The sequence below is a fragment of the Panicum virgatum genome, chromosome 5N (genome assembly GCF_016808335.1).
Source record: "Panicum virgatum strain AP13 chromosome 5N, P.virgatum_v5, whole genome shotgun sequence".
Taxonomy (NCBI): domain Eukaryota; kingdom Viridiplantae; phylum Streptophyta; class Magnoliopsida; order Poales; family Poaceae; genus Panicum; species Panicum virgatum.
This window is the reverse complement of record NC_053149.1, coordinates 9,048,207-9,188,039: the sequence shown is the minus strand read 5'-3', so window position 1 is coordinate 9,188,039 and position 139,833 is coordinate 9,048,207. Positions and strand designations below refer to the sequence as shown.

At 51.0% G+C, this 139,833-nt stretch overlaps 10 protein-coding genes, 3 long non-coding RNA genes and 1 pseudogene across 17 annotated transcripts in view; 10 read left to right on the top strand and 4 right to left on the bottom strand.

Annotated features, from left to right (window-relative positions):
* LOC120674520 (serine/threonine-protein phosphatase 7 long form homolog) overlaps positions 1-4,172 on the top strand; it is a 4,655-nt gene extending 483 nt beyond the window's left edge. The window contains exons 3-9 of the mRNA XM_039955688.1: positions 1-257; positions 2,187-2,259; positions 2,335-2,501; positions 2,590-2,921; positions 3,017-3,378; positions 3,458-3,669; positions 3,869-4,172. The exon at positions 1-257 is cut by the window's left edge and continues 104 nt beyond it. Of these exons, the coding sequence (XP_039811622.1) occupies positions 1-257; positions 2,187-2,259; positions 2,335-2,501; positions 2,590-2,921; positions 3,017-3,378; positions 3,458-3,669; positions 3,869-4,172 (1,707 nt within the window). The remainder of the gene's footprint in view (positions 258-2,186; positions 2,260-2,334; positions 2,502-2,589; positions 2,922-3,016; positions 3,379-3,457; positions 3,670-3,868) is intronic.
* Positions 4,173-8,772: 4,600 nt separating this feature from the next.
* On the top strand, positions 8,773-12,787 carry LOC120673937. Its single transcript, XM_039954984.1, has 3 exons — positions 8,773-10,619; positions 11,274-11,403; positions 11,783-12,787. Exons 1-3 carry the CDS (start codon positions 8,853-8,855, stop codon positions 12,469-12,471), a joined length of 2,586 nt encoding a protein of 861 aa, XP_039810918.1. The 5' UTR covers positions 8,773-8,852; the 3' UTR covers positions 12,472-12,787.
* Positions 12,788-14,008: 1,221 nt separating this feature from the next.
* Positions 14,009-15,127, bottom strand: LOC120676018. The gene is made up of 2 exons (XM_039957228.1): positions 14,228-15,127; positions 14,009-14,192 (listed from the first exon to the last, which is right to left on the bottom strand). Exon 1 carries the CDS (start codon positions 14,987-14,989, stop codon positions 14,354-14,356), a length of 636 nt encoding a protein of 211 aa, XP_039813162.1. The 5' UTR covers positions 14,990-15,127; the 3' UTR covers positions 14,009-14,192; positions 14,228-14,353.
* Positions 15,128-35,783: 20,656 nt separating this feature from the next.
* On the top strand, positions 35,784-43,736 carry LOC120676017 (plastidic glucose transporter 4-like). 3 transcript variants are annotated; one of them, XM_039957225.1, is made up of 14 exons: positions 35,784-35,869; positions 36,017-36,323; positions 37,127-37,238; positions 37,489-37,556; positions 37,982-38,114; positions 38,187-38,286; positions 38,427-38,539; positions 38,753-38,846; positions 38,942-39,095; positions 42,059-42,205; positions 42,283-42,356; positions 42,450-42,538; positions 42,634-42,748; positions 43,242-43,736. In XM_039957225.1, the coding sequence occupies exons 2-14, from the start codon at positions 36,083-36,085 to the stop codon at positions 43,422-43,424; spliced, it is 1,623 nt and encodes a 540-aa protein (XP_039813159.1). In that variant the 5' UTR covers positions 35,784-35,869; positions 36,017-36,082; the 3' UTR covers positions 43,425-43,736. The 3 variants fall into 3 exon arrangements, with proteins under 3 accessions (XP_039813159.1, XP_039813160.1, XP_039813161.1); XM_039957226.1 differs by having other exon boundaries at positions 35,807-35,869; positions 36,057-36,323; XM_039957227.1 differs by having other exon boundaries at positions 35,840-35,953; positions 36,057-36,323.
* Positions 43,737-44,332: 596 nt separating this feature from the next.
* LOC120676016 lies at positions 44,333-51,656 on the top strand. 2 transcript variants are annotated; one of them, XM_039957222.1, is made up of 12 exons: positions 44,333-44,811; positions 44,944-45,091; positions 45,170-45,321; positions 45,422-45,604; positions 46,117-46,192; positions 46,376-46,453; positions 46,990-47,075; positions 47,815-47,888; positions 49,010-49,055; positions 49,221-49,330; positions 49,878-50,052; positions 51,186-51,656. In XM_039957222.1, the coding sequence occupies exons 1-12, from the start codon at positions 44,542-44,544 to the stop codon at positions 51,354-51,356; spliced, it is 1,569 nt and encodes a 522-aa protein (XP_039813156.1). In that variant the 5' UTR covers positions 44,333-44,541; the 3' UTR covers positions 51,357-51,656. The 2 variants fall into 2 exon arrangements, with proteins under 2 accessions (XP_039813156.1, XP_039813157.1); XM_039957223.1 differs by having other exon boundaries at positions 50,932-51,633.
* Positions 51,657-52,321: 665 nt separating this feature from the next.
* On the top strand, positions 52,322-60,506 carry LOC120672929 (annotated as a pseudogene).
* Positions 60,507-65,540: 5,034 nt separating this feature from the next.
* Positions 65,541-67,368, bottom strand: LOC120676728. Its single transcript, XR_005675973.1, has 4 exons — positions 67,215-67,368; positions 66,776-67,124; positions 66,374-66,684; positions 65,541-66,288 (listed from the first exon to the last, which is right to left on the bottom strand). It is a non-coding gene; the product is annotated as an uncharacterized LOC120676728 (long non-coding RNA).
* A 37-nt stretch (positions 67,369-67,405) lies between these two features.
* LOC120672886 lies at positions 67,406-67,893 on the bottom strand. The gene is made up of 3 exons (XR_005674370.1): positions 67,794-67,893; positions 67,608-67,704; positions 67,406-67,494 (listed from the first exon to the last, which is right to left on the bottom strand). It is a non-coding gene; the product is annotated as an uncharacterized LOC120672886 (long non-coding RNA).
* An 8,155-nt stretch (positions 67,894-76,048) lies between these two features.
* LOC120674428 (glycosyltransferase BC10-like) lies at positions 76,049-78,156 on the top strand. Its single transcript, XM_039955612.1, has 2 exons — positions 76,049-76,993; positions 77,308-78,156. Exons 1-2 carry the CDS (start codon positions 76,433-76,435, stop codon positions 77,959-77,961), a joined length of 1,215 nt encoding a protein of 404 aa, XP_039811546.1. The 5' UTR covers positions 76,049-76,432; the 3' UTR covers positions 77,962-78,156.
* Positions 78,157-78,686: 530 nt separating this feature from the next.
* On the top strand, positions 78,687-80,048 carry LOC120676696 (glycosyltransferase BC10-like). Its single transcript, XM_039958026.1, has 2 exons — positions 78,687-79,199; positions 79,276-80,048. Exons 1-2 carry the CDS (start codon positions 78,687-78,689, stop codon positions 79,930-79,932), a joined length of 1,170 nt encoding a protein of 389 aa, XP_039813960.1. The 3' UTR covers positions 79,933-80,048.
* An 849-nt stretch (positions 80,049-80,897) lies between these two features.
* LOC120676155 (glycosyltransferase BC10-like) lies at positions 80,898-82,783 on the top strand. Its single transcript, XM_039957377.1, has 2 exons — positions 80,898-81,616; positions 81,702-82,783. The coding sequence occupies exons 1-2, from the start codon at positions 81,095-81,097 to the stop codon at positions 82,356-82,358; spliced, it is 1,179 nt and encodes a 392-aa protein (XP_039813311.1). The 5' UTR covers positions 80,898-81,094; the 3' UTR covers positions 82,359-82,783.
* Positions 82,784-83,303: 520 nt separating this feature from the next.
* LOC120676986 lies at positions 83,304-87,655 on the top strand. Of its 2 annotated transcripts, XR_005676066.1 has the most exons (3): positions 83,304-83,600; positions 83,697-83,745; positions 85,068-87,655. It is a non-coding gene; the product is annotated as an uncharacterized LOC120676986 (long non-coding RNA). The 2 variants fall into 2 exon arrangements; XR_005676065.1 differs by lacking the exon at positions 85,068-87,655 and having other exon boundaries at positions 83,697-84,027.
* A 3,281-nt stretch (positions 87,656-90,936) lies between these two features.
* LOC120676305 (probable leucine-rich repeat receptor-like protein kinase At1g68400) lies at positions 90,937-93,605 on the top strand. Its single transcript, XM_039957540.1, has one exon. The coding sequence runs from the start codon at positions 90,969-90,971 to the stop codon at positions 93,273-93,275; it is 2,307 nt and encodes a 768-aa protein (XP_039813474.1). The 5' UTR covers positions 90,937-90,968; the 3' UTR covers positions 93,276-93,605.
* Positions 93,606-119,380: 25,775 nt separating this feature from the next.
* Positions 119,381-119,986, bottom strand: LOC120674519 (circumsporozoite protein-like). Its single transcript, XM_039955687.1, has one exon. The coding sequence runs from the start codon at positions 119,984-119,986 to the stop codon at positions 119,381-119,383; it is 606 nt and encodes a 201-aa protein (XP_039811621.1).
* Between the last annotated feature and the right edge of the window lie 19,847 nt (positions 119,987-139,833).

Genomic DNA, 139,833 nt, shown 5'->3' with positions numbered 1-139,833 from the left:
TATGAGAATGAAAGAGCTGTAGATTCAGATGATGACCGTCCTATACCCCCATTGAGCGCAGAAGATAGAAAGCTCATCAGACAAGTTTGTCCTGATATTGATCCAGACGTGCCAGAATTCAGTGATGTCTGGAATCTTGACAAGGCATATGTAGAAGGAAGAGAAGCTGATCTCTTAGAGTGTCGTGAGCATGGTGATGATGAAGTACTAGAAGATAAGAAGGGCATTGTTTTCAGGGACCTGCCTACACTGCAGAGGTGGTTGCAGGAGTACTCAGTGAAACGGAAAAGGCCTTTCAGGGTGAAGCATTCTTATGTGTAGAAACGTTACACAGTTGTGTGCGACAAGGCAAATTGCAATTGGCGGGTCTGTGCTCGGAAACAGAAAGTCACGGGAAAGTTCAAGATCACAAAGGTCGTAGGACCTCACACTTGTGCCGAAGAAGAGCTAGAACAGAGGCACCGACAGCTGACATCTACCCTAATTGCAGCAAGATTGTGCTCCATATTGAAGAAACATCCCAATATGAAGGTTAACTCAATTATTGCATTAACAGAGAAACTATTCCATTACAGAATCAAGTATGGAAAAACATGGCGGGCAAAGCAACGGACCTGGAAGATGATATATGGGGATTGGGATGAGGCTTATGAGAAGTTGCCAGCATTGTTTAATGCAATGAAAGCAGCTAATCCAGACATGCATTATGAGTACATCCCAAAACCGGATGAATGGAGAAATGGGAGACAAATTTTCTTCCATGCTTTCTGGTGTTTTCCGTAGTCCGTGGAGGCCTTCAGACATTGTCGGCTGGTGTTTTCCATTGATGGTACATTTCTCCTCGGCAAGTATATGGGCACACTATTGATAGCCATTGCATGTGATGCTAACAATATGTTGGTTCCTCTGGCATTTGCTTTGGTGGAGAGGGAGAACAAAGACAGTTGGGGATGGTTCTTGCGGCTTGTTCGGAGACATGTTGTAGGCCCTAGCAGAGAGGTTTGTGTCATTTTAGATAGGCACTAGGGTATACTTAGTGCTGTAAAGGAGCAGATTCCGGGCTACCCACCGTTGCACCACCGTTGGTGCACTCGTCATCTTGCTGATAATTTGTTTAAGAAAGATGGTGACAAGGATAACTTTGCACTATTTGAGTTAGTAGCTCGACAGTTGGAGGTGCAATTATTTGAGGAGAAGTTTGAGCAATTAAAGACGACCACAAACGAACAAGGCAGGAGTTGGCTAAGAGGACTGCTGAGGCACCATGAGAAATGGACAAGAGCTTACGACGAAGCTGGGTGGAGGTACTCATTTCAGACTAGCAACATGGCTGAGTCTTTTAACAGTGTGCTCAAGGGTATACGTGGCATGCCGGTAAATGCTATTGTAGAGTTCACATTCACAAAATTGGTAGCGATGTTTAATACCAAACACGAAGCCGTTGTTGAACTTCAGAACAAAGGTGATTTGTTGCCATCAAAACCCAATGAGCATCTAAACGATGCGAAGGGATTTGCCCACACACACGAGGTTAGATTGTTCGATCTTAGCATGGGCAAATATGAGGTCACGGAAAGGGGAGGTACAACATCCGATGGAGAGGTGTGGGCTCCAAGAAAATATGTTATCCTTCTGTCGAATTTTTCATGCACATGTGGGAGACCGAGGCAGTATCACTTTCCATGCTCTCATTACATTGCAGCAGCACGTCATCGCAATTTTTCCTACATGAGGAGCATACCCCCAGAGTTCACTATAGACAAACTTGTGCAAACTTGGTCTCCGCGATTCGAGCCTTTCCTCGATGAGAGTCAGTGGCCACAGTACACGGGGCCGGTATACATTGCCAATAGAGCATGACGTTGGGACAAACGTGGAAGCAGAAAGAGGTCTAGACATGGTATGGCTATGGACCAGATTTCGGGCAGGACAAAGAGGGGAAGAGCGAGGCCCTTCATGGAAGAGCCCGAGCAAAACCAGTGCGGCCGCTGCGGCAGGCTAGGGCACAATTCACGAACATGCTTTTGGACTCTTAGTCAGGTGCCAATAAATCTTGTATAAAGTTCTACAGTTGTTATTATACTAGTTGTTACCATTAATTTCAATATTATTCTTATTTTTTTATACTTTGTTATGATAATTTCATTGCAAAAATATGCGTCTAACATGTTAATTATTTTTTGTAGGATGGCACTGCCCCACCTGTTGGAGCACTACTACGAGGAGAACCATCGAGGACGACGCATTGCAGTGGGGGAGGTAATTGGTTTTGCCGGTCTCTCTCTTTTTTCAACTATGTTGTACTGTACTAACGAGCAATTTGCATTTGTGTAGGTACTGCCCCTGCTTTGTCCTCGAACCCATGACAGGTTCTTGGAGATGCGGTACGATGACAGGTACACCCCTCTGTTGCAGAGGGCTGACCTGGACGTTGTATCGTACCAGGTTCACCGCGGGTTGCCTGAAATCAACCCCGCGGCGATCACAGCTTTGGTTGATAGGTACAAGACTAAACGGCTACCACATTGTTTTCTGAATTACAAAATCGAGCATAAACTCTTTGTACTAAACATGTGCTTCTTTGTGTAGGTGGAGGCCGGAAACTCATAGTTTCCACCTACCTTGTGGTGAGATGACCGTGATACTTGAGGACGCTCAGAAGATCCTTGGTCTCAGCATTAGAGGGTGTGCAGTCACCGGCACGTGTGTGTCTCAGGGTTGGAGGGGCCGAGCGGAGGCCTTCCTTGGGAGAGCTCTTCCCGCAGCAGCGCCAAATTCCCGTACCTCGGGAGTACCTCTTTCCTGGCTCCGTGAGAACTTTGGCGAATGTCCGGAGGATGCTAACGCCGAGACTGTGAGCTTCTACTGCAGAGCTTGGATCCTCCATTTGTTCGGCATTGTTCTCTTTCCGGATAGCACTGGTGAGACCTCGTGTTCCTCTTAAACGTACGTTAACTGGATTCGATAATATTGTCGTTCTTTTTGCAATAATTGATTTGTGTTTTTTGTGGCACAGGTGACACCGCTTCTTGGATGTACCTCCCTTGCCTGACGGACTGGGACACTGCGTGGGGGGGGTATAGCTGGGGTGCCGCAGTCTTTGGTTTCTTGTACCGCAACCTTTGCGAGGCATGTCGCCGTACTTCACGGAACCCATCCATTGGGGGGTGTGTGTTTCTTCTTCAGGTGTGGATGTGGTTTCGGTTACCAGTTGGGCGGCCGCAGACTCTTGATCCGCGTCCGTGGTTTGAGGTCGTCGGCCACCGCCTTAGACCCACTGCTGCTTACTTGTGGGACCAGGTCCGCACTAACTGGGCCAGACCAGAGCACGCTTATGTCGAGTACACGAACGAGTTGGACACACTTACTCCTTCCATGGTTAGTAAGATTCCTTGTATTAACATGGCCATAGGAGTTTGGTATTTGTAACTTACAATCTGCTTTCCAATATTTGCAGGTGATATGGCAGCCGTTCACGGAGGAGAGGCTGGGCCCCCTACAGTTAAGCTCTATGTGCCATGTGGATGAGGACATGTACACGATGTCGAACTGCCCATTGATTTGCTTCTATGCTGTGGAGTTCCACCTGCCGCACAGAGTTGAACGACAGTTTGGGTTGCAACAGGAGTGGCCTGTGCGTCAGATGTCGACGTCTGTGGAATTGCACAAGTAAGTAGCAATGCAAATTTGTTTCGATTACTTGTTTCCAAGACTTGAAAAGTATGCATAATAGAACTTGTTTCGATTACTTACTTGTATTTGCTGCTGGTAGTGCTAATTTATTTGCAAATGAGATTCACAAGCGTAATTTGTTTCCTCTGGTTGTTTTTTACAAATGAGATTTACAAGCGTAATTTATTTCTTACAGGATTGATCGGCAGAAGCAAAAGAAGACTCACGATTTCGAGCACCTGCACCGAGACTACATCGATCTGTGGGACCAGGGCACAGACCTGGTGGAGGATGATCAGCAGCCCCACAGCAACGAGCAGTTTCGTGAGTACCTAGCTTGGTACTGCAGGGTGACACGCACGAGGCTACGGCAGCAGTGGACAGGAGTGGACTATGCCGACATAGAGTCTTCGGAGGACGAGGACACCGTGTACGACCGTTCTACTCGGGAGGGCAGAGTTGTTGAGGCTGGACCTATGTTCGATCGTGTGGTATGTTAGCTTGCATCTACATTTTTACATACAATTGAACTCGTTACCATAATTCGGTTAGATATGGGTACTAACGATTCGGTTTGGTGGTTTTCAGGGGAACTTGTTGAGGCGAACAATTGAAGACATCGAGGGCTTTCCACGACGAAATGTGGACGAGACCACACTTAACACATTCTTAGAAGTAAGTATGCTATGCTGACGTGTATTAAGAACAACCTATTCATCACATTTGTGAACTTACTAAATGCTTCAATACAGAGAGTTGCAAAACGGTTACGCCGTGTTGCCAGCCGTCTTGGATGCAGGACTTCGGTGCAAAGGGACGTGCATGGCATCACCCACACCTTTCTAGGCGTTGTCACTTCTACGCCCTCCGTTACAGTCTCAGCAAGACAGAGCTCGTCCCGTAATACACAGGATACTTTCGACTACGGCCCTCAGGAGATTGGAATGTCTCAGCTGCAGGATGCTCCTTCGACACAGCACACACAACCTCGTGCGCAGAGGCAGCGCCGTCCTAGGGAACGGTACACTCCAGGCATGGATGCTCTTGGAAAAGGCAAGACTAGGAGTAGCAAGGAGTGAGGAATTAATTGGGTTGTACATATATACTTTATGGACTGTCTGATTGTGCTATTTTTTTATTTGAACAGTATGGACTGTTTCGACTGTTCAGATTACGGTTGTTTATGATTGTGGTAGTTTACTTGTCATTTGTTTCTATATATACTATTGATGTGAACTTGTTATGTTTGTGGGTTCCATAATGCTCGTGAAATAAGGGAAGTTCTTGCGAATTTTTTCCGTGATTTAATGAAGGACAAGTTAGGTGCGGTAGGAGTTAGCGGCCGAGATCCCGCCGACGATGATGACGACTACCGCATACAGTGTAAACTTCGTGACACGCTCATATAGCTCAAAATAGGGACCATAGTGTAACTAGCTGCGAGTACGAGATCACAGGTTGCCACTGCTCAGCACGGCGATCACGGGTTTCCCACATGTCGCATTGTTTGCCCAGACATACGTGACAAATGACGACAGCCCAATAGCAGTGCCCTTTCACCATTTCAAAAAGATGTGACAATACGGCAACCACACCAGCTCACCTTCAAAGCAGTCTCTCTGGCGAGGATGACGGATCTGTCATTCTACAGCGAAGGTCTGTGGCGTGTAGTGGGGAAGGCGGCATCTAGACGCGATCGACCGAGCGGCAGCAACGCAGTGCCGTGAGTCTGCATGCACTTAGATGCTCTGCATGCACAGAGATGCATCGAGTAGTCAGTTCGAGAATCGAATCTAGCCTTTTCAGTGTTCGGTCAGCTAGCCTCTTCACTGTGTTGTCATGTAGGCTTTTCAGATGCATTTACACTCCACACTCCGGGTATCAGATCTTTGTGCACCTATAAATACTCCGAAGTTTGTGAACTCCCAGCAGCACTCAAACATCAAAGCTCTTTGTATACCCAATGTCTGGAGGTGGGTCTAGTGGGAATAATTACTACGGTTTTGGGAAAGGAAAATGGGGAAGAAAGGGAGACCCCATAATATGGGAGGGGTCTCTTGGACCTGATTCCTTTTCGGAACCAGTGTTTGAGTTTCCGCCACAGCACAAGAGTGAATTTACCAATGAAACTCCTCTTCGACAATATGATAATCGTAGAGAACCGTGGCCAAAATGCAGACATGGTGAGGACTGCTTAGTGCAGATGTGCACCGACGGGATGGAGGGCGGTCGGTGTTTCTTCAAATGTCCACACGCATGGGTAATACTCGGTTGTTTCATTTCTTTATCTTCATTGAGACACCTTACATGAAATTTGTTTTGCAGTCTTCCAATGCTCCAGAAAACTGTGGTTTTACTAGGTGTGTCGATCCTACACTAATTGATTCAGTTCAGGAGTTCATCGAGTACCTCCAGATAAAGATCTTTGATTTGGAATGCAAGGTGAACCATTATGAGGAAGTGAGCGAGGGTAACAAAGACGACGAAGATGATGATACCAGCAATGCTGCCGCTTCACAGGATGAACCATGCACTATTCCTTACTATAACTGCCCTTATCACAAGAAGAAGGGCCCTGCGCCTCCGGCACCACTGCCTGCACCACCTGCAATGGGTGGATACTACGGAGAAGACTCAACGCAGTTTGCTATGTGGGGGTACGGCTACTAGGACTACCCTAGTGCTAGTGACATGCTACATCATTGTGTTTGTTGTGTGTTTTTTTTTTAAATTATCTAGGGCATGTTAGGTTAGTTCAAAATCTGTTTACCGTAGTTTGCAACGGGTTCTGCCATGCCACTGCATGTCTAATGTATGTTTCATTAACGTTGTATTATGATGTAATTCCGATGGTTTACATTGTGTAATGCAGTTCTTAGTTCTTAATTCTTACCGTTATATTTGATGTGTGGTTCACAGTATTCTAGTCTCCTGAAAAGGTCCGAAAATATTAAAGTCAAGTTCGAAGGTTCAATAGATTCCCGGCTAGAACTGCAAATTAATGCTACAAGTTACAACACACAGATTCAAGCTCTCAACAGAAAACATAAACAACTAACTGCATTGGCATGTGCACGCGATAAGATAACTTCTTGTTGGATCTAAATCTATCATGCCTTAGGGAATGTTAAATGCCGGGATTACATGGTTGTACTCTACTGAGTGCACCGAGGATATTTGCCCTTGCTAATTGCTTCGGGCCCGGCTTCGTTCGTACGACGTGCCCTCTCTCGCTTTCTCTCCCTTTCAGCTTCACGTTCCGCCGCCGCCTTACGATCCACCTCCTCCATCCTCTTACGGATATCTTTTTGCTCTTTCTTGCGCTTCTCCTCTTACTGTTCTTCATGCTTCATTCGGCGCCAACGTTTCGCAGCCCACCTTGCTTGTTGTTCCACAAAGTCCTTTGCTTGCTGCGACTGCACGGTGTCGAACCACTGCACAAAATCATAAAGAGGCGGAGGAGACTATGTCCAACAAAAATTAGAATCATAACACAATGTTAGGTCACAAAGGAAAAAAGCGTATGTTGTCGTGCTATCTTAGTCCGGTTTTTGCCATATCGCTTAGGTGGATCATATTCGTAGTTCTCACACATAAAGAACCTCATCACGTAATCATCGCCTAAAACATCTGATTTCATTAACTTGCACAACGAACCGCAGAAACACATTGGCGCATCAGTTCCTTCAGGTATGGTTGTTTCATGTTTGCTCCATGGAATGTAGGTTGATCCCGAGTAAGACATTGGCGTTTTGGTGTAGTGGCCCTAATGACGAACATTTATTTCAACAATGCACCTATTCGAAACAAAATTCATGCGTCAAAAATTAAGAGGCATAGAGGATACATTCGGATACCTTGCTGTTGTAGATCTGTGGTTTTAATCGGACTTCCCAAGGTTAAATTTCTCGTTTGGGCGAGTGGAGGTTCTGATAAAAATCGAGAAGGGGAAACAAATGATAGACGCTCGGGAAGAAGAGAAGAAAGGGATATATATGGCGCCCAGCTCGGCGCCACAAATTAAGGCGCCGAGCTCGGCGCCAAGATCTGCGGCGCCAAGCCTAGGCCCATGTCGGCCAGGTGATTGTGCGTGCGTGGCACCTCGGCGCCGAGACGTGTTAGCTCGGCGCCACAGTTTACGCGCCGACCTCAGAGTCTATTTGTAAAAAAATTAAAAAAAGATTTATATGTGAAATTTTTTTACAAAAAAGATTTATATGTGAAATTTTTTTACGAAAAAGACTGAATTGCAAAAATTGCGGCTTTCGTTGCCTTTTATTTCCCATGCCCGTCGGCCATCGTCGTCCCAGTCCCCAGTCCCAGAATCGCCGGTCCTTCTTCCTCCCCGGCCTCGCTTGCCGTGCTGATGCGCGAGAGGAAAAAGCTGCCTGCGTGCCAGCGCCACACCCACGCTACCTCGGCCCATGCCCGTCGGCCATCGTCGTCCCAGTCCCCAGTCCCAGAATCGCCGGTCCTTCTTCCTCCCCGGCCTCGCTTGCCGTGCTGATGGGCGAGAGGAAAAAGCTGCCTGCGTGCCAGCGCCACACCCACGCTACCTCGGCCCCGTTTGGGAGGGCTTTACTGGCGGCTTCACGAGCGGCTTCAGGTGAAGCCCTCCCAAACGTTTGTTTCAGGACCGGCTTCACGTGTGAAGCCGGTTCTGAAGCCGTCGGCGGCTTACACAGGTAAGGTGAAGCCATGAAATCGTGGCTTCACGCGGCTTACACATCAATCTAACAAGTGAAGCTGTTTTACCAAATATTTTCTAAAACGGCTCCAACTCCACCAGAAAAACCGCTCCATCCGAGAAGCCAGACCCGGAGCTATTTTTGGAAGAGCCGCAGCCCTGCCAAACGGGCCCTCGTCCCACTGACACCCGGGCACGCGCTCTCCGGAGTCCATCTGTCTTCTGCTGCTCCTGCCACCGCTAGCAGACCTCGTCACCACCTTCTCACACACTGACAATCGGGGCCCACGCTCCGACCCTGCTGCCTCGCTGGACCTTCCCCCTCGCGGCGCGTGCCGAGGTGGAGGACGAGAGCTAGACGCTGTTGCGTGCCAGCTACACTCCTTTCAGTAAAAGGACGGGGGCCCGGAGCGGCACGCCTTGGCACGGTGGCAGGCACGGAGACCAGTGGCCGAGTTGGCAGCAGCCAGCACCCAGCAGCAGGTGAGGAGGGATGAGCAGCAGCCTCGCCATTGTGGAGAAGCGGCCGTCGCCGTTCCCCGGCGGCGGCTGCGCGGGCGGCGTGCTCTTCCACCTCCTCGACTGGCACCGCCGCCTCGCGCGCAAGCGCAGGCTCTTCTCCCCGCGCCGGCTGCTCCCCTCCTCGCTCCGCTCCTCCCCGCGCAGGCTTCCGTGCCCGGGGCCCCCGGCCGCCCCGCCGCCTCCCCCAGCGCTCCACCCGGCGGCCGCCGCGGCCGATGGAGCCGCCCCGGGCGTCGTTGCGCGCCTCATGGGCCTCGAGTCCTGGCCCGCCGCCGCGGCGCCCCCGAGGCCGCAGAAGCAGAGGAAGGTGGAGGCGTCGCGCCCGGACGGCGACGACTCCGCGGTGGTGCTGGTGCTGCCGACGCCTACTAGCCGGAGCCGGCGCCCTCCCGCGCAGACGACGGCGAGGAGCCACCACGGCGCCGACCTGCCGGCGCGGAGCCCGAGGCGGGCCCGGATCGTGCACGCGGCGGCGGCGAAGCTGCTGGAGCAGGGCGCGCGCGCCAGCTCGCGGGCGAGCGCCAGGATAGCCCTCGCGTACGCGTGCTCTTCCCCGCAGCACCGCAGGGATGGCCACTCCGGCGCCTTGCTTCAAGGCTCGGACGTGGGCGACGACTTCCTGTCTCGCTCTCAGATCCTGTTGACGCCTTCTACTTCTGCACGGGTACAGGTGCAGCCTCATGTTCTTCCAGCGGAGACAGGTTGTGACACCGCTGCTGTCTCGCGTAGGCACGAGCAGCGCTCCATTGACAATGCTGCTAATGTAGATATCAGTACCAGTACCAGTACAGTAGTGTTGCCAAGAATGGATTTTGCTGATGGAAACATCAGCAAACGCAACTTTGCTATGGATGCCAAGCACAAGGAGAGTAGAGTAAGAAATGAGGTAGTACGCACTTGTGCCAGGGTTAGATCGAATGCTGCTGCCGCTCAAAGTGGAGCTGAGAGGTTGCGCAAACGGGCAACACCCACCTGTCCGGATGTTTCAGGTAATGCCACCTCTGGAAGCTTGGCAGAATCGACGCGCCAAGTTGGGCGTGGTCGTGAATTGGTATCTACTGGTAGGAGAGTACCACAAAGTGGTTCTGTTCCAAGAAGAGAGTTCATGGGTTCGAGCACCGAACAGGGGAGCACCACTCGCAGAGATGTGATCAACCGAAGTGGATTAGCATCCACAAGCAGGATTTCAAGCAGTGGATCAGGGCCAAAAAGGGGATCACGGAAGGTGGGGCGTGATACGGTAGCCAGTACCAGGGATGGCAGAAATGCAGTTGCATTTACTTCTAGATCATCCACAAGGCCAGTGGCCAGAGCTTCGCCGCGCAGCAATGTGTTGAAGAGTGGGTGCCCAAGTAGACTAGCACAAGATACAACTCGTGCTCGAATGTCAACTCCAGATACCAAATATGTGGAAGCCTCACCTTCTGTTATGGCTACTTCTGAGAAAGATGAATTTAGCAGGCTGTTGAAAACAAAAATGAATGAGCTTGGCTTGTCTGACAGGAATGAGTTTACATCAAGTGACGACCCTTCAGAGAAATTGACGGCAACTATGCTGCAAGAGCTCATTTCCGCACTTACTGGTGACATGAACACTTCAATCTCCAAAAGTAGCAACTACTCAGATGCATCAGTACCCTTAAGTTGCAATGGAGGCAGTGGAAATATTGACTGCATCAATCGATCATGTTATATATCCTCCAATGATCAAACACCTGATTTCCAGAAGTGCTATCAGGTGAGTTCAGATGCTGGGATCCTTCTTTATTGTTAACCCTTCTTATTTCAGAGCTTCTGATTGTTCTTCCTGTAATAAATGCTACTTTTGCCAATCATGATGATCCGTAATTATATTTCTATTCATGTAATTTCTGCATGGTGTAGTTTTAGTGCGTGTAGTGTTACACTAATCACCTTGTATAATGGTTAATGTTGCTCTAGCAACTTGTAGCCTAAGATATTCCTACGTGGTAAGGTACTAAGGTTATCAGTGGATGCATCTATCTATGCACCCTATTATACAACTGTTCTGCATGCACTCCTATGCAATATTTGACATTGAAATTTTTTTGGTCTTGTACAAAAAATTATATATCAAAATATTTCTTATGCAGAAATCTTCATCATTATGAACCATTCTTTGATGTATCTGCTCGGACAGTTTTCAGATGCATTGGAAATCATTTTGTGAAAATGAATTATTCATCTCCATCCACATGCATTCCTTACTTTTAACGAAGTCCACAGTTTTTCATGCTTATTATTAACAAAGTTGTGATTGGTCTGGACAGCCGTTAAATTTACCGAATTAACTAATTACTAAATTGGTAACTTCAGAACAATTTTGTACTAAGTTGTTGCACTAACTACTAGTCCTTCATTCTGCGCACAGAATGAACAAGATGTTGATTCTTCTGCTACATCAGTGAACAATGAGCCCAACCAGCCGAGTCCAACGTCAGTCCTTGAAGCATCCTTCTCCAATGATGCTTCTTCTTTAGGAAGTCCAGTTGAAAAGAATGGTAAACATTTCTCTTACCTTGACTTTTATAGTAGACAATTCTATTATATATTTGCTTGGTGCTTGGAGTTATCAAATTAGTGCTGAAATCTCAAATGAGAAACCAAATTCTGCCTAGCAAAAAACTGACTGGTGTAGCATGTTTTGAATGCTGCTTTGCAATGTTTGTCAATGCTCAACAATTAAGAAAGTTAACATGCAACCATGCCAAGGCATGAATGCTTAGTTATTATTAGTCAGAATGTTAACTGGTCTACAGTTCTTCATGTCTAGCAAAAAATAATTGGCTGCTCTGAGTTATGTTGAGTGCCAGAACGGATTGAGATTGTAAATTTTGGGCATGTATTGATTGATGAACTCTACCTTCTCCTTTCTTTCAGAGGGTAAAGACTTATTTGTGTCAACTAAGAACAGGATGGAAGACCTGTTTAATTTGGAGTCTGACATCGTCGATTTAGCAATGTCAATTGATACAAGGAAATCTGATGCTTTTTTCTTGAACACACGGAAAACTGATGCAGAAGAAACGCCTTATGACAATGACAAGTTATCATGTTCACAGAATTTTCTTTCACCGGATTCTAAATTCTTAGAGTCTAGGCTCCGCAGCATCGAAGAAGCTGCTATTTCAAATGCTGAACTGCTTTTGGGCAGTACAATCTATCCTTTCATCTTTGAGATGCTGGAAAATACTGTGGATATGTTTGGTGGAGGAGAGTATTCTGATCTTGCTGAAGATAAGAAATATCAACATACAAACTTCCTGTTTGACTGCATTGTAGAATCATTGGATTCAAAGTTCTGCAATTTTGGCAAATGTGGGTACAAGGCTTGGCTGAGATTGCCGAGCAGTTTGAGCAAACATCTGTTGAAGTGCCAAGTATTGGAAGATATCAGCAATTGGAGGGAATCAAGTGGGACTGCTCTTAGACAAGTTTCTGTCAAAGAAGTGGACCAAGTGACTGCCAGGTGGGATGCAAGTCAGGTTGAAGCATTTGACATCAGCATTGCCATCGAGAATGACATTCTTGAGGCGCTTGTTGGTGAGTTTGCCCTCGACCTATGGTGAAACAGCGTATTGACTGCTTTTATGTGAGATATTGACATGTTTGGACTTCCGCTTGCATGATTATGGATAAATAAGATACTGCGGATTTGTTTGTAGTTCTCTGCAGTAAATTTTGTACAGGGTCATGTAAGGTTGACGGATCCCTGGGGTTGTTTTCCTCTTTGTACGTTCTAATGGAAACGTGCTAAAGCTTAAAAGTGTCTCCTGTTTCTACGCTTTGTGGCCTTTTCGTCGGAACTTTTTTTTACCCAACTGATGGCATTGTACACCAGGGTACATTTTGCTGTGTATGGTGGAAAAAGCACCTTTTGCTGGATCTAGTGTAAAGCATAACTTGGGTGACCGTTAGTTTGTCAACGTTAACACATGTTCTTCTCTAGGATCCCACTCTGAATCTCTGTTAAACCAAGATCCAAATGCTCTACCTTTTTGGCATAGTGATTTGGAAATGAAACACCAGTTTGCCACTGATTGAACCGCAAGTGCATCTCAGTAGAACCAAGGGAATTCAAAATCAGAATGCCCCACCCCACCTTCCTGGACCTATACAGCTTGTCAACTGTTATGTCAGGTCAGGTGATGTTTAACTTGGCAGGAAACAGGCAAGAATTAGGGTGTGTTTAGTTGGTGAAAAAATTTGGGTTTTGATACAGTAGCACATTTCGTTGTTACTTGACAAATAATGTTCAATTATTGACTAATTAGACTTAAAAGATTCAGCTCGTGATAATCAGTTAGACTGTGTAATTAGTTATTTTTTCAACTGCATTTGATACTTCATGTATGTGTCCAAAAATTCGATGTGATGGATACTGTAGAAACTTTTTTGGGAACTAAACACCCCTTTAAGGCCCCGTTTAGTTCCCAAAAATTTTCCTACAGTGTCCGTCACATCGAATCTTCGGACACATGCATGAACCATTAAATGCAATTGAAAAAAATAACTAATTACACAGTTCAACTGTAAATGACGAGATGAATATTTTAAGTCTAATTAGTCCACGATTGGACATTAATTGCCAAATAACAATGAAAGTGCTACAGTACACAAACCCAAAAAATTTCACGAACTAAACACAGACTTAGAGGGTGTTTAGTTGGTGAAAAAGTTTGGGTTTGGCTACTGTAGCATATTTTGTTGTTGTATGACAATTAATATCCAACATGGATTAATTAACATCATTAGATCATCTCGTAGGAATTAGTTAGACTATGTAATTAGTTATTTTTTTCAACTGCATTTAATGCTCCATGCATATGTTCGAAAATTTAATGTGACGGGTACGTTCCTAAACACCCCCTAATAGAGAACAAATCAGCACCAGTTCTCGAAGCAGTGTTTTCTCAAAAGTCCTTCCTCGATCAGCTTAATTTATCCAGGATACAGAGACACTTGACCTTAAATTGCTCTTTGACTGGTTATCCCCACATTTTAGTATATGTTGATTGATCTCTTTCCAGTTTCCATGATTTGCTCTGGCACCTACTATGGCCGCGCCTTTCCAATCTCGACCGAAAAAAAGAATGCATGAACACAAATTTGAAGCAGAAATTAACATTTGTGCGAACCAAAACAGATGCTAGCACGGATGATTTGTAATTGTATACAAACTCAAAACACTACAGAAACGAAAATTGAAACACATGGATTACAGGAAAAGAGTAGAGAGCTACAGCAGGGGAGAAGAATCTCTCCCCCAACAGACAACTCAGACAACAAACTCACACCTGATGACAAAACAACGGTAACACGAACGGTGCAGGACACGAGGAGATTAACCGAACTGCAGCTAAGATAGCAGCGGCGATCAATTGATTGATTCTGCCCGACGGAGAAGGAACCAGAGCAAGGCAGCGGCAGCCGACGGAACGAGGGGGTCGTCTAGAGCAGGCGCTGGACCAGAGACCTCTGCCTCTGCAGCCTCATCTCGGCGTAGAACCGCTGGATGAAGCGCTCGGCGCGGCCGTCGACCTCCTCGTCGTCCCCCTCCTCCCCGTAGTCGACTACCTCCTGCTCCTGCTCCACCTCCTCCTCCTCCTCCTCGTCGCAGGCGTAGGCGTCGTCGCCGTCGTCGCGCCCCCACTCCAGAGCCGGGGCGAGCACGAGCTGCGCCCTGTCCGAGTGCGCGTCCTCGCCGGCGCCGGCCCGGCGCGCCAGTCCGTCCAGAACGGCGACGTCGACCTCGTCGGCGCCGCAGAAGAGGGACGCGAGGATCATCCTGGCCCTGCCCCGGCGCCGCTTGGCGGCGGCCCTCCGCCAGGCCGTGACGCCGGGGGGCGGGCCCGGGAGGAGCGGGGAGCGGGAGGGCGAGAACTGGTACTCGCCCACGTACGCGTAGTTGTAGTGGCGGAACGGCTTGTAGCAGCGGCGCCTGGCGGCGGCGGCGGACGCGCGCTTCTTGAAGAGGAGCAGGCCGCACTTGGCCTTGGAGATCGGGGTCAGCGGCAGCGCCAGGATGGTGGCCATCGCCCGGCCCAGGATCGGCCTGGAGCCGGACCCGGAGGAGGACCTCGGCATGGCCGGCGCGGCGGCGGCGGCGGATAGTTGGGGATACAGATACTCGCCGGCTTGGGCTGCCTGGGTGGGCGGTTTCCCTCTCTTTCTCACATTCAAATGCCGGGAGGGGGAGGGCGAGGCGGCGATCGAGTTGGTTGCTGCGGGTGGTGGGGGGTTTTATGGTGGTGGGGCTCCGGGCGCAGCGGCACGGCTCCTGTGCAGCCGCTGCCTGCCGCTGCCTGGATCGTGCGTACTCCTTTTCGACTTGTCAACTCGTTAATGGCTACCAGGATCGGGGTTAATTCGCATTCAAATTGTGTTTTTTTGTTAGCTCCGGCGATGGCCGTCACGGGCAAATTATGAATTACGATCCGTTAGTTCGAAAAGGATGTTGATGGGATACGCGTTTGTGCATTGTGCTGGCTGCTGCTACCACTGGTGTACCACTCCTACTCCACTCCACTAGCCTTGCTCTTTGCTGGCTCAGGCAGTAGTGAGCAGTGATTATTTGCTGGCTCAGTCAGGCAGTAGCGAACGACCCTGAGGAATCTGTTTTCCAGGTACAGTATCTACGCCGCCGTTTGCGCATTGGTGGTGATTCGGTGTACCCTGTAGCCGATCGCGACTCGTATGCCTTTATCGTTTCGTTTATTACCTCAGACCATGTTTATTTCGAGCGCAAAATTTTTTTCGTTGGAATCTTACTAATTTGAAGTACTAAATAAAGTCTATTTACAAATTTTTTTGCACAGATGGGTTGTAAATCGCGAGACTAATCTAATGATGCTAATTAATCCATGATTAATCAATAATTAGCAGATAGTTACTGTAGCATCACTGTTGCAAATCATGGATTAAATAGGCTCATTAGATTCGTCTCGCGATTTACAGCCCATCTATACAAAAAGTTTTATAAATATACTTCATTTAGTACTCCTACTCTATATATGTGTCGAAACATTCAATGTGACGGTTTTTTTTTTGTGTTTATGGGATTTACGGATAAAGATTTAAGCAGGGCCTCAATGGATCGGAGTACGCACTCGCGTGGTCTCCGGCGCATTCATGTTACCAGCAAGCACCGATCTACTCGTTCCGGCACTGCCCCAAGTTGCCACGGCGGCGCTCGTCAAGCGGCTTCAACAACCCGCTGGTATACCGTGTAGGCCGTTTTTATTTGCCGGCTCTTGGACCCCCCTCCGGTCCGTGATTAGCTCACGGCTGAGGTCTTTGATCCGCGCGATGATTATTACACGGAGCACGTCGCCGGAGCAAGTATACGTAGCAGCAGGAGCAAACGGACGGTCGCGGCGGCGTGAACTGACCGCCGCGTCGTGGTCGTGGGCGCGGGCCTGGCCGGCCGCAGGTAGCCGGGCAGATCACACCGATGGCGATTGGCGACCGGCTGGATAAATCGGGGAGCAGTAGGCCAGGGGCGCCGCGCCTCCCCGTGGCCCGCGCGCTCGACTGACTCGGCGTGGTGGAGCGGTGGTGGGGTTCGCAGCTGGAAAGTGTTCGCCGAGGTCGGTGGTCTTGTCGGATGAGTGGCGAGGCCGGGCCGCCCGTGCCGTGCTCTGAGCTGGCGGCCGGGCTCTTTTCCCACTTCGAAACCGAGCTAGCCGTTGGCCGTTGGCCGTTGGCCGTTGGCCGTTGTCCTGTTCTGTTCTGTTGACGTCTTTTACCGGCTGATACATGATCGCGCTAGATCGTGCGGTGCGAGCAGGAGCTCCTTGCAGCGTCTCCTGCATGGAGTGGTCAGACTGGTCAGAGGGACCGGTCAGACCGGTCGCCGTGCAGAACGACGACGATCCGACGAATGCTCGCCCGGGAGGGACTCCGTCGGGGCAAGTGCGCGTAGGATTGCCCTAGGTTCGGTAGGCCAGTTAGGGCGTCCTTAAACGCCATAGAGACGAGGAGAACAGCATGTCGAAGTTGGAAAAATGGATAAAGAGAAAATATAAAGAGATAAAAGATGTGTTTTTGATAGATTCGATTGGGTTCTCCTCAATCGGCCGTGACCATTTATATTTATAGAGTGGGGAAGACCCACAAGAAATTCTATTTACAGATCTAAATCTATTAAGAACTCTAATTACAGTCGGATTCCTCCTTGACCGGTCAGACCGGTCGGGCTCCTGCCGGATCAGCTACAGCACCAAACTGATCAGACCGGTTGATGCCAATTTTGTATGTCAACATATCCCCAAGTTTTTTGGTAAAGCTTGTTTGCCAAAAAACATTCTTTTGAACCAAAATTGCCTAAGGGCGACGATTAGCAATGCATCGGCCATATATTATCTTTAAACATGCTAAAATAGCCGAAATAAGAGAATTAGCAAATGTAATAATTTATAACTTAATCACCAAACTATTTCGGCTTTATATTCCTTAGCATGTTCAATAACAAAAATCTTGAGACGGCCAATGCGGCCGATTATACAAATCATAGCTCCTTGGTAAAGCATAAAACTGATAGTCATTGTCGGTACCTCAGGACTGGGGTACCCCCTCTTGCCATGTCAAGACTCGTGTAGTTATCAGTAACTACGCCCTAAGTAGCTGAGCAGCCGGATCCCTGGGGTCCGACTCCATCTCACTAGACCAACGGCACCGAACCCGCTTCCCGCTCGAGCCAGGTCCGGTGTCACCACGTGTCCCAGAGAAGAAAGACTCAGGGCCAAACAGCTAGGGGCACTCGCCTGATCAGTTTGCATTTTCGCTAACGATCCAAATTGAGTTGGTGGCTAGTGGTCAGGTTGGAATACCCCTTCTAGCTGGAAGGCGGTTCGGACCCCTAGGGACCTGCTCAGGAGAAGTGGTGCCCGTATCCTGGGGAAGAGAAGCTCCGCGTAGCTTAGCCTGGTAATGTACCCTAAGCCTACGTACTTCACTGCCCTGTTACGAGTCCCCTAGTATCCGAGGCTGCTGTTCCTAGGCGTCCCGGGCTCCTTTCTAGTATAAGGCTTGGTTTCCTATGCCATACCGCTAGGTCCGGATACGTATCTCGATGGATCGATAGCGACGCTCCAAGTCCGCTCCGACGGAGACCGCTCGCCACGGTCGCTCCAAGTCCACTCCGGTGGCCCGCTCCGGCGGAGACCGCTCGCCACGGTCGCTTAAGGCCGGGTCCGGGAGGTGGTGCTTGCTCCTCGGGCAGCTCGAGGTCTGCTTAGCTCAGTTTCGTACCCTAAGACTGCACCTTCGCCGTCCTATGGAAAGCACTCTAGTACCTGAACCTGGCAATAAGTGCTACGGCCTTGAAGGCGACTGGAGCACCCACTCTCGACATGGGCACGCCAACGCAATTAGCATTGCGTCACGATAATGGCCCCACCTGCGGGTTCATACCTCTCCCGAGGTGGGCCCGGGGGCCACTGTCGGTACCTCAGGACTGGGGTACCCCCTCTTGACATGTCAAGACTCGTGTAGTTATCAGTAACTACGCCCTAAGGAGCTGAGCAGCCGGATCCCTGGGGTCCGGCTCCATCTCACTAAACCAATGGCACCGAACCCGCTTCCCGCTCGAGCCAGGTCCGGTGTCACCATGTGTCCCAGAGAAGAAAGACTCAGGGCCAAATAGCTAGGGGCCCCCGGACCCCCCACGGGGTCCCGGACCCCCACATACTATCCGGACCCCTCAGTAGGGAAAAAACAGACACCCCGCCCGGGGGGTCCGGAGCCGCCACGTGCCCGCAGGTGGCGGCACGCGCGCGCGGCCGCGACGCTTCCCCGGGAAGGCTCGCCCACCTACTGCATTCAATGCGGAGACGAAGGTACGCTCTGCTGAAGAGCCCGAGGTGACTTTAGCCAGACTGTACTGTTGACCGCACGTTATCAAGGCGCACAGTGCAGCTGGTGCCTCCCACGCCACGCTCGTCAGTCTGCTACGCCAGCCAGACACAACAGCTCGGCGACGGTGTATCATAACTCCTACGCGGTAGACCCACAGTCTACGCCGCAACCTACACTGCCTCAACAGGCGTCTCGCCGATGGGACAAGACCCCCTCGGTCAGAGAGTCTACAGGACGAAGAAGCGTATCCAGCAAGAGATCCTCCAACACCGTAACACCATTAGAATCTATCTAGTATAATATACATCCTGGTTGGGCCCACTTGTCGGGGTCCAATGCCTGTGTACGCGTCCTCCTTGCTCTATAAAAGGGAGACGCCCGTTATGGGACGACTCAGGTCGAAGGGGAGACCTGAGGGCAGGGGATAGACTCATCCTTTAATCCAAGAGCAATACAACACGCAGTGGACGTAGGGTATTACGCTCCGGCGGCCCGAACCACTCTAACTCCTGGTGTGTTCTTGTGTTCTGACTCCATGGGTAGATCTGTAGAATAGCTTGCACCTCCCCGGGTAACCACCCTCTGAGGTTAGGCGGGTGTGTTCCGCCACCCGGCTGTGGCCCCCTTCCAGAGCCACGACAGTCATAATATGGCAGGCAAGGATTATGACCAAATCATGAATTAAACACACCTGAATATGCAGTCCATGGTACGTGCATCAACGGGATGAATGATGAAGACCAATACGATGACCGTTGATGCTTTCTTGATCTTGGTGGTGAAGAATTCCTTCTTCGTTTGCCTTCCAATTGATTGTTTTGTCTTTGTTCATATATTTTCTTGTATTTATCCAGAAGCTCCTCAAAGGTCGGCATGGTCCTATTTTCTACACCAACAGACTTCCTAGGTTCAGACCGGTCAGACCGGTCCTGCCAGAACCGATATGATTGCTCTTATCATGCTCCCCAGCCGAACTTGAACATTATTCGACTATATTGTTTGAATCATGATTGCCGTGGTGTGGCAAACCACAGCTGTGTGGCGGAATGTACCCGCCTAAGTCTAGAGGGTGAGTACTCGGGGGTTAGCTAGGACTAGTTCGATCTCCTGGAAGAACACGATGAACACAACCAGATTAGAGTGGTTCGGGCCGCCGGAACGTAATACCCTACGTCCACTGTGTGCTGTATTGCTTGCGCCCTCCAGCTGAGTCTCGAGAGAGTCTCAGGATCTGTGTTCTAGCGGGTGTGCTCTCCCTTTTATATGTCCAAGGGGAGCACGTACACTGAGCGGGGCCCCGACAGGTGGGCCCGGCGATGTATTATAAACTACACTTTGGCCTTCAATGCCTCAGATCCGGAGATCTTGTCGTCGTCTTCCGTGCGTAGCTTCTGACCAGGGATGGTCTTGAGCTGTCCTGTCGGAGTAGAGTCTAGCCTCTGGAGCCGCGCGTCGAGGTCATGATGAAGCGCCGAACTACTGACTCAGTCTGCTGTAGCAGCGTGCACTGTTGCTCCAGTTAGTAGCTGGTCATCATGACTCGTCGCCCACTCGCGCGTCGCTGAGACACTGCTGCGTGCCTCGGTAACAGACGAGCCGCCTTGGAAACAGGCGGGCTTACCGTGTTGTCATGTCACTCCTGTCCAACCCGTGAGTGGGTATCCGATGCCCTGCTCTGGCAGCGCACGCCCCAACCACCAGCATTTAATGCGGCAGGAGGGCTGGCGATCCACAGTGTGGACTGATAAAAGCTGCCCCGTGCCCAGCGGCAGCAGAGCACGCCTCAACCGCTCGCACTTAATGCGGGTGGGTGAGGGAGCTTCTAGTGGAAGGCTTGCGCCCTCGCCTGCGTCTGCGTGACACGTGGCGGCTCCGGACCCCTCCCGAGCAGCTAGCTGAGCCGAGAGCTCACGGGGGTCCGGATAGGCACGTGGAGGTCCCGGACCCACCTGCGGGTGTCCGAGTCCGCGGCCACAGGTGCTGAGCATTTCCACCTCTGGGACACGTGGTGACACCGGACCCGTCCCCGAGCGGGAAGCGGGTCCGGGACCGTTGGTCCGGTGAGATGGAGTCGGACCCCAGGGGTCCAGCTGTTCAGCTCCTTAGGGCATAGTTATGGATAACTACGCGAGTCTTGGCACAGTAGGAGTGGATACCCCAGTTGCAGGGTACCGACAGAGGCCCCCGGGCTCGCCTCGGGAGAGGCAACGAACCCGTAGGTGGGGCCACTACTGTGAGCAAGTTGGCTGCTTCTGGCGCCCAGCGGTGCGCGCCGGAAGGGTCTTGTCCTGCGTCGTCCATCCTTTGGGTCACCTGCTGCATCATCACGTTTGGCCCTGCACATGACTCAAGGTAGATGCTTAGTAGCGTGCCCACGGGTCCCAAATCCTGTTGGCTGTAATCCTTTGAGATAGACAGCTAGGTTCAGTGAACGGAGCTCAAGGGGCCGGCCTTTAGGTTAAGAGAAAGTCCGGACCTCCAGGTTCCCAGTCCTAAGTACTACGACACTCATTCACAGGAGGTGGTGCATGCAGGCTTAGGGTACGGAACCAGGCTAAGCGGCTACACGGCTCCAGACCTCCCCGGAGAATGAGTGCGCTTCCCTGAACCTGCAGGTTCCCAGGGGTCCGAACCGCTCTCTTCCATGAGGGGTTTCGAGCTAAGTCACTAACTAGCCAACTCAATTCGGACCACAATCACCGCACAAGAGTAAGAAGCCACGTGGGGGTTAGCGCAAACAGAATGCGTAGATTGAAATTGGAATGTAACATCCTTAGAGGCGAACTGAGAATAAACTTTTCCTTTATAACTAGATGTACATGAGATGTGCGATGTAAGCTAGAACACGGGTTTATGAGGCCGGAGCTGTCCGGACCTCCGGGCCCCCAGTCTTAGGTACTACGGTACTCGCCCTAGGGAGATAGAGCATGCAGGCTTAGGGTACGGAACCAGGCTAAGCGGCTACATGGCTCCGGACCTCCCCGGAGGGTGAGTACGCTTCCCTGAACCTGGTTCGCAGAGGTCCGGACCCCTCCACGGGGGAGGCTCACCGGACTGGACCACACGGAAGTACTACCTAGTTACAAAGGAAAAGGCTTTATTCCCTGCTGGGCCTGTAAGGGTAGGACTTACAGAGATGTAGAGTCGGGGGTGTGACCGGAGTCGGCTTTCCGCCGGAGAGAGCCACCAGAGTCGGCTTAGTGCGACCGGAGTGGGCTTTCCGCCGGAGCGGGCTTGGTGCGACCGGAGTTGGCTTTCCGCCGGAGCGGGCTTGGTGCGACCGGAGTCGGCTTTCCGCCGGAGCGGGCTTCCTCACATGAGAATGCTGCGAGTTGGGATTTGTCGCTCCGCCACTCGCAGCTTGTGAGGGGGCCTTTGACGGGCGTCCTGACTCTTGCCGACGTGCGGCGCGCACCGCTGCCGACGGTGGCTGCTCCACGGGCACGGTTGCCCCTGGGGCAGGAAGGCGAGAGGCGTGTGGCGCAGATGACGCCACACCCTCTGTCATCTCCACGTCATCGTCATGGTGGGAGTGCTCAACCACCCTAGCCATGGAGATGGGCACGAGATGACCTAAAACTAGCTAAAGCTTCCCCTACCTGGCGTGCCAAATGTCGTGGTGTGGCAAACCACAGTCGGGAGGCGGAATGCACCCGCCTAAGCCCAGAGAGTGAGTAGTCGGGGGTTAGCTTGGACTAGTTCGATCTCCTGGAAGAACATGATGAACACAGCCAGATTAGAGTGGTTCGGGCCGCCGGAGCGTAATACCCTACGTCCACTGTGTGTTGTATTGCTTGCGCCCTCCAGCTGAGTCTCGAGAGAGTCTCAGGATCTGTGTTCTAGCGGGCGTGCTCTCCCTTTTATATGCCCAAGGGGAGCACGTACACTGAGCGGGGCCCCGACAGGTGGGCCCGACGATGTATTATAAACTATACTTTGGCCTTCAATGCCTCAGATCCGGAGATCTTGTCATCGGCTTCCGTGCATAACTTCTGACCAGGGATGGTCTTGAGCTGTCCTGTCGGAGTAGAGTCTAGCCTTTGGAGCCACGCGTCGAGGTCATGATGAAGCGCCGAACTACTGACTCAGTCCGTTGTAGCAGCGTGCAGTGTTGCTCCAGTTAGTAGCTGGTCATCATGACTCGTCGCCCACTCGCGCGGCGCTGAGACACTGCTGCGTGACTCGGTAACAGACGAGCCGCCTTGGAAACAAGCGGGCTTACCATGTTGTCATGTCACGCCTGTCCAACCCGTGAGTGGGTATCCGATGCCCTGCTCTGGCAGCGCACGCCCCAACCACCAGCATTTAATGCGGCAGGAGGGCTGGCGATCCACAGTGTGGACTGACAAAAACTGCCCCGTGCCCAGCGGCAGCAGAGCATGCCTCAACCGCTCGCATTTAATGCGGGTGGGTGAGGGAGCTTCCAGTGGAAGGCTTGCGCCCGCGCCCGCGTCTGCGTGACACGTGGCGACTCCGGACCCCTCCCGAGCAGCTAGCTGAGCCGAGAGCTCACGGGGGTCCGGATAGGCACGTGGAGGTCCCGGACCCACCTGCGGGTGTCCGGGTCCGCGGCCACAGGTGCTGAGCATTTCCACCTCTGGGACACGTGGTGACACCGGACCCGTCGCCGAGCGGGAAGCGGATCCGGGACCGTTGGTCCGGTAAGATGGAGTCGGACCCAGGGGTCCGGCTGCTCCGCTCCTTAGGGCGTAGTTATGGATAACTACACGAGTCTTGGCACAGTAGGAGTGGGTACCCTAGTTGCAGGGTACCGACAATGATCATCATTGGGGACAATTTTACTAATTGAGCTATCCGATTGTTCTACAACAACCGGCTTTTCTTTATTTAGTGTCAAATCTGAATTTTTATGCAATCGTTCATCTTTTTTGACATGATAGACTTGCTTGATCACCTTGTGTTTCCTTTTCTGCACATGCCGGTTTTTAGGATCAAAATGGCCATTATTTATAGGTGATGGCTTACTAATTGCCGGCTCCCTATAGGTAATATAATTTGGACACAAATATGTAGCAGGAGATGTCATATATGAAATATGAAACCATGGTGCACAAGAATAAGACAAACTGAAATCAGCACCTCATGGCATAGTCATAGGAGATCCATATGACGGAAACGGCATTGATGTAGAAAAATTATTCCATCGCCGATTTTTATCACGAAACTGGCATTTTGGAGATAATCTTGGTTGTTTGGATTTATTAGAACAACTAGCATCTTTTGCATCTCTTTGTTTTTGAGGTTTAGCCGGAAACTCTCCCATGGGCTTCGGATTTACCTTTTGATGCTTGCTATGACCTTTAGCTTGAACGGTTTTCCAAACACCGATCTCAGATTTTTTGGGTTTTACCATCTTAGGTTTTGATTTATTCTGCAAAACCCTAGATGAACCGGTTAGACCGGTTTTGGAACTGGTCAAACTGGTTGCAGTGCAACCAGCATCTTTGCTTTTGTTTTGTTGCCCCTCGAGCATTGAAGTACTAGATGTAGTCTCTGTGCTCTTGCCAGAGAATTTTGGGTCAACAATTTCGACTTGGGACGGCCGAATTGTATCTTGACAAGCAACATCACAAGTTGACAAATCATTACAAGGATTATTAATCGGCTTTTCAATAACCGACTTTTGAATAATAGGAACTGGAATTGAACTAACTTCTTGATCAATCAAATACTGAACAAAATCAGATAGAGCATCGGATAACGTATCTGAAGATTGTACCTCTTTTAATAGATAAATCGTGGATGATGGCTTTCACTCCTTTATCTTGATGACGTCTTGTTCTGTTTTACGATAATAGGATTGTCGTGGTGTGCAAAACCACAGCCGGGTGGCGTAATGCACCCGTCTAAGCCCAGAAGGTGAGTACTCAGGGTTAGCTAGGATTAGCCCAATCTCGGTGGTGGAACGCGATGAACACAGTCAGGTTTAGAGTAGTTCGGGCCGCCGGAGCGTAATACCCTACGTCCACTGTGTGTTGTATTGCTTGCACTCTCGAGAGAGTCTGAGAACCTTGGCGTGACTAGTGCTGAGTCCAGCGTGAGTCCGAGGCTGTGTCTGTGTAGCGAGCGCCTCCCTTTTATATCTTAAGGGAGGCGCGTGCATGACCGTTGGGTCCCCGACAGGTGGGCTCATCGATGTAGTAGAAAATAACATACAGTTCAGATATTATGGCGTTGCAGGCGAAGGAGATCTCATTCCTGGATTTCCTTGTTCTGCCCGTGGGAATCCCCCGTCCAACATATCCATGTCCTGTCTTGTCGAAACGGCGCCACGGAGTAGCTTGCAGCGTTGCCTGCAGCGTAGCTGAACGGGCCGTGTAGCTTGCAGCGTAGGCGGTATGATGAAAGAGTGCCGTGCCGTCGTATCCATTTAATACGGCAGACGAGCTCTGCGCGGATGCGGCGCATGCGGCTGTACTGTGTACCTCGGTAATATGCGGTCTACAGTGAGTCCTGACAAAGGCTGCCCCGCGTGCCGTGGCGGCAGAGCACGCCTCAACCACCCGCATTGAATGCAGTGGGTGGGCGAGTCTTCCAGCGGAAGACTCGCGCCCGCGCCTGCGGGACACGTGGTGCCCCCGGACCCCGCCCCGGCGGTATGTTGGTTCTACGCGCGTGGGAGGTCCGGACGGATGCGGGGGGTCCGAGCCCTCGGCTGTTGGCTCGAAGCTTCCCCTCCTCAGGGACACGTGGCGTCACCAGACCCGTCCCAGAGCGGGGAGCGGGTCCGGGGCCGTTGGCCAGGTGAGGTAAGGGCCTGACCCGTGGGGCCCGGCTGCTCCACCCCTTATGGCGTAGTTACGGATGACTATGCGAGTCCTACTTTGCTGCAGTAGGAGTGGGTATCCCTGCTACAGGGTACCGACAAGGATAGAAGCAACCTTTCATCCGCATGATCGCACTCTCGCCGATACTCTTGAAGTAGTTCCTCATGTGACGATATATTGCTAGGGTTTGACGGATCGGCCATCGTAGCCTGATTCTCGTCCCCAGCGGAGTCGTCAATTTGTGTTGACGCCTTTTACGGGCCAACACACGATCGCGCTAGGTCGTGTGGCGCGAGGAGAGGCTCCTTGCAGCGCCTCCTGCGTGGAGCAGTCAGACCGGTCAGACCGGTCTCCGTGCAGAACAACGACGTTCCGACGAACGCTCGCCCGGGAGGGATCCTGTCGGGGCAAGCGCGCGTAGGATTGCCCTAGGGTCGGCAGGCCAGCTAGGGCGTCCTCAAACGCCATGGAGACGAGAGAAGAACATCATGTCGAGGTTGGAAAAGTAGGGTAAAGAGAAAAGGTAAAGAGACAAAAAATGTGTTTTTGATAGGTTCGATTGGGTTCTCCTCAATCAGCCGTGACCCTTTATATTTATATATTTATAGAGTGGGGAAGACTTACTCCGCAAGAAATCATGTTTACAGATCTAAATCGATTAAGAACTCTAATTACAGTCGGATTCCTTCTAGACCGGTCTGACCGGTCGGACTCACCGGTCAGACCGATCGGGCTCCTACCGAATCAGCTACAACACTAGACTGGTTAGACCGGTTGATGCCAATTTTATCAATCAACATGTTCCATTCCCTTCGTTGACGCCTGTCGCTGCTTGGCTGCCGGTTCATGCGCCATGCCTAAGACCGGATCCACCCCGATGTCACTCGCGCCGGCACCAAGCTTCACGCCCCTCCCCCCGTGACGCACGCAGCCTCCTCCACTGCTGGTTGGCAACGCGCTGCGCAGGGGCTCGGCGCGTGATCGTGAGGATGAAAGTGTTTCCGCGGTCGCTGTGTAGCTGGGGCCTGACGCGGTCACCTTGGCGCCATGATCCTAGGCCGGTAGGCCCCGCAGGACAGTATTTCTCCTGGTTCCCAGTGGTCGGTAGATCCTGCATTCATTTAGGCCAACGGGGTGGTGGTTTACTTTTTTTTTAAAGTAAAGTTATACTAACTTTGAAGATTAACATTCTAGAAGTACCAACAGATTACATACCACTCTTCTTCTCAAACTAAAAAAAAATTAGCCGTATAGCCCGCGCATTTGCGCGGTCAGAATTAAAAATTAAAAAATTCACATGTTGTATTTTTAATTAGGCATAAGGATATTTTAGGCTAATTTTTATCATAATGACAATGATGGTTAATTTTATTTTTCTATTTTCCTTCGATTAACGTGGGAATTTTTAGATCTTGAGAGCGAACATGGAGGCTCTGTTTGTTAGCCAAATAATAAGATAATATATTCATGTTTTGGTATTTGGAGATTGGAGATGCTCTAGCAGATTATACCAATCCAATTCCCATTATCTAATTTTTTTTATGATCATTAAAGCACATCTCCATCTCACCCAAATGGCGGGGATTCATCCCTTTACTCAAATTTGGTAATCGCTGCAGCAACCATTACCAAAAATAAAAAATAGATATCCGGTTATACTACTTCGCATATTAACCTTCGAGAAGTAGTAGCAGTTTAGCTCGTTAATAGAGATGGAACAGAATAAAAATTTTAGCCGTTTGCCCTTTGTACTTGAAATTCGGAATAGAGGAGATTTATATTTAGATATCCAATTGAAGAGATTGTTGGAGATAATTTTTTTTATCTAAAATCTCTATTTCTTAAAATGTAAGAGTCTCCTAAAATAGTCGATATACTCTCTTGCAGTCGCAGTGTTTTTTCTTTCACTGCCCAGCCGGGGCCTGAAGGGGCCACCTGATGATTGCCATGATCCCGAGGCCTCCCAGGGCAGTATTTTCTCCGGGCTCACCAATCACCAACGGGGGTGGTTAGGCTGTCTGAACTTTTGCCGTATCAAACTGCTGCAGCGGCATACTGGATGGCCCGCTATCGTTGCGTATGCCTCCCCCTCCGCCAAATCTAGCGGCATAGGGGAGCTACGCTACGCCGGTGCGGGCCCACCTCTCGACCTTCCGTGTGCGAAGCCATGGCATCCGCTCTCCGCTCCAAGCTCTGCCACGCCATGGCCGCCGCCGCTGTGCTCGAGGATGGGAGCAGAAAGGGTGGAGGGAGCAGGGAGGTGGCATGGATTGGGGAGCAGGGCGCTGCCGCCTCCGCACCGTGGGCACCGCCGCCGCCGCCTTGCACGGGGCTCAGGCTCCGTCCCCGCCGCCACCCGGAGCCTGCGTCGACCTCCTCCAACGCTCCTCGTGGCCCTTTGCCACCGCGGCGGACCCACGTGACCCTCCGACGCTTCCCCGCGCACCTGGGCGGACCCTACGGCAGCCCCAATGCATGCGCCCAGATCCGCCGGAGAGGGAGAGGGAGGGGCGGCCGGCTGAGCGGATATAGGCCGGTGGAGATGGAGTGGGAGGCCGGCGCACGCGCGAGCTCCGCTGGTGGAGGGAGGGAGCGGAGGGCGGCGCCACCGCGGCTGGCGCGCGCACGGAAGGAGCGGCCGCCGCTGCCGCCATGGGAGAGGGGTGGATCTCACCGGGGGCGGGGCCCTTGCTCCGCTGCGCGCGCTGGCCCCTGTTCTGCCACCGACGGCAGGCGCGCACACGAGCTCCGCCGTTGCGGCCGAGAGGGGGAAGGGGGAGCAGAGGGCTGCCGCGCCGCGCTCGGGGAGGAGCAGAGGGTCGCCGCCGCTGGCGATGGAGGAAGCAGAGAAGGAGCTAGTCCCTGGGCCTCCGCCGCCGCGCCGGTGGCCGGAGAGAGAGGGGTGGAGGTGGCCGGTCGATGGAGAGAGAGAGGGGGGCGGAGGGGCAGAGGGAGCTCGGGGAGGGAAGGGAGAGAGAGACGGAGGGAAATAAAGAGCTAGATGCTGACATGTGGATCTCAGCTGTGGTAGTTGGTAGAGGAGAGATATAGAGGATGGATGGGTGCAGTTAAATAGGAGGATGACATGTGGACCTCAGCTGTTTAGAGAATGAATTTAGAGTAGCATGAGTGCGGGTAGCCTTAGCGCCGTGCTCTGGTCTAAAACCTGCTTAGTCAAGATTATGAAAATATAAAAAATTACACCCGACGGCATCAGACATGACACGTTGCAAGGTCTCCGTTTAGCGTTCACTGTTCACTTCACTTCGAGGAACAGGTGTATGGATGGAAATGGGTCGGGTCGACCCATTGGGTAGTTGACCCGACCCACAAAAATAGGGCCAATGGGTTATAAGGGCCGACCCTAAGTTTCAAAATGGGTTAATAGGGCCGATACCTATTGACCCAATGTGTATTATGGGTCGACCCACTTGTTATATTAATGATTTTTTTATTTGATTTATTGGTTCTCTTTATTCTTTTGAATAAATACAACTAGTCATAAGTTGTTAAATTCTATATACTTCAAAATATAGTGGGGAATATCATACGTTGGAAGTGAAGATTGATAAAATTAAAATTATAGACCGCTAGTAAATATCTTTAATTTGATGCATTGCTAACAATCTTAATATATTATTGTGATATATTTTAATCTTGAATCTTATTTTTTCTAAAAGTGTTGATAGTATTCATAGTTTAGAATTATAGAAAAATATTTTGGTCGACCTATAATACCCAATGAGTCATCAAGGCCATAACATTTAGGAGAAATGGATCGACCCATGACCCATAGAATTGGCCTCGAGGTCATGGGCCGGATCCAAGGCCAGGGCCGGGTCGGCCCATTCCCATCTTTAAACAGGGGAAGAAACAAAGACTGCAGCCTGCAGCACGTGGAAACAAAGTTGATTCTCGAGCGAGGCATCTAGATTTGCACGTAGCGACGAGAATCGCAATACGGCGGACTGCATCACGCCGCGCTTGACAGCTGCTACTAACCAGCGTACAGGAGGTAGCTAGCGCAAATTGCATCGGCCAAAGCGGTGCGATCTGCCGATCCATGCCGTTGCCAAAGCGCTGCGGCGCCAGCAAAACATCAAACATGGTTTACTCCTTGTTAGCCTTAGTGATGCTCGCAAAGTTCGCAACTTGGAATACTTGCAAATTGCAAAGATGTGAGCAAACGGGGCTCCTTTTAGAGCAACTACAACAGTTTATGTATATTAATTTGACTAGCTAAATTTGAATAAAGTGGAGTAAAAACCTCTTCCAACAGACTCTTCATCCCCCTCCCCTCTCTATTAGCCTCACCATCTGTCTCCCTCCCCTCGATTTTTTTTCGAGCGGCAGCGCCTCGCCATCTCCTCTCGCGCGCGAGCTCCCACCGCCCGCGTCATTCTGCTGCTCCGGCACCAAATCGATGGCGTTGGCACCAATTCTGCTGCTCCCGCTGGCTCCGCCTCACCCCATCGACCTTGCTTGCCGGCTCCGTCTGGCCCCGTCCGGCCACGATAGCGGAGCTCACGCCGACTTCCACCAACTCCTGTACGGTCTCCTTGGCGCCGCCGACCGCGAGCACCTCGGCCACCGCCGGCTTGCCCCGGCCACAACAAGGTTGAGTAGCACGACGACCGTAATCTCCTTAGCAGCGGAGGAGAGCGACGAGCGCGGTGAGGAGCAGCCGCCTCTCGCCTATGAAGCGGAAGTTGTGCACAGTGGTTGCGCGCGCAGTGCGCGGTGCCATGTGGTACGCGGTGCCACGCAGAGGAGGATGTGCATGGTGGCGGCAGGCAGGTAGGCGTAGGCCCTGCCATCGGCGTGCGACGGCGGGAGGCGCGGACCATGATGGCGGTGGAGGCCCCGCACGCAGCGGTGGGAGGCGCGAGCTCGCACGGCGGCGGGAGGCATGGAGGAGCGAGGGAGCACGGAGCAGAGCAAGCAAGGTGAGGAGAAAGGAATGGTGAGACCCACATATCAGTGTGTGTAAAGTGGAAGAGTTGAATAAATGGATAGCTAGTCTGTTGAATTCTACTATAATATAATATAGTTGAGTCAATCTTAACTAAATGGATAGTTGAATGGAAATTTAGCTAGTTTTTTTTAGAATTTATCGAAGATGCTCAATTGTGAAGCTCGGATTCATGCGTCACTGTTGTTACCCACCACCACTTCTTTTTTTCGTTCTTTTTAATAAAAGGGTGGAAAAAAGTGAAGACCGATGTCGTACTGCTGTTCATTTGACTAGCCAATGTATAGCCACATTTGACCGACGGCTGTACGGGCGTCCCTAGGAAAAGGTTGTATGCATGTGTGCAGTGGCAAGCACTGGAACAGCAATTCCTCGGAGAAACATTTCCAGCGATTGCAGCGTCAGGCCTAAATTTTAAGTTATCATCCTGGAAACATTCTGCACATCCCCTATTCAATATCGCATCATCGGCGCCTCTTGTCTTCTTCCCAGCAGGTGTTTGTGGTACTACAGGATTAAATAACTTCTGAGTTTTTTTGGCAGACTTGAAAATTTGGCGGTTTTAAAATTCGCAGTACATAACTTCTGAGCTTTTTTTTGAACTAAGGCACATGTAGGAATACCATGGAGACTTCTGAGGTCTGGCTCCATTTTGCGCTGGCACTCTGCAGATGCAGGGTGAAGGCCCCCATTGCACGCATCAGCAGAGATCCTGTTTGGTTTTTAGGCCAAGCTAGTTGTAACACCCCAGGAGTTAATCACCTGTAGTTATGGTTAATCGTGTATTTGATATCGTTGTTAACACTAACCTTGCATGCATAAAATCTTTTAATTACATTTTTTGTTAGCTTGTTAACACATGAAATGATGCCTAGTTTTCAAAACCAACAAAACATGCTTTAAAAAAAGATAATATAACTTTTAAATTCTTGCTTAAATAAACGTTTGCCTAAAAACAAAGTTGTAGAGTTTGGAGTGGTGAAAAACTTTCGTGTTTATAGTTTTTCAAGTTTCAGCACAAAATTTGAAGAAAACTTTTAATTTTGCTGTGAATAAACATTAATGCTTTGGTGTCAAAATTTTAAATTTTAAACCATGGTTTAATCTTCAAATGAAGCTTTGCCTGAAACAAAAGTTGAAGATCTCAAAATTTTGAACAACTTTGGTATTCAAAATTTTTGGAGCACAGTTCAAATTGTTGGAGAAAAATCGGAGTCAAACGCGGTCAAAATTTCCTCTCTACTCTCCCCCTCCCCTGTTCTTGCCCGTCGAGCAGAGGCCGCCGGCGCCGATATTTTCATCGGCAATTCCACGCGTCGCCGTTCCATTCACCACCGCTTAAGCCATCCGTCGAGGCCGATTTCGTTATTTGCCTCTCCACCATCGCACCTCAGAGCCGAGCTCCTCTTCTCCTCGTCGCTCAGCAACGCCGCCGCCCGCCGTTGCTCGCCGTCGAGCCACCTCCACGCGGAGCCCCCTCCTCCGCTCTTCCTCGCCCCCAACCCAACCCCTAGCGAGCTTCTTCTCGACGTACCGCAGCTCCTCGGCCCGGCCATCGCCACCCAGACCCACCGGAGCGCCGCCTCCGACACCCATCAACGCCGCCGCCCCCTACTCGCCATGGAGCTCCACCCTCCGCTCTCTCCCTGACCAAGCCGACCCATCTACGGGCTCCCCCACGCGCCATTGATGCTCCCAGGCCCGAGCCCGCCCCGAATCGGCTGTCGGAGCGCCGCCTCCGCCGACGCCGACCACTGCCGGCCGCCGGCCGCCGCAGACAGGCCTCCTCCGGGCACATCCTCGCGCTCCAAGCCCCTCTACAGGTTCGCGCCGACCTCATCTTCTTTTTCCCCCTCTTTCCCCTCGCCGCCGGTGAGCATCGTCGCCGGAAATCAAGCTCCCGTGCGCTCCTCTGTTCCAAATCGTGACCAGGGACCTCGGGCAACAATTGACACAAGTCCAGGGGCCTATCTGCACACACTAAGACTCAGTTGAATAGTGTCGCGCTGGAACTTTTTGAAATAATTGGCTGAAACTTTGAAAAATCGTAGAAAAATCAGAAAAATGCAAACTAAAATTTGTTGGATTCCTTGTTCTAAGATCTACAACTTTCCTTACAGGTTGATCTTCAGTTTCTAAATAGTTTTTGCTCTACTTTAAATGTTAATTTAAGTGGTTGCAAGATTTGAAAATGCATAGTAAATAGTAGAAAAATGGTAAAAATGTAAAACCAGTTGGGTTAGATTTTTTTGGCATGTTTAAGTTAGGAAAAATATTTAACATTCTAGTTGTTTAATGTTTCTAAGATGTTTTGATTTAATCATGAATAATGCTTGTTTTAGCTTGTTTATTTAATATCTGCAGTTTTAGAAGTAGAAAAATTATTAAATTTATGTTGTAGTTTACTCTTGGCATGATTAGTTCACTGTAAAAATTTCAAAACCAGAAGCTATGTGCATGTTTGTAAATCTATTTTTGTTCTGTTTGTCTTGCTAGGGCTAAATTAAATGTTTTCTTTTGTCATTAAATATTGGAAAAATATTGTTGCATGCTTTATCAATAGCTCATCATGATGGTAACTTTTGGTTGTTAGATCATGTCCTCAAGTTAAGTTTTTGCATTTGTGTAGTTCCTAGCTATAGCTTTCACTTTCCAAAAGTATTGCTAAGCGATTCTTTTCTGCATGGTTCAATACATCAAGTATGTCATTTTTGGGTGAATCATTTTAACTCTTGTTAGCTAGACAGGTTTGGCGAATCCTTATTTGGTGAGTGCTTGCAATGATTTGAGTTAAGTTAATTTGTATGTCATGTTGGGGGTTAAGTTTAATTACCTCCTGTTATCAATAAATGCTGTAAAATCATAGTTGCTTGTTAATTCCAACAATTTAAGTTAGTCCTGTATAAGTTATGTTAACCTCGTGAGAACTAGTTCATGGGTTGCTTATATTTTATTTTACTTTTATGTCTTGTTGGTTAAATAAATTGTTCTTTCTTGTTTTATATCCTTGCTTAGTTTTTTCTAAGCAAGCTAGTAATGCTTTTTAGTAGGGAACACTTCAGGCTAAAATAAATTGAACCTGAATTCTCTTATTGCAGCACCAACCCCCTTTAGCCTTTTGAGTTTGTTTGTTGTGTTTACTCGATAAATGATTGCACAGTCATGTTTTTCCTTTAATCGCATTGCATTTGCATCATTGCATATCATCTAGGTACGCTAAATGTGCGACACCTGGAACCGGAGGGCAATGTTGAAGCCGAGCCAGAAGATGATGCACGGGTGGATCAATCCAGAAGACTGAAGGACCGACTGGAGTACATGCTTGGACTGGGATGATGTCAAGCCGGTGCAAGACTACCAGCTAACTAACTGACTTTGTCTCAGACCCAGGCAAGCCCCGGAGCATAACCCCTAATTTGAGTATTCAATGTTTATTTAATTATTGTGCATTTACATTTTTAGGAGTTGTATGGAACCCTAGTATGCATGTTTCTCCCTAGGTACCTATGAGTCTATACTAGTATACATGTGTCGTTAGTATTGCCATGCTTAACTAGGATCCGGTAGAAGTCGAGTGATTGCTGTCACTCGCGAGCTATAGTTTTTTTTGTTACTCATGGAAAAGTGGCTTGAGAATGAATATGTGAGGAAAGAAAAATGGAGACTGGGCGGAGAGGAATTGGATTACGGATATGGAATGTTTGGGAAGTGGACCTCCGCCTGTGTCGATTCAGGACCGTACCATTGTTGGCCCTGATGACCAAGGATTGAACAGTACTAACCACATACCGGAAGTAGGAGGTAGCCGAAACTGGTAAGCTGTGTACCACTTTACGACGATACTCTGAATTCCGTCCTGCTACGCTGGGCGTGGGATGATGGCGGGTGTTGGATTGGATGTCACCTCCGGGTTCTCCGGGAGTTCGTCGTGAGGGGCCCTTCACCTGGGTTTTAGCAGGCGTGGTTCAGATGTCGTGGTAATGATGGAAACAGCTGACGCGTGTGGCCCGGCGTGGTTTGCATGTGTCGGGTGAGTTAGGTCCGCCTTGTAAGGTTAAATCGGATCGATTCGCCGTGACTTGCGGATATGAGAGCCTTGGTCACTGCATCACATCGTAGTAAAGAAGTGGAATAAGAATTGAAAGACGAGGATGGAATATATGTTTATGATACTCTTGGAAAATATAATGTGATGTACCATGTTTGCTCTAGATGTTTATGCAAACCTAGTTGATATTTGTACATTAAACTTGAGCTAAAATATTGAAAGCAAGGATCCACCAATATTCGCTTTCCAGCAAAAATAAACTCCAGAGCCAAAAGCTTGCATGTCGAAATAGTGGGGCTAAGTATACCCATGTCGGGTAAGTCTTACTGAGTATTAGTATACTCAGGGTTTGTTGTCACCCTGTTTTCAGGTAACTACTGCTGGCTGGAGTTAACCAGGATTCACATCGGTGGGCTCGATGTGACGTCCTCACGTCATCGTAGTAATCGTTGTTTTTCTAAACTAAGCTTCTATTTAATTTCCGCTGCATTTGAACTCTGATATTTTACGTAAACTTGTTTGTAAAATCCGCATTGTAAATTAAATTTGAGAACTTTTATCTGCTTGTAATCATCTGTGCTCGTCTTGGTGCGAGACTTCCAGTGTTTTCGATCCTTAACCCAACAGGCTGCCGGATTACACCGTTTTAAGTGTGTGTTTACTTGATTAACGCTTAAGATGATAGTTAGCGCACTTAAGCTGGTTTAATTTGGGCGGTTCTGTTACACTAATGTAGCAAGTTTTGATCAATAATTAGGAGTATTAAATAAATATAAATTTTAAAACTAACTCCACAGTTCCTGCCTTACTTCACAAGACGAATCTAATGAAGTCTTTGACTGCAAGATTAGAAAATAGTTACTGTAGTATTACTGTAGTCAACCATAAATTAATTATCATCATTAGATTTGTCACGTAAAGTTGCACCCATTTATAATTTTTTTAGCGCGAGGAGCGCAACAAACAGGACCATGATCCTTTTTATTAGATTGAAATAATGTAAATAAAATAAGCAGCTATTTGGGCCGAGCTGATATTCAGACTTGCATCATCTCAGGTGGGCTTACCTGGGCCTGGACGTTACTGTATTTTTTTGATTGGGCCAACTTTTAGCGCGGCCTACCAGGCCGTGACAGTCCCGCTCACTCCAGATTCCAGAGAACGACCCATCTGTCAGATCCTGTTATCGATTTTCGGGCGCTTCTTATCCGGCGCACGCGGCGGCGTCGTTGCCAGCACGGCAACTCCTCCCCGGCTCCCCAAGTCGAGGCCTCGCTACTCTCCGCAGCTTCCGCTCGAAGGTACGGCCCCTACTGGCTAGCTCTCCAATTACTCGAAGTCGTTTCCCAATCCACAAGCTAGTACTAGCACTCTACCAGTCTGCGGTAGTCAACGACAAATTATGGCGACTTTTTTTTAACCCTCCTTTCCTATTTTTATATATACAGAGGGGTAATTTTCTACGGTGGTGGTGGTGTGCGATCGCAGGAACAGTCACCGTCGTTAAGAAGAGGATGATGCGCTGCGCTCTCAAGGGCGGCGGGTGCGTCACCTCGTGGAGCGGCGATCGGAGGTCGCCGGCGGCCGTCAACCCCCGCGGCGTGCGGATGCCGACGGGCAACGGCGGGTGCTGCTCCGGCCTGCGGTCGCGGGCCGCGGATCTCGCCGGCCTCGAGATGGCCACCCTGCGCGGCGGCGTCGGGGGCCTCTTCCGCTCCAGCCCGCGCTACGGGCGCTTGCAAGCCACGGCCGCAGGTGCGTCTCGGGCCACGGATTTGTCGCGTTGGAACTTCGGATCGATGCTTTTGCGGTAGGGGTTGGTGTCACGGTTGCGGTACTGTATCTGCTGACTGCAGTTAGATTCTGCGTGAGGGGGTCGTGGTATGGGAATTTGGTCATTTAGAGGTCGACGGATTTGCTAGGGCATGATGTTTTATGCTCGGCAAATTTTTCGTGAATTGCATTGGGGGATTCATGGAAACATGATGCATTTTCACTGTCAAAATAAGCTGTTGTAATGGTCCTGTGTGGTTGGTTGGTTGGTTGGGGACCTGCCCTTCTTATTGTTCAATCCATGTATGGAGACATCAGAGTATATGGTACGGTCCTCAGGCGATGTTGAGCTGATTTAATTTTGCCCTCAAGGCCTCAACTGTGAAAGGAAAATTTATGCGCATGTTCCACTGGTGATGGTGCTATCTAAATTTCAAACTCAAGGGAGTTGACTTGCACATATCAGGATTTTGTGAGTTTTATGAATGTTATGACACTTATTTGGCTTTTAATGAAAGTCGAGCATTGTGCTCAATTAAGCTATAACACTTATTAGCAAGCAGAGGAAGTGGATGGGAATACTTGCAGAAAAGAAATCCGCATGATGTTAGAGTGCACGTATCTTGTGTGACCCATTTTGTAAAGGAGATGCATAGATTACTATGTTACCTCTGATGTAATAGATGTTGCTCATGTGCCACATGCACTTAGCTTTGCTGCTGCAAGTTTAAACTGCAGGTGAAAATCCCTGTTAATCTCTCAACTCATTTTATTATCTTATACAGTTGATCCTGAAGATCTTCCGTTGGAGAAGGTTCAAGTTAAATCCTCGGGACATGTTCTGCCATATGTTGGTGTTGCTTGCTTGGGTGCTATTTTGTTTGGTTACCATCTTGGGTATGTACTTTTTCATGTCAACTAGTTGACTGTTTTCATGACAACTGCATTAGCATAGTTTACTAATCATCTGAATTTTAATTGATGAAAATGAATAACATGCTGGAGCAGTATGATTCCATCTTTTGTGTGTATTCCTTTGAAACACATACACTGTTAGATAAATAACATGTTTCCATGTATTCCTTTGAAACACGTACACAGTTAGATAATAACCTGGTTTCATTTCATGAATATTTATGGACTACAGCGTGGTCAATGGCGCGCTTGAACATCTTGCCAAGGATCTTGGGATCGCTGAAAATGCTGTCCTACAAGGTATGTCATGCTTTACGTGCCCAGCTTACTCATACTTTCCTGGTTTCTTTATTGTAGTTGCGAGTACCTTTTAGCATGGCCTTTTTCTCGGTATTTGTAGAGGAACAACTGAAACTTGAATCGTTGTGCCCAAATGCATCTTTGCCAAGAAACAGAGGCGTAGCCAGGTAGTACTCTGGTGTACCTGGGCACACCCAGGTTTTGCAAATATCAGTGGAGACCAGCTCTTTACATGACCTAAATTATGTATGGTCTAATACACCTGTGCACACCCAGTTTAAAATTCATGGCCACGCCATTGCCAAGAAATACAATCGGCATGTTTTCTAAGTAGCAGATTGATGACTAGAATCACTCAATGACAACAGTTGCTTATGAGATACCATTTTGCCATCTGCTTCGCTAAACATGTGTTTGTTACTCAGGATGGGTGGTCAGCACATCCCTGGCTGGTGCAACAATAGGTTCTTTCACCGGAGGGTCTTTGGCTGATAAATTTGGTCGAACAAGAACCTTTATCCTGGATGCAGTCCCACTTGCTTTAGGTGCATTCTTGAGGTGTGTTTTGAGCTATTTAAATGTAAGTAGACACTGTTATCTTATTTGAAACTGACACATAAACGTTTGCAGTGCAACAGCTCAAGACATCCGGGCAATGATTATTGGTCGATTGCTTGCTGGAATCGGTATTGGGATCTCATCTGCTCTTGTTCCCCTGTACATATCTGAGGTTGTGATTTGCTGAAATGATTGTTGCTTTTCAAAACCTAATTCTGTTGCCTAACGTTACAGTCATTTCCTATCTTTGTTCAATAGCTCCTGCCTATGTTGACAAACATTTCCAACAAATGAACTTCCTGTACTTTGCAGATATCACCAACTGAAATCCGTGGAACACTTGGCACTGTTAATCAACTATTTATCTGCATTGGAATTCTTGCAGCTTTGTTGGCTGGATTGCCTTTAGCAGGAAATCCTGCCTGGTGAGTTTTCCATTTTCTCATCCATTTGTTTTTCTGCTTCATTCTACTTTTTGATTGGCGAAAGCAATGGTATTCTAAGGGCAGTGAAAGAAATCAACATATGTTCCGAACCTTTGTAATCTGTAAAGTAGATCTAGATATGCATATGTCAACAAATTTTGTATGGTAAATGGATGGTATTCATGCTTTTGCCCTTTGTAACTATTTAATCAGGTGGAGGACAATGTTTGGAGTTGCTGTAGTTCCGTCCATTTTACTGGCTGTAGGAATGGCCTTTTCACCTGAAAGTCCTCGTTGGCTTTTCCAGGTTTCTATTTGCAAATTCTTTGACCATACTATCTACTCTAGACCTCCAGGCTGTGGCACAAAACTCAACATTTACTCTTCTGACATTAACTGCAGCAAGGAAAGGTTACCCAAGCTGAATCAGCTGTAAAAAGACTGTATGGAAAAGAAAAGGTTACGGAAGTTATGTATGATCTGAGAGCTAGTGGCCAAAGTTCTTCGGAGCCAGAAGCTGGCTGGTTTGATCTCTTCAGCAACCGCTATTGGAAAGGTAGTTTTGTTTTGACAGTCTTAGAATTGGGAAATGTGGTTCCCTAACAATTGTGTGAAGAATTTTTCTCTGATTATTTTGTCATTCCATTCTATCACTATCATCAGCCAACATCTAATGAAGTCAATGACTTGGTGGAGAATTTTGACCACTTGACCAAATATTGTGATGGGTTTTAGAACTCCAAATATTTTGGTGGGATGAAAGTGGTTTGGTGCATAGCAATCGCCAACATATATCCATGTTACATATATGAAAACAAAATGCATATATCAGGCTAATAATTATGTTAATGGGTTTTATGCTATCACATGTACAATGGCCTTGAATTCCATGCACCTGAGATAACTCATAAATTGCTTGTGAACAAGCTAAATAATTTGTGTAGCTAATTTATTCTTCTTTTGATAGCTTCATTAGGACCTGTATGATACTCCCTTCAGTTGCAAAAAAATTAATGTTCTGGCATGTGCAATATAGGATTGAGAATAGGAATATTGTATAATATGGCATGTGCAAATGTTTGGTAATTGATGATGGCAGATTTGATATATTGACTGTGCACAACCCACAACATTAAGTAATTGATATTATGGTGAAAAAACAACATGTATCCTGTTATGGCAAGTGGAGCTGGTCCAGGGCCCACGCGGTACTGTACCTCGTGAACAGTGCCGGGAATAAGGATTAGACGGGTTTGTTAGGAAAGAGATAAGTTAGATTGATTCGGTTAGGATATTGCTTAGGGGTCAAGTCAGTCGTCTCTATAAAAGAGACTATCATGTATCATTTAGAGGCAAGCAAGAAGAACCCTAAAAGTAGTCAGAGCCTCCAAGGGAGGGCGACGAACAGGTTCTTCGTGCTATCCCTAGATCTACCATATCATTTGGTATTCAGAGCCTTCGATCTTGCGACACCATCCATTTCAGCCACCACCACCATAAATCCCACCCAACTCCCACCCCTAAACCGAATCCAGCACCACGTCCAGATTGCATCTACAGTAGTTTGTCCATGGCAGCCCCCACGATCGCCCACAAACTCGGCATCCCTGCCTTTGATGGGAGTTCTGATCCCTTGCAGTGGTTGCACCGTTGCAACCTGTGCTTCGACGCATGGGAGATAGTAGAAGATGAGAAGGTATGGATTGCTTCTTTCAAATTGAAGGGCAGCGCATATCAGTGGTACTGCTGGGTGGAGAGGAACATTGGCGTTCCTTCGTGGGCAGGATTTGTTGCCGCCATCAGCCGCAAGTTTGCACCGGCCGCCGAACCAACATCAGCGCGGCCTGCGACTGCATCTTCCATCGTCGCCGAGATCTTCGCCAAGCTCGACTCCATGTGCGCATCCTCACCGGCACCCACTGCGGCCACAACGACAAGGGTGCCTGCCCTTGCATCAACCCCGACATCGACGCCTCACATGCCGGCGCCTCCCACACCCGTACCGCCTGTGGACCCGCCGGCGCCATCTACTCTGCCGCAGGCGACGCCAGCGACTCCGCCGCAGGCGACGTCAGCGACTCCGCCGGCCCCTTCCCCTCCGCCGCAGCCGCCGGTGCCTCCACCATCCACGCTGCACGCCGTGCCCCGCGGGGTCATGGCGCCTACGCCTGCGCCACGCGCAGCCTCGCCTCTGGGTTACGCCGCGCCACGCACGGGTTCGTCTTCGTCAACCCCTGCACCACGGACGCCGTTACCGCCATCCCCCGCTGTTCCACCGGTGGCGCCAGGAGCTCCGCCGACGTCTCTGACGCCGCTGCCACCGGCGACACCAGCTGCGTCGGCTGGTGTCGTCGATCCGCTCGGGGAGCAGCAGCCCCTACCCATCATGGATCCGTCGCCGCCAGTCCATCGTCGCCTGGCGAAACCTCCCTCATCGGCGCGCATCCCCATCAGCAGGGTATCTGCCCGTCGCGGATATGGCTGCCCCGTCCGCCGCGGTGTCCATCCCCCATCACAGTGGATCCGTCCCCGCCCGTCGCGCCCCCGTCCGCGGCTGTACGCGCCTATCCGCGCTCGTCGCGCGGTGCCCGTCCGCACACCTCCATCTGTGGCCGCCCGCGCGTCGTTCGCGCACCTCCGTCCGCGGCCGCCAGCACGCCGTCTGCGCGCACCTCTGCCCGTCTGCAGCCGCCTGCGCGTCCGTGCGCGCCTGCACACGTCCGCGGCTGTTCGTCCACCTGCTACCGCCCATCGAAGGTTCTCCAGCGCCACGAGCGGCCTCGGCTTTGGCGTCTCCATCGCCTGCCGTAGCCCCGGCGACCCAGTCCGCGTCAGCGCCTACGGCCGTGCCCACTGCGGCAAGCGCGGCCCTGTCTTCAGCTTCGGCGGGCGCGCCTCCTCGTTGTTGGCTGTGCCGCCTCACCTGCTCCCTTCGTCGCCCGCATCGGCATCGACGGCGACCTCCTACTGCATCTACGGCAAGGCCGATGACGACTTTGCCATCAGCGTTCGCGAAGGCGTCCTCTGCTTCCTGGACACCTTGGTGATGTCTAGCGCCGATGAAGCGCTCGAGCACATGCTGGTGAACGCCCCGAAGGAGAACATGGGCCACAGGTGGCCTGAACAACAACCTCGACGTCATCTTCGCCGTGGCATCCCCTCTGCTTCTCTGCTGCAGCTACCACCACCCACCACAGCTCGAGGACGAGCTGTCTTGGAAGGGTGGAGTAGTGTTATGGAAAGTGGAGCCGTTCCAGGGCCCACGCGGTAGCGTGAACAGTGCCGGGAATAAGGATTAGATGGGTTTGTTAGGAAAGAGATAAGTTAGATTTATTCGGTTAGGATATTGCTTAGGGGTCAAGTCAGTCGTCTCTATAAAAGAGACTATCATGTATCAATTAGAGGCAAGCAAGAAGAACCCTAAAAATAGTCAGAGCCTCCAAGGGAGGGCGACGAACAGGTTCTTCGTGCTATCCCTAGATCTACCATATCAATCCTGATATATTTCTCATACTGCAGTTGTGAGCGTGGGCGCGGCACTGTTTTTGTTCCAACAGCTTGCTGGTATAAATGCTGTTGTATATTACTCTACATCGGTATTCCGCAGTGCAGGAATTGCATCTGATGTTGCTGCTAGTGCCCTTGTTGGGGCTGCCAATGTTTTTGGTATGTTTACTTTTATTAATGATATTTCAGAATTAATTTCAGAATGTTATTTCTGATGGGGTATTATTTACTTGTAGGCACTATGATTGCATCTTCTCTAATGGACAAGCAAGGCAGGAAAAGCCTTCTGATAACAAGCTTTTCTGGAATGGTAATGCCCTTGTGTTCAACAAATCCTATGATTATTTTATCTCTCGATCAGCAGGGTTGCTTACATATCCATTTCTTTTTTTAAACCTTGAAGGGTGCTTCAATGTTACTTCTAGCTTTGTCCTTCACCTGGAAAGCTCTGGCGCCTTATTCTGGGACTCTTGCTGTTGTTGGCACTGTTCTGTAAGTTGTTTACCTTATTTGGCCTTGCTGATTGATATGTTGGTTGTGTATATGAAACTGAACATTTGACACAACTGGAATGTAACTTTATGCAGGTATGTGCTGTCTTTTGCTCTCGGAGCTGGTCCTGTTCCAGCTTTACTTCTTCCTGAAATATTTGCCTCCAGAATAAGGGCTAAGGCTGTCGCATTATCTCTAGGCATGCACTGGGTGAGTCATAACTGTTCAAATATGCACAAATGAAACCATATGCAGATATCTGTCCTTACCAATCACATGTTGTTTTCTTTGTTGCAGTATATCTTGTTTTCCTTTTGTCATTCTGTTACCGTTACATAATTAACCCCACATCATTAAAAGTGTAATTTACCACATGATTTTGCAAAATACAAGGTAAATTTGTTACGTTGGTGGATGAAGATTGATTGGATGCTTGGGCATGCTAAGTTGTTTTTCTTATAGTTAATATTGAATGCTTCAGCTTCTTCCTCATCTTAACCCTTTCAAAAAATTATTTTGTTTTCATCATTGTATATTAGTCAGTGTATAATTCATTCAAGATCTTGCACTCGAATTTATTCAAATCTCTGAAGTCTTGTGGAATTCTTTCTAGTTGCCAAGATGGTCGAAACTTTTGAAGCATAATTAACCTAGGCTTTTACCTACCTACATCATTGAGTCCTTACCCTCCTTTTCATTGCAGGTATCCAACTTCTTTATCGGCCTGTACTTCTTGAGTGTTGTCAACAAGTTTGGCATCAGCACCGTTTACCTGGGGTTCGCATCAGTGTGTGCTCTTGCAGTTCTTTACATAGCTGGGAACGTGGTGGAAACCAAGGGGCGATCCCTGGAGGAGATTGAACGGGAACTAAGTGTAGTAGATTGATATGCTGACCATTTTGGTGATCGAGAATGCAACCAAGCACACAACCGAGCATCCTTGACCTAGAGACCCTGTTTCTAGTTCCATTTTGATTCAGAAATAAGCGAGTGGCAAGAGCGCCAATCATCGGTGACTTGGTGTGTGCAGTGAGGGCTTTGTGTTCGAGCACTAAGTTTAGCTGCCCATCGTGTCATCTGTTAGAATCATTGAACCCGTCGATGTTTCCGGAGATAAGTTGTGTTCTTAGATTTTTCGTTTTTCTGGTGTATAGATGAACTCTGTCTCCTGAAAATAAAGACAACTATTTTCAATCAAGCCTCATGTGTGCCCGTTTATGATTGAGAAACAATCCGTTTGTGCTGGACATAATTCAGAAGTGCTCAATGCTGATAATGATGCATAAATTGAGCATGAAAAGAAAAGGAAATCGTAGAACGCCCCTTTTCGGACGCATATGGTTCTTAATCTTGACGTGGTCGCAAATTTCTGTTCTTGCTGTTTTTTTATGCAATTTTTCTGTTCTTGTTGCACATGCCTTTGGCAGATGTGGATGTAGCGAACGGACCAAAGGTCCGTTGGCTAGCGGCGGCAGTGGCCGCGCTGCCCGCCCGGGTTCGAGCCCCGTCGGGGTTGAATTTCCGGGTGCGCACCGGGTTTATCCCAGAGGGGTGCGTGTGTGCTTGTGTACAGGTGTGTGGTGTGTGTGCGTGTGTAAATCCCGGCAGGTGTATTTTCGGATTTTCCGGCAGCCCATTTGTGTTGAGCGTGCGGTCAGCGTGGGTGCCCAATTGAGTTCTTAAATGATTTCTCTTGCATGCTTAAAAAAAATGTGGTTCTTAAATGATTCCTCTTGCGTGCTTAAAAAAAATGTGGATGTAAAACCTGAACTGCTCCCGATCGTCCTTCCTACGCGCGACATTACTCGCACGGAAAGCCAGCCGAGCACGCCGGTCCCTGTCTGCTGCCATCGCTCGCCCCGTCCGGCGTCTTTGGAAGCGGATGAAGCTAGGCAGCTCGCCAAAGCCCTGCAACCTACCGCTCCTCAACATCAACTACTCCTTCCTGTGCTGAACTGCAGACCATAACACCTGTCGGAGCACAGCAGCGCGCCTCGGAGGAGATGGGCTCCCCGTCCTACCGTCTCGCGGCGGCGATCACGATCCCCTCGACGGGCGAGTTCCTCGTCGTCCGGCAGCCGCGCCCGCCGTCCCCGCCCGCGGAGGAGGGGGAGGACTACCGGCGCTTCGTCGACAGCGACCTCTACGACCTCCCGTCCGCGCCTCTCGAGCCCGTCGCGGGGGAGCCCCGGTCGGAGGTGGCCATCGCCGGTGCGGACTCCGTCGCAGGCCTCGACCTCTCACGCTTCGACGTGTCCGCCGCCCTCGATCAGGTGAGCTACCCCTATAGCCTAAGCAGTTATTGCCTTTTTTTTCCTCCAAGTCTCTTCGATTCGACCGGTAATTTTTGGAGGCTGGCTGTCATTGCATCGAATTTGACAAATGTAACTGTTGCTTCTCGTCAGATTTTTGACCGATTTGGCTTGCCTGAGGGGATGCGTGGGGAGTGGCGGCTCCTGAAGTACGTGGAGGAAGCAGAGTTTGGCCCGGACGCTGGCGTCAAGACGGTGTTCCTCATCGGGTCGCTGTTGTCGAAATTGGATGCTCTACCAGGTGAGATGCTTAAAGTTTTAGTGTTTCTGACTAGTATAAATTGCTTAACCGTTGTGTGTTGTGCCTTGTACGTGGCAGAGTCATGTAAATGGATGACCAAGGAGTGTGCATTGGGGCTGCTTTCTGAAGCGAAGCCCGGTAGCGATCGCATAGGGCAGTATGCATATATTGGACTTCTTAATTCTGAGCTGTCATCAAACAGCACGGCTGTCCCTGCATTGCCCTCCCAGGTAGCTACGGTTTTGCTTCCTTAAGTTCGTTCATAGAATAGAGATAATTATGATACCAGAAGTGAAATGCTTGCCATTTCCTAATATGAATTTTCAATAGGAGTACCCACCTGGAATAACTCTTGTACCGATGAAGAGCAAGACATTGCAGCCATTCCGCACAACTAATCTTGTGGTAGTACGAGCAACCAATGCTTCTGGTGGATCTACATGTTCTGACTTTTTTGCTTGTGGGGATGCTCTACTGTTAGATCCTGGATGCAGCTCTCAGGTTCATGCAGAGGTAAGAGCAATTTCATCAGATTGTCTTCTTATTAAAAAAAACAATGGATATTCATGAAGTATCTTTCACTTAATTATCTTGTGAATTGCATTTTCTTACTTGGATTTGTTTACTTTAATTATTCTGAGTGGATCATTGTAGAGTTTCAGAGGGTGATTCCTCTTATTCATTTGCTTCAGTTCCTTCCACAATAGAACTATAGTACTTAAGTTACTGAATACTGGCACTGTCTTCTTCATAACAGAAGTGCTTTTGCCTGATTATTTATGTACTATCACATTACAATTAACAAAAAAGAAATGATGGCACTGGGTCCAAATTCATTAGGGGACTTCTTGCTAGAACATTAGCTTTTCAAAATGTACCGATTGCTTTTATAGATAACATTGCCTACACAGTTGCAGGGCTGCAATTTGCAGTGTTTACTAGAATTCTATTTTGAGTAGAAGCCATCCATTTGCATGTACCGGTTCTCCCATTCTATTGAATATTACATTCTTTATCATGTTCAGCTTGCAGATCTCGTCGATTCACTTCCAAAAAAGTTATTAGTCCTTGTCACACATCATCATCATGATCACATTGAGGGTATGGTGAGAAATGTTTTAGTCAGCATTTCGTTAGTTCTTTTATATCGCATATGTGGGATCATCAAATCAAGGTGGTGAAATATTTATCATGTAATAGTGTTTGTTGTACTCATTACTGCCAGACCTGCTGTCCATCCTGTCCATGAAAAGAAAGTGAATCCATTTTGGTTTGAAATTGTAGGCCTTTCCGTCGTTCAGAGATGCAATCCTGATGCTGTTCTTCTGACTCACGAAAACACAATGAACCGCATTGGGAAAGGTGATAAGCTAAATCTGTTCATCTCATTTTGTTATTGTAAAACTTATCATCATTGTGGCGGAAATGTATTCATCTTCCTATTTCTAAAGTTCTAAAATCAGTTGGGAAGCATGATACTTGATAAACTGTATCTGGCAATTGAAAAAAAAAATGTCTTTGTTGCTGTCAAACCAACTACAAATCTGGCACCTCAACTTAGTTATACATTCCAGATCACCACAAGTAAATCGTACTTAGAACTTGACAGCTTGATGCGAATATAGGAAATCAATCGAATAGTCTTTGGTACATCTAAATGTTTAGCATGATATTGTTCGTACTACTTCAGGTTTTCCTAAACGATAATAGCTATATAATAATTTAGTGTTGTGTATCAATTTAGACTGACACTGTCATTTCACTAACTTAAGAAATATGTGTTGCCCATACACAGGCGTGTGTGTGGTTTAGCTCATACATAATACTTTTCTTGGACTGTTTGTGTTATCCATACCCATCTTCGATGCATCTCAATGTGTGATTCCCATGATGTATAGGAAATTGGCAGATTCACTACACTGCAGTAACCGGTGGTGAAAAGATATGCATAGGTGACCAAGAACTACAAGTTATTTATGCTCCTGTAAGTCAGTGCATTGCTTGCAGAATTGTTCTCCCATTTTTATGCCAACAAAATTTATATCTATGTACTTGCTGATGATAATTCTCCATGGATCTCTCAACAAATGCATTCAGTCACTGGAAAGTTTCTCAATAACTCAACTTATTTGCCTAACATGATCTATTTTACAGCCTAACTCAAGAACATCAAGCTATAAAAATGGTCTGTAGCAGTTGAAAGTAATATATGTAATGCTTGGTTGCTAGCAAACATTTCTCTTCAATTTCCAGAGGCAAAAATATTAGCAAAACTAGGACATGTCTTGTACAAACTTAATATATTTGGATATTCTTTTATATACGTTCCTGCTAATTGTATGGAACTTACTATGAGGAGTCACAGAAGAAACATATGTTATTTCGTTCAGATTTTGGGAGTTAAGCTATTTCCTGATGTGATCTTAATTCCAACTATTGTCAATTCTTACATGACTCATTTTTCATACCGAACTCTATTGATGAAAATGATGTAAATTTGCTCTTTGTGGAATTCAATGAAACTCGTATCAAATGCATTTGAGTTCATTTTTTCCTTTGTCAATTAGACCGAAGCATAAGTTGAATTAATTTGACGAAACATTCTCTGGTGATTTTTAGATAGTTTTATTATTTCATAAATACTATAGCAGTGTATCGCTCGTATATTCTATTTCTATGTATTCTATTTTGGTCCTTGATTCATTACTGTAATTGAATCCTAGGGTCATACTGATGGTCATGTGGGGCTTCTCCATGTTAATACCAATACATTAATTGTTGGAGATCATTGCGTAGGGTAAGTATGTTCAGCTTATAAGTACTAGCACAGAAGGCATGTGTGATGTTCCAGTGTGAAGTCAACTGTAATTGTTAGCAAGGCATTCAGGGTTATGGTTAGCGGGCCCTAATGGGCCTCAGCTGGACTTAGGCGCCAGCCTTCCTGGCTGTGTGCGCCACCACCCTGATACGATAGATGGGGGGGGGGGGGCAGGGATCCCACTGATGGTGTTGTTTCCATAAACCTCTTAGGGTTCTCTGCCCTATATATGTACATCCTTTTGCACCTCTATCAATCAATCCATTATTTCCTTGCAATCTCTATTGCTTACATGGTATCACGAGTTAGGTGTTTTGATCCCTGCTCCTTCTGCTGCCATCGCGCGCCACACCTAGGCTGCACCGCGCGCCCCATCGGCTGCGCACCCCCCCTCCGGATCCCACTGATGGTGTTGTTTCCATAAACCTCTTAGGGTTCCCTGCCCTATATATGTACACCCTAGGGCACCTCTATCAATCAATCCATTATTTCCTTATTTCCCTGCAATCTCTATTGCTTACAGTAATTATGGGATCACCTTTAAGATGCTAACTTGTTAGCCAAATACTTAATGTCACAGTTTCTTCCATTTCAAGATCACATTGGAAAAGAAAAACACATGCCCAGATGCCTATGCTATGCACAACCTTGCAGTACACCTTTGCTGATTTTTTTTTCTTCTTACTAAAATGCAGTGTTTTTAAGGAAAAGAACCTGAACCAAACTTCTGTTGACGTTTGGAAGTGCTGAAATTTTGCAGGAGTGGTAGATGCCTGTTTTTCATTTGTCTATTTGGAACTTAAAATTTTCCCCTGAAGACGCAAACTGATTTGACTGATCTCCTGTGCTGTAGCAAGCAATATTGCATTCCTTTGCCACTTACTGAAACACTATCAAGAAATGGTTATATATTAAACCATAGTAAAGACGAACATGTTAATCTTTGACACGAAGTGGTACCAGTCAACTTTAATACTCTATGTACTCTCCGTACTCTCCTTCTCTTATGGGAAAAAAATCTTATGTAGTCTAAACTTCAATGAGTTGTGTTTGCTCAGTTGGCTGCTTATTTGTTTTTTCAATTTTTAAACCATTTGCAGGCATGGAAGTGCAACATTGGACAGTAGAAGTGGTGGCAACATGAAGGTAATTGCAATTCCCTTTTTTGGAACATGGAAGGTTATAATAGCGTTGCATTGCTTTACAGGCTTACAGAAGTTTGTGTAACTTGAGGGATATGTGCCCCCTTCTTCATGCACAAGACCCTCCAAAATAGTGCTCTATAACAGTGTTTCGGTTTGAAATCTGCAGGATTACTTTGAAACCACGTACAAATTCTTAGACCTATCACCACATGTCATAATTCCAATGCATGGAAGGATCAACCTATGGCCCAAGCATATGCTCTGTGGATACCTCAGGTTTGGCAAACTAATAATATGTGCATACTTTTTTTAAGAAAACGGAACTATGTTACTTCCCACATTCTACAGAAGCCTGGATCGTGTTATTCTGCAGGCTATATACAGTCGTTACAAGTTCCATGGTTAAAATTATTATTGTTTTTTAATTAATTCAAATGCAGCATGTTTACTTCTTAGTTCTTACCCATGTAAAGGGTTTTTATATTAATAATGGGAAATTCAACTGTGTAATTTTTTTGCACTTGTACATGTAGAGCACATATGGGTATATACAGCTACATCATTTCTTTTTTTTTCATTACTGTAGATGGTTTGTCACTTTTCAAGACTCTGCGGACATTCTGATTCAATCTTTGTTTTACTCTGTGTTACCCAGACACCCGTGTCTTAATTTTTTTGCCGAGTCGGATACCCCGCACCCGTGTCGGATTCCAAGTGTTATTTGTTGTGTCCCCAAAAATTCTAACGAATCGGACACCCGCACCCGAGTCGGACACCGACACCCGCACCCGTGTCCATGTAACACTGGTTTTACTACTTTCAGGAATCGAAGGTCTAGAGAAGCCTCCATTCTGAAGACCATAGAGAATGGAGCGCAAACTCTGTTTGAAGTAGTATCGAAGACTTACAGTGATGTAGACAGGAAGTTGTGGATCCCTGCTTCTTTCAATGTTCGCCTTCATGTTGATCATCTGAACTCCCAACATAAACTGCCCAAGGTGCGTGTTCGAAACATTGCATTTTGAGAGTCATCTTTCCCCTAAATGCCTTAATGAAGACAAAGACGTATCAGATTTCTGAATACTGTCCTTTTGATCTCGTAAAAATGTACATGATCTATATAGTGTAGGGAACATACTGCCGGAAATTTAGCCAAATAGATAGTTGTACACGTGAATATTGTTAATTTGGAGCCACATGATTGGGCTAGAGTTTCTCATTGTAGATGAGACTAGGGTTGGTTTGCATTTTGCAATCTTAAAGCTGTGCCTGACCCATTTTTGCAAGTTATTCAACCAATACACATATTGCCATCGTAGTACAAGGTATTCCTTATAGGGAAAGAATTAACTCTGCACCACTGCAAAGAGGTATACTGGAAAGTGCAATCAACCGTAACTGTGAGTATGCGGCTTTCACTACTATAGTTTATGCTCGTGAAAAACCAGAGACACTATAAGCATGGGTGAACATCGCTCCTGCTCGAGGGTGCGCGATGGCTGCATGTTATATGTTGTGCCAAAAACAGCACGGGAGAGTACAACATACAGACCCCTGGAGATATGCTCGTCCCAAACCAACTATACAAGATCTTCTTTTACAACAGAATACAAGAACTCCTATGCTCTTGAAACAGAACTAAAACAACTGGCCAAACATATCCCGTGGATCGATGAGTTTGTACAGTTGATAGATTATATAATACTGCTAGCTTCCATTAGATGATTTGTCAAGTTACGTTTTACCTCATTCACAAAAAGTGAAGTTATATTTTCCACATTTAACCTATACCTTCTTGGTTCTTGCTAGAACTAATTGTTCAATCGTGTTAACAGTTACTTAGTTTAATCAAGATTATTTTGGGGATCATCATGCAGGATTTCTCCTTGGAAATGTTCAGTCAAAGTTCTGATGATTTTCTCTCTAGCCTTTGATGGCCATGTATGAGAAGGAAATTCGAATTCTCAATTTTGAGTTTTGATTCCATTTCAGCTGCTCTTGTTTGCCATTTTACGATGAATAACACAATCATGGGAAACCAATTCTTGTAATCCATTATGTATGTAGATTGGGAACCAGGGTTAATATTATTAGACTACAATTGCATGATTAACCACTGCAACATATGCAGGACTTCTCATTGGAGAATTTTAAGGCGAGCTGTGGAGTGCATTTCATATTCCGTTGGGCGGTGGCGTATGTGCAATCCAATAGCTCCCCAGCTATCCTTGCGGCAAGTGCCCTTGCTGGTGGTCTGGCAATTGCTTGCGCTCTCAGTAGGAGCAGGGGCAAGCAATCATAGATTCTGTTGGTCGGTAATTTCCAGCTACATGCACGTCATTTTTTCTCTCCCTAAGATTCTGCTGCTACCATTATGTTGAGTGGAATGCTGAATTGCCAAAATTGTTGGCCTGCGTTTGTGTGGGTGAACTTTGCCACATCTATACACAAGGAAAGTGCTCAGATTAGGGCTTGGAAAGTGTGGGATTAGGATATGAATTGCTAGGGTTTTCATCCAAATTGTACTGAATCTGAATTGCATAGCTCTTACAGCTCACGATCGATCGCCTATCCGACTAGTCACCTTTAGCGTTGGTCCGAAGTGGCATACTCGAAAATGAGAATCTTCACTTTCTTCAGTCTTGTGCCGTCTTGTTACCGTGAATACGTTGACCTGGACAAATATAAAAAGGCTAAGAGCAGGCCTGTTGTCACTCCCACGCATGGCCGTGTCACTCCAGAGTTTCTCTGTTGCCACTCCAGGTTGTTTCTACCTTTTCCCTTCGACCGAGAAATTGAATGATAATTTAAACATCAGATGCGTTTCTTCAGTGCACAGATTTTAGCTCCAATTGTACCTCTCGATCAGTATTTTTGCTGTGTATGCACACCTGATTGGCAACACAATACAAAAGAATCGGCATTTGTTTCTCCCAAGGAGCAACGTCTATGCATAACGAACATGAGAATCTGCAGCTATGTTTTCCACGGGTAATTCATACCGGAAGCAAAGGAGCAACGTGCGATCGGTTGATTGCTTCCGACATATCCCCTACTGATAATGAAAAAAAAAGAGTTCGTGATCGCTAATACGGAATAGCTTTTTCAGGTAGAAGCCATCACTAATAATCTGCAGAGCAAGCAAAGCTGGAGCTGTGGGAGCGCGTGTATTAATGGTAGAGGTTCGATCTCGTTGAGGCAGTGGAGTAGCAGAGGTCGGGAGAGCAGCTGTCTTTCTCTCCCAGTCATGCCACGAGCGGCCGAGCCATGAACGACACAAAGAAAACCATGCCGGCTGCGGCGTCTCGCACAGCCGGGAAGCTCCTCAATGTGGTACCCATGCTTCTCCTCTTCTCCTTGGGTTTTGTCTTCGGCATGACCTACAACTTCCCAAACTTCTACCTCCCTTTCGTTGGGCCATTGCCCTCATCTCCTGCGCCGTCGCCACCACCGGCTGCTCCATCACCACCTCCGCCGCCACCATCACCGACGATGAACCCGCAAGCGGGGCCGATACGCTTCCTGGCGCCGAACACCGTGACGCACAACATGACCGACGAGGAGCTGCTCTGGTGGGCGTCCATTGTAGATAAACGGGTAGGCTACGCTAGCATCACTACCGCATATACCCAAGATACTTGCGAGTAGAAGATCATAGATCGTTACCACTAGACGCGCAGTGCAGCGGAAGAAGTCGCGCGTCGATGTAGAGGAAGTAGTCGATCACGTCCCACGAACCGAGCTCCTCGTACTTGATCCCAGCAGCCGATCAGCGCAGCAGTCGCAGCAGCGCCCCCACGAGTCCACACGTACGGGGATCAAACGCCGGGCGTCGGTGTGCTAGAACCGCACGCACGCCATGGGCGGCGGCCGAGAGAGAGGGAGGGGCGGCGGCTAGGAGGTGGCACAGCTCTCAGGTTTTGCCCCCTAGCCCCTCCCTCGTATATATAGGGCATACTAATGAGCTTCTATCTCATAGGCCCATTAGTAACCCTAATCCCTCTTGGATCAATATCCTCTTTGGCCTTTAAACCGTATTGTGATGATGGGCTCTTGGGCATATCACCAACAATCTCCCACTTGCACTAGAGACAATCATACATGCAAGCTTTCCAACATTTCAAACCCCTTAAGTGTGTGACCCGTTAGGTTCATGTGTAGGTGGTCGTGATCGGAAATCATTTCCGAATCACAAGTCAATAGCGGCACCTAGCAAGGCATAGTGACTCACAAATACACATAAAGATCATATCGGCCGAACCATAGATATACTCATACACCGATCCCTTTGCCACACGATACCAGTCAAGCTCAAAGCGAGATGCGTGCCACCTTTGTGATAGCTCGACCGTTCTCTCGATCTAATAGTGGATTCTATTCATAACTAACATTTAGTCATCATGATTAAATCTTTAATCACTTTGGCATGGCCATGCACTTTCAAATCCAACTATCTCGAGGGGCCCAGAGATATCTCTCCCGTTATCTAGGAGGGGCAAATTCCATCTTGATCCACTCACATCCCATTCCATGTTTCATGACACACCTGTAAGCTACTTTTGTAACTACCCGGTCACGGAGTAGCGTTTAGCAGCCCCAAGATGCACCACTACACACAGTGAGAAACAATGGCGATCTCAGGTCTAAGGATCCAGTAGGTATAACACTCAAGAACAACTGATGGCACATACAAAATAACAATCCCAACATTGTCTTGGAGTGGGTCAATCCAACACCATGTTCACCAACATATGTCCACATCATTAATCCGATATCTCCATATCCATGATCCGTGAAACATGATCATCAATTAATGCATGTGCTAGTCTCAACGTCGTTGTTGTCCCACACAACGACATAAACTTGGGATAATTTAGAATCATATCATTGTCAACAAAGAGTTTCACGAACAAGTCACATACTTGATAATCAATGTAAAAATAATCATTCATGGAACAAATAACAATTATTTATCATTACATAAACATACTCATGACACAAAAATCTCCCACGCACACTAGAATCACTGATGTAAGTATCTAATACCCGTAGATCTCATGTGCGCCTCATGCTTTGGTTGTGGGAGAGGCTTCGTCAACGGATCAGCAACGTTTGAATCCGTGTGCACCTTGCAAACCTTCACATCACCTCTCTCAACAAAGTTACGGATGAGGTGATACTTCCGCAGTATATGTCTGGACTTCTTAGTTGTTCTAGGCTCCTTTGCTAGTGCAACGGCACCACTATTATCACAATAGAGGTCCACTGGACTGGACGCACTAGGAACAACACCCAAGTCAGAAACAAACTTTCTGATCCAAACAGCTTCTTTTGCAGCTTCGGAAGCTGCAATATACTCGGCCTCTGTCGTCGAATCAGCCACCGTATCTTGCTTGGAACTCTTCCAGCTCACTGCCCCACCATTGAGGCAGAAAACAAAACCGGATTGCGATTTGGAGTCATCTTTGTCTGTTTGAAAACTAGCATCGGTGTAACCCTTTACAAGGAGCTCATCTTCGCCTCCAAATATTAGGAACATATCCTTAGTTCTTCTCAAGTACTTAAGGATACTCTTTACAATTGTCCAGTGAGCTTCACCGAAATCTGACTGATACCTGCTCGTAACACTTAGAGCAAAGGAAACATCTGGGCGCGTGCAAAGCATAGCATACATGATCGACCCTATGGCTAAAGCATAAGAAATCGTACTCATCCTCTTTTGCTCATCAGGTGTCGTAGCACACTGACTCTTGCTTAGAGCAATGCCATGTGACATTGGCAAGAAACCTTTCTTGGAATCTTACATATTGAACCGATTCAATATCTTGTCAATGTATGTGTCTTGGCTTAATCCAATTAGCCTTTTTGATCTATCTCTATAGATCCTAATACCCAGAATGTAAGCCGCCTCTTCTAAATCCTTCATCGAAAAACTCCTTTTCAATGAGGTTTTAACGGCTTCAAGCATTGGAATATCATTTCCGATCAATAATATGTCATCCACGTATAGGACCAGAAACACAAGTGCGCTCCCACTAGCCTTTTTGTAAACACAAGGCTCATCTTCATTCTTGATGAAACCAAACCCTTTGACAACTTCATCAAAATGAATATTCCAACTCCGAGATGCTTGCTTCAATCCATAGATGGACCTCTGAAGCTTACATATTTTCCCAGCATTTTTAGGATCGACAAAACCTTCAGGCTGTGTCATATACACATCCTCACTTAGATGTCCATTAAGAAAAGCGGTTTTGACATCCATTTGCCATATCTCATAGTCATAATATGCGGCAATTGCTAGGAGAATCCGAACAGACTTTAGCATTGCGACAGGCAAAAAGGTTTCCTCATAGTCAACACCTTGAATTGGTCGGAAACCTTTCGCCACCAATCGTGCCTTATAGATGTGAACATTTCCATCTATGTCTAATTTTTTTAAAAAAAATCCACTTACAGTCGACAGGTCTTACACTGTCAATCTGATCGACCAAGTTTCAAACTTGATTATCATGCATGGATTTTAACTCGGATTCCATGGCTTCAAGCCATTTGTCGGAGTCGGGTCCCATCATTGCTTCTTTGTAGGTCAAGGGCTCATCATTTTCCATCAATAATACGTGGCGCTCCTCCGTAATAAGGAGGTTGAGCTTGTCAGTAGCGCGACGTGCCCTTATAGACCTTCGTGGGGCTGGTGCCTCAACTACGGGTTGTGCAACATCTTGCACATCCCGTGGATCTTCAGTGGGTGCTGAAACAGTTTCGGGTGTTTTCTGAATTTCTTCAAGTTGCACCTTGCTCCCACTAAATCCTTTTGAGAGAAACTCCTTTTCTAAGAAAACACCATTGCGAGCGACACTTTGCCTTCCGCCTTATTGTAAAAATAATATCCTTTGGTTTCCCTAGGATACCCCACAAAGAAGCATTTGTCTGACTTTGGAGTGAGCTTATCTGACATCAAACGTTTGACATAAGCCTCACACCCCCAAACTTTGAGAAAAGATAATCCGGGACGCTTCCCAGTCCATATCCCATATGGTGTTTTCTCAACAGACTTACTTGGAACCCTATTCAGTGTGAACGCAGCAGTTTCAAGAGCATAACCCCAAAATGACAATGGAAGATCAGCTTGGCTCATCATGGACCTAACCATGTCCAACAAGGTTCGGTTCCTCCGTTCGGATACCCCATTCCATTGAGGCGTTCCGGGCGGAGTTAGCTGCGGAATAATTCCACATTGCTTCAAATGATCACCAAATTCAAGGCTCAAATATTCTCCTCCACGATCAGATCGCAGAAATTTAATTGTCTTGCCAAATTGATTTTGTACTTCATTCTGAAATTCTTTGAACTTTTCAAATGATTCAGACTTGTGCCTCATTAAGTAGATATAGCCATATCTACTAAAGTCATCAGTGAAAGTAATGAAGTACTAAAAACCACCTCTGGCTATTGAGCTCATTGGTCCACATACATCGGTATGTACAAGTCACTCGCCCTCTCACTCTGACCAGTGAAAGACGCTTTGGTCATCTTTCCAAGCAAATAAGACTCACATGTGTCAAATGATTCAAAATCAAATGAGCTTAACAATCCATCTTTATGGAGTTGTTCAATGCGCTTCTCATTTATATGACCTAAGCGACAATGCCAAATAAAAGTGGGATTCAAATCATTTGGTCTAAGCCTCTTAGTATTAATGTTACAGATAGATTTATCCTCAAGATCAAGAACATATAATCCATTCACCAACGGACAATGAGCATAAAAAATACCATTGCAAAAGATAGAAAAACGTTTGTTCTCTATTACAATCTTAAAATCACCTACTTCTTCCAAACATGAAGAAGAAATAATGTTCTTGCTCAAAGCAGGAATGCAATAACAATTATTTAATTCCAAAACTAATCCGGAGGGTAGAGACAAGTGGTAGGTGCCGACCGCCAACACCGCAACTTTTGCGCCATTGCCGACACGAACGTCCAACTCGCCTCTTGCAAATCTTCTAGTCTCACTTAGACCCTGCAACGATTTGCAAGTGTGAATCATCGATCCAGTATCAAATACCCATGATTCACTGGAACATAATGCAATATTAATTTCTATAACATTTATACCTGAAGTGGAAGTCTCACTTCTCTTCTTCTTCTTCTTTTCTTCCTAGTACTTCTTGCAGTTCCTAGACCAATGTCCCTTTTCATGACAGTGGAAGCATTCATCCTCAGAAGTAGGGCCAGATTTGGCCTTAGGTGCTGGCTTTAGCTTAGAGCCCGAGGACTCACCACTGAAACTCTTTTCCTTGCCTTTACCTTTGGGATTAGGAGGCGTCCAACGCTTCCTCTTTTTGTTCCCCTTCTGAATCATCATCACATGATTGGGATTCTTCTTAATGCTATCCTCTGTTGTCTTTAGCATCCCATGCAACTCACTCAATGTTTTATCCAAGCCATTCATCTGAAAGTTCATGATAAAAGGCTCATAGCTCGCCAGGAGCAACTGGAGAATAACATCAGTAGCCAAGTCTTGGTGAAGTTCAGAACCAATTCTGTCCAAAGTCTCAATGTAACCAATCATTTTGATCACATGAGGACTGACCGGGCTACCTTCTGCCAGCTTGCACGCAAACAAGGACTTTGAGATATTGAACCTCTCAGTCCTGGCTTGGTTCTGAAACATCCCACGCAGCCCCTCGATCATGGTATGAGTATCCGCATGCTCATACTGCTTCTGCAAATCAGGGGACATGGTGGCGAGCATCAGACAGCTGACATCAAGTGAGTCATTGCAGTGCTTCTCATAAGCTCTGCGATCAGCAGCAGTTGCATTGTCAGGGAGATCATCAGGATATGGCTGCTCAAGAACATACTCTTTTTTCTCTTGCCTGAGAACAATTCTCAGGTTGCGGTACCAATCAATAAAGTTTGTTCCATTCAATTTTTCTTTCTCAAGAACAGAACGCAAATTGAAAGCGGAATTGTTACTGGCAGACATGATCTACAATATTAAAGTAAAGCAAGATTTCAGCACTAAGTTTATGTAAAGACTTTCATTAACTGATTTAACAAAAGACAACCTACTATATCAAAGTCATCTTCCCTCTAATGACATATAGTGGTTCAAGATCCATAATCACTAAAATTCTAGTGAGCTTTAGCATCAAGGCTAAAAAAGTAGTGATACAGGTAAGTAACAAATTACTAATCACATCTCTATGCGACTCTTGTTTGTTGGGTGGCATACAATGCCCCGGCCCCAACCCTATGCCTTAAAGCCCAAAACTGTTTTGATAGCTTTGCTGAGTAAACCAATACTATGCTTGTGAATGTCCGACATCCACCCTATACAAAAGTGATAGCTGAGGGTACTCTACTTTGGTAAACCTACCACACAACGATCAAAATTTATAGGTGCAGCTATTGGTAAAAGGCATCAAAAACTCAACCTTTTCTGAGGGAAGCTATTCTATCATGATTAAAGAATCCACCATATGTAAAAGCATGAAAGAATAGTATGACAGGAAAATAAACATCACAGGCATATAATCATATTATATTGTGAATAGTATGGCCTCTTGCATCACAATGGGCTCCATCGCCATGGCTCCAAGGTGACCTCCATTGCCATCCGTCCTGTCTTGTGGTGATCATCATCGCCATCATGATTGAAGCCTCCATGAAAAAATACTAAGCTACTACATCTAATAGCTAGTGAAATAATTACATGAGGATTCAAACATCACAAGTCGACACGCAGGTCGTTATACAATAATGGTGCAACCTCAACCCGGTTGTGTTAACTTGTGACACGCAGGCCGCACAAATCATCACATACATCATCACATGACATTGAGGCCATACCATTCACATCACACCCTGCAAAAACAAGTTGGGCGTACGACGTGTGCTACCAAAGTAGCGTTTAGGAAGCCGCTACAGCGAGAAAGCAACGGCGGTCCCGCACTGTAGCGAAACGGGTAGGCTACGCTAGCATCACTACCGCATATACCCAAGATACTTGCGAGTAGAAGATCATAGATCGTTACCACTAGACGCGCAGTGCAGCGGAAGAAGTCGCGCGTCGATGTAGAGGAAGTAGTCGATCACGTCCCACGAACCGAGCTCCTCGTACTTGATCCCAGCAGCCGATCAGCGCAGCAGTCGCAGCAGCGCCTCCACGGAGTCCACACGTACGGGGATGAAACGCTGGGCGTCGGTGTGCTAGCACCGCACGCACGGCATGGACGGCGGCCGAGAGAGAGGGAGGGGCGGCGGCTAGGAGGTGGCGCAGCTCTCAGGTTTTGCCCCCCTAGCCCCTCCCTCGTATATATAGGGCGTACTAATGGGCTTCTATCTCATAGGCCCATTAGTAACACTAATCCCTCTTGGATCAATATCCTCTTGGGTCTTTAAACCGTATTGTGATGATGGGCTCTTGGGCATATCACCAACATCCATGACGCCCAAGGTCCAGAGCTCGCCGTACCACCGCGTGCCCAAGGTTGCCTTCTTATTCCTGGCGAGAGGGGACCTGCCGCTGCGGCCGCTGTGGGAGAAGTTCTTCGCAGGGCACGAGGGGCTCTACTCCATCTACGTGCACACCGATCCCTCCTACACCGGCTCGCCACCGGAGGACTCCGTCTTCTACCGCCGCACGATCCCTAGCCAGGTAATAATAATCAATCGTAGACTGGAGCAGCAGTCTGAGCACACGTCTTCTCGTCGTCGATCTCACGCTTCACTTTCAAGGCAACGAACTTTATATATATATATATGTGCATGCAGAAAACGATGTGGGGAGACATCACCCTGCCACCCTGGTGGCGGCGGAGCGGCGGCTGCTGGCGAACGCGCTCCTGGACCTGGGCAACGAGCGCTTCGTGCTGCTCTCCGAGTCGTGCATCCCGCTCTACAACTTCACCACCGTGCACGCCGTGCTCGCCGCCACCGACACGAGCTTCGTGGAGGCGATCGTGACCCCGGCGCGCCACGACGCGGTGTTCGCGGCGCCCCACAACATCACCGCCGCGCGGTGGCGCAAGGGGGCGCAGTGGTTCGAGGTGGACCGGGACCTGGCGCTGGAGGTGGTCTCCGACGGCACCTACTACCCGACGTTCCGGGACCACTGCGCCGGGCGGCGGGCCTGCCTCATGGACGAGCACTACCTGCCGACGCTGCTGAGCGTGCTGGCGTGGCCGCGGGGCGCCAACCGGACGCTCACGTTCGCGGACTGGGACCGGCGGCGGCGGACGGGGTTCCACCCGCACGCGCACCGGGCGGAGGAGGTCACGGCGGGGCTCATCGGGGAGATCAGGAGCGGGGAGCGCGCGGGGGCCAACTGCAGCGCGTACGGGGACGCCGCGAGCGGGGTGCGCTACCTGTTCGCGCGCAAGTTCATGCCCGACACGCTCGAGCCGCTGCTCCGGCTGGCGCCCAAGGTCCTGGGCTTCGGGTGAGAGTGAGACGAGATGAGGTAGTGGTGGTAATAGATTATGATCTAGTAGTTTCTTAACGATCCAACTTTTTTCTTATATATTTTTATATAAAAAATAGAGCCCGTCGCTTACATTGCTCGGCTCTTAAATTATATAAATTAAAATTTAAAATCTTTTACCACTCCTTGATCGAGGTCGTTGTGTTGCAGTCAATGTTTTAAATAGCGGATTATAAAATTTAACTGTACTAGATTCTCGTTATAGCTGAAACTATACTCCGCTATTTAGAACTATGGTCGCAGTGCCCGGGCTTTTCAGATTTTTTTTCTATTTTTGAATTACGGAAAAATTGTCAGGATGTGTGTCATGTAGCAACGCAACAGCTAAGATTAAAATTCCGAAGCTTCTGCTGACGTGTGCCTGAAAATGAGCTATCGTTTACGTTAACGGGAACACGTGGCGGTGGAACCTCGTTGCTTGCAGAGCTAGTTTTTTTTTTTTGAGGGGTCTCAGCTAGGTGTGTTTGCGTCAACGTGGGATAAAGTAAACTAGGCAAAACGCGCACTACGCTGCGCCGGGTTGAGTGTTACTTATGGGTCAAAGTTTCCGTTGTTTTGGGCCGGAGCGTTGCTGTGGGGTGGCACTGTGTTCTGCGGGCTGGGCCGTCGCTGCACGTTGCTTTTGTTGGTCGCTGTGCACAATTGTGAAGGTCGGTTTGATGCCCGGGATGGGACAGAGGCGGTTTGCTGGAGGTTGGTTTGTTTGGCAGGTTTCGTTGGACCCAAGGCAAGTGCTGTGTTTTAATGCATGGCGGTCTTCTGTGTGCACAGTAGAAGAGAAGGCCGCTTGTTGCTGGCGTAGAGACACCAGAAGTGCTGAGCAGGCATTGAGGGTCACAGCGTTCAGGTGATGGCGGTCCTTGCCGGCGCGATTGCCAGCCATCTGCCTCAGGAATCCGAAGGTGAATTGCTATATGTCTTGCTTCAATTTGTTCCACAATTGATGTGATTTGGCAACCGTGTAGGCCGATGCGCTGTTGTGTATGTTTCTCGCCGTACGATTCTGAATGATGTGATCAAGGCTTTAGAGGGTTCCAGTCCTTCGTATTCATTTAGCAACGTTGATGGTCTCTATGTGGCAACGGGTTTTGTGGTTGTTCCCCTGGCGGGTGACATTGATGAGCTTACCCTCCTTGAGGCAACCGGTTTTGCGTCGCTGACTAAGGACGGAGCAGAGGAGGCTGCTGCGAATGCACTAATCCTGGCGGCAAAGCGTGATTTTGGTGTTGTTGTCGACGATTTCAGCTTCAATGATGCAGAGCATCTAAGAAAAGAGAACGAAAGTCTTCACAAGAATAATCTGTTGCTTAAGTCCGGCTGGGTTCAATCAATTGATCAGCTGGACATGGTTCGAAAGACTCTGGAATAGATCACAATGGATGCCGTGGGCGGTCTTTCAAGGACGTCCATTGGGCTACTTGCTTATGGAGCCGCTGGCTGGGCTGAGGAGAATGTTTGGAGAGCCACTGCTGCATTAGAAGAGTCTTGCAGCGACTCCATGGATGAGAATTGAGGTGGTGTAGTTGTTTGTGTGTTAAAACAGATGGTGTAATAATGTTTTGTATGGTTGATAACGGTTTGTCGAATTTAGCCGGCCGTGTGTGGTTGGCAGTATGCGAGAGTTTATGTATGTGCATCCATGTCTTTTGCTATATCAGCTTTTTTTTCCACTTCTGGTCGCTGTTTCCAGTGGAATGGAAATATAAAGCTGAGGTTTGATATAATGAGATGTTTTGTGATTTATTGGGTGTCAGGGTAAATAGAATTTCGCGAGAAATATAAAACATCATAATCAATATAAAGTAGCACTTCCATAGCTGAATTCCGTGTAGCAGTACACGCAGCATAGAGTTCAGCAATAACGATACAGGTTCATTCATAAATTGGTTGCCCCATCCAACAGGTACAGCTGTGACGATGAGACAATATGCACTACTGCTGACTCACGCGGGCTATGCAGTGCAGCTCTAATAGCAGTTTCGTTCAGGTAAACACACAAAGGTGAAACCAGTCTGGAGACTTGAGCAGCTTGTTGTCCAGCGTTACCTTCAGGTGAGGAGGCCATTGAGTGACCTGGCTGTAGGATGATGCACATGATTCCAAAGTTGGTTTCTAAAGCTTTGTGTGCAAAGTCCATGTGAACCTCTAAACCATATTTTGCCTTGGTGCTGTAGGCGGTGTGTCGTGGTGGAACACCCAAAAAGAATGTTGTTGCCGGTGTTGCAAATGGCAACTGCCCAAAAAATGATGTTGCATAGTCAGCCGTGCTAAACAGTGAAGCACGCAAAAGAAACCATCAGCAGATGGAGAGGTCGTCGCCATCTCTGTGGCTCTAAGCCAGAGGTACTAATAGTAGTAGGCGGGTATATACAATGGTCGGAACATCCACCTCCTTATGCAAGGACAATTAAATTGATCATTGATTACGTAAGCGCGGAGGCACAGCTTAACTATATAAACAGACGCTGTAGCAGAAATTCAGTAACGTACAGTATGGAGTGGCGGTGTGCTTGGTTTCATAGATGATTGCATCACGCAGGATCTTCAGGAGAGCCAAAGCAAGCTGATCAATGCGAGATGGATCTGTTTTGCTACCGCTGTAGATGAATCTAGTGTCACTGTATTCAGAGATGGTCTGATCAGTGTCGACCTTTGTGAGTGGCAGCAAATCACCAAAACTGTCACAGATACCAGCTATCCCATGTATCATGCTATTGTAGCACTGTTTCTGAGTATTGCGGTCTTTAAGCAGATTGCTGACTTCCTCTTGCAGGATCTCATAGAAGAAGTCATTGTTGAGCTGGTCTTGTTTCTTCTTGATGAAAGTTTCACTCAGACCATTGATCTTGACATCTGTGTTCTGTTTGTTGCTTTGAACAGCAGCAAGCGCGGCATCGCGTTCCAAAACCAGACGAACCACTTTGTCCTGCATGGCCCCACAGAAAAACTTGCTTGCATCCAGTTCTTCTTGTTTCATTTTCAGCACACTATGACTGAAGTCATCGATGGTGACATCTCTAGCGTTACAATAGTAATTTAGGACTGCTTGGCATGCACTTTCATCAGCTTCATTTTGAGTGGGTTGTGGACTACCAAAGATGACAGCCGTTGAATCTGCTCTGGGCTTGTTCCCGCATGGGAGATCAACATCCATCCATGCTGTTTCCATGTGGAGGCCTTGCAAGGCTGAGTCATAGCCCGAGCCATTCACTTTGAGTTTCAGAGCATCCATAACCTGGCTGAGGATGTGACGTCGAGAGACATGAACACTGTCGTGCATCTGCATTAATAGTATACCAAATTTGTTTCAGTTCCTGTTTTTGTTTGCAGTGTGCAATCATGAGACACTGAAGTTTGTGTGTATTGGCATTCAGATTGGTGTGCTGTGAAAGAGTGGAATGGAAGGGCATTTGTCACACGGCACTGTCAGCATGTTCATAAAAATCCTGCTTAGAGCGGTCTTTCGCACCAGGGCATGTTTGAATCAGGGATAAAATAGTTCCTGATCGTGAACAAATACAATTGTTTACAGGGAAAATAACTGGGCTATAAGATTGCGCAGGCAGCATGTGGAATTAAGGCGATTTATTGCTGCAAGCATTGTCTACCAAATATCATATTGAGGCGGCTAAAGAAAGTTTTCGTGCTATCTTGCCTGATTAGAAACAGGTATGAATCTTTGTTATTAAAAAAGAACCTGGCTGTTAAGACTGCGCATGTACCGTTGTCAAATAAATACTCTATGGCAATCTATTGCTGCTACTATTGTGTAAAAAAGATCAGAATAGGGTGGGAACAAAAAGGTTTCAGAGACATGTTCAAATTTGGCTGGATTTAATAGAGGAGATGGGTGTACACCTTAGGCCTGATGATGACTAGCGAGCTGAAGAGAGAATCATCAGAGAGATGAAGGGGCGATTTTCCATCAACCCAGCAAAAACGATCCTGTCAAAACCATATAGATGAGTCAAGACGCTTTGCTTAGTTAGAGCTGCAGCAGATCTAAGGTTTCGGGGAATTGGAAATAAGTGTATTACCTTTTTTTTTCTCCATAGGTTCATCAAAAGAAGGAGACTACTGCTGTTGGTAAGGTTGCTGAATCCATCTGCTCCCATGTTGTGCTCCAGATCTGCAAGAAGTACTGGGTGGTCTATCTCTGTCTTCACCAGAACAGGGGCATGCACAAAATGCTCTACGTCTGCCGTGTCTTCGTCTGAGTTGCACACCTTCTGTCAACACATTTAATATGAAAAAAGTCAGCTGATTACTGTAGGGAACAATGTACGCACAGCTGTAAAGAAACCACGTCTTTAGAGATGCCACGTACATCGCCTTTGCCTGGTCCACCCTCAAGAACGTCATCAACAGGCGATTCTTTGGTGGATAGCTGCACCTGGGCATCCTTTGTTCCAGTGACGCCATGGTTCTTGATCTGAAAAATCATATTCTTTTGATTAGTTTACATGTTTCTATACTACCATGGTAGATGCCGAGCATGCTCAACAAAAGGAAAGCGAGAAGACCAAATCTGCATTGTTTCTTTGGAGAGTCTACGGTACTTGGGTATATCTGTTGTGCAAAGAGAAAGAAAATTTGTACCTGTTCCATGGCAGTTGTTCCCCACATGGTCCACTCCCTGAGCATCCTTTTTTTTGGGTTGAGCAGGCGGTGGTGCTCCATGGTCTCTGTGGAGGAACAGGGAATCCAAGGCTATGGCACTATCTGTAGCTGTGCGTGAGGAGCTCGGTGACGTGTCGACCAGTGAGAGGCAGAAGGCTAAAACCGGCCAGAGGATACTATTGGCGGTATAGTTCAGGTATGTCTGGTATGGGGAATCGGAAATCCAAGGTAATGGTGGTAGAACTGGGCTGCAAAGTAACTGGGTTGGGCCATAGCAGTTCAGATGTATTGTTTGGATAGAGTACTAGGCTCTCGAGTGCAGGATGACGACGGTGCAGCACATTTATGCGACACTACGACCATAACTAATAAGAAGTCAAATTCTAAATCCATATTACAAACACTGCAGTCCTGGCATATAATGCTACAGATAGTTGAGCGCAAAAGAGGCACTACGGCAGCATATCAGATAGGTTGAGTTGCTGGCCATCTGAGTTTGGCTCACAAGGTTCACATACAATTTAGTTCATGGGTTACACACTACTCTCAGCTGTAGCATTGCTCTACATTAGCACGGTAGCTTGACTACTCATCGTCTTCATTGAAGGTCATGGATAGTTTCCTAGCTGCACGTGGCTTCTTGTCCGAAGGCATGCTGAAAAACAAAAGCACAAATCAATTAAGAGCTTTTCTCAGATGGTAAGTATTCTACAAATGAGATGGGAAAGAAGTCACCTGCTCTCACAATCACTATCCTCAAGGCCCCCTCCTGTACTGGTCTGAGCAATGACATGCTTTTCCTGCATTGGTTATGAATTTAGCAACTGGAGGTGAGCTCACTGACCATGAAAACCATAGGAGCGGGAGTCTGGAAGGACGGTGGACCTTGGGTGCCGCGGGCATGTTAGGCGGCAGCATTCCAGCACTGTCCAGGGCATCCTATATAGGCCATTAATCCATTATGAGTTTACAAAGACAGCAGGCATATCATAGCTGTGCTGAATTGAGCCCGTGTCGTACCTTAGCAAGTGTACAGGCATCTTTCTTTGTTGTGTCACCTTGGCTGGTGTGTAGTGAAACAGAAGGTTGGTTGTCTGCTCCAGAAGCAGGCACTCTGGTGACCGCTGTTGGAAAAATGCAAGTTCATTTGGTATCCAGCATTTTATAGTGACCCAAAAAACCGTTGTCTAAACAGAGGAAGGCACATACCCGGCGGCACTTCAGGAATCACTTGTTCATCAACCTCATCAATTCTCATAAAAGCATCAATTCTGAAAGTTGTTCTTCCAAATCGCACAGCACCTCTCGGCACACTCAGGCTTAAGTCATACTTGGCATCGTACATTCTTTTGATCTGTTCAGGAATATATCCCTGACCATTTGAGGTAAGACTAATAAGGTTGTCAGCTGGTAATCCGACCATTTCATCCGCAACTACTCCGAAGCAGATAGTTTCTATTGGCTTGTCTTCGGTGCTTGAGCCAGCCTCTGGATCAATTGCAAGGAAAGGAATTTTGTACCTAAGTTGTGACAGTGTTTTGTCTACTCAGCACAGTTTCAATGGCATAGACATTGGAAGTGATACGGGAAACGAATATCACGGTTATGTACCTTGGAATGGCGCCTGTGCCAGTGCACGTAGGGTCGTAGCATTTGTAGATATCTCCATAGGCCCTTGTGGTCCTATTGCATTTGCTGCACGCCAAATACCACCGCTGTTCGTTTGGGACCAATTCCTTTATCCTTGCTGTCACTCTGTACTTGTTACCCTGTTTAGAAGGAAGTGGCAATCAGTCGGTGTACTGCAATAAGAAAAATGAACTTAATTCTTTTGCGTGGGAAACATGCCTCTGCCTCGTGTGGATTGTCGATGGCTGAAAGTTCGGCAACAGTTGTAGTCTGTGGACGATTGTCATATTCCTCACCTATCCAGTATGCCTGACCAGCAGCACTTCCAAAACTGTTTTTTGCATGTAATCATCAGCTGTGTTTCGCATATTTTGTATTGCTACAGATTTACAGTGGCTTCACAAATAATTCTGGAAGCTACCTCTGTTGCAGGAGCGACGCCTCTGGCAGATTAGGATTCACATACCAGGTGCATGTTGTGGAGCACTGAAGCATGAGGCGACCTTATTTGATATCATAAGTTTAGATAGTTGGCAAGTTCAAGTTAATTGTTGGTACAACAGCAAAGTTACATACCATCAAAAGTGTTTGAAGTGACACCAACAAAAAGGACGACAGGATTATTTTTGCTCATTTCTATGAGGACCTCTGCATCAAACTTCTCTGCGTGCGCACCCCATAGAGTAAGTATAGCTGTATCTCTAGAAAATAAGAAGTTGTAGCAGGAATTATAGAATGAAGTGCTATTCATGGACACAGTCCAACATAAAGTTTGTGTCTATAAAAAAACATGGTCTGAATCGGGCGAGGTTACCTACCATCTGTGATGTGAACATTGACTAATGATTGCACTCCATGTTTTGTTGATTGCTTTGTCATACGTGAGCACTTAGTAAAAAGGCCCATAGCATCTGCAAGTTGGCAAACATTGGCCAGTGTGTTAGCATGCGAGGAATGCACAAAAACAATGTGGTCTGGAAATAGAAGTAGCATATCAGACCTGACATCTATTCTTTGGTACCCACTCTAGCACGGAGCACTAGGAATGGCGTGATGGAACATGCATAGAGTGGGAACTTGGAGGTTCTGTATTGACCTGAGTGATCCTGGTGTGTTTGGTGAAGCGGGCCATGTATGGGTGATCAATAGGGCGGTAGATTGCTCTTGCATTGCAAACCTCAAAGTAGTGTATTGTGTACACCCTGCCTTCTATAAGTCTGGGCCTGTGCTCCTCAATCCATTTTGCTGGGATTACAGCTTCCATGGCCACACTCTGAACATAGAAATTCAGCACTAATACAATGAAATGCGCATGGGAAACTACAAAAAAAGCATTTCTGCTGCACATAGCGGACTATACCTCCTCATCGAGCATGATGAATTCAAACCTTGACAGTTTGGGCGGCTATTCATTTGTCCACTTTTCATAAAACCGAACTGTTCTTACAGTGACTTTCCAGCGGGAATGATCTAGGCAGACCTTCTTCAGCGGGATGCAGGCCATCCTACATTCACAGTTTGCAGAAAACAGTTAGAACTGAAAATGGGAAATAACTGCATAGTGTAAGTCAAACTGCGTAGGCAAGTCATTCATGGGCTTAGAACACTGAGAAATATTTGGAAAGAGCAGCTGGAGTTTCTGTACAACACATTATGGTAACATTACAGAATATACATAGGAGACAAAATATGCAGACTATCTGCAGACAGGAACTACACAGAGTCCAAGATTTCCCTATAAACAATATTTTTAGTGGTTGCTGCAGCGGCGCCTTTTTCATCTTCGATAACCACTTTCAAACCTTCGCGTGATGTGACCCTTGAGATGGCAACATATAACTGTCCATGAGTGAAAACTGGTTCCCGTAAATAGACACCTATTTGTTTTAGCGTCTGGCCCTGACACTTGTTCATTGTCATGGCATAGCAAACTCCAACGGGAAATTGACGCCGCTGTAACGTGAAAGGCCAACGTGGGCTTGTGCCATTGAGCACTATTCTGGGTGTCCCTACCAGCGCACCAATGTGGGTTCCAGTCATGATTTCAGCTTCTAGTATGCGATCGCCTAGTCTCCTAATCAGAAGCCTTGTTCCATTGCAAAGGCCTTGAGCCTAGTCAATGTTTCGCAGGAGAACCACAGGAATACCAACCTTCAGCAAGAGGCAATGCTGCGGGTAGTTGTTGAGTACTATGTAGTTGAGTACTTCGGGTGGGTATAACAGTTCGTAGTCAGATGGCATCTCTATCGAGTTTGCGATCTGATCAAAACTCCTATATTCTTTACAATCACCAGGCACTCTATCTACCATAATTTCGTTCAGCTCATCAACAACCATGTTCACAGGACAGACTATGCACCTCTGTGCTAGGTAAGGCACAGAAGAGAAAGAGTTGTCAAAATCACTGTAAACAGCAACAATAACTGCCAGGATTTTATCACCTTCTGGTAACATAACTATATCATGAGGCATACTAATACAGGTATCTTCAGGTACTCCATCTTTTCTGTGCGCGGGAACTTTCCCCTCACCGACATCTAACACCCACTGCGCAAATTCAGACATACGTGCTTTCTCTATAGGGCTGAGTGTTGGGTTGGAGAGACGCATGTAAATTGTTAATTTCAGTACGTGTACATATTTCCAGATAGGTGATCTGATGAGGGAAGCATTCAATATTTGAGAACGGTCAGCCCCTTGAATGACAGGAAGCACTTGTCTGAAATCCCCTCCTAGTAGTAGAGGCAGACCACCAAAGGGTTTGGCTACATTTGAAGGCTCATCGGCAGAGAATAGATCTCTAAGAGTTCGGTCAAGCGCTTCAAAGCAAAATCTATGTGTCATCGGTGCTTCGTCCCAGATAATGAGAGATGTCTTCTGTAAAAGAGCAGCTAGCATAGTCCCTCTACCTATACTGCACATACTTCTATCATGTATGTCCAGTGGTATTTTAAACCTCGAATGTGCCGTTCGACCTCTAGGCATCAGTAGAGCAGCAACTCCTGACGACACAACGGCCAGAACTATATGATCCTGAGACCTCAGTCTTGCAAGAATCGTCCTCCATAGGAACGTCTTGCTTGTGCCACTATGTCCAACTATAAAGTATACAAATGACCGTCGTTGACAAACACTGTGTACTACAACGTCATAAACAGCCCGCTGTTCACTGTTTAGTGCTAAAGCCATGAAAACTGCTTCCGCAACCAAAACAGTCCTGTCATATGATAGCTCTTCGAGAATTAGTCTATTAGAACCCTCGTCATGTACGGGGTCAGAAGGTGGAGGCAGATCATAGGAAGATATAGAGAGTCCATTGTTGGAAAACATCGAAGACAGTTCTCTCAATATTCTGGACAACAGGACACCATCCGGAACAGCGTAGGTAGGATTACCAATATTTTTCCGCATCTTGTATTTGATATCATCGGCCATATACTTCCAATAGGCATCAAAAAGTCCTCTCACATTGCCCATGTCACAATATACCAGAACCGTCATAAATATGCTCCTAAGTTGGAATGTGTTCGCCCACTGGACAGCCTCCTCAAATAGAGATGCCCATTCACTATCGTCACCAATGAGCCCACGCGCTTGGCAGGCCTCTCAAAACGTATTGTATACAATATCCTCGTAGGTCCTAACATCTGTGTAGCTAGTCACACCTCTAACAACCATAAGCAGCATCCTAAGGTAGAATGCATCACCCACACCTGGGTGAATAAAACGCAGCCGGCCTATTTTGGTCCCTCGCCTATGACCCTCCCAGGCCTTCTCCTTGTTGTTCCAAGTGTAATAGTTTGGGAACTCACAATAGGTGTACTGGCGCACTGCTGGGAATCTTTGATTAGCGACAAACCATTCCGACAATGTACTTTTACTTGAATCAGGATCATTCACAATGTCCTCCAAATCATCTTCTTCTGATACAACAACCATATTCATACCAGGCAGGTGTACATGCAGCCTCTCTACTGCTGGGAATTTCTCATGTATCTCGAAACCAAGCAGCCGCCATACCACCTCACACCATGAAAGGTATCTTGACTTAATGTATTCAGCAATCTCATCCACACACTCACTGCTGCCTGCGTTTGTATCCATGGGCACAGAAGTGTCTGCAGCAACACCCAGCCTTGCAGCAACAGCACCTTTGTTACAGTACTTGAAAAGATACTTTATAAGGTAAGACTGATTGCAGGCTTCTACGTTGATGTGTGATTGAAATTTCTTGAGGATTTGAAGGTTGTGTGGCACAACCCATCTGTTGTCAAGGTCGACACCACCTTTACGGGCCTTCACGCCGGTATCCCGCCGCCGATAAATAGGAAATCCATCACTATCAAATGTGGTGTGTTCTTGGAAAGTCTTAGGAAATCTCTTAGAACACTTTCCATCTTTCATACATGGGCATTTTGGGTCAAGGTCACTGCAAGGGCCATGCATCATGAATTCCTGTACCAGAACAAATCCCAGCGGATCTTCATTTGGATCAGGCAGCTCTGCAGATATAAATTGGTCCACAAAGGCAGCTGAAGGTTCGCGATTGCAATCAGTTTGCCAAATAAGGATATGAGCATGAGGAAGGCCTCTTTTTTGGAACTCTATAGTATCAGCAACTACAGGCAAAGAAAGCAACAATAATGTGGCAAGAATCTGGTATACAGATAGCGAAAAGACAATGAGGAAACGATAATTCTCACAGGCTGTGATAGGTCCATAGGCTTCACCACTTCTAATATCTTCTATATATTCCTGAAGTTTCATGTGGAATACATGCCTCTTCTATTTTGGGCCAATTAGCATTGCAGGTGAAAGTTGTGAACAAAGTGGGAGAGCCATACGCTCTAGAAATGGCCATGCAATCATGATAGTTTTGATTCAGATTGCGCCTGCTTCCTGGATATGAAGCCGGCAGCACTGTTTTTACCCCTATATCCTTACCCGTAGATGCACCTCTAGCAAGCGCATCAGAGATTCCCTGATATGTTTCGCTCCGAAGGAGGTTCTGATTGAAATAGTGGAAAGAAAGTCTATTGGCCTCAACACATGAGAAGGCATTAACACCATATTGCTGTGAAAGCCTGCCTGAACAAATGACTGGATTCGGTTCACCTCTGCGGTAGTGCTGGTAATAGCAATGGAATTCCATCATGCTAACTTCAGCCCGCTTACCTCGACATGGTCTAGAACCAGCTCTAAATTTTATACCTAACTGGTAACCGTCATCACCATATGGAAACAGAATTGGATATTGCAGGGCCATGAGAGCAGGATGCATAGGAGGCACACACTTAAACCTTCCCTGGCGGGACTCCAGAATTATATCAAAAGGATGCGTAGAAGAGGACATATCTCCCACAAGAAGCGCGGCCAATTCATTAACCGCTGGCAAGCTATACCTATCCTTACTTGTATTAGATGAGCCAAAAAGTCTGATACGCATGTCTGGAGTAGTAGGGGAAAGAAGTCTATCTCGAGCCATGCATAATTGCTTAACCAAAGGGTTGCACCGATCAAACATAGAAATCAAAGACTGAACAATCTGAGCATTGGGGGCAGAGTCAGCGCCATGATCAGAAGAATGTATAGCAAGCCTATTCTGCACCTCATTTGCAGTGTCATAAATATACAACTGCGCATATTGAGGTCTATTTCCTTCATCTGGAATTAAAGAACCAATACGATGACGAACCACCCCGTTGATTCAAAATATATAGGGGCCTCTACCAGTATTTATGGATCTGTCAATGTCTACTCCTAATGAGGTGAAAGCAAACATAGAATTGTATTGTCTGATAAGCCTCATAAAACTATTAGATGCAGGACCTCCATTGAACTTTATCAAATCACACAAAGGAGGAGGAAATGGCCGATGCTTTGGAAGGGAAACATGGCCACCACGGCAACACGAATGGTACACAATACGCCTCTGTGCATAGGAGCTTAGACTAAGCACACGCTCTTGATACCAGAAAACAGCATTGCAGTGCTGACAAATGTAATCTGGGCCTCCATAGTAAGAATGGCCAGAATAATTTTCTACAGCAAAAAGGTAAGAGGCAAAGACAGACAACCATGAGAAACGGACCGGGAATGCTGGTAAAGGAAGAGAAAAAAGGGTTTGGGAGGTATACCTTTCAGCAGAGAGGCATATTCTCTGGGAAAGGCAACTATAGGTTCAGTAAAAGTATCTGAAGGGAAATAGCCTGCACATTAGCAGCGGTAAAGATGAGAACTGAAAGCAGGAAAAAGATCTGAGAAGCAAGGGCCACTGTGACCCAAACAAACCCAACCTTTTTTCAAGAGAGCCTTGTTCCTATTCCTGGATATTCTTCGAGCTCTATTCTGCTGAGCAGTGGTTACAGGCACACGTGGACAGAAATGGTCTCCTAAATATAAGGAACATTTCAATCATGTATGTCAAGGAACCTAGATCGGGAAAAAAAAAGGTGAAACCATTGAGGCCAACTCACTCAGGACTGTGTACCGTCTTGGAGCAGCAGAAACACATTTCAAAACTGAAGCAGCAGCTGCAGGTGCACACAAAGAAACATTGGACAGAGGCAGGCGCGCTCTTACATTTCTAACAGAGGCAGCAGAGGCAGGAGCAGCCAAAGTGGCTACAGCAGCCTCCTCACGACGCCTTCGACGTGATTGCACCAAATCCTGCGTAGGACACCTAGAACGCACATTTCTAGCATTGGAAGAGGCGTCTTCCCTACAACGGTGCCGAGAAGGGCCAGGAACATCCATCTAAACAGGTACAACATAGCTGGGTTAAAAGAATTCTAACAGCAAAAGGATATCTCCTGTCAGAGGCTGCCTCAATTTCAGAAAAAGGGCTGATATATATGTGGACTTGGCAATGTGTGAACACCACAACCAGAGATAAGACTGGTAGTTTGGTAGCTGCAGCATTTTTTTTTGATACAATCACTGCATATATGGTCTGAACTCGGCTATCTATATGTGCTGACACATCAACTGTACTGCTTGCCCAAACAAGCAGGCATCAGGTCTACTAAACACTGCACAAAGGGCCGATAATTCTATTGGAATCAAGGTACTCTCGGCAGGTAAAGCACAGTGCAGTAAGCAAAATGCAGCGAAGGACTATGATGGACCCGATGATTGTACTTGAATAAAGGTCCTCACAGCAAGGCAACCATAATGCAGGAAGCACAATGCAGGTAAGATCTACTATCTGCATACCGGGAAAACAAAAAACACAGGCCCATTAAACTCCACGAGAAAAGACTGATGATTCTACCCGATCCGAGCTGTACTCAGCAAAGATCTACAATCTGCAAGTACAATGCATCGAAGATCTACAACACGCATATCGTGAAAATAAACAGTAGGCACAACAGTCTGGAGCACAGGCAGCACTACAAGCAACGACCAGGACGGGAAACACAACGAAGATCCATAAGGGGCACACCGCAAAATTAAAGAACGGGGCGAGCACGCACCTGACGAAGCGCAGCAGGACGAACCCGATCCAGTCAGCACAGGCAATGGTCGAATAGGGATCGTAGGGGGCAATAGAAGCAGCAGGACGAACCCGCCTCGGAGACCCGAAGCGGCGGAAGCAGCAGCAGGAACCCGTCTCAGAGACCCGAGGAAAAGCAGCTGATGGCGGAGGAAACAGCGGCGGCGCGAAGAGCGCAAGCCGGTTGCCACCACGGCGCCGGCACCGACAAAGTGGAGGAAGCGCATTAGGGGAACATGAACACTCAGGGTGAGAATCAGGAACGAAACGGATCTGGAACTTACCACGCAGCTAGAGAGAGCAAAGGCAGTGCAGGCGAAGACCTCCGACCGGCGAGGGCGCGCGGCCGGAGCACAACAGCATCGGTCGGGCCCGCCGCCCACCGCACTCTGTCTGCACTCCTGCAATGCCGGCGCGATTTCGCCCTCCCCAAACCCCCAAACCCTACTCCGCCTCCGCAGCCAGCCAAAGAACAACGCAAAGGGGGCGGGTTGGGAACGGGTGGTCTCCCGTGGAGATTCGGTGCGGGTCCACCGGCGGGACCCAGTCGCAACCGAGGCGCCGCGGGGGAGGCGGTGCGGCAGGCGTCCCCACCTACGGCTAGAGCACATGCGTTGCGGCGAGAGGTGCTGCGGCACGCGGCCCCACTGGCAGCGAGAGTGCCGCGGGCAAACAACCAAAGCAGTAGCCCATGGCCCGCGTCGGGTGACTTTTTTGGGACGCGTGTCGCTCGGAGAAGCTCCATGCGCGCTGAGCGCTCCCCTCCCACGGTGGATAGTATTAAGAGTACTAGACGGCTAGACCGGCCCGCTAGAGGCCCACTCAAGTTGCAAACGGCATACCGTTTCCCGGCGGGGAAAAAATGGAAAATAGATTAGCGTGCGTATTCTGGAGCAATATGGGTCTGGTCTTCTCAGCTATGACTTCCGTTTTAAGCCCAGAAATTGGCCCATCCACTTCCACCAGGTAGGTAGCCCACACTCCCGCTGGCCCAACGCCCCTCTCACACAGTTCCCCTTCACCCTCCCTCCCTCTTGCCCGTTGCCTAGGCAGGCTGACCGAGCTCGGGCAAACCAGACGGCCAGATGAGCATGCGAGCGGCAGGCAACAGCGGTTTAGGGTTCGCTAGCTGCAAGTCCCGAGCCCCATCTCGCAAATCCGCCATCCCCCTAACTCTCGGTCTCCACGCCTCCCGGCGGATGGAGAACAAAGCGAGAAGGGGGAGCAGTGGGCAGAGCGCGCGGCGCGGGGTACTGCGCTCTCCGAGACTGCGGGCGTGCCGGGAGCAGAGCGGGACAGCAGGTACGGGAATTTCCAAATTGGAACTGTTAATGCTTCAATGTCGGTTAAGTTATCAGAGAAATATAATTGGGGAACAATTATTGAATCATTTTATGGTTAGGACTCCCCCCCCCCACCCACCCACACACACCCACCAAAAGCAAGTTAAGGATGAGGCCCAAGGTATAGAGGAGCGAAAATTGAATAACTAGGGGTTTTGTGGCTTTTCTGTACTCTCTGAGTTAGTATCTGTTACGAGCAATTCGTGATATGAGCTTTTATATGGCCTTTTTACATTATCACTTGTGTCATATCGCATGCCCACATGAGAAATCCTAGGTCCACCAGTTGTGAAATCAAGATCTTCATATTTCCGATGAACAAATATCCTTCCTTATTACAAGACTTCAAATATCTGTGTATCAACCAATTTGCCCCCTCATGGGTCATGGGACAGAACTATGGCAAGTATCTTGTGTTTTTATGCAAATCCAATTGATAAGGGGACCCCTCTTATGCCCTGCATGACAGAGGTAAGGAGAATTTATTTTTTGGTACCATCTATACGTGTACAATAGATGTTCTGTTGCTTATTTCTACAGTGATTTCTAATGGAAGTAAAGGATGAGCTTGTGGCTCGAAGATAGCTTCCGTGCCATATTTTACTTAAGTGATTGCTTAGTGAGTACTCATGACTTTAAACGTGAAAAGCCAGGTCAATTTGGACAAGTTGTGCTTGCATGTGTGGTGCCTCAATGAGAGAGTATATCACTAGTTCTGAGTTCAGGGAGTGATTGTATAACCAAAGGTTGCAGCATTTCTCTATCGCGCATGCTTCTAGCTTGAGGCTAAGTCTGCAAGTCATGGGTGACACAGACAAGTCCATGCTGGTTTCTCATTTAGGCAGGAAACTCCTAAATGTGGTGCCTATGCTTCTCCTCTTCTCCTTGGGATTTGTCCTGGGCATGATCTCCGACTCAAAGTTCCCAAACTTCTACCTTCCTTTCATTCCACCAATGCCCTCTCCTACGCCGTTTCCACCATTGCCGCTGCTGCCAGTGTCATCACCACCTCCACCCCTGCAGCCTACGGCATCCCCACCATCGCCTCTGCCTACACAATCTTTGCCCGCACAAGTGGGGGCGTTGCGCTTCATGCCAAACAACATCATGCACAACATGACGGATGAGGAGCTGTTCTGGTGGGCATCCATGGCGCCTAGGGTCCACAGCTCGCCGTACCACCGCGTACCAAAGGTTGCCTTCTTGTTCTTGACGAGAGGGGACCTGCCTTTGTGGCCTTTGTGGGAGATGTTCTTCGCGGGGTACGATGGCCTGTACTCCATATATGTGCACACCGATCCCTCCTACACCGGTTCACCACCGAAGGAGTCTGTGTTCTACGGTCGCATGATCCCAAGTCAGGTACTAAAAGATAGATCCAATTGAAATTCTTTCCATCTATTGAGAGAGATATACTGCAACCACAAGATAGAGCAACCTGAAAATAAAGTGCTACATTGCATTAAAAAAATCAAATGCAACAAGTAACCTCCAGATAATCAAATTGATGCTCACCCAACTGAGTTAGTCTCTGCTTGTGATTATTAATCCCATGAAACAACTCCATCATTCTTGCCAACACTTTTTTGCTGATCATTCTAATCAAGTGACTAGCAGTTTTCAGCTAGCTGCAACGTTTGTAATGCAACTACTATCTGGTGAATGGTTTAATGCAGAAAACGAAGTGGGGAGATGTGACCCTGGTGGAGGCAGAGCGTCGACTCCTGGCGAATGCGCTCCTGGACCTCGCCAACGAGCGCTTCGCACTCCTGTCCGAGTCGTGCATCCCCCTCTACAACTTCACCACCGTGTACGCCCTGCTCACTGGCTCCAGCACCAGCTTCGTCGACAGCTTCGTGAACCACGACAGCGAGGTGCGCTACAACCCCTTCTTCGCCGACCGCAGCAACATCAGCTTGGCGCAGTGGCGCAAGGGCTTCCAGTGGTTCGAGATGGACCGCGCCCTCGCACTCGAGGTCATTTCCAACGACACCTACCTCCCGGCATTCCAAGAGTACTGCGACGCTGTGCCGGCCTGCCTCATGGACGAGCACTACATCCCAACACTGCTGAGCCTGACCGGGTGGACGCACAATGCGAACCGGACGCTCACGTTCGCGGACTGGCGGATGGGGGGAGTGCACCCTCGGACGTACTGGAGGGACGACATGAAGGTGGAGCTGATCCGGGAGATCAGGGGAGGCGCTGGCAAGAACTGCACCTACAATGATGGGGCCAACGGCATCTGCTACTTGTTCGCGCGCAAGTTCGCCCCGGATGCCCTCGAGCCACTGCTCAGCTTGGCTCCAAAGGTTATGGGGTTTGGTTGAGATGCTCCAATGGTAGTACTGCCATTTTTGTTTCTTCTTCAGGAATGGTACCAGACAGTACCCATTTCTGTTGATATGAAACAAAAAAAAGGAGAATTTATCTAACACAACACCACTACCATTGTATTCCTTGGAAATACGGTAGTGTGTCATGAATCAATAGAAAATCCATTGAATTTTCTACACTGGCTGAAATGACAGAGATCTTAAATTCCTCCATGAGGCCTTGCTCCGAGGAATCAGCTTACCTGTGTCAGTATACAAGTTTATATACCCTCATTATGTAATGTTACATGATGAAGGGTGCTGCTTTGCTTTGTTCCCCATTTCGAAAGAAGATGAAATTAAGTTCAGTAGTGACAAAATGGAGATGAATTTAAGCATCGGAGCCACCATTTCAAAAAAGAAAAAACAATCAGTTGCTACATTGTCTCCATTTGCATCTTGTAGTTGATTCATAGTGGAAGCAAAGGATGAGAGCTCATGGCTCATAGATTTATCGCGTCCTGGCTATATCTTGCTGATCATGAATAGCTTAGTCAATACTCTCCAACTTTTGCAGGAGCAAGCCATGCCAATTTGTGCAAGTTGTGCATGCTTACGTGGTCGCCTCAATGGGCCAGTGAGCGAGTAGACCACTTGCAGCGGCAGTAGTATAACCATACAAGCTGCAATGCAATCTCTATCGCGCATGCTGGTATTGGTAGCTTGTTGAGGCTACGCCCATGAAGGACACGAACAAGCCCACCCGGGTGTCGCGCTCCGGCGGGAAGCTCCTGTACGTGGTTCATATGCTTCTCTTCCTCTCCTTGGGATTTGTCCTGGGCATGGCATCCATAGACAAGTTTCCATACTTCAACATCATCCCTTTCGTCGTGCCATCGCTGCCCTCTCCAAAGCCGTCGGCACCTCCAACGCCGCCGCCGCCGCCAACACAGAAGCCGCAGATGGGGCTGATGAGCTTCCTACCGCCGAGCGGCGTCATACACAACATGACCGACGAGGAGCTATTCTGGAGGGCGTCAATGGCGCCCAAGCTCCGCGGCACGCCCTACCACCGCGTGCCGAAGATCGCCTTCTTGTTCCTGGTGAGAGGGGACCTGCCGCTGCGGCCGCTGTGGGAGAAGTTCTTCGCGGGGCACCAGGAGCTCTACACCATTTACGTGCACGCCGACCCCTCCTACACCGGCTCGCCGCCGGAGGACTCCGTGTTCTACGGCCGCATGATCCCAAGCCAGGTAAATCGAGGCATCAAGCAGCAGACAAAATGCTCTGCAGCTTCTTCGTCATCAATCTCTCGTTGGGTTCGCGCAGAAAACAAAATGGGGAGACGTGAGCCTGGTGGAGGCGGAGAGGCGGCTGCTGGCGAGCGCGCTCCTGGACCACGGCAACGAGCGGTTCGTGCTGCTGTCGGAGGCGTGCATCCCCGTCCGCAACTTCACCGCCGTGCACGCCTTCCTCGCCGGCTCCGCCACCAGCTTCGTCGACAGCTACGGCGACGGCGACTGCCGCGCGCGCTACGACCGGTACTTCGCCGAGCGCACCAACATCACCATCGAGCACTGGCGCAAGGGCGCGCAGTGGTTCGAGATGGACCGCGCCCTGGCGCTGGAGGTCGTCGCCGACGAGCCCTACATCCGGATGTTACGCGGCTTCTGCGCCGGGCGGTGGCGCTGCCTCACCGACGAGCACTACCTGCCGACGCTGCTCAGCCTGCTCGGGTGGGCGCGCAACGCCAACCGGACCCTCACGTACGCGGACTGGAAGCGGCCGCAGGGGATGCACCCGCACACCCACGAGGCGGCGGAGGTGACGGAGGAGCTCGTCAGGCGGATCAGGGAAGACGCCGGCGACCGCTGCTTCTACAACGGCGCCAGGAACGGGATCTGCAACCTGTTCGCGCGCAAGTTCGCGCCGGACACGCTCGAGCCGCTGCTCCGGTTGGCGCCCAAGGTCATGGGCTTTGGGTGACCTGATCGTCAAGATTTTGTGCCATTGTACACTTCCCATGAACATGTTTGACCTGAAAGAATATTGAAACAGATGAGAACATGCATCACGGGTTATGCATCCTCGTTTACCGTGCCCACACTTGTGTCAACCCGAAGTTTCCTTTTCTTCCCAAAACGTGTCCCTGGTCTACGTGTGAAGCCACGTCAACATGAGAAGAATCAAGGGAGATGAATGGATACCATTGATGGATGGATGGCTGAGATATGTTAGATATGCGTAACTGACACAAATTGTAGCGTGAACATGTTTGCGTTTGGTGGCGAGATTTGCCAGAAACTGTGTCTGTCTGCAAGCTGACTAACTGATTCCTCTTCCGTTGCGCTCCTATTATGCTTTCTCCAACCATTCCCCCCATCCAACTCCCCCCAAACGTACTATTTACTATATTTTACTACCTCCCTCCAAAAAATTCCTCTCCCTATAACTCCTTCTCTCCAACCATTCCCCCTATATCTATTCCCCTTATATACTATCACTCCTTAACTAACTATTTATTTAACGTTTTTGAATTTAAAAAAAACCATACAGTATTTATACTGTCATAATACACATTATCATCGTGTTACGGGAATCAAACGGAATTAATATCGCAAAAAAACGGTGTGATTAAAGATATAGGGGGAGTTTCAACTCCCCCCATGCGTGGGGGGAGTTTCATCTCTCCCCCTACGCAGGGGACGCTTTAGGGGGAGCTGTTGGAGCGCTGCTCCCCCCCCCCCAAAGCCCCCCTACGTAGGGTGGGGGGAGCTGTACGGTGAACCGTTGGAGGTCGCCTTAGAGGCCGCTTTGATTCTTCTCATACCATCCTTTTGCGCAGTGTAATAAATATGTAACAAACAGACCTGAAGCTGTTTAGTGTTCTCCATTCTCGGTAGTTCATAACGGAAGCAAAGGATGAAACCACGACCCATCGATTGCTTGCATCGTACTAACAGCTAGCGAAGTAAATCAGGGAGGAGGAGGAGTAGCTTTTGCACGAGCAAGCCATGTTCATTTGCAGAGAAAGCAAAGCGATGAGCCGATGACTCTATGAGCCATTTTGCCATTGTATAAGGCTGCAAGTGCGTGACCTGGGCAGAGCATTTCACCCCTCACGCATGCTCCCTGGAGAAGCCACGCCATGAAGGACGCGAAGAAGCCCACGCGGGCGTCCCGCCTGGGCGGGAGGCTCGTCGGCGTGGCGTCCATGCTCCTCCTCGTCTCGCTGGGGTTCGTCCTCGGCGTCACCTCCTCCAACGCCATGTTCGTCAGGTTCTACCTCCCGTTCATGCCGCCGCTACGCTCCGCTGCCGCGGCGGCGTCCTCGCCCCCGCCCACGCCGCCACCGCCACCGGCTCAAGACCAGCGGACTGGGTCGGCCGGGTTCCAGGTGGCTCCGAGCGGCGTCATGCACAACATGACCGACGAGGAGCTCTACTGGCGAGCGTCCCTGGCGCCCATGATCCGCCGCGCGCCCGACAGCCGCGCCCCGAAGGTTGCCTTCCTGTTCCTGGTCCGCGGGGAGCTGCCGCTGCGGCCTCTGTGGGAGAAGTTCTTCGAGGGCCACCAGGGGCTCTACTCCATCTACGTCCACGCCCACCCCTCCTACACCGGCTCGCCGCCGGCGGACTCCGTGTTCCACGGCCGCTACATTCCCAGCCAGGTACGTAATTAGTAACCAAGAATTCAGACATTCCTGCAGCTAGCAGCAACTCAAATTTACACTCGAATTCTCGTTGGTTTCGCAGAGGACGAAATGGGGCGACGCGAGCCTGGTGGAGGCGGAGCGGCGGCTGCTGGCGAACGCGCTCCTGGACCTCGGCAACGAGCGGTTCGCGCTCTTCTCGGAGGCGTGCATCCCGGTGTACGACTTCCCCACCGTGCACGCCTTCCTCACCGGCGCCAACACCAGCTTCGTCGACTGCTACGAGAACGGCGGCAGCCGGTCGCGGTACCGGCCCTTCTTCGCCACCCGCAACATCACGCTGGCGCGGTGGCGCAAGGGCGCGCAGTGGTTCGAGATGGACCGCGCGCTGGCGCTCGAGTCCGTCGCCGACGACCGCTGCTTCCCGGCGTTCCGCGACTTCTGCGTGGGGCGGAGCGAGTGCCTCATCGACGAGCACTACCTGCCGACGCTGGTGAGCCTGCTGGGGTGGGGCCCCCGCAACGCCAACCGCACGCTCACGTACGCCGACTGGAAGCGCGCCGTCAACCGGCACCCGCACACCCACGGCGGCGGGGAGGTGACGGAGGCGCTCATCAGGGAGATCCGGGAGGACGGCGGCGGAAGGTGCTTCTACAACGGCGCCCGGAACGGCATCTGCAACCTGTTCGCGCGCAAGTTCTCGCCGGACGCGCTCGAGCCGCTGCTCCGGGTGGCGCCCAAGGTCATGGGGTTCGGCTGACGAGGCGGCCGGCGGCGGCGGCGGCGACCGGAGCAGGGAGTGTACCATAGTATTCTTTTTTGCGCCATGGCCGATCGATCCAGGTTGAGCTTGGGATCACAGGCCGAGAAAGTCCAGTATCAAGAGGAGAATAAACTCTGAAATCATTTTGCGACCATGAACACCTCGTTTGCCAACCGATAGCCATGTTGCTGTGGCTGCTTGGTTGCGCGGCGAGGTGGTGGGAGCAAGGGGGGCGGGCGGAGCACGCCGCCCCCGTGCGCCGCCGCCGCCGCGACCGGCAGGGATGAGTTGCGTGCGTCCCTACTCAGCTCGGGGATCGGAGAGGGGAGGAGGCTCCGGTGATTTGGGCGGAAAAGGCCTCCGAGGGGAAGACCTTGACTTTCCCGCACCTTGATGGGCTGTATATTTTGGCCCAACACTGGTTGAAACGAGCGGGCCGTCTGGGTAACTTAGGTGAACCGGCAGGCTGCATATTCAGCCCAGCAAAAGGCAAGGGCCTTTTAATTCCAAGGCCCTGAACAGCGCACAGAGGAACATGGAGGGATTACCGGATCATCCATCCAACTAATGCCACATTGCTTAGTTACCTTTACCGCGTCTTGCTCTAAAGGCGCAACGTGGCCGACGGTTCGACGCAACTAGTCTCCGGCAAGGAGGCTCCTTGTTGCATATTAAACGAAAAAAGAATGTGCATACGCTGTTTGATTTGAAACAACATAAGACGTATGACACAAATGTATGTATGTAAAAATAAAAAAATGTAATGTAAATGTAAATGTAAATGCAGTGTGTAACATATAACATACATGGTGCTATCCATTAGCACCACAAGCTTTTATATATATTTATATATATATATACTTATATATATTATACTATAAGTAAAATCTATGCTAAAATTTGTTCAAAATTAAAACTCTGTGATCTAATCGAATTAGACGAAAGGGGATCCAGCGTTCAAGTTCTTCAAGCTGAGGCTAATTCTGCTCTGTGCGTGGGCATCGACCTCTCCATCCATACTCGAACACCACCGGCCTCGACAGCATAACAATGTCATTGTTGGCTGTAGCCCCAGCTTCAACTGTGTCCGACCTCATCAAGGAGCTCTTCCTCGATGCCAGCCTAGCTGCTGCAGTTTCACTTGACAGCAAAATCTATCCCTGCTACACCAAAATATCCCCTATCCTCAGTAGAAGCGTCTACAGTCTGTTCAACGAAATGCTTGTACCGTTCTATGAGGTCAATTAACATCCTGCTCCCTACATATGTATAGAAGTACTATGAGATCAGTCAATCTAATTGGCACTAACATTTTACATGATTATTTTTGCACAGGATTAATATAGAAGTACTACAGAGTTGTCCAACTTTTATCCTTTATATGGTAAAGATCTTTTTCCAACTAATACCATTGCCAAAATCAGTATGTCTGTCTTTTGCCACTGTGATTTTCAGAAGTTTTTGCTCTTCGAACCAATTGTACCATGAAAAAGTTCTATGTGAATAGGATTGCAGGGTTACAAGAGTAGGAATCAATTATCATAATTCAAGGATTGAAATCCCAATTTCGCGATCTATTCCACAATTTTCTACTATTATATGTAACAATGACTCAACTATCATGTTGAAAGCTATTTTACACAAATTTCAAAGTTTTACATCTCTATGTACAATGTTTTCAATATATCTGCTCAAAGTTGTGCCCCCCACCCCACACCAAACTCCACAATATGACACGAAACTCTTTTATGTTAGGCATACAAGCTTAGTGTTGTGAATTGAGGGGTTTAAAGTTTTTATCTTATGACTTGATATATTCATTATTTTTTTAATCATTTATCCAAAATTTTCACATACATGATCCGAAAGTTCTTAGCATTTATGTTCAAAGTTTTCAAGTACTCAGTTTAGAGTTTTAGCATGAAACTTTATAAGTTTGGACATGTGATGTTTTGTATGCTTCACAGTTTTTTTCACAAATACGAACATTAAGGTTTCAAATATGTGCATTTGAAACTAGATATTCTATAGAATTTTTCTATATAAGAGTAAAAGCTTTCAAGATTCTACTATAAAGCGCTATCTGTAGAACTTTAAAAATAAAATAAGAGTAAAAACAACCCTTCCCCAGACCCCGCACAGTGCGGGAAGCCTACGGCACTAGGTACGCCTTTTTTTTGTAACGTGGAGTGCATAGTTTACAATCTGACAGTACATAGTTCCATATATTCATAGTGCAAAGTTTGGAATTACAAAGTTTTTGTTTCCAGAAGTGCAATATTTTGAAATGTGCAAGCAGTAATCCCCTGGATATAGATGTAAAGATTAGAATAAAAGGTTTATACTTAAGAGTACAATGTTTGAAATGTGCTAGTACAAAGATCCAAGATGTCCTGCGCGTTCGAGAAAAAAAGGTCCAAGATGCAGAGAGTTTGGTGATTAGAAGGTTGTGAATGTAATTATGGAACTATACAAATGTCACCGCATCATGAGTCAACTTGAATAGGATAATGAGTTTCTATACAAATTTCTAGGTGCACAAATACAATGTTCGATATATGCTAGTAGTAAGTTTCAGATATAGGAGTAGGAAGTTTTGGCACATGTAATTAAAATGCTCCCAATATCCAATGGGCTAAAATGTTTGCAATCTATAATATATATAGTTTTTACTTGTGCATTTATAATTCTCCAAAACATTTTCAGGATGTATAAAGCTCTCTAACTAGCCAGCATCTCAATAAGTCAATGGGGGCAGGCTACTCAAATGGTCCTTTCTCTATACTCGTCTCTTTTTAAATGTTTTTTTGGAATGAAAGCTAAACCTTGCATTTTGACTAGTCCACGTTGAAACTAGCTTGATGAGGTCACATTGTATCCTTTTGCTGGGTTATTTTCAGATTCCTATATGAGACTAAATACAATATCCTTTGCTAATCATAGATATATATTATTTTTTGTCACTCGGAATTAGTGCACTTTATCACTAGAACTAGTAATATCATTGCCATAATAATTGTTTATAACATTGATACAATAGGGTATCATAACATCAGCACTATAGACCTAGGTTATCTTGTTTTTACTAAACACAGTGTCCTTTTCCCAATCATGCAGGTATATTATTTTTTCTCCCCATTAGTTGAACATCAACTTTTTTATATTTTCTAGCTTAAAGTTTGTGTCGAGGCTAAAATTCTTCAGTTTATACCCATAGTTTGAATGCTAGATCAAAGTTCTATATTTATAATTTGTAAGTTTGCAACATTTCAAACAAAGGTTTTGAAGTGCAATATGAGAGTTGATAATTTGAGATATAGATAATATTCTATATATAGGTTACAATTTTTATATGTAAGATTAAAAAATTTATAATTGGCTAGTACAAAGTCCCCAACTTTAGAATGCAAAGTTTTTAGTTAAAAAGTTAATGATTTTGTAGCACAAAGTTCTGTATTTTAGAGTAAATTTTTTGATGATGTGACAACACAAAGTTTATGAATACTTTTTGTTTTTGAAGGTACTACCTTGCGGTGCCTAGCATTATCTATCAGAAAATAAACTAATACTTTTTGAGTTGTGGTATTTTCGCAATTTTGCCAAGGCATTTGCATCGCAGGGTATCTTTTTTGTTTTGACTAAACTATGGTGAATTCAATTTTGTGAGTTTGGTGACCATGATGTGTCCATGTTAACAAAAAACTTACTAAACTCCCATTTTGCACAGGCCAAGCCAAGGCTCATTGATAGCTCTAAAATAAGATTTTGGACCACAATACTTCTTAACCATTTATGTGAGATCAAGACCCATTGATTTCTATGAAAAAAATTTATACATATGTGTTTCAAAATACATTGGTATTAAGTTCCTGAATTTAGATGCTAAGTTTGTTGTATTTATAAACTTTTAAAGTTCGGAGTACAAAGTTAGTAATGTTATATTTCTAAAGCTCATATGTTCTAATGTTCAAGGTTGTAACGTTTTTCAGATAAATTTTTAGAACCGAGAGACACAAAGTTTATGATTTGCCAGGACAAAGTTCCCAATATGGAAATTTAAAGTTTTTTAGGTATGAAGTATTAGATCTAAAAGTACAAAGTTTTAAATGTTCTATCACAAAGTCCCAGATTTTTTGAAGAGTAAAGTTGGATTCACGAGAGTACAAACTTTGTAACATGCTAGTTGAAAGTTTTCTAACTTTGGCGGCAAAGTTCATAATTTATTTTACTAATTTTTTTACAAGTCCAAAGTTACTGAATTTAGTGTTCATTTTTTATTTCAGTAGAAAGCTTTTATGTAAAAAAGTTATATACCAATTTGTAAAAGATTTTAAATAACATCTATAGAGTTTCATATGTAGTAGTATAGATTTTTAAATTTAATTATAGAAAGTTCTTAAATTTAGTGCACAATGTTTTGGAATTACAAAGCTGTGGACTCCGGTGTAGAAAGTTTGAAAATATATTTGTAGATGTTTCTGAATTTCAAGTGCAAGATTTGAATTAAAGTTTTGAATTTGGGAGTACAAAATTTAAATGGGGTTGATTGCAAATTTTTGGAGCTAATAAAATTTATTAACGTGATAGTAAAAGGTTCATAGAATCAGGTTCGAAAGCTTTGGAACTAACAAATTATTATTGTACTACAAAGTTTATTGTTTCAGATTTGATAGTTTTTTAGAACTATAAAGTTATTAATGTGCTTGTACAAAGTTTCACAATTTTCATATTTGAAAGCTTTTTACAACTACAAAGTTATTATTGTGCTATTACAAACTTGATTTTCCTTATTTAAAGGAATGATAAGGTTTTATATCTAGATATACAAAGCCCCCAATATTTATAATACACTTGCATTCTCTTTTTTCTTTTTATTTCCAATATTTTTTCCTGTACAACAATATTTTAAATACAATTGTGGTTTCCCACTGGAAGATGCAAAACCATGCAACAAAAAGTATGATACCCTTGTAGAAACCATAAAAATTACTAAACATGCATGTAAGTTTTGCTATGCATATTTTTTGTTCATCTTTTTAAAACCAATTATATAAGTTGAGCGCAAGAGTTACAATTTTTCTCATTTTCAATTTTTTCAGGGTATTATCATTGGGTTCTGTAAGTGAAGATCTAATTTATGGTTAAAAAAGATAACAATTGGATGAACAACATGGACGTGCAATCATTTTTTTTCTTTTATTCTACGCTCTAGAACAACAGTCAATCTATTTTTTTTATCCTCTTATACTATGACACATCTTCTTTCTTTTTTATCAAATCTCATGGTCTTTTTACGTTTATTTCTCAATTTTACTAGCTCTACATACATATGGATGTGAAACCCCCGCTCATTTACTCGCCCACACACCCGCTATCCTGAAAGAGAAAAAAGAATATAGCAGAAGGTAGACTAGAAGTTATCACTGAAGGTTTCTATGGGGCAAGTCAAAAGTGTATTCGTTACCGCATACTACTGGTGCACGCGCGCTGCTCCCTATTTGCTACGCTTGTTCGCTACAACGCTCCTGCAGCGCACGATCGCCAAGTAATAGCCCCCCCTTCGTGAAGCGCGATATTACCTGCTGTCCACGTGATAGCCCATATATTAATTTGCTTTCTTCTTTTATTTTCCTTTTATTTTGCTTTACGCTCTGTAATGGCAAGTTTCATCATTGTTTTCAGGTTTTCATTTACCTTCCTATTATGTTTCCTCTGGTGAAGCTTTCTTGACATCTAATTTATTGAAATCGTGCTAAACAAACTATATTGAGTATGTGCTCAGAAGTTGTATAGTTAATTTGTGTGAAAAAGGTTGTACGAGAAGTCTTCCTGATAAAATCTTTATAGAAATTGTGCTAACAAATTATCCGCTACAAGCTCTTTTACTTATCATAAAGTTATACCCAAAAATTATCCTTCAATTATCCTTCATGAAGGTGTTAGGAAAGAGTTATGCGTAAAAATTCTGTGTGCTGTAAAAGTTATGATGAAAATTTATCCTCTCAAATGTTATACGCAAAAAGTTATATGTATAATCATATTTATAAGTTATAGCTGTACACATCGAAAAATTATACTACAAAATTATCCTTTCAAGAGGTGTTAGGAAAGAGTTGTGCGTAAAACTTATGTGCATCGTAAAAATTATGATCAAAATTTAGTTTTATATAGAAGTTATGTGCAAAAACTATATGCAATTATATTTATAAGTTATAACTGTTGAAATATAGAAAGATGCGGAGAAAAAGAATTCCATATAAAGAAAACCACAGCTCGCTCGGACACTCGTCCGAGTGCTTATCGGCCCTGCAACGAAAAGGGAATAACACAAAATCCCAAAATGGAAAGTTTGTATGGCTGTCTGAAATCGTTTGTTGTTTAATGTCCTGGCGCGCGCGAGCTAACTAGAAAGGCTCGCAAATATCCGCGAAGCTGTTTCTACAGTCAACCGTGAGTTTTTAAACTCACGGTCGACTCCAAGTGATCCGACTCCTCCTTCCCCGTCTCTTATTTTTTCCCCCACCACTCGCTGCTCCTTCTCCTCTTCCTTTTTTCTTCTCTTCACTTCTCCTCCCCGCGCGCCCGCCGCCTGGGCTCGGCCGTCCCCGCCGCACGCCGCCTGGGCCCGGCCGCCCCCGCCGCGCCCTCCCCAACCTCCGCGCGCCGCCCCTCCTGCCTCCCTTCGGCGGCACGGCGGCTGGCTCTGCAGTGGCGCGCGGCGGGGGAAGCGGCGCCGGATCCGCGCCGGAGCGGTGCTCCCGGGCGGGGGCCGCGGTGGCGGAGCGTGCGGAGCGGCGCACGGCGGTTGAAGCGACGGCAGATCCGCGGCGGCGGCAGCTGGGATCCGCGGCGGCGGCAGCTGGGGGAGCGGCCGGCGACGCTGGTTCTGCGGCGGCGGTAGAGGGGGAGCGGCGTGCGGCGACCGGCGATGGCGGATCCGCGCCGCTCCGGCGGCGCACGGCGGATCCGCCGTCGCCATCACTAGTTTTTTTCTTTTTCTTTTTTATTTTTTTCTGATACAAGTTTTTTACCTGAGTTTTTTAATTTTTTTCTTTTTTTTAATTTTTTATGTAAAATTTTTTCTGTTGAAATTTTTTCCATCTTAAATTTTTTCCTCTAAAATTTTTCTCGTCAATTTTTTTTTCTCAAAATTTTTTCTTGAAAAAATTTCTTGAAATCAGAAAACGACAAAAAACTTACTAAAATAGAAAAAAAACCACAGTCGGGGAATCGACCGCACGGAGGAGCTCCGTGCGGTTGACCGTAAACTAGGGACACCCGCAAATATCCGCGGAGTAACTCCTGCTCCTTCCGCCCCAATCCTGTGCTCTGCCACCGCCGCTTGCCGGCCGCCACCCACCACGCGCTGCACCGCTCCACCACGCCACCACGCACTGCCCGGCCGCCGCAAGAACCCCTTCACTGGCTCCAATTCTGCTGCAATCCTGTGCTCCACCGCAAAACCTAGGCTAGGGTTTTCAGTGGGATTCGGCGTGCCTGCTTGCGTGCCCATTGCGGCTCACCCGTCGCCGGCCGCATACAGGCAGGGCCATGCGCCGACCACCTCGCCCTCTCCCTGCGCCGCCTCCGTGCCGCGCTGGCCACGCTTGAGGCCGGCGACGTCCCCGCTGCGCTCCACGTCGCCTCCGCCTTGCAAGAGCTGCTCCAAAAAGATTTTTCTTTTCGTTGCAATTGTCTGCCTACCACCCTTACAAAAATGACTAGGTTTTTCTTGTGTGAAGGAAAATGATGCCATCACGAGAAGATTTCGTTCAGGTGAACCTTCTTCTCCCTCTCCCCTGTAATATGATTCTATCTCTACAATCCATTAATTTCTAAAAATGTGCAATTGCAAGGCTCAATCACCTACACCAGTTTAAATGTTACCTAATTTCAAAGAGTGAACACATATCAATGTTGTCTATCTCTAGTTAACACTCTTGTTATTTACCTTTTCTTCTGCCTCTCTGCTAGAGTGCTAGTCTCTAGCTAAACTGCACTGTAGTTACTCAAGTTTGGCACGAGAGCCCCCGCACCACCACCAGCCCCCCGCCTCTGCAGCGCGCGCGCCGCCGGCGAGCGCGAAGGCGCCCCTTGGCGCCATCATGATCTCCGGATTGCGCACGATTTTTATTTAGCACGCCGTTTCCACGCGTCCCGAGACCACCGGCTAATCTAGGCGGCAATAACTACTCCCGCCTTGCTCAAGGCAGCGGTAATAAAGCCCCACCGCGGCGGCGACGTGCCGTGGCCCAAACGACGGCTGCGCGGTGGAGCCCAGGCGTCGTCCGTCCGCCATGACGCCCCGCCGCTCCGTACCGGTGCAGCGGTGCTTCCGTTAACCATCCCATCGCCTTCCGGCCTTCGTCGTCCTCCCCCGCCCCGCTCGGGCACAAGACTGGGCGTGGACGGCGAACAGAGTGAAGCTCACAGCTCAGCTCGCAGTTCACCGGTGACCGTTGCTAGTTACGCGAGGCCACCGCGCCCGGGTGGTGGGCCACTGGCCGAGCGATTTCACTGTAGCTCACTGCTCGTGCCCAGTAAAAAGCTGTAAAAGACGGGAGGGCAAAAGGCTCCAAGCCACGAGGGCAGCGAGCGAGCCAGCGAATGTGCGCGCGCGGCGAGAGGGAAGGGGAAGCACAGGCACGGCACGAGCACCAGACAAGAACACCCCCCGCCGCTCCGTCCCTCTCGCCGCTGTCCATTTCCTACTTGCGGCGGACGGCGCTGCTGCCACCCGCGCCTCCAGCGCACGAGCCAAGCGCAAGACCCCAAGAAAAAAGAACCCCAGAAAAGAGCATGCCTCCCAACGGCGGCGGCACTGCTCTGCCGCTGCCGCTGCCGCTGCCGCTCCTCCTCCTGCTCCTGTCGCCGCCGCTGCTGCTGCTGCATTCCCTCGCCGATGCCGGCTCGCTGGAGGCCGACGTCGCGGCGCTCGCCGACTTCCGGCTCGCCGCGGACCCGTCGGGCGCCGCGCTTGCGACCTGGAACCTCTCCGCGAACCCGGCGCCCTGCGGCGGGTCCTGGCGCGGGGTCACCTGCGCCGGCGGCCGCGTCACGCGGCTGGTGCTCGAGGGCCTGGGGCTCTCGGGCGCCGCCGCGCTCCCGGCGCTCGCGCGCCTCGACGGCCTCCGCGTGCTCAGCCTCAAGGGCAACGCCTTCTCGGGCGGGATCCCCGACCTCTCCCCGCTCGCGGGGCTCAAGCTCCTGTTCCTTGCGCGGAACGCGCTGTCCGGCCCCATCCCGCCCTCGCTCGGGGCGCTCTACCGGCTCTACCGCCTCGACCTGTCGTTCAACAGCCTGTCCGGCGCCGTGCCGCCCGACCTCGGCCGGCTCGACAGGCTGCTCACGCTGAGGCTCGACTCGAACCGGCTAACCGGCGGGATCGATGCCGTCGCGCTGCCGAGGCTGAAGGAGTTCAATGTCTCCAACAATTTGCTGTCGGGGAGGGTTCCGGCCGCCGTGGCGGCGTTCCCCGCCGCGGCGTTCGGCGGGAACGCCGGTCTGTGTGGCGCGCCGCTCCCGCCGTGCAAGGACGAGGCGCAGCAGCCGAACGCGTCGGGGGCGGTGAACGCGTCCGCGGCACGGGACTGCCCTCCGGCTGCCGCCATGGTGGCGTCCTCGCCGTCCGGGCGGCCTGCGGGCGCGGAGGCGCCAGGCAGCGGCAAGGGGAAGATGAGCCGCGCCGCCGTGGTGGCAATTGTGGCGGGGGATTTCGCCGTGGTGGGCCTCGTGGCCGGGCTGCTGTTCTGCTACTTCTGGCCGCGCCTCTCGGGCCGGCGAAGCGGCAGGCGGCTCCAGCAGGGGGAGAAGATAGTGTACTCCTCGAGCCCTTACGGCGCCGCCGGGGTGGTCGCGGCGGCCGGTGCCGGCGGCGCGACGTTCGAGCGGGGCAAGATGGTGTTTTTGGAGGACCTCAGCTGCAGCAACGGCGGCACGAGGCGGTTCGAGCTGGACGAGCTGCTGCGCGCGTCCGCGGAGATGCTGGGCAAGGGCGGGTGCGGCACGGCGTACAAGGCCGTGCTGGACGACGGCACCGTCGTGGCCGTGAAGCGGCTGCGCGACGCCACGGCGGCGGCGGGCGCGTCCAAGAAGGAGTTCGAGCACCACATGGCCGTGCTGGGCCGCCTCCGCCACCCCCACATCGTGCCGCTCACCGCCTACTACTACGCCCGCGACGAGAAGCTGCTGGTGTACGAGTACATGCCCAACGGCAGCCTCTTCTCGCTCCTCCACGGCAACCGGGGCCCCGGGCGCACGCCGCTGGAGTGGGCGGCGCGCCTGCGCATCGCGGCCGGCGCGGCGCGCGGGCTGGCCTACATCCACCAGTCCGGCCGGCGGGGCAGCGGGACGCCCAAGCTGGCGCACGGCAACATCAAGAGCACCAACATCCTCATCGACAGGTTGGGTGTGGCGCGACTGGCGGACTGCGGGCTGGCGCAGCTGGGCTCGTCGGCGGCGGTGCTCTCCGCGGGGTACCGCGCGCCCGAGGCGCCCCCGCCGCCGCGCCCCTGGGCGTCGCGCAAGGGCGACGTGTACGCGTTCGGCGTGGTGCTCCTGGAGCTCCTGACGGGGCGGTGCCCGGGCAGCGAGCTCCCGAACGGCGGCGTGGTGGTGGAGCTGCCCCGGTGGGTGCAGTCCGTGGTGCGGGAGGAGTGGACCTCGGAGGTGTTCGACCTGGAGCTGATGAAGGACAAGGGCATCGAGGAGGAGATGGTGGCGATGCTGCAGCTGGCGCTGAGCTGCGCGGCGGCGGCGCCCGAGCAGCGGCCCAAGATCGGGTACGTGGTGAAGATGATCGACGAGGTGCGCGCGTGCGGGGAGGCGTCGCCGTCGCACGACGAGTCCGTGGACGAGTCCTCGGGCGTCTCCGACTCGCCCGCCGTGTCGGAGGGCGGCGCGCTCAGCCAGTGATGTGCCTTGTGATTGTGATGCGGGACCTTGGTTTACTAGTACCACCTGCATTTGTTTTCTTCTGTTGATTTTAGGGGACGAGGTGGATTAGCACGGGCCGTTGGATCCGGTGATGGGCTTGTATATGGTGGCTGGCTCTGATTCTGACCGTCTTGCTCGTGTTTTTAACTGGCAGTAGATTCCTAGAGTAGTCGTTAGCTGCGGCAGTGCCGGCTTGTGTGGGAAACGAAAGGTTGTGATTGTGTGAGTGGATCATGACACTACTGTCTTTTGGTGCATCTTTTGCTGCTGTGAATTTTGGCACTGGTTACCACGACGTTGAAATGGCAACTGATGATTCATGGGCCATGGCAGCTGCTAATCTGTTTGCAAGGACCATAAGGACCATGTGGTGGCTCTGAGTCAGAGATGGCTGGTTAGTTAACTACTGCACTATAGTACTAGGATGGTTGGCGTGCTAACGCCGCGCCTGTAGAGAAGGCGTGGATGATCCTTGTTGTTAGAAATAGTGTGGCCATTACATGTTAATGGTGATATTTGAGTTGCTTTTCATGGTCTAGGCAGGCCGTGGTTTATATAACCATAGGCATGGCTTAATAATCAGTTATTAAAATTGGCTTTATTTGCCGATTGAGGAAGGAGTCATACAATTTGCAAAGCTCAATGACAACAGCATTGCACCGACACAAAATATAATACAGAACATAGAACAGTAGCATCTCTGGTAGGAAGGCAAGATATTTTACCATACCTACAGCTTTCTTTGCGATTAGAACACGATTGAGGGCTCACTTTAAAAGAATTCATGCACAATGCAAATGGCATCTTTCACCTTTTCAAACATCTACTCGTGTGTAGAACATTTTAAATTCACGATAGCTGCGGAAAATGAAACTACGAATTAGAAATAGCTTGCTGATATGACAGAATGTGGAGATGAATAAAGTTTCACCGACCGTAGCTTTATGTTCTCCAGGAGGTGCCTGCATGTTCTTCTACCTTTATATACGAAAAGCGCTCGACTGCTTAGTCCGTTATTTGCAATCTCATTCATGCATATCTTCATTCTCCTATTTTAGGAAACCAATAACCTTGTTGTGTCTAAAGGAAAACTCAAAATACATAAGGAAGGAAAATATTAACTTTAGAACTATACTGAATTATAATAGTTAAGAAAACAATTAACCTCATTGAGGATAACTCAGCACATCAAGTAACAACAAACTTCCCTTGAGAAAATAAATAAGGACCTGACTAATGTATGATCGGCCATAATTTTGGTGGGTCGCAATCGCAAGACAGTCCCACTTTTGGAAAGAGACAAACTCTACATGTTCAGATTTCCTTTTCTAGCAAATTTTGCACGGCCCGCACAGCAAAGCAATACAAATAAATAAGGGGCCGTTTAGTTCCCAAACAAATTTTTTTTTGTGTAACGTCAACGGTTTGACTAGATGTCGGGAGGGTTTTTCGGACACTAATTAAAAAACTAATTTCAGAACTCACTTGGAAACCGCGAGACGAATCTTTTGAGGCCTTTAACCGCATCATTAGCACATGTAAAGTTATCTAGTGGGTGTATGCGTGCATGTGAGGGGGCAAAGGGATGAATGATGTAAGCGCATGCATGCCTAGGAGGAAAAGATGAATAGTCATGCCATGCGCATAATTTATGGCTAGCCAAAGGAACACTTTCTCGTGGATTCACCTTGTGAACATAATAAGCAAATTAGAGAATATTGACATCAAAGTTTGTAGAAATATATTATTTGTCAAATAAGCAAAGAGCCACGGCCACACATTGGACACGTACAAACAGGAAGGCTCATCATCCATAAAAGTCAGTTTGGAGCCCGGCCATCCCACTACGATTGGAGGCTGGAGCCCCTCCGACTACGAATCGACGCCAGGGTAGATAGAAGTGTTGACATTATAAGCAAGGTTCACATGTATAATGCATGCATCCACGATGAAATTCCTGCTGCTTTGAGTTAAGACTTGTGAGCGCACCCCTATAAAATTAAGGCGGAGGATAAAAGGCAATGTTAAGATCATTCGTTACTTGGGATCTATATATTTTAGAGAAAAAAGAAAGAGAAAAACACAGGCAACAATGGCACCTCAACCTAGCTGTAGCTAAGAACAAAGTTAAAGCACATCGGTGCCTGCATCCATCGGTCGATCAGGTGGGTGCAGAAAGAGTACAGTACACGGAGGAGGGGAGGGAGGGGGTGAGGACGATGATGCTGGCAAGGATGTCACCGACGCTCCACCATTTTTGTAGGATGCGGCCAGAAAGATGACGATCTGCTGGCGCATACAGGGCAGCGTCCCGTTCGCTACGACGAACAAGCACTGTTCATCTTCTTCCTTTCTCTTTCTTCCTTCTTTCTTCTACCTCCGTCGCCCCGCCGTGGACCGCTTCCCCCGGCTCCGACGGCCTCCGCCGCCTCCGCCGCCGCCCTCCACCGCCGCCGCACTAACCGAGACCGCCACCGCGCCGCAGTCGCGCCGTCCCGTCGCCCCCGCCGCCGGCCACCGCCCACCGGTTGTCCGGTCCTGGCCGGCGGCTCTCCCGCGCCGCCGCGCCCTCCGCCAGACAACCCACCTCCACCGCCGGGCCGCCGCCACCCCGGCCCCCTCCTCTATGGCCGGTGGCCATGGGAGCCGGTGAGCCGCCCCCACCCCCAGCAAACCGAACTCTAAGGCCGCCGCCTCCCGTCCCCAGCCCGGCTGCCGGCGACCTCGCCGGCAGCCGCTCCACCCACCTCCCACCCTCCCTGGCCGCCCCTCCCCCTCCCTCCAAACCCTAGCTCGGCGGTGGCGGCGATGGGCCGTGCGCCGCTACCCGCGCGCCGCTACGGGTAGCGGCACACGCGCGCCGTATAAGAAATCTGGGCGCATACCGTGCGAACGCAGCATCTGCAACGTCCGATTTGTTCTGCACACAAGGCTAGGCCTGATCATGGGCCAATCGATCCGATAAACCCGACCCAACCCGTCCGAAAAAAAAACACGACCCGACCCGACCCGACCAAGTGACGGGCCGGGCACGAGCCGAAATATTTGACCCGAAACTCAAAAAAACCCGATCCAACCCGAAAATTACACACAAAATTGCAGGCCAACCCGACCCAACCCGAACCCGACCTGACCTGATCATGTCATGGGCCGAGCATGGGCCAACATTTTTTTGACCCGAAATCCGAAGTGACCCGACCCGAACCCGGCCCGACCGGATAGATAATCAGGTCTACACAAGACCGATCCCCTTTCCCACCGTGTCAGGCTCAGGCCTCCTGCGTCAGAAGCACGCAACTGAACACGTGGCTAACAACACGAGAGAGACAGCACGCAATGGTGCGATTGGGCACCAGCACAGCACGGAAGCCACGCGGCAAGCGAGGAAACGGCTAGTGATGGATGCTCTCCTTTTCCTTCGGGAGTAAGAAGGTACATATATAGTATGAGCGATAGGATCATCTGCTGATGAATCAGTCCAGGGCTGCAGGCGCAGCAATGTGGAGGCGGCTGGACCATTGGGTCCGTCCGGGCATCTTGTATGTTACCCCTCTAAAAAAAATATTGTATGTTACCGACCTCTTAATTGTTACCGTGTTGTCAAATAATGTAGCATCTAAATCAGTGCATGAAGAATTAAGAAAAAAATATGGAAAGATAGAGGAAGCACTCGTCCATCCATGTGCATGTAAAATTTGGGTCAAGAGAATATTTGTGCTATGAGAAACCAAAAAAAAAAGAAATTGGCACTGAATTGTTGCGGGAGAACTGTTCATGTCGTATGTCGTGTGGCATCGGACGTAAGTCGAGTGGGCGCAGCGCCCCGCTCCCCGATGCTTGCTCGCTTTCCGCCAGGGGAGGGGGGAGGGAAGGCTTTGCATTCCTGCAGGGCTGCAACCCTGCAAGAGACGTTGGAAGCAATCAAGCAACGGGAACCCTGGCCGGCCGCGACCGGGAGCGATCGCCAAGCTCAGCAGCAATTGCGTCTCGGTGTCGCCTCCCTCCGCCGGCCAGGCGGCCACCCGCACCGAGTTCGCACGCGACGCATGCTCATCGCTCGCTCCACGAGCACAGCGAGTCTGCATGCAGCTGACATGTACCACCAACCAAAAAGCAGGCGCAGCCACTACCCGCCCCGGCCGCCAGCGGCGAGCCCCCTGCACCCCCCTCCCCACCCCCCCCCCCCCCCCACCTCGATCCACCTCGGAGCCATAAAAGATTTCCGGGTCCCAGCCCGGCAGTGACCGCACACCGGTGCACGCGGTCATGGCGGACTTGGCGTGGCAGCGCGTCTCGCGGTGTCCCAGCACCGGCCAGCAGAGTACGTCCCAGACTCCCAGCACGGAGTCCTGAACCTAACCTGAAAGCATACAGCGCGTAGTTTCTCTGCGCTCTGCCCACTCGCAGAATTTTCTGCTACATATATAACACCGGACACCGAAAATTTCCCCTCACCGAACTTTTATTTCTTGGTGAAAACTTCAAACTTGAGATACTGTTTGGTTACTATAAATTAGGTGGCTAAAAACTAGTGACTTATAAACTCTTCCTATTTAGTTGTAGATGATTTATAAATTATGACGCCCTGCCCCTTCTCCTCACTGTCCCCTCCCCTCTATGACGCCCCCGCCCCTCCTCCTCAGCGCTCACTTCGCCGCCACGCTCCTCCTCCTCGGCCTCGACTCGAACGACGACTCCAACCCCGGAGTAGGACCACCGCCGTCAGAGTTGGCCTCCATTGACGAATCGCGGCGGCGACCCAACCTTCCATGGAGGTCTACAATGGCGGCATGCGAGCAAGGCGCGACGCAGCGGCCGTCCTCGATGCGGCAGGCGAGCAGGGCGGCGTCCCCCTCCCTCGAGCTCGGCGGCAGCGGCGACGGCGTCTCCCTCGGCCCCTTGGCTTCTGCGTCCCGACCTCCGCCCCATGCGCCACCTCCCGCTGCCTCTACCGTGTGCTCCTCGCCAACTTCCGCTTCCGGCTCGCCTTCTAACACAGGGTCGGATGCTGATAGGGTTAGGTGTGGGTCCCACACGGAAAGGTGTGGATCCCACGTGGAAAAGGGGGAGAGGGGGTAATTTATAAGCTTTAAGCAGGGGTGGACCAACTTTTGGTTTATAAGTCCCATGACTTAATAAGCTATTGCTGTTTGGCAAAATAAATCACTTATTTAACTTTTCAGATAAGTAGGTGACTTAATAGGAACCAAACCATACTAGTCGTAGCATAACGTTACCGCTCTCATCACATGGATGTACGGGCTACTTGTCAGTCAAAAGCTCGTGCTAGTGGTAAATCCTCGGCAGTTAGAGCACTGCATGCTGTGATTGTTGTAGATCCTCGCTTCGAACTGCTGTTGGGGGCATTTTTCAATTTACGTGGCTGCATACAACAGCAGGTACAAGCAAGCAACAAGAATTGCCGACCGCTCACCGTGCACGTCGCGGTGCAGGCATGTCCGAATTCACGCGGGGATGGGTAGGGAGAGGGGTCGGGGTGTCTATTCATCGCTTTATGCGATTTCCCTGAATGCCATCGCAGAAGCACCGTTTATTTTCTCCAACCCGCCCCGTGTCCTCCGCCCCCGCCCCTTCGTCCTCCGCCCGGCCGTCGCCGCCGCGCCGTCTGCCCGCCAACCACCACCGGCGTATCTGAAGCGTTCCCTCATAAGAGTTGACTCAAATGTGGTACAAATATCAGTCCCAAGAGGCTGATAACACATTTATTACATCAGATGGTACATCACCGTACAACTCTACGCAGTAATGGGCAATGAAGCGCCACTATCGCGAGGACAAGAACTAAAACCCAAACAAGAACGTGAACCATGTAGAGGTCATCAGAGTCTTGCGCTATACGAAGCTTCCTGCGGGTGACCCTATCCACAGGCAAGGTTGGGTGCAGAACGGAACCCCTACTCAACGTTCTCGGAAATAAATTCTGGATCTTCCTCTGTAAAAATTAAGCAATGGTGAGTACAAACATACTCAGCAAGTCCAACCCCACCCACGGAGGGGGATAACACATATTTCATACATAGGATTAATCAAGGATAGGGCTATCGGTTAGTTTGCGGTAAAACTAATTTTATGCAAGGGTTTATTTTGAAAGAAGAGTTTTCATAAAGCAATTTTTATCATAGCCGAGTAACAGAATGTGGCTGATTCTCACAAGATCCAAGTTTTTTAAAAATTACTATCGGACTCCTCATCTGCCGTAGCACGCGGAACTGCTGCCGGACACTTTTTAAAACAACTCACGCCATCCCAACCATCCCCAGGATAAATGCTAGTTATGTGACTAAACCATAACCCGCTCAATACAGTGAGCACGGCTATTCGAATAGGTTTTATACTCTGCAGAGGTTGTACACTTTACCCACAAGTGGGGTACCGCAACACGATCACCTTGGTGCTGGTGCGAATCCCAACAAAACCATTACCCACCTTAGCTGAGCCTAGCTCGCCAACACGGACTCCACCAAGGGGTTACCCTACCAACGAGGACTAACCGGGGCATAAGTCACCAAGATCCTATCCCGTTTCCTTGGCCACCCGTTGCTCTCAGCTCTCCTGATGACTAACAGGCCAGCTAGTGGGATTTATGCTAAGCCGTTGCCACATACAACGGTCGAGTGGTTGCACGATGGATTGGGTTAGGCAAGACGTCACATCAACTTGGTCCTTAACTGTGACAAGATGGACATCTCCCAACCTTGCTCAACCACACAGGTACGAGCACACCATTTGGCGTTCCACACAGGAATTACCATCCATCTCGTCTAAGCATGTCTTTCTTTTATTTCCCAAAAAAATCCCATTTTTCCCATTTTGATACTCACGCTTTTCTTTGTTTTAAGAACACTTTGTAATAATATTTGAAGTGTAATGAGTAACCGGGTCCTAAGCATTTTAGCAGGGTTTATCATCCAAACAGAGAAAATCATATTTATAGACAAACTTAGGTTATCAAGGAATGGTTATAAAAATCAAGGGGTGGCTATCCAACCGGGTTTTAGCAGTAAAAGCATATGCAGTTTTGTAAAATAGGACAATAGGTTGTGTTTATAAAACTGGGACAAAATATGCATCAAAGGATGAGATTGAACTTGCCGTCTTCGAAACCTTCCGGGAGTTCCTGCTCGCGGTACTCGTTCTCGGGCTCCAGCTCGCGGTACTGCTCCTCGCACACTTGCTCGCGGTACTGCTCGTCGGCGGGTTCCTCCTCGGTCACTCCATGATCTACGGCGCACACAAACAAGTAAACAATAAAGAAAAAGAAATAAAAACTTTTCCGTTGAGCTCGAATGAAGAAATGAAGGTAGGAAGATTATTTTCGGGAGATTTTCTAATGGCATGGTGGACATAATGTTGGAAGTGGCGTGGTCAAGTTTGGAGGTAATTGGAGGATTTTTGGCGCATGTAATGATAGGTTAAAGAGGTGGCTACGTGCTAAATAAGGATTCAGAGGCCTATTCGTAAATAATTTTGGGAGAAGAAAGGACTTGGTTGTAATTTCTGGAATATCTGGGTTGTACTAAAAAGGGAAGGGGTTTACTCGTATTTATCATTGTATGGTGGAGGGACTAGTTCCCTAAAGAATAAAGGAGGGGGGCTTCTTTGCAAAAGGATTAGAGAGAGGTGGGGATTGGGGGGGGAGGTTCTTAACAGAAAAGGAGGAAAGGGAGTGGGCTCAGGGCAAAACAGCCCTTTCTTCTACCTCTCGACAGGAAGAACAGAGGAGGGGGCAGGGGCGCGGCCTTGGGGCCGGCGGCCCTGGGGCGCTATGGAGGCCGGGAGGTGGGGGAAAATGGAGAGGGAGGCGAGGGGGTTCGATTCCGCTCCTCACCTTGAGTTGGGACGGAGCGAGGCGGCCTGCCCACGGCGGCGGGCGGAGGTCGCCGGTGGCGGCTCTGGTTGCGGCGCTGCAGGGCGAGGGAGGGGGCGCGCGGTGGTGGGCGAGCTCGTGGAGGGGAAGGCTGTGGTGGAGGCCTATTTATAGGCGAGGAGAGGCGGTGGAGGGGAGGGGGCAGCGGTGGCCGGCCGGCGAGCATCTCGGGCGGCCATTAATGGCGCTCGGCGTCGCGGAACGGCGGTGCGAGCGGCGAGGCCGGCACAGGACGACGAGACGGGTCGGGCAGGGGCCGAGCGGTGCACCGGGCATCCCAGGCGCGCGGTGCGCGTGGGGGCACAGGGACGCGCGTGCAGCGTGTGGGCACGAGTCTGTGCGTGGGCAAGGAGCAGAAAGGAAAAAAGAGAAGAAGGAAGAAAGGAGAAGGGAAAAAGAAAAGGAGAAAAAGAAAAAGAGGAGAAAGGAGAAAAAGAAAAGAAGGCGCCGGCGGGGTTCGCGGCGTTGGTCGCGAGCCGAGCGTGGCGTCGACGAGAAGCGACGTGCACGAGGAACGAGGAGAAAAGGGAATGTTTAAATGATGACTGATTTCGGTGTCGGGACGGGGATTGGGTTTGATGTCCGGGCGACGAATCGCCGTAAAAGATTCGAGCTAGGTGGTGAAAAGATTTTGAAAAAAATATTTTTAGCGAGTAATTTATTTGGATGAATTTTTGGGATGTTACAGCATCCCCGTCCTCCCCTAATCTCTCCGGCGCCACGCCCCCGCTCGGGACCTGGCCCGCCCGCCGGCACCCACCACCCCGCCCGGCGGCGCTCTGCCGTGCCGCCTCGCCGCCCGCTCACACACCACCGCCCACCGCCAGTCGATTCCTACCCCCCTCACCTTCTCTTCTATGTCCGGTGGCCATTGAGTCTTCCACCGTCGTCGCCGCCACCCCCAGCAACCCCGTATCCTAAGGCCGCCGCCTCCCTCCACCACCCCGACCGCCGGCGACCTCGCCGACGGCCGCTCCCCCACCAACCACACTCGCCGGGCACATCCTGCCCCTTCCCCCTCCCCTAGCTCGCCGGCGGGCGCTCCCGACTCCCCTGGCTGGAGGTAGAAGACGGACAGCTGCGATAGCTCCGCACGGAGTCGCGCGCGCGATAAATAGACACGGCCGGAGCGACATGGGTACACATGGAGTTATTGTGGCCGTTACACGTACAGAATTTACTACCACCACAGACCACACTATGTGCATCATCATCATCATAGCAATGTCATTAGTGGACCAAGGGTAACTGCCGTCGGCCCGTCCCGCGCACCTGAGGTTCTGACCGGAAGGTAGATGCAGAAAGTAGAGGCGAGGCTGGGGCGCGCGCGCGCACATCGCCATCGCCCTGGCAACGCCTCTCCGGACCGGTGGTCCGGTCGTCCAGAGCAGCACGTGCACAGGCACAGCAGCCGCCGGCCGCCGCACAGCGTTCCAGATCCGCCGGCCGGGCAATGAGCGGCGCCCCCGGCGCCCATGCCCATGCATGTACACTCCTGTAGACTGTACTGCTGTGTGGTACACGCGACCGAGAGCGGCACATGCGGTGCGAGGCGTCCCATTGGTCGGTACAGTGGAGTGGTTAGCCGAGCCAGCCAGCGCCCAAGCTGCTCATCGCCCATGCTAGCTGCAGTGGCGCACCGCGGCTGGCGCCTTTTGTATCCCAGGTCTGCCAAGAAGACTCCAACCGGCTTTCTTCACCCGCTTGTGGCGTCGTCAACAGCTGGCTACAAGCTAAGCTAAGTTCAGCGCGCCGTCAAGCTTACCCGACCGATCAATCAACCAGCGGTCTTGTTCGTCAGGCAAGGAGGCGTTGCACGCCGTCGCCGAACTTCCGGATCGAGTTCAACGGCGCTGCAATCGACTACGCCGCATGTCACGGCCCACGGGCGACTGGGCCGCGTGGGTTACTGCAGTGCACGCTACTGTAGCGCCGCGGCTCAGCTCTTTTAGTCCATGGAAACGGAAAGGGAGTTGAACCAGTTTAAATAGCCGGTCTCTGGGAAGTTAATAACTCCGGTTCGAATCTTTTGCGCGAAGCGAGGACGAAAGCGCAAGAGAGTTATTTAGCAGGTGTGGTCTACTCAACGTATAGAGTAGATCTTAATCGTTATCCTGAACCGGATCGTTACACCGCAACAGGCGAGCTGTGTACTTTATTTGCATATGAGCTTATGATCGAGCTCCAGCTACAACACTGTTGCGCACTGACGACGCGCGCGCCCTGTTGCTCCACATGAGCGCGGAGCAGGCCGCTCATGGAGTGCCCGCGATCGCTTTCCGATCCCGCCGCCGAGCTGGCTGGGGCGGGCCGCGGGCGCGCCGAGGAGAGAGGCCGGGTGATCTGGCGCGCGCGGGAACAGGAGGTGTGGTGGACCTGGTTCTGCTGGATAAAGTGCGTGCGGATCAACGGAGAACACAGGAAGATGCACTCGGGATGAAACTCTAAAAAAAGAACAGGGTGATGGCGCGGCCAAAAGACATGTGATAAGCAAAGTTGGCTTCGATGACGAAGGAATAAACGGGAATGTTAAGACACAGACGTCTCGATGGGAAGAAAAATCAGAAGCTTCTACATATATTTTAATAGTTGATTTTTAATGTTACAATTATTATTTTTTTATATTCCATGGTGAATGTTGCATGCAATATGATGTTTATGTTGCGGTGGGAACGAGAGTCAAATGACCTAGGCCATGTTTAGTTCACAAAAAGTTTTCTACATTATTTATCACATCGAATCTTCGAAAACATACATGGAGCATTAAATGCATTTGAAAAATAATTAATTATACAATTTAATTGTAAATGACGAGACTAATCTTTTAAGCCTAATTAGGTCATAATTGGACAATAATTGTCAAATAACAATAAAATGCTACAGTACCAAAATCCAAAAAAAATCGCGAACTAAATGCACCTCTAATTAGTTTTTTCGCCTATTTTCAGTGTTACACCTATATATTTTTGATGTTGCAGATATCTTGTTTTGATTGCAACGGAACATCTGATGGAAAAGTTTCGAACGTCCACACGCTAGCAAAGCCCAGGATAAGATAAAAGGGTTAGATTGGTTCCTCTAAAAGAACGTGTTAGTGAGACGGGCTGACAGCCAGATTTGCGTCTAGAAATTAAAATGAATGGCCCAGCAATGCAGGCCAGCCCAGGAGATCGTTTTCTTGGACCTTCATACATCTGGATGGGCTCAGTCAGACTCTCCACTAGCACAAGAAAATTCTGTGTCAAAAAAAAAAGCACAAGAAAATGCTTTCGTAGCACTATGGGCCGGGGTGACCAAACCCACATCGAATTATACTCCGATAGGGGCTCAACAGCCCACGCCTCCAAGTGTTTTTCGGCCGGTAGTGGGCCCGGCTTAAATTGTTGGGCCATTTCAACCGGAAATCCATTTCGCTCGGTTTTGTTTTCTTTCCTTTTTTGTTTTTCTTTTCCTTTTCGCTTACTTCTTTCTTACGTTCTTTCGTTCCGCGTTTAGCCTACCATTACCACCCAATTGCACTTTATCTCAATTTTGTTGTCCCGCTACCACCTTCTCCACTCAAAGGTGAAAGCCCTCCTCCGTTCCGACGATTCGAGCTCAAACCCCATCCCTGAAGCACGGGCCGTCGGAGTTAGAGCCAGGCTAATAATAGAACTAAGTGTTTGCCTATAAGTCAAGTAACAAGAGCCAAACTATATAATAATTAGGCTCTTGTCTTCAAATATTTTTATGATTATATGTTTCCATTCTCTTTTCTATTGTCCTTATATGGATTTTTATTGGAACTTTCGGGTACCACGATTAGGAATACCCTAATCGGGGTACTAAAACCACCCTAAAAACGCAAACACATATTAGGCAACTGAGCCCACGGCCTCATTCCCAATCTGGAAGAAAGAAAGAGACTCAAAGAAGCCCGGCACGCGACCCATCCGCACCCCCCTCGGACCCGCGGGATGATCTCCGCCTCGCTCGATGGCTCCCATCGAGACCCTCGACTGCGCCCGCCTCGCTCGAGGATAGCGAACCTACCCTCGAGCAGAACAATCATCTCCGCCTCGCTCGAGGCCACCCGTCGACGTAAAGGACAAACGGCCCTTCCGCTCACCCGCCCGTCGTACGGAGACATTAAATGCCAACCACTCCTCCACAGCGCACAGGACAGACGGCGTCAGGCCGCCATTCCCCACAGTGGCTGTGACCGGTGTCCCGTCCGCCAACTCCGGTCACTGCTCCGCCATCCCGGACGCTGTGACAGCACTGTGGAACCTGCGACGCGGGACGAGACGTGCTCGGCACAGCTCCCGTTACAATTCTGCCAACTCCGGCTGTCCGGACTCCACCTCACTACATGTATGGTCCCGGACCCGCCCCCTGCTTGGGAAGGGGTCCGGTGTCGCCACGTGCCCCTCAAGGAGGGACGCTCAGCGCTAGCAGCCGGAGGCCCGGACCTCCCCCCTCGAGGGGTCCGGGATCTCCACGTGACTCCCGGACCTCCTTAGTGCACGCACCAGCACTCCGTCCAGGGGGTCCGGGACCGCCACGCGCCCCATCACCGCTGGCGCACATATATACGCAAGACCCTGACCTGCAGGGCTCGTGGAGCACCACCATGCCACATCTGGAGGACTGTACACCCTACAGTGACGACCACGCTGACTGCTGGGGCAGGCAGGACGCCGGTGCGATCTCCGCAAGACAAGAACGATACCCAGGACGACTGCCACGCCCGACACCATACCCCACAGTGTACTTTCCACAGTGCTCGACCACTGCACCCCCGCAATTCGGGGGAAACCGACGACTTTCACGTTCCCCTGCGCATGTACACCGTCCCTCCTTGTGACTATAAAAGGAGGAGGCGGGCTTCCTTTAAAGGGGACGTTCGCGATCATCGTCACGCAATCTGACCACTCGATAGAACACAACACTCAGCACCCGATATTGCCACTTGCCTCAATCAACTTCTCCTCTAGCAGAGATTTGGGAGCTTCCCTCCCTCTCTCGCCTCGCCTGTACCCCCTACTACAGGCACCTCCGGTGCAAGATAATACAGTGCCCTCGCACACCCCCTTTGCTGGACGTACGGCCCCGTGGCCGGAACCAGGATAAACCCGTGCGTTACTGTGTAGCCTCTTGCATCAACATCTGGGACGAGGAAACACGCAACATTACTAGTTGGGATCCGGACCGGCGGGTCAGGACACCGACAGTTGGCGCGCCAGGTAGGGGATCGCTGCGTGACGTTTTCTCTTTTGTTCCCATTTGATCTCCAGGGATGGCGAGCAGATCGAACCCATTCCCCATGGGCGTCTCGGATCCGCTCCCAGCAGGATACATGATCTGGTTCGGGAGTCTCGAGTTCAGAGCAACCGGCAATGGTTACGTCATGGAGCTCCTCTCACCCAGAAGCAACCCGGACACATCAACTTCACCAGCCCGGCGCAACAGGCGCTCGGGCCAGCATTCGCGACAAGCGTTCGCAGAGCGGCGCCGGGCGGCGCGCCTCATCTCCCCCACGTGGGTTGAGGTTGCCATGTCACGGCTCAGCGTCGCGGCCGACGGGGCCACCGCTTCGTCATCACGTGCTTCGGCGTCGGCAGCGCCAGCACCATCATCGACTGCAGCCCTGGAGCCTCCCAGGGGGGCGCGACTGCAGCGTCACCCTTCCCCATCGGGATGCGCAACGCTGCGTCCTACGCTTCTTCATCCAGCACCAACTTCGTCGAGTACGAGGATTTGCCGGGTCATCATGTCCTGACGATCCTCAGCCTCATCGCATCATCTCTAAACGACTCCTACCCCGAGACGGCGAGCTCGATCGCCGACGACATCAACTTCTTCATGGACAACTTCACGGCAGAGGAGGCCGAGGACTATTCCGGGGTCCGCGACCCCGACACTTTCCGCTCGTTCCAGCTGGCGACGGCTTACTGCCTCACCTGCTCCGAGGACTCCAGCGAGGGGGATTACGATCCCGCCCGGGAGTGCTTCATGGTCCAGCTCGCGGAGGGGCAAGAGCACAACGCTCCGGGTGACGACGGGAATGGCGGGGCAGACACGCAGGCGAACCAACCGGTGGCGCCGCCTGTGGCCCCTTCTTCTTCGTCGAGCTCGGCGGCGTGGCAGGCACAGCTGGCGCAGCTCAAGGAGATTCAAGCCAAGCTCGACGAGCAGCGTCGGCAGACTCAGGAGCTACACACCGCACTCGAGCAACAGCGCACCGCGCATGGCGCACATGCCCAGGCGGCGGCACGCGTTGCCCGGGAGCGGATCCTTGCAGATGACAATGTCGACAAACCACCGGAATTGAAAACAGCCGGCGAAAAACTCGTCGCTGCGGCCTACCTACTCCAAGCGATGCCCGAGCCGTCGACGACTTCGGGTCGCAACCTGCGCCGCGAAGCACAGGCGCTCATCGAGCAAGCTGCTGTGCAGCAGGCCGAGAGCTCTGCGTCTCGCATGCTCTCGATAGCCCCGAAGCAGCCTGGTGGGACTGCACGCCAGGACCACGAGGCCTCGGTGCACACTCCACCAGAGGGGAACGGAAAGGCAGCCGTAGCGCACGACACGAAGGCACCCTCGGTGCACGACCGCATCGAAAAGGCCCCCGCAAGGGAGCGACTCCACGACACGCGCGGGCATGCCGGCGATGGCGACGCCCGCTACATCATCAATGGCAGGAAGTACACCCCTCGACGGGGTGGACGCTTCGACGCCGAGCACGACAGGGGCGAGTCACCGGAGCCTCCGGGCACCCGGTTGTTCAGCCAGGAGATTCAGACCGCTCCTTTTCCCTCGCGCTTTCGACAACCCACCACCCTCGTCAAGTACTCGGGCGAAACCGATCCCGCAGTCTGGCTCAACGATTACCGCCTAGCGTGCCAGCTGGGCGGTGCGACCGAAGACGCGGTTATCATCCGCAACCTTCCCCTTCACCTTGCTGGCGCCACACGAACGTGGCTCGAGCACTTGCCCGCGGACCAGATCCACAACTGGGCCGACTTGGTCCAGATCTTCGTGGGCAACTTCCAAGGCACATACGTGCGCCCAGGGAACTCCTGGGACCTCAAAGGGTGTCGTCAGAAGCCCAATGAGTCCCTGCGCGACTACGTGCGGCACTTGTCCAAGCAATGCACCGAGCTCCCCAGCGTCACCCACGTCGAGGTCATCAACGCCTTCCTCGAGGGCACGACGTGTAGGAACCTGGTGCACAAGCTTGCGCGAAGCCATCCCACCAACACCAACGAGTTGTTCGACGCTACCACCAACTACGCCGCCAGCGAGGAGGCAGTTGGTGCAATTTTTGACGACAAGCCGAACAAACGCAAGGAAGATGCGCCCACAGAGGGCGGTAACGCCAAGATCAACGCCCCCGCTAAGAAACAAAAGCGGGGGGGGGGAAGGGAAGAAGCAGGCCCCACCAATCCAGCGTGGACCAGGGCAGGCCGAAGACTCCGACGAGGCCTTCGTCGCCGCCCCGGACCGCAAAGGACCTCGAGGCCCCCCTCGAGGTGGTGGCGGCCTATTCGACGACATACTGAAAAAACCATGCCCTTACCACAAGGGCTCGGTCAACCACACCCTTGAGCAGTGCGAAATGCTCAAGAAGTACTACAACTGTGTCGCGCATCACGACGAGGATAAGAAGAAGGATGCTGGCGACAAAGGTGGAGATGACGAGTTCCCCCCGGTGGAGAATGCCTTCTTCATCTTTGGAGGACCAACGGTGGAGAGCTACCCTCGGTCATTTGGAGCCTGAGGACGATCCCAAGCAGAGCCACGTGCTTTACCCCGTTCTTCCTCATCTATGACGCCGAGGCCATACTCCCCACAGACCTGGAGTACGGGTCACCAAGGCTCAAAGCCTATCAAGAGCAGCAGAACCAGCGAGCCCGCGAGGACTCGCTGGATCAAGTGGATGAGGCTTGAGACGTGGCACTCCTACACTCTGCGTGCTATTAGCAGTCTTTGCGAAGATATCAAGCGAAGAGAGTCCGGCGCCGAGACCTCAACAAAGGGGACTTGGTGCTGAGGCTTCGACAAGACAACAGGGGCCGCCACAAGCTCTCACCACTGTGGGAAGGCCCATACATCGTCGCCGAGGTGCTCAAGCCCGGCACGTACAAACTGACGAACGAAAATGGCGAAGTCTTCACCAACGCTTGGAACATACAGCAGCTACGTCGCTTCTATCCTTAGAGTTCCGAGCTATTTGTACATCGTTTGTACTCGTATTTTTGATTTCCCGAAATAATAAAGGAGTATGCTTTACTTGTTTATTTTTTGGGAACCTTCCGGACCCTCGGGGGCTCGGATGCGCACGAACACTGAGGTACGCTTGGCTTTACCCTCGGCAAAGCCAAGCCTCCCTCGGGGGCTACTACGGGGGGAACCCCCGAACGTCCCGAAAAATCGCCAATGTTTTTTCAAAAAATTTCTGTCTCTAAGCTTCTCGTACACTTGGAAAAAACAGACGCGAGGCGTAAGCAACTACGGTACGGGGCCGACCGAGTCGTGGGGCCGCCTACGCCTCCGGGATACGGCACCCCCCTCACCACCCCACGCCTATATTGCTTATGAACGCGAAATTCCTCACAGAAGTTTATCTAAGTCACATACGAGAACACGAAAGTAGAGTAGAGAAAACGAAGGCTCGAATACACAAGGCCTCGATGGGCCACACTGTCGATTTAACAAATAACAAATTTCTTAAACTCATAGATACAATTACAAAGTACAAATCATGACAAGTACTCATTCATTACATGGGCTCTGAGGCCCAGTTTCCCTACAGGTTATCATCCCCCTTGGTGGATCTACAACAGCATCGAACTCGGCTATCGGGGGGATGTCAGCTTCGAGCTTCTCGGCTAAGGCAGTGGCAAACTCCTCGGCGGCTGCGTCAGCGTCGTCCATGATAGCTAACGTAGCGTCTGCATCGGCGTCGTTCGGGACGACGTACCCCGACGACACCCTCTGGAGATCCATGATATAGTGCGTCGAGGCCACGGCTAGAGCTCGCAGGACACCGAGGCGGAAGGTGCTCTTGGCATGCTCTGCGATCCGGCCACCTAGCGCTCGCAGGCGGCTGATCCCCGAGCTACCAGAGACGGCGCCCTCCCCCTCGAGCTCCTGGCACACGCTCACGGCGGTTCGCTCCAGGTCAGCGTACTCCGCCTGCACCGCCATGAGCGCGGTGTTGACCACCTCCTTCGCCGCAGTCTCGTCTGCTACTCGCTGCCTCAGCTCTGATCAAGGGAACAAAGATAAGTTACGAAAAACTAGAATCCAACAACATTGAATTTTCGAGCACTCACCTACAATGTTCTTCTGCGCCTCTTCTCGCTGGACTCAGGCGGCCTCCTCGAGTGAAGACAAGGAGTTCTCCTCCTTGAGGGCGGCCTCCGCGTTATGGAGGGCCACCTCCTTTTCCTCGAGGGCTTTGCCCTTCTCCTCGAGGGTCCCGGTGAGCGTGGCAACGGTTGCCTTCTCGCGCTGGAGCTCGGCCTCCATGCCTTGGAGATCGGCCTCCTTGCGCTGGAGCTCGGCTTCCCTCTGCTCGAGAGCCGTCCTAGTGAGCTGCAGCTCAGCGGTTTGCGCTTCGGCTTCCTGAGCCTTCTGCTCTGCTGCAGCTCTCTGGACGTCGCGCTCACCGGCGGTCCGCGCCAACTCCTCCACCAGCGCCTGCCGACGCGCCTCCAGATCCGTCATCTTTGTGTTGGCGTCGACATTCTGGAGCACCAGGCCAGCGTTGTGCTGCCCAAGCCAGCGTACCTGGGAGTACAGCCGGGTCATCTCGGCGCTCTTCTTGCGCGAGATGTCCCTCAGCTGCTGCAAGAGGAAAGGTGTGGGTAAAGCAAATAAAATCAAGGCCAAATACGCACGATTCCCGGGAAGGAGCCGCTTACCAGGCTGATCTGGTAGTCTGTCGTCCGATTGAGCTCCAGGGCGCGATTGAGGTAGTTTAGGATCTGAGAGCCTGCCTCGATCTGCGCCTGCCAGACGGACTCCTCCTCCCGCTCGTCGTGGAGAAACTCCGGATGGACCCCGGACTGGATGATTGCCCCGTGATGGGGCCCCTCGGATGTCCCCTCGTCAAGCACCTCCGCGCAGGCCGATGTGAACTCCGCGTTCTTGTCGGCGGCACTCGCCGCAGTAGCGGGGTCGATATCTCTCGAATCCCCGAACTCCTCGCTGTTGTCTGGCAGTAGCACCACCAGGATCACACTTTCCGTCGCCGCTTGCGCCGTCACGACCTGCGCTGTCATCGCCGCAATGACACCCTCGTCCTGGGCCTCTGCGGGCACCGAGACGTGGGCTTCCTCCACCACCGGCGCCCTCGGCGCCGACTCCTCCTCTGCGACTCCTTCGACCCCAGCCCTTGGGGGCTCGGGGACGAGGGTCTCCACCTTCGCCTGGTAGGTGGGGCGCTCCTGCGCGTCCCCACTAGCTCCTTCCTCTGCGTCCGGCCGGGCGGCGCTATCCGCGTCGCCTCGACCGGCCCCAACTTCAACGTCCGGCCGGGTGGCGCCGTCTGCGCCGCCCCGGCCGGCCTCCCCCATGGCGTCAGCCGGAGCGGCTGCTTCAGATCCACTATGGCCAGCGTCGCCGCCGTTCCCCGGTGCTCGAGCCTGTTGGGCCGCCTGGGCCCCTCGAGCCATGACCTCCCGCAGCTTCGCGGCCTACGCCACGATATCCACAACGGGCGGGGGCTGCGGCGCCGAGTGCGGCGTGGCGCGCCCCCCGGTCTTAAGGGCTTTGGTCGGCGCGAGCGGGGCTGCGTCCTTGGCAACGGCCCCGGAGCTGGAAATCGGGGAAGGAAAGCTGAGGTTAGCAGGACAGGGGGATCAGTTAAATAAACGTAACGAATAAAACCAGAAACACTTACCCGGACCGGGCACTCATGCTGCGCTTGCCCGTGCCACTTCTTCGGGCCCGCGGCATGCTGACGCTTCTCGACAACTGATCCGAGGGTGTCGTCCTCGAACCCGCCTAAGGCCTCGAGGCCGTCTGCGCGGGCGCCCCCGCGCTCGCCGCAGATCCATCGCCGCTCGTCGACATCGCGGGCGTGGGGACCCCCTCGCCCGTCGCTGGCAGGGGCGACCTCCGCTCTGTCACGGGCGTAGATGATCTGCCGCCCGCCGCCGGTGTGGGCGACCTCCGCTCCGTCCCCGCGAGGGGCGGGTCCGCCGACAGCCCCGGTGCGGGCCTCGCCTCACGTGGCACCGCTGGTGCGTCCTCGTCACCAGCCTCTTGATAGACTGGCGGGGAGTCCGCACCTGTTGCCGCCTCATCCTCACCCGTTAGGTGGGCCTCGGCATCCGAGGCGTCCTCCTCCTCCTCACTCATGGACTCAGGAGTAGCGGGCCGCGGCTTCCCCTCCGCTTCCTTCCGCTTCTTCACCGCTTCTGCGTGAAGGCGGTAGACCTCGCGTTCCTCCGGGATCGGAGGCCTCGAGGCCGGAGGAATGCGAAGGGTGGCACTTGCGGCCCACTCCCTGCAAAATGTAGTCAAATCGGAGTCAGGAAGCAGGAAGGGGAAAGGAATGACACAAGTCGACAACAGAATGAAATCGAGACTCACCACTGAAATGTACCCCGGCTTGGGGTGCATCTTGATCTCCCAGAGATCGTTTGCGTCGTCGGGGAACTCCGCCACCGCGTTCCTGGCCCTCCGAGCAGCGATGCCTCGAGGGAGCAGCACCGTCGACGTCCTCGAGCCCGAGGCGGGGACCTCGGGGGTGAGGCCGAAAATCGGCAGGCTTCTCTCCGTCAGGGGAATCATCCTCTGCCGGTGGAAGTTCGCGATGACGGAAGCCGCCGTCAACCCCTTCCTCGCCAGGTGCCCTAGCTCCTCGGTGAGGACCTCGAGCCTGGCTTGGTGCGCTGGGGGCGACACCCCCCAGTCCCACTTGGCTGGCCTCTCCCGAAGCACCTTGTTGGTGAAGGCCGGGACCTTGTTGCCGAAGTTGCGCAGGTAAGACCACCCACGAATCCACCCCGCGTTGTTCATGGTCATCCAGTTCGGGATGTAGAGGTTCTTCCGCCTCGGGCGCAAATGGAGCATCAGGCCTCCCGCGCGCGCAAACCACTTCGGCTGCCCCCACACATTCTCGACGAAGAGCTCGCCGCGGAAGTGGTGGATCCACAGATCCCAGTGGGCTTCGATCCCCAAGTATCCCTCGCAGCCGGCGACGAAGACCGCCGCCTGCGAGATGGAATTGGGGCCGAAGTTGTGCAACTCTGCTCCATAGTGCTCGCACAAGGCCCGCATGAACCTACTGACGGGGACGCCGAATCCCCGCTCGTGCAGACGCACGAGGCTCACGACATAGCCTTCGGGGGGGGGGTTCGGCTCGGTCTCCTCCGGCCGCAGGGAAATCCACGTCGGCCGTTCTGAGCTGATGTTCATCGGAAGCAGCCGGTCGGCGACCAGCTACTCCAGAACCGCCTCTGTAGCGGTGAATTTCCCCCACGGCAGCGGCTCCTGGACATCCAACATGGCTTCGAACTACGGGGAGATGTGTGAAGGCAAGCTTTGTGGTGCCTAAGGTACGTTCTCGCTCTCTTTCTCTTCTTCCTCTCGCTCTTGGCTGTGGGCTCAGGATGCAGGGGAGGCGAAGAAGGCAAGGGAGATGAGGGCAAATGGCCAGGTGAGCCCAAACAGCCCTCCCTCTCGCTTTTATTTCACCACGACGCGCGGATACGCCGGCATGACCCGAATCCTCCGCATTCAATGTGGTAGATTTTGCCATCACCGACGGATGGGTCCCATGACCGCGGAGTCTCCCAAGCTCGCCCTCGTCAGTAACTGTGGCGCGGTAACCGATGGGCGCGACGCGACTGTTGCGCTGTTCCATCCGTCAGCCGCCGCCCACGCCACTTCGTCTACCCGAGGTAGTCGCCTGAAAATGTGCACCTGCACCGCACCGCATCGAACTGGGCCACGTCGCCCACGACCGGTGGAGGACCCGCGCACAGGACTAGCGACTCCGCGCCGTTTGCGAACCGTGATGGAATATTCCATTCGGGGGCTCTTCACCTTCGAGGGAATCTTATTCCGAGGCCTTACTGATCATGGGTTCGTAGCCTAGCCCGTCGAAGGTTTGACAGGCACCCCAGATCGCCAGAGTTAGGGACTGCATGGACGTGCCATACAAGCTACCCTCGAACGCGGAGTTCGAGACGTCCTACGCAGTGTTCAAGGTCAGTCGAAGGTGCCTAGCAGGGGGATCCCATCGAGGGAGAGAATCGAGCCCTCGGACCCTATCGAACGGGTCCGAGCCCCGCCTAGCGAACCTTTGCAAGCACTTTATGTGACGTGTCCATGGACCACGAGCCGACCCTTATCGAACGGGGCACGAACGTCCACTTGAACTACCCGATAACAGCTCACCGAAGCAGCCATAGCTCGCGGCCCGGGCATGGGTAGCATGGTGCGCTTCACCCCTCCTCCCTGCGGAAGTGCGACAAGGGCCATAACCAAAGTCGAGGGTTCCCTGAACACCTTTACGTAGGCCAGGGCTCGGGGGCTCGTCGCACACTGCGGCTCAGGCCGCACCCTCGAATGGGTCGACGATCGTCGATTGTGAAGTTCCGTGTGTCTAACCAAGACTCCCACTCTTAACGCACGCCTGCTAGATGGTTAAGCTAGACACTGGGTCGCTGTGCCAGCACGAAGAATGCCGAGGCCGGCTGAAAGAGTGCCGATGACGGCTGAAAAAGACGCTGGACGGCCACCTCAGTAAAGCAACCAAGCGAGGCGACGTTTATAGCCCTTGGACGAGTACAAACACTCCTCCAAGGCCTCGGGGGCTACACCCGTGGGTGCGCTGACGCGTCCCCACGGAGGAAACTTCACACATTCGAGGACCATAATCTCCTGCAGGGGTGGCACCCACCCATACACTTTCGGCCGTCCTCTTCGCGAAGGAGAATGAGACTTCATTGCTCTTTACAAACAAAGATTACAAAGGGCTACCGGCTTAAAGCCGTCGAAAAGTACAAACGCGTTGCCACTTGCGTGGCAATTTTCCCTATCTTGGGGAGGAGTGAGCGACGAAGAAGAGCACCAAGCCCCTAGCTGGCGCGACGGCCAGGCTGCTAGGGATTGCGAGGAATAGCCCCCAGACCGTACGGGTCCAGCGGGATGCCCTCCTCGCAAGCTTTCTTCTAGCATCTCCTCCACCAAAGACCCTGAGGGGGGGTCAAGCTGGCGGACAGCACCCTCCACACCATCTCCCCGAGAGCAACCTAGTCGCCAAGGGGGACGATGCGAAGAACAGCCACCAAACCTGGCGCCAACGCCATGGTCAGGTGTCTCCATCCCCCTTCAGGCTAAGGGACATCGTAGAAGCAGGACCCCACGGGCCCAATGCTCTTCTGCTAGTCCCACTGAAGCTAAGGGATGGCGCGCACGCCCTCTCCGGCTTTCCCCCACCGCTCGCAAGCATTCTTCTAACATCAAAGCCTAAAAAAAAAGCCAGGCTACCCCATCTGGGGGCCGGTCGTGAAAGGCAAAAGAAAACATTACGAGACTTGGGCGACGTTAGGAGTAAGAGCAGGGAAGTTGGAGAAGAGAGGGAGTCCCTCGACCCCTATTTATAGCTGCGTCGGGCGCCAAGCTTCAAGCCTGTCGAAGGGCGAAGGCTTGGACCGCCCGTGACGGCGCGGCCCTCCACGAATGAGAGATACCCTCGGCTACCGTGCTGAGACACGACGGGGCAAGGCAAAGCTGAGCCCTTGGACGCTGAGCGGCGTAGCATCGGCGCTGGCCGACTGCCCTCGAACGACGCGCCGCAAGGCGACCAGGGGAAGCGGGGCCGGGACCCTGGGCGCGGGACAGCATGGCAAACGCACCAGCTGCAGAATAGTAGGCGCCATCGTGGCCATGACCCGCTCAGCACGCTGACGCGTCTTGTCCCCGGAACAAAACAAAAAGGGGCGCGTGCCTCGAAGTACTCTCTTCGCAGGCGCACTACCCCGACCGACGAGTTGTCACATCCGCTGGGTCGGCACCCAGGTGCGCCCGGCAGGAGCGCTACATCGATCGATCACGTCAAGGGGAAAAATCGCCGAAATACCCTTTGGCCGAATCCCTTGACTCGACCAAAGCCTCGGGGGCTACTATCGGGTACCACGATTAGGGGTACTAAGACCACCCTAAAAACACAAACACATTTTAGGCAACTGAGTCCACAAATGCCCACGGCCTCATTCCCAATCTGGAAGAAAGAAAGGGACTCAAAGAAGCCCGGCACGCGGCCCATCTGCACCCCCCTCGGACCCGCGGGATGATCTCCGTCTCGCTCTAGGGCTCCCATCGAGACCCTTGACTGTGCCCCGCATCTCCGCCTCGCTCGAGGGTAGCGAACCTACCCTCGAGCGGGCGAAACATCTCCGCCTCGCTCGAGGCCACCCGTCGACGTAAAGGACAAACGGCTCTTCCGCTCACCCGCCCGTCGTACGGAGGCATTAAATGCCAACCACTCCTCCACAGCGCCCAGGACAGACGGCGTCAGTCCGCCATTCCCCACAGTGGTTGTGACCGGAGTCCCGTCCGCAAACTCCGGTCACTGCTCCGCCATCCCGGACGCTGTGGAAGCACTGTGGAACCTGCGACGCGGGACGAGACGTGCTCGGCACAGCTCCCGTTACTATTCTGCCAACTCCAGCTGTCTGGACTCAACCTCACTGCACGTATGGTCCCGGACCCGCCCCCTGCTTGGGAAGGGGTCCGGTGTCGCCACGTGCCCCTCAAGGAGGGACGCTCAGCGTTAGCAGCCGGAGGCCCGGACCTCCCCCCTCGAGGGGTCCGGGATCTCCACGTGACTCCCGGACCTCCTTAGTGCACGCGCCAGCACTCTGTCCAGTGGGGTCCGGGACCGCCACGCGACCCATCACCGCTGGCGCACATATATACGCAAGACCCTGACCTGCAGGGCTCATGGAGCGCCACCACGCCACATCTGGAGGACTGTACACCCTACAGCGACGACCACGCTGACTACTGGGGCAGGCAGGACGCCGGCGCGATCTCCTCAAGACAAGGATGATACTCAGGACGACTGCCACGCCCGACGCCATGCCCCACAGTGTACTTTCCACAGTGCTCGACCACTGCACCCCCGCGATTCGGGGGAAACCGACAACTTCCACGTTCCCCTGCGCATGTACACCGTCCCTCCTTGTGACTATAAAAGGAGGAGGCGGGCTTCCTTTAAAGGGGACGTTCGCGATCATTGTCACGCAATCTGACCACTCAATAGAACACAACACTCAGCACCCGATATTGGCACTCACCTCAATCAACTTCTCCTCTAGCAGATACTTGGGAGCTTTCCTCCCTCTCTCGCCTCGCCTGTACCCCCTACTACAAGCACCTCCGGTGCAAGATAATACAGTGCCCTTGCACACCCCCTTTGCTGGACGTACGGCCCCGTGGCCGGAACCAGGATAAACCCATGCGTTACTGTGTTGCCTCTTGCATCAACATCTGGGACGAGGAAACACGCAGCATTACTAGTTGGGATCCGGACTGCCGGGTCAGGACACCGACAGGAACCCACTATTATCTATGCATCTGTGCCCAGCATAGTGCTTAAATAAGAGCCAAGCACTCTTCTCTCTCCTCCCGTCTCTCTTCCACATCATCAAAATTACTTACTAGCTTGGCTATAAGCCCATTATTATATGTCGGTACCCTGTAGCAGGGATACCCACTCTTACTGCAGCAAGGCAGGACCCGCGTAGTTATCCGTAACTGCGTGGAAAGGACGGAGTAGCCAGGCCCCACGGGTCAGGCTCTTCCCTCACCAGGCCAACGGCCCCGGACCCATTCCCCTCCTGGAGATGGGTCCGGAGACGCCACGTGTCTCCAAGAAAGGGAAGCTCCGAGCTGACAGCCAAGGCCTCGGACCCCCCATAGGGGTCCGGGATCTCCAGCGTCCGTCCGGACCCCCCCGTTTTACCGCGAGGGGGTCCGGGACCGCCACATGTCTTGGAGGCGCAGGCTCGTGCGCGAGTCTTCCGCTGGGAAACTCGCCCACCCACCGCATTTAATGCGGATGGTTGAGGCGTGCTCTGTCGCCGCGGCACGCGGGACAGCCTTTGTCAGGCCTCACTGTGCACCGCATATTACCAAGGCGCGCAGTGCAGCCGTCTGTGCCGTACCCGCGCAGATCCCGTCTGCAGCATTAAATAGTTACGACGGCTCGGCACTTTTCCATCATACCGCCTACACCGCAAGCTACACAGTCCGTTAAGCTACGTGGCAGGAGACGCCACTAGCTACGTCTGGCATCGTTCCGACAAGACAGTGCCTGGACATGATGAACGGGGGACTCTAGGAGCAGGCAAGGGAATCCAGGAGAGAGATCCCCTTTGCCTGCGAAGCCATAATGTATGAACAGTACATTATCTTATACTATATTATTGGGCCCACCTGTCGAGGACCCAACAGCCATGTACGCGCCTCCCTTGAGATATAAAAGGGAGGCGCTCGCTGTGCACTACAAGCTCTCCAGACACACCAGCTCTCGTGAACTCTCTCTCTCTCTCTCTCTCTCTCTCTCTCTCTCTCGGAAAGGCAATACAACACACAGTGGATGTTACGTATTATGCTCCGTTGGCCCGAACCACTCTAATCCCGCAGTGTTCATCGTGTTCTTGGGAGAGATCGAACTAGGACTAGCTAACCCCCGAGTATACACCCTCTGGGCTAGGGCGGGTGCCTACCGCCACCCGGCTGTGGTTTGCAGCACCACGACATTATACTTGCTCATAGAGGGAGAGTGAGTGGACGGCATAGGTTGTTAGAGCAAGTACAATAATTGCCTTGTAGCTAAGCAAATATTGATGTGGAGAAGAGAAGAAAGGAGACAAAAAGTTTCTCTTATGCAAGCATACCAAGCTGAGGCTATCCGCACTCGTCGTACACTAAAATCATCCTCTAAAAGGAATATTCTATATCCAGTTTCACCGCAGCCATCTATACTATATATCTTATTATATTCCAACTACCCACTCCCCTTCTATTTTTTTACCCCACTCTCTCCTCTCTCTCTCTCCCCCCCACCTTCTTCCCCACGGCCGCGACCCCTCCTTTCTTCCTCCCTCCCTCTCTCCCCACCGGAGCTCCTCGCAGCGGCCCTCATCAAGCTCGGCGGTCGGCGAGCCCGCAGCGGGCGCGACGGCTAGCCTGCGTGGCGTTCGCACTCGCCGCGGGCGGGCGTGGCGCGGCGGGCGGCCGCCCGTCCCTGCCCCGGCGCCCCCTCCCCCTCCCCCTCCTCGTTCCTCCCTCCTCCCTTTCCCCAAGCCGGCGCGGGCCTCCTCTGGCCTCCCTCCCTGGCGCCCGCGCCGTGGGACGTGGCGCGCGGGCGGCCGCCCGTCCCTGCCCCGGCGACCGCGCACGCGCGGGCGGAGCAGGCTGCGGTGGGACGCGGTCGCTGCAGCCCAGCGCCTGGTGCGCGCCCGCGGCCGTGGCTGCTCGCCGGCGCGTGGGTCCTGCACACATGCGTGGAGGTACCGACGAGGCCAGGTGGGGCCGGGCGACGAGGCAACGTGGAGGTGCCGAGCGGCGAGCTTCCTCCTCCTCCGGCTAGCGGTGCGGCGAGCTTCATCGTCCTCCTCGCGACGTGCCCGGCGGCGGCGGCGGGCAGCCCGAGGAGCGACGGTCGGAGGCACGGTGGGTGGGAAGCTCCGGCGTGCTCCTCCTCTTCTCTTTCCTTTCCGTTCCCAGCGCCGTTCCCAGCATCGGCGCGAAGGGGGCGAGGTGGGGCCGGGCACAGCATTGCGGACATCCGCGGTCTTCTCTAGATTTGGCGGAAGCTCCACCCTCCGCTTGGATAGCACAACCTTCCTAGTATGCCACTGTAGGTGTCCGGTTCGCTAAAGCTCATTGGAGGGAGCTTTCCCATATACCAGTGCAGCTAGCCTGAGCATGGAAGTATATACAGGCAGTGGTGGAGCTCGTCCAAATTTTTAGCTGGAGTCTGGAGCAGGACATATTCATATTCATGTAATCATGTGCGCCACGGCTGGCCTCCCCACCCACTCACCATCGTGCCTAGCTTGAGCTGCCGCACGGCAGGGGAGCCACTGGCCCACAGCCACCTCGCTTCACCTACCTGCAGCGACCAAAGAACAGAAGGGAAATGATTGGACAAGCGGAGGAGGCACCGTTGCGATGAGGCGAGGGTTTGAGATGCCATGTTAGCCGCTGCAGTGCTACACTTCTCCAATTCGACACACCAACAGCAACCAGCCAGCCACTAATGCCACCGCCGCTCTCCTGCTCTCCCTCCTCCCCCGCCATTTGTCCAGCGGTGAACTGGACACAGCCCGGTATCCCGTTTTAGGGGGTGGGAGCACCCGGGATGTGCTCCAGCGGCGCACTGGAAAGGATCCGGCAAATATGAGGGGAGGAGAAAGAAACGCCATTTGTGGGGGTGTACGATCGGCCTGTATCCTGCGCGCTATCGGGCCATCAACGCTGACGGAGGTCAATGGCCATCCCTCGCTGCCGACGTGTTGAGGAAAAAATAAATATAATATTGGATGGTGGGGTATAGAGGGTGTGGTATGGAGTGTATTGTTGAAGAGGATTTTGATATGGAGTGCGGAATCTATTTAGAGAGAGGAGAATATTCTTTTTAGGGGGTGGATTTTAGAGGGTACCCCTGGAGACAGTCTCAGGACACCATGTGTCGGCGTCCTGACCCGGGGGTCCAGATCCCAACTAGTAAATGCTGTGTGTTTCCTCGTTTCAGATGTTGATGCAAGAGGCAACACAGTAACGCACGGGTTTATCCTGGTTCCGGCCGCGGGGCCATACGTCCAGCAAGATGGTGTGCGAGGGCACTGTATTATCTTGCACCCGGAGTGCTTGTAGTAGGGGGTACAAGCGAGGTGAGAGAGGGAGGGAGGCTCCCAAGTCTTCTGCTAGAAGAGGAGTTGAGCGTGGCGAGTAGCGATGTTGGGGCAAGAAGCGAGTATGTGCTCTGTGAGCGGTGTAACACATAGAGAGCCGACAGACCCCCTCAAGGGAAGCCCACCTCCTCCTTTTATAGACACAAGGAGGGACGGGTACATGTACAGGGGATCGCGAAAGTCGTCATTCCCCCCCCCGAGCTGTGGGGATACAACAGTCGAATACTATGGGTAGTACACTGTGGGGTATGGCGTTGGGCGTGGTGGTCGTCTTGGGCATCGTCCTTGACCTCGCGGAGATCGCGCCGGCGTCCTGCCAACCCCAGCAGATGGCGCGGTCATTGCTGTGGTGTGTACAGTTCTCCAGATGTGGCGTAGTGGCATTCCATGGGTCCCTGCAGGTCAGGGTCTTGCGTGCTCCAGCGGTAACGGGGCACGTGGCAATCCCGGATCCCCCTGGACAAAGTGCCGGCGTGCACACTAAGGAGGTCCGAGGGTCGCGTGGAGGTCCCGGACTCCTCGATGGGGGAGGTCCGGGCCCCCGGCTGCTAGTGATGGGCATCCCTCTACAAGGGGCCCGTGGCGACACCGGACCCCTTCCCGATCAGGGGGCGGGTCCGGGACCATACATGTGATGAGGTGGAGTCCGGATAGCCAGAGTTGGCAGAATAGTAATGGGAACTGTGCTAAGCGCGCTTCGTTCCGCGTCGCAGGTCCCACAGTGTTGCCACAGCGTCCGGGATGGCGGAGCATTGACCGGAGTTGGCGGATGGGACTCCGGTCACAACCACTGTGGGGAATGGCGGCCTGACGCCGTCTGTCCTGGGCGCTGTGGAGGAGTGGTTGGCACTTAATGCCTCCGTACGACGGGCGGGTGAGTGGCAGGGCTGTTTGTCCCTTATGCCGAGGGGTGGCCTCAAGCGAGGCGGAGATGCGGTGCCCGCTCGAGGGTAGGTTCGCTACCCTCGAGCGAGGCGGGGGATGATTTGCCCGCTCGGGGGTATATTCGCTACCCTGGAGCAAGGCGAAGATGCGGGGCACAATCGAGGGTCCTAATGGGAGCCCTCGAGCGAGGCGGAGATGGGCCCGCGGGTCCGAGTGGGGAGCGAATGGGCCGCATACTGGGCTTCTTTGAGTCCTTTCCTTTCTTCCAGATTGGAAGGAGGCCGTGGGCCTTCGTGGGCCCTGTTGCCTTAACATGTGTTTGCGTTTTTCTTTAGGGTGATCTTAGTACCCCGATTAGGGTGTCCCTAAACGTGACACCCGACAGTAGCCCCCGAGGCTTTGGTCGAGTCAAGGGATTCGAGCAAAGGGTATTTCGACAATTTTCCCCCTTGATGTGAGAGGTCGGTGCTGTGCACCCGCCAGGTGCACCTGGGTGCCAGCCCAGCGGATGTGACAACTCGTCGGTCGGGGTAGTGCGCCTGCGGGAAAAGTACTTTGAGGTGCGTGCCTTTTTTGGTTCGTTCCGGGGACAAGACGCATCCGTGTGCTGAGTGGGCCAGGGAGACGATGGCGCCTGCTGCTCAGCAGGTGGTGCTTTCGTCGCGCTGTCCTGCGCTCAGGGCCTCGGCCCCGCTTTCCCTGGTCGCCTTGCGACGCGTCGTTCAAGGGCGGTCGGCTTGGGCCGATGCTGTGCCTCTTAGCGTCCAGGGACTCGGCTTTATTTTGTTCGGTCGCGTCTCGGCGCGATAACCGAGGGCATCTTTTGCTCGTGGAGTGCCGCGCCATCACGGGCTGCCCAAACCTTCGCCCTTCGACAGGCTTGAAGCTTGGTGCCCGACGCAGCTATAAATAGGGGTTGAGGGACTCCCTTTCTTCTTCAACTTCTCTGCTCTTACTTCTAGCATCGCCTAAGTCTCGTAATGTTTTCCTTTGCCTTTTGCGACTGGCCCCAGATGGGGTGGCCTGGCGTTTTTAGGCTTTGATGCTAGAAGAATTCTTGCGAGCGGCGGGAGAAAGCCGGAGAGGGCCCGTGGGATCAGCAGAAGAACATCGGGCCCGTGGGGTCCTACTTCTGTGATGTCCCCTAGCTTGAAGGGGATGGAGACGCCTTACCATGGCACTGGTGCCAGGTTTTGTGGCTGTTCTTGGCATCGCCCCACTGGCGACAAGGTTGCTCTCAGGGAGACGGTGTGGAGGGTGTTGTCCGCCAGCTCGACCCCCCGCATGGTCTTCGGTGGAGGAGATGCTAGAAGAAAGCTTGCGAGGAGAGCATCCCGCTGGACCCGCGCAGTCTGGGGGGCTGTTCCTCGCATCCCTAGCAGCCTGGCCGTCGCGCCAGCCAGGGGCTTGGTGCTTTTCTTCGTCGCTCGATCCTCCCCAAGACAGGGAAAATTGCCACGCAGGTGGCAATGTGTTTGTACTTTTCGACGGCTTCATGCCGGTAACCCTTTGTAATCTTTATTTGCATCGAGCAATAAAGTCCATTTCTCCTTCACGGGGAGGATGACTGAGGGTATAGGGGTATACAGAGGGTTTCAGCACTCGAATATGTGAGAAGTTTCCTCTGTGGGGGCGCGTCAGCGCTCCCGCGGGTGTAGCCCCCAAGGCCTTGGAGGAGTGTTTGCACTCATCCAAGGGCTATGTGCGTCGCTTTGCTTGGTTGCTTTACTGCGGCGGCCGTCCAGCGTCTTTTTCAGCCGGCATCAGCAATCCTTTCAGCCAGCCTCGGCATTGCTGGCGCGGCGACCCGGAGTCTCGCTGAACCATTTGGCAGGCACGCGCTGGTTTAGCTAAGCGTGGGGAACTATACAATCGACGGTTATCCACTTATTCGAGGGTGAGGCCTAAGCCGTGCTGTGCGAGGAGCCCCCGAGCCCAGGCCTGCGTGAAGGCATTCAGGGGAACCCTCGACTTTGATTACGACCCTCGACGCCCTTCCGCAGGGAGGAGGGGTGAAGCGCATCATGCTACCCGTGCCCTGGCCGCGAGCTATGGCTGCTTCAGTGAGCTATTAGCGGGTAGTTCAAGCGGATGCCCGTGCCCCGTTCGACAAGGGTTGGCTCGTGGTCCATGGACACGTCACATAAAGAGCTTGCGAGGGTTCACTAGGCGGGGCTCGGACCCGTTCGATAGGGTTTGAGGGCTCGATGCTCTCCCTCGATGGGATCTCCCTACTAGGCACCCTCGACTGGCCTTGAACACTACGTAGGATGTCTCGAACTCCGTGTTCGAGGGTAGCTTGTACGGCACATCCATGCAGTCCCTGACTCTAGCGATCTGGGGCACCTGTCGAACCCTCGACGGGCCAGGCTTTGAACCCCTGATCAGTAAGGCCTCGGAATGTGATTCCTTCGAGGATAAAAAGCCCCCGGGAGGAATATTCTGTCACAATTCGCGAATGGCGCGGAGTCGCGGGTCACGCGAGCGGGTTTTTTGCCGGTCGTGGGCGACGTGCCCCAGTTCGTGCGGTAAGGTGCGGGCGCGCCTTTTTAGGCGTCTACCTTGGGCAGGCGAAGCTGCGTGGGCGGCGGCTGACGGATGGAACAGCGCAACAGTCGCTCCGCGCCCGTAGGTTGCCGTGCCGTGATTACTCCCGACTGCGCGCATGGGAGACTCCACACCATGGGACCCGGCCGTCAGTGACAGCAAAATCTACCGCATTCAATGAGGTAGATTCTGGGCATGGCGGCGGACCCGTCCGTTGCGGTGAATAAAAGCGAGGAGAAAGGGGTTGTTTTGGGCTCACCTGGCCATTTGCCCTCGCCTCCCCTGCCCTCTTCGCCTCCCCTGCATTCTGAGTGTGTAGCCGAGAGCGAGAGGAAGTAGAGGAAGGAAAGCGAGAGCGCACCTTAACCAACGCAGAGGTTTGCCTCCCCACGTCCCCTCTTGGTCTGAAGCAATGGCGGATGTCCAGGAACCGTTGCCGTGGGGGGAGATCCACCACCACCGAAGCGGTTTTGGAGCGGCTAGTCGAGGACAGGCTGCTTCCGCTGAACCCCAACTCAGGGGCACCGGCGTGGATCTCCCCGCGGCCGGAGGAGACAGAGCCGAATCCCCCCGCGGGCTACGTCATGAGCCTCGTGCGGCTCCACGAGCGGGGATTCGGCGTTCCCGTGGGTCGATTCATGCGGGCATTGTGCGACTACTATGGAGCGGATCTGCACAACTTCAGCCCCAACTCCATCTCACAGGCGGCGTTCTTCGTGGCCGTCTGCGAGGGATATTTGGGATCGAGGCGCACTGGGATCTGTGGATCCACCTCTTGCGGAACCAAGCAAAGAGGTACGCGCGCGCAAGCGGCCTGACGCTCCACTTGCGCCCCAGCCGGAAGAACTTGTACATCTCCAACAAGATGACAACAAACAATGCCGGGTGGACTCGAGGGTGGTTCTACCTGCGCAACTTCAGCAGCAAGCTCCCGTCGTTCACCAACAGTATGCTCCGGGAGAGGCCCGAGAAGTGGGACTGGGGGGTATCGCCCCCAGCGCATCAAGCCAGGCTCAAGATCCTCACCGACGCACTGGAGCACCTGGATCGAAGAGGGTTGACGGCGGCTGCCGTCATTGCGAATTTCCACCGGCAGAGGGTGATCCGACTCATGGAGAGGGTCATGCCGATCTTCAAGCTCACCACCGGGTCCCAGGCCTCGGGCTCGAGGACGTCGGTCGAGCTGCTCCCCCGGGACGTCGCTGCCCAGAGGGCGAGGAGCGCGGTGGCGGAGTTCCCCAATGACCCCGAGGATCTTTGGACGATCAAGATGTGCCCCGAGCCGGGGTACATTTCTCTGGTGAGTCATGATTCTGGATTCGTTGTCGACTTGTGTTGTTCCTTTCCCCGCCTCCTGACTTCGACTTGGTTGTGTTCTACAGGGGTTGAAGTGCCACCCCTCAAGGCCTCCGGTCCTGGAAGAGCGCGAAATCAACCACCTGCACGCAGAGGCGGTGAAGAAGCGGAAAGACGCGGCGGAGGCGACGGCCGAGAGGAAGAGGAAGAGGAAGAGGAAGGAAAAGCATGACAAGGAGTGCAAGATTGCACGCGCGGAGGGGAAACCACGGCCCGCCACGCCCGAATCCACGGATGATGAGGAGGAGACCTTGGATGCCGAGGCTCACCCCCCGGGTGACGACGAGGCGGCGGCGGCGGGCACGAGTTCCCCGCCGGTCTATCAGGGGGATGATGACAAGGCGCCAGCGATGATGGGTGTGGCGAGGCCCACGCCGGAGTCGTTGGCGGTCCCTCCCCTTGAGGGGGCTGAACAGAGATCGCCCACATCGGCTGCGGGACGAGGGTCACCTACGCCGGCGGTGGGTGGAGGATCATCTGGGCCCGCGACAGAGCAGGGGTCGCCCCTGCCAACGACGGGCGGCGATGGGTACGCGGCGAGCGTGGAGACTTCTGCGCAGACGGCCTCGAGGCCCCAGCCTGCTCCGAGGGTGACACCCTTGGATCAGGAGTCGAGGGGCGTCGGTGTGCCGCGGGCCCGAAGGAGCGGTACAGGCAAGCCCAGCATGAGTACCCGGTCCCGGTGAGTGATTTGGCTTTATTCTTTTGTGTTCGTTTAGTTGATTCCCCATTCCTGCTAACCTCAACTTTCCTTCCCCGATTTCCAGCCCCGGGGCCGTCGCTAAGGATACAGTCCCGCTTGCGCAGGTCAAAGCCCTCAAGACCGCGGGCCCGAAGGAGTGGCAGAGGCCGCGAAGCTGCGGGCGGCGATGGCTCGAGGGACTCAAGCGGTGCAACAGGCTCTAGTGCCAGGGAACGGGGGTGACGCCGGCCAGAGCGGAGCTGAAGCAGCTGCTCCGGCTGACGCCATGGGGGAGACCGGCCGGGGCGGTGCAGACGGCGCCGCCCGGCCGGACGTCGAAGCCGAGGCCGGTCGGAGCGGCGCGGATAGCGCTGCCCGGCCGGTCGCAGAGGAAGGATCTGGTGGGGGTGCGCAGGATCGCCCCGCCAGCCAGGTGGAGGCGGAGACCCTTGTCCCCGGGCCCCCGGGGGCTGGGGTCGAGGGAGTCGCAGAGGAGTCGGCGCGGAGGGCGACGATGGCGGAGGAAACCCGCGTCTCGGCGTCTGGAGAGGCCCAGGATGCGGGTGTCGCTGCGGTAATGACGGCGCCGACAGACATCGTCATCCCGGTGGTGCAGCTACCGGACATCAGCGAGGAGTACGGGGATTCGAGGGACATCGACCCCGCTGCTGCGGTGAGCGCCGCCGACAAGATCGTCGAGTTCACGTCGGCCTGCGCGGAGCTGCTCGGCGTGGGGACATCCGGGGTCCCCAGCACGGGGCAATCATCCAGTCCGTGGTCCCTCCGGAGTTTCTCCGCAATGAGCGAGAGGAGGAGGCCGTCTGGTAGGCGCAGTTCGAGGCAGGTTCTCAGATTCAAAACCACCTCGAACGCGCCCTGGAGCTCCATCGGACGATGGAATACCAGATCAGCCAGGTAAGTGGCTCCTCCCCGAGAATCGTTCGTATTTTTGGCCCTGATTTTGCATGCTTTACCCACGCCTTTCCTTTCGCAGCGGCTGAGGGATATCTCGCGCAGAAAGAGCGCCGAGATGCCCCAGCTGCACTCCCAGATAAGCTGGCTCAGACAGCACAATGCTGAGTTGGTGCTCAAGAACATCGAGGCCAACACCAAGATGACGGATCTGGGGGCGCGTCAGCAGGCACTGGAGGAGGAGTTGGCACGGGATACCGGCGAGCGTGATGTCCAGAGGGCTGCAGCAGAGCAGAAGGCTCGGGAAGCCGAGGCGCAGACTGCCGAGCTGCAACACCTTAGGACGGCGCTTGAGCGGAAGGAGACCGAGCTTCTCCAGATAGAGGTGACCATCGCCACACTCACCGGGACCCTCCAGGAAAAGGGCAAAGCCCTCGAGGAGAAGGAGGTGGCTATCTAGAATGTGGAGGCCGCCCTCAAGGAGAAGGAAAACTCCTTGTCCTCGCTCGAGGAGGCCGCCCGAGTCCAGAGGGAGGAGGCGAAGAAGAGCATCGTGGGTAAGTACTCGAAATTTTGCTGTAGTTGGATTTTACTTTTTCGCAGCTAATCTTGATTCCTTTGATCAGAGCTGAGGCAGAGAGTGGCGGGCGAGACCGCAGCGAAAGAGGCAGTAGGCATCACACTCATTGTGGCTCAGACGGAGTATGCTGACCTGGAGCGGACCGCCGTGAGCGTGTGCCAGGAGCTCGAGGGAGAGGGCGCCGTGTCTGGTAGCTCCGTGATCAGCCGCCTCCGAGCGCTGGGTGGCCGGATCGCTGAGCACGCCAAGAGCACCTTCCGCCTCGGTGTCCTTCGCGCCCTCACCGTGGCCTCGACGCACTACCTCATGGACCTGCAGAGTGTGTCGTCGGGGTATGTGGTTCCCGATGATGCTGATGCGGATGCCGCGTAAGCCATCATGGATGACGCCGACGCAGCCGCCGAGGAGTTCGCCGCGGTGCTTGCCGAGAAGCTCGAAGCCAACATCCCCCCGATAGCTGAATTTGACGCTGTCGCAGATCCACAGAGGGGGGATGACAACTTGTAGATAGACTGGGCCTCGAAGCCCATGTAATAGATTAGTGTTCGTTGTAATCGCACTTTATATTTATGAATAAAGAAATTCGTTATCGTTAAAATCGACAGTGTGGCCCATTGAGGCTTTGTGTATTCGAGCCCGCGTTTTCTTTACTCTACTTTCGTGTTCTCGTACGCGACTTAGGTAAACTTCTGCGAGGAATTTCGTGTTCATAAACGACGTAGGCGTGGGGTGGTGAGGGGGGTGCCGTATCCCAGAGGCGTAGGCGGCCCCACGACTCGGCCGGCCCCGTACCGTAGTTGCTTATGCCTCGCATCCGTTTTTCCCAAGTGTACGAGAAGCTTAAAGACAAGACGGAAGTTTTTCAAAAAACATTGGCGATTTTTGGGGACGTTCGGGGGTTCCCCCCCTAATAGCCCCCGAGGGAGGCTTGGCTTTGCCGAGGGTAAAGCCAGGCATACCTCAGTGTTCGTGCGCATCCGAGCCCTCGAGGGTCCGGAAGGTTCCCAAAAATAAACAAGTAAAGCGTACTTCTTTATTATTTCGGGAAATCGAGAATGCGAGTACAAACGATGTACAAATAGCTCGGAATTCTAAGGATAGAAGCGACGTAGCTGCTGTATGTTCCAAGCGTTGGTGAAGACTTCGTCTTTGTCGTTCACCAGCTTGTACGTGCCGGGTTTGAGCACCTCGGCGATTATGTACGGGCCCTCCCATGGCGGTGAGAGTTTGTGGCAGCCCCTGTTGTCATATCGAAGCCTCAGCACCAAGTCCCCTTTGTTGAGGTCTCGGCGCCGGACTCTCTGCGCTTGATATCTTCGCAAAGACTGCTGGTAGCGCGTAGAGTGTAGGAGTGCCACGTCTCGAGCCTCGTCCACTTGATCCAGCGAGTCTTCGTGAGCTCGCTGATTATGCTGCTTTTGGTATGCCTGAGCCTTGGCGACCCGTACTCCAAGTTCGTGGGGAGTATGGCCTCGGCACCATAGACGAGGAAGAACAGGGTAAAGCCCGTGGCTCTACTTGGGGTCGTCCTCAGGCTCCAAATAACCGAGGGTAACTCTGTGAGCCACCTCCGGCCAAACTTAATCAGCTTGTTGAAGATCCTTGGCTTCAGTCCTTGGAGGATCATGCCATTGGCATGCTCCACTTGCCCATTCATCTGTGGGTGCGCCACAACCGACCAGTCCACACGTATGTGGAAACTGTCGCAGAACACCAAGAACTTCTTGCCTGTGAACTGGTTGCCGTTGTCGGTGATGATCGAGTTCGGGACCCCGAACCTAAAGACGATGTCGGTGAAGAATAGAACGGCTTACTCGGATTTAATCTTGCCGATGGGTCGAGCCTCGATCCACTTGGAGAATTTATCGATTGCCACCAGCAAGTGGGTGAAGCCCCCGGGCGCCTTCTGCAGTGGACCGACAAGGGTTAGTCCCCACACAGCGAAAGGCCATGTGATGGGGATGGTCTGCAGAACATGCGTGGGGAGGTGCGTTTTTCGAGCGTAAAATTGGAAACCCTCGCAGGTCCGCACGACGTCGGTGGCGTCGGCGACAGCGGTGGGCTAGTAAAAACCTTGCCGAAACATGTTGCCCACGAGGGTACGTGGTGCGGCATGGTGGCCGCAGATGCCAGCGTGGATGTCGCGGATCAGCTCCTTGCCCTCGTGGATTGGGATGCATCACTGCAAGACTCCCGAGGGACTGCGCTTGTATAGCTCGTTGTCGATTAGGACAAAAGACTTGGCCCGCGTAGAGAGGCACCACGCCTAAGCGCGGTTCGAGGGTAGGACCCCTCGAATCATCCAGTCAAGGTACTAGGTGCGCCAATCTCGCGAAGTGGGGGCCTCGTCGATCTCCATTGCTTCAGCCTCATTCATAGAGGAGGTCTCGAAGTCAATGTCCATGGCCTCGGCCTCGTCCTCCGGAGGGCCCGGTGGTCGAGGGGCCCGGTTCTGTCGGATCCTTGAATTCGATGGTGGGCTTGGTGATGTCGCGAGCGAAGATGTTCGGGGGGACGGTGGTCCGCCCCGACGCAATCTTGGCTAGTTCATCGGCATCCTCGTTGTACCTGCGCGGGACATGATTGAGTTCTAGGCCGTCGAATTTGTCCTCGAGGTGGCGCACTGCTTTGCAGTATGCCCCCATCTTCGGGTCGTGGCAGCTAGACTCCTTCATCACTTGGTCGATGACGAGTTGAGAATCACAGCGCACATCGAGGCATTTCACGCCGAGGTCGATGGCGATGCGGAGGCCACTGAGGAGGGCCTCGTACTCCGCCATATTGTTAAACGCAGGGAAGTGCAAGCGTATCACGTACCGCATGTGGTCTCCGAGGGGTGATATGAAGAGGAGGCCGGCACCGGCGCCGGTTTTCATCACCGATGTAACACCCGGTTTATAAAAGGACATAAACCGAGCAATCATATACGTGCCAGGATCAAGTCACACGTATATACAATAGAATGAACAGTATATCATAGCACATATCACGTAAAAAGATATAATAAAATGAATACGAATGTTATTTATTATATTAATGACAAAATGTCTGATACAGCGGAAGCGTAGAATACATATACGAAGAACTCTCGGAAGCAGGGCGCCACAGGGACGTCGACTGGGAAACGAACGCCTAGAAGTCCTCGTAGTCCTGGTAGCGCTGAGCGAACTCCCTCGCGTCGGCAGGAACTGAGTAGCAGTAGAGTATCCCCAAGAGGAAAAAGAGTAGAGTAGGCAAGAGTGAGTACACAACTTGTACTCAACAAGTATAACACAAACTATGAGGCTCTAGGTTGGCTGACTGACTGCATTAGCTTTTAAATCTTGTCAAAATTTTATTAAAGCTATTTACTACAAGTTGATGAATTATCATAAACCCAGTTACATAGTAATTAATCAAAATTAATCATGTTACTACTGAGAACCAAACCAAACTGTAACACCCGGTTTATAAAAGAACATAAACCGAGCAATCATATACGTGCCAGGATCGAGTCACACGTATATACAACAGAATGAACAGTATATCACAGCACATATCACGAATAAGACATAATAAATCGAAATACGAATGTTATTTATTACATTAATGACAAAGATGTCTGATACAGCGGAAGCGAAGTACAAAATACGGTAATAGCTCTCCGAAGCTGAGCAGGGCGCCACAGGGACGTCGACTGGGAGACGAACACCCAGAAGTCCTCGTAGTCCTGGTAGCGCTGAGCGAACTCCCTCGTGTCGGCAGGAACTGAGCAGCAGTAGCGTAGCCAAGAGGAAAAAGTAGAGAAGAGGCAAGAGTGAGTACACAACTTGTACTCAACAAGTATAACACAAACTATGAGGCTCTAAGGTTGGCTGACTCAACTGCATTAGCTTTTAAGTCTTGGCAAAATTTTATTAAAGCTAATTACTACAAGTTGATGAATTACCATTAACCCAGTTTCATAGTAATTAGTCAAATTTAATCATGATACTACTGAGAACCAAACCGAAACCAAACCAAGGTAACCCCGAGAGGCACCTCCCTTGTCGGAAGGAGACAACCCCACTAATCAAAAGGAGGATCTGGGCCGCTCATAACCGTGAGCACGGCTAGTATACCAGTTTTACACTCTGCAGAGGTTGCACATCTTTACCCACAAGTCGTGAGCTACGCCTGGTGTTCATCACACTTCCTTAGGTGAGATGACTAGCGACTCACTATGAGGCCGTTACAAAGAATCTCGTTGGTAAGGCGTAACCGCGAGAGATAGGTCAGCGACGATGGGGCCCACCTCCGGGGGTACAAGCACAGGAGCGCAATCCAAGCACAGACCAAGCCGGAGGAGCAGGGACCATTGAAGCTTGCTACTCTTGCCCCGCAGGTAAGTTACTCCAAACCAAAAAGACCTAATTAGTAAGCCAAGTCTATCCCATTCTAGCCTTGTGGTAGCGCTGTTGTCCCAGGTTGTCGCTCTATGAACCGGTCCTTATGGAGAGTGGCCAACCAAGCACTAAGCACCATGCTGGCCCCCTAAACCATGTTTCTACAAAAACCATCTTTTAACGAGACGTGAGCCACTCAAGCCACACAGAGTGCCACTCTCAGAATTAAGTTGCATATACCATTAATCAAATTAATTAAAAAGGACCAGAGTGTGTTATAGCGCAGCAACCTAGCACAACTAACCAAAATGCAACCCAAGGATATATATAAAGGATATAAAGTGGCTAGGAAAGTCCTTATGGGCATACAGTATTAAAATGCAGTATGAAATTGTATTTAAAGATGATAGGTTGTTCATGTTATACTTGCCTTCCTCGTACTGCTCTGGCTGTTGCTCAAACTGCTCCGAAGACGGCTGCTCCGGGTACTGGTACTGGGGCTCCTCAGATGGATCAACGTCTACTCACGAACACATAGCCAAAACAAAGCACAATAATAAGCATACAAGCAAACACTAACAAAAACTAGGAAACAGTACATCAATACATAAAAACAGCAAGAAAAACTAAGCCTAAACTGTTCTACTCGTTACAATGATCGCGTGGATATAAAGAACGCTTAAAACGGAGCTAAAACGCATTTTCTAGGCTAAAACAAGTTCTAGGGGCTTATTTGTAAGAAAAACAGGGTTCCAGGGACTTTTTTGCAAAAACCGAGGGCCTAAACGTAATTAAAGGATAAATCTAGGGTCTAACGCGTAAAAGAACGAATGCTGGACGGCGGATCCTATTTTAAAGAAACTCAGGGGGCTACGCGTTAAAACCAGGACTTAAATCTAATTATTTTTGAACTCTGGTGGACCGCGGGTTGATTTAGGCAAAGTTGGGGGTCTCTTTAGAAAAATGACCGGGCTGAAGCGGTACGTTTGGATCTCGGCCGCAGGATTAGGATCTGGCGGCTCAGATCTAAAGGATCCTAGATCTAATCGTAGCCGTAGAATCCGGATCGGACGGCGCAGGTTGAAAGGGGCGCGGGGGCGGCGGCGGGACGCGCCGCCGACGTGCTCCCGCGGCGGCGGGCGGCCGGAGGTAGCCAATCTAGGCCTTCCCGGAGGGGATTCGAGCGGGGCTGGGGTCTAGAAGCCTCTAGGCGACACGCGTAAGCCACTGGTGGGCTCTGTGAGGTGTGATGGGGACCGGACGTGGCTGCGCGACGGTGGGGGCGGCTCGGCGCGGCGAGGTCTCGCCGGCGCAAGCTCGTGCTGCCACTGGAGGTGCAATACGGCTAAAACAACTAGCGCAAAAGCATGGTGAGGAACTGGGGATGCTCACCGAGCTTGGAAACGGCGGGTCGTGATGCGGAAGGAGGTCGCCGGCGAAGTCCCGCGGTGAAGGTGTCGCGGTGCCCGTGGATGGGTCGCAGGCGTGCGGCTCCGGGCTTCCTGGTTCAGTAGATCGATGCGCGGGGTCCCTGCGGTGAGGCCAGAGGGTTCAGGGTGGTCCGGCGATCTACGGAGGTGAGAAAATCCGGCGGCGGGCCATGTTACCTGTGAGGGAGATCAGGTGAAATTCCGGCACGGCGGCGGGTCGAGGTTGGAGGTGGCGGACGCGGAGTCATTCCTGGATCCGAGGCGGAGCCGGAGTACTGCTCGGCCGGGGCTCCGGTGCTGCAGAGGACTAGGTCGCGGCGGTGCAGAGCCCTGCGCGGCGGAGCTCGGCGAGGCGGGGTAGCGTGGGGTTCTGGCGGCGTTTGTGAGGTGAGGTGGGGAGTAGGGGGGTCCGCGGGGCGCTACTTATAGGTCGGCGGCCAACCTAGACGTGCGTGCCTGGTTTGGAAGGCCGGCGAGATCCCAGGCGGGGATCTCGGCGTTCAGTTGCGCGGCGGTGGGGAAGAAGATGACCCCGACGTGTGGGTCCGGCCGGGCAGTGAGGGAGGAACGGGGCCGACAGGCGGGCCCGGGGGCTCAGCGAGAGCGACGCGCGCGCGGCGGGCGACGCGGGCTGCGGGCGCTGGCACGCGGGGCCGGGCCGTCAGGGAGTAAGCGGCGCTGGCTCGCTGGCGTGCGGGCCTAGGGAGCGACGCGGGGTGACGGTGAGGGTGAGAGCTGGGCCGCGCGGGCCGTCCGGGGGAAACGGCTAGGCCAGCGTGCTGGGCCCATGCGGAAGAAGGAAAGGGCCGTCTGGGCCGCGGAAAAAGGATGGGCTGGGCTGGGCTGCGTTGCTAAACTGGGCTAGATTGGGTTTGGGTTTAAGTTTTCCTTCTTTTGGGTTTTCTTTCTACTTCCTATTCTTTTCTATTCGTAATTCAAACAAGTTTGAATTCAAATACAAATTTGAATTCAAACCACACTCAATTAAAAGTATGCACCAGCATGAATGCACAACAAAATTTTAAACCTATGATAAATTTTAATTACTTGAGGAACAAAATTAGATTAAATGCAAATCTACCACAATAAACCTTAGAAATTTAAATAAAGCCAATTAAATTTATTGATAAATGCTGAAATTTAAATTAGGGTGTTACACAAACCAAGCCACCCGGGGAAACCTGCCTCGTCGAAGGAAGATAACCCCACTAATCAAAAGGAGGATCTGGGCCGCTCATGACCGTGAGCACGGCTAGTATACCAGTTTTACACTCTGCAGAGGTTGCACATCTTTACCCACAAGTCGTGAGCTACGCTAGTTGTTCATCACACTTCCTTAGGTGAGATGACTAGCGACTCACTACGAGGCCGTTACAAAGGACACGTTGGTAAGGTGTAACCGCTAAGGAATCAGGCTCCGCAACGATGGTAACCACCTCGAGGGGTACGCACACCAAGCCTCGTAGCCTGGCCACCATTGAAGCTCACCACCCCCCATGCCCCGTCGGTAAGTTACTCCCGAATCAAAATGACCTAATTAGTAAGCCAAGACCGTCCCATTCCAGTCTTGTGGTAGTGCTGTTGTCCCAGGTTGTCGCTCTATGAACCGGTCCTTATGGAGAGTGGCCAGCCAGGCAGTAAGCACCGTACTGGCCCCCTAAACCATGTTTCTAACAAAACCAATTTTAACGAGACGTGAACCACTCAAGCCACACAGAGGGTCACTCTCAGAATTAAGTTGCATATACCATTAATCAAATTAATTAAAAAGGATCATCATGTGTTATAGCGCGGCACCTAGCACAACTAACCAAAATGCAACCCAAATGATATATAAAGGATATAAAGTGGCTAGGAAATCCTTATAGGCATACAGTATTAAAATGCAGTACGAAAATGTATTTAAAAGTGATAGGTTGTTCATGTTATACTTGCCTTCCTCGTACTGCTCCGGCTGCTGCTCAAACTGCTCAGAAGATGGCTGCTCCGGGTACTGGTACTGGGGCTCCTCCGGTAGCTCAACGTCTACTCACGAACACATGGCCAAAACAAGGCACACAATAAGCATACAAGCAAACACTAACAAAAGCTAAGAAACAGTACATCAATATATTAAAACAGCCCACTAAACTAGTCTAAAGCTATTCTACATGTTACAACGATCGCGTGGACATAAAGAACGCCGAAAACGGAGCTAAAACGCAAAAACTAGAGCTAAAACAAGTTCCAGGGACCTATTTGTAAGAAAACTGAAGTTCCAGGGGGTTTCTGGCAAAACTGAGGACTAAAACGTAATTAACCATTAAATCTAAGGGCTAGCGTGCAAAACCGACGGCTCTGGATGGCGGGTTATATATTTGAAAAGATCAGGGGGCTGGGCGCTAAAAACTGGGCCTCAGTGTAAATAGTTTTACACTTCTGCGGACTGCGGGTTGAATATGGAAAAGTGGAGGGGCTATGTAGCAAATATCCCTGGCCGAACCGGTATCATTGAATCTGGGCGCTTGGATCTGGATCGGATGGCTCGGGTTTGATAGCCTTTGGATCTAATCGCGTGCGTCCGAGATGGATCGGGCGGCCAGGGTGATTCGCGGCGACAGCGGCGGCGGAACGCGCCGGAGTCCTCTGTTCCGCGGCGGCGACCTAGCCGGAGTTCGGTAAAAGGGTGCTGCGGGGCTTGATTCAACGCGGGTTCGGGTCAGGGAGCGAGCGTGCGCGACGGCGAGCTCATCCGGGCGCACTAGGGGGCGCGTGGGGGCTCTGGCGTGGCTCGCAGCAGCGCCGGGCGGCGTTGCGCGGCCGAAGGCTCGCCGGCGTGCGATTGCACGCCGGTCTGAGGGGAAACAAGGGGTAGAAGGTTTAGGATGGTGATTTACCTCTGCGCAACGCGCAGGGGACGTGCAGAGGGGAGGAGCGGCGGTTCCGAGCTCGGCGAGGCGGCGAGGCGCGGGGAACAGCGGCCTAGGCGTCCCTCTGGTCGTCTGGGCTCCACGGGTGGGCTCGCGGAGACTCCAGGGATCAAGGCGAGACTCCTGCGGTGGTCGGTGGAGGCCGGGAGGTCGTGGCGTGACCCGTCCGCGGCGGCGCCGGGGAGTCTGCGTGGCGGAGCGAGCGGACGGTGGTGCTGGGGTTTGGTGACGGCTGCAGCGTGGTGGTAGGGCACAGGGAGGGGTTACAGGTGTCAAATAAAGGTGGAGCCGGCATCTAGGCGTGCGCGTCTGCGGTGAGAGCGGCGGGGATGGCGGCTTTGATTCCGTGCGGGGAGAACGGATCGTGATCCTGAGCTCGGGCTGCGAAGCTTCTGGAAAGCGGGTGTGCGGAAGAGGCTGGCCCGTGGGTCCACGCGCGAGTGCGGGGTGGAGCAGGGATGGGGAGGTCCACAAGGCAGCGGTCTGCGGCGCTGCGGAGCGGAGCAGAGGCGCTCGGATGTGGGGTGGGGGAAGAAAGGAAGGAGGAGGGAGGAGCGCTGACGAGCGGGCCCTAGCGGTCAGCGAGGGAAAGGCGACGGCAGCGCGGGGCGACACTGGGTCGGGCGCGTTGCTGGCGCTGGGCCTGGTGACGCGGAAGCGGGACGCGCTGGTGCGAGTGTGGGCCGAAGGGAGTGGAGCGGCGCCTGCTGGGCCGGCTCTGGTGCCGGGCCCGATCCAGGTTTGCAGGTTGGGCTGGTCACGGATTTGGGCCGGGTTGCTAAAAAAAATTGGTTTGGGTCTTCTAATTCCCTTCCTCATTTCTATTCTATTTCTATTCTATTTCTATTCTATTTCTAACTCACCTCAAGTCTAGTGAATTCAAATAAATTTGAGTTCAAACTCTAACCAAACAACAAAAGAAAAGATGCTCCAGCATGAATGCAACAACAAGATTTAAACCTATGATAAAATTTTAATTACTTATAGATCAAAAATTGAGATTAAATGCAAGTCTAAGACAATGAACCTTAGAAAATTAAATAAAGCCAATTAAATTTATTATTAAATGCTGGAATTTAAATTAGGGTGTTACAGACCCTACCCCCTTAAAGAAATCTCGTCCCCGAGATTTAGCTGGGCTGGCTAGCAAAGAGATCTGGATATGTCTTATTTAGCTCATCTTCTCGCTCCCATGTAGCCTCAGCTTCACTATGGTGACTCCACTGAACTCTGCACATCTTGATGCGCTTGTTCCGAGTAACCCTTTCTGATGTCTCCAGAACCCACACCGGATGTTCAGTATAAGTCAGATCTTCCTTCACATCTACTCCATCCAGTGGTGCCTGCTCCTCGGGTACTCGCAGACACCTCTTCAGCTGAGATATATGGAAGACATCGTGAACTCCTGAGAGGCTGGTGGGCAACTCCAGGCGATATGCAACTTCGCCTTTCCTCTCTAGCACCTTGAATGGACCAACATACCGAGGTGCTAAGTTCCCCTTGACATTAAACCTGCGGATTCCTCTCATCGGAGACACCTTCAGGTATACATGATCACCAACACTGAAAGTCAGGTCTCTCCGTTTGCCATCTGCATAGCTCTTTTGCCTGCTCTGTGCAATCCTCAGATTTTCTCGCACAGCCTGAACCATCTGCTCTGCATCATCTATGATCTCAGGGCCAAAGAGCTGCTTCTCACCAATCTGATCCCAATAGAGAGGAGTCCTGCACTTTCTGCCATACAATGCCTCGAAGGGGGACTTCTTCAGACTGGCCTGATAGCTGTTGTTATATGAGAACTCAGCATATGACAGGCACTTATCCCAACTAGTACCGTACTGAATGGCACAGGCCCTCAGCATATCCTCCAACACTTGGTTGGTTCTCTCTGTCTGCCAATCTGTCTGAGGGTGATAAGCCGTACTGAAACGCAGCTTCGTATCCAATGAATCATGAAGCTGCTCCCAGAACTGAGAAGTGAACTGAGACCCTCTGTCAGATATGATCTTCTTGGGCACACCATATAAGCAGACAATCCGAGAGATGTACAACTCTACAAGTCTAGCACCGGAGTAAGTAGTGTTCACTGGAATGAAGTGAGCAACCTTCGTCAGACGATCCACTACTACCCATATAGAGTTGTACCCCTTCTGAGTACGAGGCAATCCAACAATGAAGTCCATAGTAATTTCTTCCCATTTCCACTCTGGAATCTTCAAAGGCTGTAACAGACCTGCTGGCCTCTGATGCTCAGCCTTGACACGCTGACAGGTGTCACAAATAGCCACGTACTCTGCCACTGAATGCTTCATCCCATACCACCAGAAACGTTTCTTGAGATTATAATACATCTTCGTGCTGCCCGGATGAATAGAGTAAGCTGTATCATGGGCCTCACTCAGAATCAACTTCCGGAGATCATTCACATCTGGCACACAGATCCGGTTCTTGTACCACAAAGTACCCCGATCATCCTCTCTGAAGTGTGGGGCCTTGCCCTTCTTGAGCAACTCACGGATCTCCTGCAGCTTCTCATCTTCTTTCTGATGTTGCCTGATCTATGACTCTAGAGTCGATACTGCCTCAAATGCTGCACTGGAGGTATGATGCAAGAAGCCCAGGCTGAACTGCTCGAACTCCTCGCATAACTCTGGAGGCATCTAGAAAGCCACGGCCATGTTGACATAACTTCTCCTGCTCAAAGCATCTGCTACAACATTGGCCTTACCCGGATGATAGTGAATCTCCAGGTCATAATCCTTGACCAACTCTAACCATCTTCTCTGCCGCATGTTCAGCTCATTCTGCGTGAAAATGTACTTGAGGCTCTTGTGATTAGTGTAGATATCACACTGCTGCCCATACAAGTAATGCTTCCAAATCTTCAGAGCATGCACAACTGCGGCTAACTCAAGATCATGAGTGGGATAATTCAGCTCATGCTGACGTAACTACCGTGAAGCATAGGCAATCACTCTGCCCTCCTGCATTAGGACACACCCAAGACCATCCTTCGAGGCATCACAATACACCGTGAATCTCTTGCTCTGGTC

What these genes read in the sequence shown, in the direction of transcription:
- LOC120676305 (XM_039957540.1), top strand. Translation starts at nt 90,969, where the DNA reads ATGTGCGCGCGCGGCGAGAGGGAAGGGGAAGCACAGGCACGGCACGAG.
- LOC120676016 (XM_039957222.1), top strand. Translation starts at nt 44,542, where the DNA reads ATGGGCTCCCCGTCCTACCGTCTCGCGGCGGCGATCACGATCCCCTCG. An exon ending in GAAATTGGATGCTCTACCAG is followed by an intron (nt 45,092 to 45,169) that starts GTGAGATGCTTA and finishes TGTACGTGGCAG; the next exon opens with AGTCATGTAAATGGATGACC. An exon ending in GTTGGAGATCATTGCGTAGG is followed by an intron (nt 47,889 to 49,009) that starts GTAAGTATGTTC and finishes AACCATTTGCAG; the next exon opens with GCATGGAAGTGCAACATTGG.
- LOC120676017 (XM_039957225.1), top strand. Translation starts at nt 36,083, where the DNA reads ATGATGCGCTGCGCTCTCAAGGGCGGCGGGTGCGTCACCTCGTGGAGC. An exon ending in GCTGTTGTTGGCACTGTTCT is followed by an intron (nt 42,539 to 42,633) that starts GTAAGTTGTTTA and finishes AACTTTATGCAG; the next exon opens with GTATGTGCTGTCTTTTGCTC. An exon ending in TATCTCTAGGCATGCACTGG is followed by an intron (nt 42,749 to 43,241) that starts GTGAGTCATAAC and finishes TTTTCATTGCAG; the next exon opens with GTATCCAACTTCTTTATCGG.
- LOC120676018 (XM_039957228.1), bottom strand. Translation starts at nt 14,989, where the DNA reads ATGCCGAGGTCCTCCTCCGGGTCCGGCTCCAGGCCGATCCTGGGCCGG.
- LOC120676155 (XM_039957377.1), top strand. Translation starts at nt 81,095, where the DNA reads ATGAAGGACGCGAAGAAGCCCACGCGGGCGTCCCGCCTGGGCGGGAGG. An exon ending in GCCGCTACATTCCCAGCCAG is followed by an intron (nt 81,617 to 81,701) that starts GTACGTAATTAG and finishes TTGGTTTCGCAG; the next exon opens with AGGACGAAATGGGGCGACGC.
- LOC120674519 (XM_039955687.1), bottom strand. Translation starts at nt 119,986, where the DNA reads ATGTCCGCAATGCTGTGCCCGGCCCCACCTCGCCCCCTTCGCGCCGAT.
- LOC120676696 (XM_039958026.1), top strand. Translation starts at nt 78,687, where the DNA reads ATGAAGGACACGAACAAGCCCACCCGGGTGTCGCGCTCCGGCGGGAAG. An exon ending in GCCGCATGATCCCAAGCCAG is followed by an intron (nt 79,200 to 79,275) that starts GTAAATCGAGGC and finishes GGGTTCGCGCAG; the next exon opens with AAAACAAAATGGGGAGACGT.
- LOC120674428 (XM_039955612.1), top strand. Translation starts at nt 76,433, where the DNA reads ATGGGTGACACAGACAAGTCCATGCTGGTTTCTCATTTAGGCAGGAAA. An exon ending in GTCGCATGATCCCAAGTCAG is followed by an intron (nt 76,994 to 77,307) that starts GTACTAAAAGAT and finishes GGTTTAATGCAG; the next exon opens with AAAACGAAGTGGGGAGATGT.
- LOC120673937 (XM_039954984.1), top strand. Translation starts at nt 8,853, where the DNA reads ATGAGCAGCAGCCTCGCCATTGTGGAGAAGCGGCCGTCGCCGTTCCCC. An exon ending in ATTTCCAGAAGTGCTATCAG is followed by an intron (nt 10,620 to 11,273) that starts GTGAGTTCAGAT and finishes TTCTGCGCACAG; the next exon opens with AATGAACAAGATGTTGATTC. An exon ending in AAGTCCAGTTGAAAAGAATG is followed by an intron (nt 11,404 to 11,782) that starts GTAAACATTTCT and finishes CCTTTCTTTCAG; the next exon opens with AGGGTAAAGACTTATTTGTG.